At 43.9% G+C, this 133826-nt stretch overlaps 1 long non-coding RNA gene across 2 annotated transcripts; it reads right to left on the minus strand.

Moving 5' to 3' along the window:
• Nucleotides 1–39537: 39537 nt before the first annotated feature.
• Nucleotides 39538–108022, minus strand: LOC137211179 (uncharacterized). 2 transcript variants are annotated; one of them, XR_010936936.1, is made up of 4 exons: nucleotides 107444–108022; nucleotides 100279–100345; nucleotides 43954–44003; nucleotides 39538–39829 (listed from the first exon to the last, which is right to left on the minus strand). It is a non-coding gene; the product is annotated as an uncharacterized lncRNA (long non-coding RNA). The 2 variants fall into 2 exon arrangements; XR_010936935.1 differs by lacking the exons at nucleotides 39538–39829; nucleotides 43954–44003 and adding an exon at nucleotides 93704–96242.
• Nucleotides 108023–133826: the final 25804 nt, after the last annotated feature.

Consider the following 133826-nt stretch of genomic DNA (forward strand, 5'->3'; position numbering starts at 1 on the left):
AATCAGGGAAGGCTTCCTGGGGGAGTAGAGTTTTGAGTTTTTTAGGCAGGCGAGACTGGAAGGAATGGGGGAACACCTTCCTTCCAGGCTGCAGGAACAGCCTGGGGTAAGGCTTTCAGGCAAAAATAAGCCCTCCATGTGAAGGGGAAGTGAGCAGCTTTTCTTGACTGGAGCATAGGTGAGGGACAGGTGGGAGAGAGAACCACCAGCCTTCACGCATTCCCAGATTCACCTCTAGGAAGCTCAATCTCACTTGGCTGGATTTTTACAAAGAGCCCAGTTTGTTCCAGCCAGTCAGGAGGCCAGCTGAGGAAGACCCAAACCCTGCCCTCAGAGAGCTTATGATGAAGCTACAGGAAGCTGGGGGGAGGAACCAGCTCCAAAGTCCTCTGTGACCACACCAGAGTCTGGGTCCTGAGAAGTTTCTTCATGAGAAGAAATTGCTCATTTTTCCAGGTATCAAGCCATTTCTGGGAAGCAAGTGTGTGTCTGCTGGCACAGCTCACTGTTTTCGAGCAAACGTTTCTGATGATAACACCAAGTCATTACTGTGCAATGAGCGCTGCTAAGGGGAATTCGGAGTACACACCCCACCTCCCACTCACCTCCCTCCCTTTCTACCATCTCTGCTCTTTCTTACCCCTGCACACACGTTCTCCTCCCATCTCTCCCTCTAACTGCTGAGCTGGCTGTGGGAGAAGAGAGGGCCCAGGGTGGGACTCTCAGGCCTTCCAAATTAGCAAAGTGCCCTTGGAGCTGGGAGGGGAGCAGAGAACAAAGGGCATTGGATGAAGGGGAGGTGGAGGCTGGCCTCGGATGAGAACATCTGTAAAGTTAAAAAGGGAGGAGCCCTGTAGCCTGGGGGAGCAACCTGACAGCTATTTGCCCCCCAGGACCCTGTCCAGCACCTTGGAAATTGGGGGATTTGCCCCAGCAGTGTGGAGATGGCCCAGTGCTGAAGCCAGGTGATGCTTTTTTTTTTTTTTTTTTTGCTGTACGCGGGCCTCTCACTGTTGTGGCCTCTCCCGTTGCGGAGCACAGGCTCTGGACGCGCAGGCTCAGCGGCCATGGCTCACGGGCCCAGCCGCTCCGCGGCATGTGGGATCTTCCCAGACCGGGGCACGAACCCGTGTCCCCTGCATCGACAGGCGGACTCTCAACCACTGCGCCACCAGGGAAGCCCCAGGTGATGCATTTTTGTTCACCTGGGTGGTCCAGGCTGCTGGTAAGGACAGCAGCTAACATGGGAACATGCTGACGGGAACATGCTTTGCTTCATTCTGACCAATTCTTTCCCCTGCGCACACGCACCTCCCGTGCCACAGGGACATACACACACGGGCCACAGTCAGACACACGCCGCCAGGGGGGTTTTTCAGCCCTGCTCCTGAAAGCACCTGACAGCTTCTCTGACTTACTCTCCCTCTGGGAGGCTACTGAGCTTTTAGGAAATCTCAGCAGTCTTTGTAGGATGGAGTGGGACAAGTTTTGAAAGTGCTGAGAAAATCATGGAGGGGAGGCCCAGAGCCCACTGAGGCCTCAGTTCCTGAGTGGGCTTCCTCACAGTGGGTGGGGGGAGGGCTGGAGAGCCCCCAACTGCCCCAGCCAGCGGAAACCAACAGTGGCTGATGGAGCCCAAGCCTAGCACCGTGGGGGCAGCGGGGAGGTGGGGCGGTGGGCAGAGAGGAAGAAACAAGGCAGGAGGAGGAAACGGTTAAGCCTAGGGCTTAAGGAGGAGGAATCAGGGACAGGAGGTGGCTGAAGTGGGATCTGGATGCAGAGGAGACTTCCAGATACAGCAGGCATTGGGGTGGCAGACAGGCCACAGCGCCATAGCTCGGGGAAGCCACAGAGAGTGAGGTAAGTGCCTCTAGCCCCTACAGGAGGCGCCAACAGCCTGGCTTGTCTCATATCCAATTGTTCATGATTCTTGCACGTGAAAACTGCCAAAAACCAATCGCTTTCCTCACAGCTGTGCTCACCTGGGGTGGAAGGTGGCAGGGAGGGTGGCAGGGGGCTTTCCACTATTCATTGCGTTAAATTGTTAGAGCCAAACAGTATAACAAAAGGAAGTCAGTTGCTCTCCCTGAAAGCCGTCTTGATTGGCCTGGAGGCTGCCGTGGGGTTTGTGAGCGGAATTTGGGCTCTGCTTTCCTCAGTTCCCTCTGGCTACCCTCAAACCCTGCTCAGACAGTTCCCTGGCCGAGAAAGCAATTCCCATGCACCTCCCTCAGCTCTGACTGCCTCCGCATTCCCCCACACGGCCCAGAGACACAAACGTTGAGCCTTTCCTCATTTTGAGGATCTGCTTTGGGAGGAGGGGACGGTCCCATCTTCCTATCTGGGTTAGACCCCGAGAACCCTTTATAGGCCCTATATATCTGCTGCCTTAACTGCCCTCAGACTTCATGGGAACGACTTACCTAATTATCTGTCTCCTAGACCAGATAAGGACCAGACCATCAGCCGGGTGAGGGCAAGTTCTGCATCTGTTTTGTTCACTTTGGTTTTCTCAGTCCTCACTTAGGGTCTGTTGCCTAGTAGGTGCTCAATCAATTTTAATCAGATGGATTAACTGAGATAAGAGTTTCAACATTGGTGGTAGTGATGAGGGGAGTTGTTTTTAATTTGATTGATTCTTTCTTGCCAAGAAGTGAATAGCCATGAAGTGTTTGAAGGCAAAGGATAGGTTTGTGGACCACAGGATGGGAGAGGGGCGTGTCCTCAACCTGAAATTCCTAAAATCGGCTGCACAGTGAGAATAACTGCTTTGAAGATCTGCCAGGTAAAGCTTTGAGACCTTCTCAGAACCTCAGTCACCTGGACCAGAGCCAGGGGCAACCATCAGAGGAGACCTTTCCCTTCCTTCTCTGATCTCCCAGGATCCAATGCTAGGTGCCTCTAGAGATGTAGCTCAGGGCAGGTGCTGCCTGACTGGCTCCACACCCTGGAAATCCTCTTCTTGGACCAGGAGGCTCATTGCTTCTGCTCAGTTTCACCTGAGAGCTGTTGCAGATTTCTGCTGCCACCTTCTGCTTCCGGGAGGAGCTGCTCCATCCCTTAGTGGTCCCACCCAAGTGAAGACAGAATTCTCTTCCTTGGGTCTTCTCAGGGTGCAATGACAGGTTGGCAGTTTGAAAAAGAACCTCAAGAACAACTAAGGAAGGAATTTTAGATCATATAAAAAGTTTTGGGTAGTTAGATTCCCAAAGCAGAGCCTATGATCAGAGTCACCACACTCAAGCCAGAAAGAGCAGGTGCATGTCACCAGTGCCTCACTGGGGTCCTGGCCCGGTGAGGTTGAGCCAGTAGGGCTGGGTTCTCAGGGCTCACCAACTAAATGGTTGGAACGAGGGAGTCCTGACATTCACTGTAAGCTCTGCAGCAGCAGCTCATTGGTTGCTTGTGCAATAGCATAGAGGTCAAAGCGAAAGGCTACCAGAACCAGGGGCAGGAGCTGAGATCCCTGCTGCAGACCCAGAATGTCAGAGGCCAGCAGGGATGGGGTCAACACAAAGCAGGCTGGGCCCCAGGGCAAGTGTCACAAACACTTGTGAATGTTCGCAACTTGCCTTTACGGAGTGGTTGTGGTGTGAGTAGGGCTGTGTGGATTGAGCAAGATGAGAGAGTTTGGGGCTGATCAGAAAGCTTCCTTTCCTTCCAGCCACTGCCAATCTTCAGATGAGCTGGTCACGCTACACTGACCTCTCTGATCAAAACATGAAATAGGACCACAGTAAACTGTCACCAAGAGAGTTGGATGACCTTCATTTTCAGCCCAAGACAACTGTCATTGGGCAAGACCCAGCAGAGGCTAAGAGCATGGGCCTTGGAGTTAGGCAGAGATCATTATATATACTGGGGATCCTATTCATTTAATGTATATAAAACCCCACCCCCCCAACTTAACCTCCTTTTTGTCATCTGTAAAAGGGGCTAATATGACCACCTGTTGAGTTGTCCGGAGGATCGAATGTGGTAATACCTGAAAAACACTTAGCATACAGTAAACACTTATTAATAATAATGATGATTCGGACTTGGTAAGTGATTACTGAGTGACCTCAAGTACAAGGGGATGGCCTTGGTAAAGTCCCCTATCCTAGGCCCCCAACTGAACACCTTAACCACATGGGGACAGTCATGCCCCGCCCCTGCCCCGGCCCCAGTTTGTCCTCAGGTCCAGCAGGAGTGCTCTGCCCCCAGATAAGACAGGCAGGGTCTTTGCGGGCCTGGAAATCTTCAGATGGCCCCTCTGCCTCAACACTGAGGTGGGCACTAGTGGAGGAGGGGGCTGCTGGTTAAATCGAGCCATTTGACATAAATTATGAATGGGTGACCTTTCCTAGCTTAATTACTCCTGCTGCTGGGTGGTCCAGGCTCTGGTGCTAGGCCCCTAGGGTGCAAGTTCTTCTCACAGTCAGCAAGCCCATGGCCTCGAGCTTCTGCTTTCATCCACTCTAGTTCGTGTAGCTATTTTGGTGGGAGGAAAATTCTCTCACTGTGATGAATGTCACACCCTAGGTCAGGGGCTGTCCCCCTTTGGGCTTTTCTAATCCCTTGACCTTTGCAGAATTAACTTATCATTCTTTTAATCTTGATATCATTGCCAGCTCTTTTTTTATTTTTTTAAGTTGAACCTGAGGGTTATTAATGAAGCTGAGATACTAATAGATCTATGTGTTCTTGAACTGATACACAGAAACAAATGCATTCAGACAAAAAATGCTCAGGGCACTCCATGACCCTCTGGAACCTGAGGGGTATTCTGTTAGTTTGCAGCCTTGAGAGGGAAGAACCAAGATGTTGACCATTTTTTTTTTTTTTAATAGAAAAGTTCAAACATATGTAAGAGAGTAATATGAAATTCTACATACCTATCCCCTAGCTTGAAAAGTCATCAACATCCTCCCAATCTTGTTTCATCTCTTCCCCCATCCCTTTACTTTCCTAAAGTATTTTAAAGCAAATTACAGATTTTATATCATTTCACTCGTCAACCAATTCTTCTGCATATGCTTCTAACTAATAAAAACCATATATATTATACATACTTAATAAAACTAACAAAATAATAATTCTATAATATTACTCAGTCCATATTCAAATTACCCTGTGGTCTGAAAAAATGTCTTTTTATAGTTGCCTTGTTTCAATTAGGATCCAAAGTGGTTGGTTTTTTGGTTTTTTTTTTTTTTGACTGTGTTCGGGCTTTCTCTAGTTGCGGCGAGCAGGGGCTACTCTTTGTTGAGGTGCGTGGACTTCTCACTGAGGTGGCTTCTCTTGTTGAGGAGCACGGGCTCCAGGGGCGCGAGCTTCTGTAGTTGCAGCACACAAGCTTAGTAGTTGTGGCACGCGAGGCCTAGAGCGTGCGTGCAGGCTTCAATAATAGTTGCAGCGTGTGGGCTCTAGGGCACGTGGGCTTCAGTAGTTGTGGTGCACGGGCTCAGTAGTTGTGGCTCGCGGGCTCTAGAACGCAGGCTCAGTAGTTGGGGCACATGGGCTTAGTTGCTCCACGGTATGTGGGATCTTCTCGGACCAGGGATCGAACCCATGTCCCCTGCACTGGCAGGCAGATTCTTAACCACTGCACCACCAGGGAAGTCCTCAAAGTGGTTGGTTTTTTTTTTTTTTTTTTTAACATCTTTATTGGGGTATAATTGCTTTACAATGGTGTGTTAGTTTCTGCTTTATAACAAAGTGAATCAGTTATACATATACATATGTTCCCATATCTCTTCCCTCTTGCATCTCCCTCCCTCCCACCCTCCCTATCCCACCCCTCCAGGCGGTCACAAAGCACCGAGCCAATATCCCTGTGCCATGCGGCTGCTTCCTACTAGCTATCTACCTTACTACATTTGTTAGTGTGTATATGTCCATGACTCTCTCTCACCCTGTCACAGCTCACCCTTCCCCCTCCCCATATCCTCAAGTCCGTTCTCCAGTAGGTCTGTGTCTTTATTCCTGTCTTACCCCTAGGTTCTTCATGACATTTTTTTTTCTTCTTAGATTCCATATATGTGTTAGCATACAGTATTTGTCTTTCTCTTTCTGACTTACTTCACTCTGTATGACAGACTCTAGGTCTATCCACCTCATTACAAATAGCTTAATTTCGTTTCTTTTTATGGCTGAGCAATATTCCATTGTATATATGTGCCACATAAAGTGGTTGGTTTTTAATGGCTTTTTAGCCAAAGTTGGTGACCCGATGGAATGACCTAGAGAAAAATCTTGTAGTCATTAATGTAGGGTGGGGATGGGGACATGGGGAAAAACAATCTACATTTTCCAAAGACAAGGCCTGAGCCCCAGAAAATTGTTTTAAGCTTGGGCATTTGGGGAGTGTGCCTCGGAGTCTTGGGAACAGAGATACCCCTTTGGCATAGTACGATAGCCATCCTCTGGGGTAGGTCTCATGTGATCACTACAAACTGGGCTAAGGGCTTTGCCAGAGCCTTTGTACTGCTCCTGTCTCAGAAGTTGTGCTGTCTCTTCCACTCATGGATTTAAGGGATGGTTATGGGCATCTGTTCTGAGCTGAGAGCTCGGGGAACAGACAAGGAGAAGACACAGTCTGGGTGCTACAAGAGCTTGCCACAAGACAATGTCTTAAGCCCCTTGGCAAGTGTGTGCAAAGAGCAGCAGAAGCCAGAGGGAGCCACTGAGTCCACTGGGAGTCAGGGAAGACTTCCAGAAGGGGTCACACTTTGAACTGCTTCTGTGGTTTCTGAGGGGCCAATAAGTCAAATCTGCAGATTTTAAATCAGAAGCAGACATGGAAATCAGAAAGAGATCAAATATCTACTTTATCAGAGGTAAAGCTGAATTGGAGAAAACAGCTTAGATCCAAGGCCCAAAGGGGCTACCTGCTCCTCGTCCTGAGTGATTTTAAGTTAAATGCAACAGGGAAGCATTGAGGCTGCAGAGAACAGAGGGCAACATTAAAGAAATACCAGGCAGTTTGTAAAATGCTTTGTAAACAGGTCAGAGCTTCATTAGAGTGGACCTTGGAGTTTGATGTTGAGAAGTTTGTCTTAGCATGGGCCAGGAGAAGCTGTGGATCATTAGTTCAGTGAGGTCTCACACATAAAGAGAGAGAAAGGCTTCCAGTCTAGTCTGTGGCCTCAGTGTTCTTGCTCAAGGTGTTCTCCTGGCTTAGGGACCCTGCCTAAATCCTTTCAGTCATATCGTGCCCCTCACACACTCTTCTTCAGGAAAGCTTCTCTTGCATCACTTTTTGCTCTCCTTGTCAAACTTTGCAGACCTGCCCACACACACTGCACTCAATGATTGCAGTGGAGGTCCCAGCATTTCCCACAGGATCTTCCACATTATACAAGTATTTTTTGCCAATGCTAAGTCATCTCCCATGGACTTCCAGAAGTAAGCGCTTAGGTTAAGATGAGGTCATGGGGGTGGGGCCCCTGAGATGAGATCAGTGCCCTTATAAAAAAAAAAGACCAGAGCTTGTGCTCACTCTCTCTCTCTTTCTCTCTCTCCACCATATGAGGATACAGCAAGAAAGCCACAGTCTACAAGCCAGGAAGAGAGCCTTCACCAGGAACTGAATCATCCAGCACCTCAATCTTGGACTTCCTAGCCTCTAGAACTTTGAGAAATGAATGTTTTCTTTTAAGTCATGCAGTCCATGGCATTTTTAAAGTAGCAACCTTTAAAGCTAAGACTAGTGGGGACCTTGACAATCACTCTATGGGTGGAGTGTTTGGGAGAAAAACATGATTGGGGAGCATGCAAGAGAGAGTAGTTGGTGAAGTTGTGGAAATTACAAGAATGGTCAAGTTTTTCAAGGAGTTTTGCTATAAAGGGGCACAGAGAAAGGAGGCAGCTGCTGAAGGAGATTGTGGTGTCAAGGGATACCTTTATTTTTAAGATGAGAGATATTACAGCACATTTGTATGCTGATAAGTATGACCAAGGAGGGAGGGGAAAGTGATGATGCAGCAAAAAGAGGAGTCTGTGCAGAAGCGATGACCTTGAGTGGGAGAGGTCCAGTACTGAGAGAGAGGGCTTAGCCTTTGATGGCAGCATGTACACTTCATTCCTGGTAACAGGAGGGAGGTGGACTTCATGCATTCACCGTGCAGGTGGGTAGATGGATACAGCTGTGGGAATTTCTATTCTTTCAGTGATGCTAGGTCATCAGCTGAGAGTGAGGATGGCATCATGGGTATAGGGGGTTTGAGGAGATGGAGAAAGTATGAAAAAGTCCCCTTGGAGCATATGAGCGTGAATCAACTAGACGAATGTAGGAGCACTGCCTAGCAGCACTGAGGGCCCACTTGAGGTTTGCGGTCATGAATTTAAAATGAGACAAATCAATATGGGTGTGTGGGGTTTTTTTTTTCAGCCATGATTGCAGGTGAGGGGTAGGCAGAGTTGGATTTAATCAGGGTTGGGATTTTGCCAGGCAAATACCAAGAATGAGACAGGGCAAGAGAGTTTATTACAATGATGCCAGGTGGTGATGCTACAAATGGATGTGGGAATCTAAACTACATAAGGAGGAAGGCAGGCATGAGCTGGGGAATGGAGAGTGAGGGGTGATCAAGTCAGAGTGACATTGTAGGTAAAGATGAATGGGAGCAAGTGGCTAAGGAGGAGAGCAGGGCTGGGGCAGTGAGCAAACCGAGAAACTGAAAGGCCAGGGACTTTGATATGGCTGTGGAAGTCACCAGGAATCATGACACGTAGAGAGAGCAAGTAAAGCAGGTGATAAACTAGTCAGTGAATGGAGGAGTCTTTAGGAGGGACAGTAGATAATTACAAAAAGGGAAGATACTTGGTGGTATGACATGACAACCTGTGCTCCTAAGCAGCTGAGGAGTTCTAGGAAGGAAAGAGAGAAAATCATCTGAAAGTGGCAAAGAGGAGTGAGGGCACCGACCCTAGGTCTGGGTCCAGGGAGGTGTATGTGATATTGGATTCCTGGTGCTGGGAATATGCTGCAAACCGGACAGGCATGGATTTTATGAAGATTATATTTCAAATGAGGAAGACAGATAATATACAAGTGCATAAATAAATATACAAGATAATGTCAGAAAATGAGAAGTGTTATGATGGAAATGAAAATGGTGATGTTACTGATGGTGTCTGGCCATTGGGAGTGGGGTAGAGCTGCTTTCCAGTTAGGGTGGTCTCAGTGAGTTGCCTGTGGGGATCAGATTCCCAGGAATAGTGAAAAGCAAGTGTAAAGACAAGTTCAAAATCATGATGCTTGAAGCAAGATCAGAAAAGGTCAGGATCCTGCAGACTTAGGGGGTTGGGCTCCAAGTCTGAGAGAGGAACTTAGCCAAACAGAGCCCCCAAGAAATAAGAGCTGAACTGGAGTTGTTTGTCCGCAATGCCTCGGGATGTATTAGAACTGAAAAGAACATTCCTGATAAATCTCTGTGTGGCTCAGAAAAGTTATAGTATTCCCAATACCCGCTTTTTATAAAGTTTCACTTTTTTTTTTTTGCCCTTAACCAAATTCTTCTATCTTTGTCTAAAATCGAAGAACATTTTTATTCTGTTTGCATTGTTGGCTGAACATTGCGACGTTGGTCTTCTCTCTCACTTGTTCTCATTTTTTATTTTTTTGTTATTCAGTGCAAAACAAAAAGCTGTGATCATGAAAAGACAATAGAGGGATGGCTGGAAGAAACTTGTCAAAATAACCTCCTGGCTACTAGTTTTGCTTCTGCTCATCCCTATGACTTTCATATGCATAGAAAGGCCAGAAATTTATCAGAAATGGCAGGAAATTGCATTCTATTAATTTCAGAGCCTTTGGCTCCAACAGCTCCATCTTCAAGAGTGGTTGCTTCTAGGGTGTTCAAGAAAACAGTACGTCAGAATAAAAGCTATTTTGCTTATCTGTTTCATTGTTTAGAAGAATATATTTCAGTACATTTTCCAGAGAGAATTTGCTCAGAATCTCATCAGTTTATTTAGAGTTAGCTTGCCGGCACAAGCTCTTGACTTCAACTTGAAGACAAAAGCTTAGAGACTGTGGGTGAGGCTGGTGAAAGAGAATCTCTTACAGGAATCAAATTAAGAAAAGTGAAATGTCTTTCAAAATGAACGGAATTACTTGAGAAGCAGAGAATGAAAAGAAAACTCAGAGCCTTAGAAGCAATACCCCCTCCCATTATATCCCTGATATTTGTTCCTTCAGCCTTTGCTTGAATTTCTCTAGTGATAAGGAACTCACTACCTGTGAAGACAGACTGTTCCATTTTTAAGCAATATTAATTGGGAGAAGTTTCTTCCTCTGTAAGGGCAGAAATGGACTTTCTGCCACATTCACCTGTTGATCCCAATTCTATTTTCCAGAGCCTCCCACACACAGCAATTCTTCATGTATCAAAAGGCAACCTTTCCATCTCCCTTGGGTCCAACATCTCTGATCACTTCTCTTTGGGATTGCCATTTTCTAAGGTCTCTTCTGCTGCCCGTGGCCTTCTAAAATCCAAAATGGTAAAACTCTAAGATTGCAACTCAAATTCAGACATGTGTTTATCTCACTGTGTTAAGGAAACACTGGGCAGAGTGACACATGATCTGCAGAGGCTCAGGGCCTGCCAGTGACTGTCTACCACTCAGTATCTCCAGCAGATGTCTGGTGCTGCCCAACAAAGCCAGAACTCGCTCCCATCCCTCCTCCTCCATGAGGGTCAAGGCCAAAGATTACATAAGCACATGAATTTCTCATGCTTTTTTGTGGTCATGTATCACTTTGAAAAACTGATAAAAAGCTCTGGGCACCTTCTCCAGAAAAATGAACATGCACATAAATATTGTATTCAATTTTTTCAAACTTACCCACCCCTCCCATGCATGAACCACACGCCCTCCCATGGGGTACAAAGACTCCGGATTAAGGATTCCTGCTCTAAATAAAGCATACACAGCCCAGCCCTCCACAGCATTTCAAAAGGGTTTTCAGTTGAGGACTTGAAATGAGTCACCCCATCCACCCATCCTTTCCATCAAATATATCAAGTATGTGTCGTGTGTCACATCCCAGGGGATGGCACTGAATAGGATGCAGTCTCCATTCTCGGAGAGTTCATAGTCCAGTAGGCAGAGAACAAGTAAGCAATCATGCTTACACAATTATGCTATTATAACAGCAGCACTATAATAGGTACAAGGACGTGGCAGGCACAGCAGCAAGGCACGTAACCTGGTCTGGGGTGTTTCCAGGAAGACTTTGATTTTTTCAAATTTTACTGAAGTAGAAAGAAAAAGACAAATACCGTATGCTAACACATATATATGGAATTTAAGAAAAAAAAATGTCATGAAGAACCTAGGGGTAAGACAGGAATAAAGATGCAGACCTACTGGAGAACGGACTTGAGGATATGGGGAGGGGGAAGGGTGAGCTGTGTTAGTGTTACTACACTAACAAATGTAGTAAGGTAGATAGCTAGTGGGAAGCAGCCGCATGGCACAGGGATATTGGCTCGGTGCTTTGTGACAGCCTGGAGGGGTGGGATAGGGAGGGTGGGAGGGAGGGAGACGCAAGAGGGAAGAGATATGGGAACATATGTATATGTATAACTGATTCACTTTGTTATAAAGCAGAAACTAACACACCATTGTAAAGCAATTATACCCCAATAAAGATGTTTAAAAAAAAAAATTTTACTGAAGTATAGTTGATTTACAATGTTGTATTACTTTCTGCTCTACAGCAAAATGACTCAGTTATACATACATATATTCTTTACATATTCTTTTCCATTATGTTTTATCACAGGATATTGAATATAGTTCCCTGTGCTATACAGCAGGACCTTGCTGTTTATCCATCCTCTATGTAATAATTTGCATCTCCCAATCTATCCCTCACTCAGCCCCCCAGCCCCCTCCACAACCACAAGTCTGTTCTCTATGCCTGTGAGTCTGCTTTTGTTTCATAGATATGTTCATTTTTGTCATGTTTTAGATTCCACATGTAAGTGATATCATATGGTATTTGTCCTTCTCTTTCTGACCTACTTTGCTTAGTATGATCATCTCTAGGTTCATCCATGTTGCTGCAAATGGCATTATTTTATTATTTTTAATGGCTGAGTAATATTCCATTATATATATGTGTATGTGTATATATATATATATATATATATACACATACTACATCTTCTTATACAATAATCTATTGGTGGACGTTTAGGTTGTTTCCATGTCTTGGCTATTGTAAATAGTTGCTGCTATGAACATAGAGGTATCTTTTCCAATGATAGTTTTGTCTGGGTATACGCCTAGGAGTAGGATTGATGGATCTTATGGCAGCTCTATTTTTAGTTTTTTGAGGAACCTCCATACTGTCTTCCATAGTGGCTGCACTGATTTACATTCCCACCAACAATGTAAGAGGGTTCCTTTTTTTCCACACCCTCTCCAGCATTTATTATCTTTAGACTTTTTAAGGATGGCTATTCTGAATGGTGTGCGGTGGTACCTCATTGTTCTTTTGATTTGCATTTCTCTAATAAGTCATAATAATGAGCATCTTTTCATGTGCCTACTGGCCATCTGTATGTCTTCTTTGGAGAAATGTGTATTTAAGTCTGCTACCCATTTTTCAATTGGGTTGTTTGTTTTTGCTGTTGTTGTTATTGAATTGTGGGAGCTGTTTGCGTATTTTGGAAATTAAGACCTTGTTGATTGCATCACTTGCAAATATTTTCTCCTATTCCTCAGGTTGTCTTTTCATTTTGCTTATGGTTTCCTTTGCTGTGCAAAAGCTTATAAGTTTGAATAGGTCCCATTTGTTTATTTTTACTTTTATTTCTATTGCCTTAGGAGACTGACCTAAGAAAACATTTGTACAATTTATGTAAGAGAATGTTTTGCCTGTGTTCTCTTCTAGAAGTTTTATGGTGTCTTGTATTATATTTCAATCTTTAAGCCATTTTGAATTTATTTTTGTGTATGGTATGAGGGTGTGTTCTAGCTTCATTGATTTACATGTGGCTGTCCAAATTTCCTAACATCACTTGCTGAAGAGACTGTTTTTTCCCATTGTATATCCTTGCCTCCTTTGTCAAAGATTAATTGTCCATAGGTATGTGGCTTTATTTCTGGGCTCTCTATTCTCTATTCCCAAATAAATTTTAGGATTATTTGTTCTAGTTCTGTGATGTCATGGGTATATCATGGGTATTATGAGGAGTTTTCAGAAGAGACTGCTAGGTCCTTCAGAAGTCTTATATTTAGATAGATGTCTTTGAATCCCAGGTTCGGTACTAATTCGATAGGCCAAACTGGCCATACTCTTGGCACAACACAACTCCTCACAGCAGAGCCTCCCTTGTTCACCCGCTCGCAAGGCTGCCAGACTCCAGGCTCACAGTAAATGCTACAAGAGCCACTTTTCCTTATCCATCATGCTATCTCCTCCCTAAGGAGCAGCTGCTGCTTCTTCCAAACATCGCTGGCCCCCAGGCAGGTAAAATTGGGACACAACTCCAATTGCTAATGAAGACATGATGTTCCTCTAATGAACACAGTGGTGCTGGGATCCCACTATGGATGAATAATTACATCCTAATTAAACACTCCCTTTTGTTTCCCACTCATCTATTTAGTACTAAATGTGAATGAAGTTTTCTTCCTGTAAGATTCAGCTCTGACATATTCCTATGGAGTCACCAAGAAGTTATTTCTCCAGTGATGCTTATTTTACCACCTGGTGCTCTTAAAGATCAGAATATATATATATATATAAAATCTTTGTAGGTGGAAAACATTTCCTTGTAACTGGATTCTCTTTGAACAGATGATCTGCACTGGGATTTTTTTTCTTGCTTCCAGATTCTCCTTGGCATGATCCTCTCCACTGATTAAATCCATTCTTCAATGCCGTATTGACCAACTTCATTTACTCTTCATGCCACTGAAGCCAGGAAGGGAAGGGTGAGAAAAGATCTCCTTAGCTCAGTTCCTGGCATAAAACTAAGCGGGAATGCAATCATTTTCCAGCACAGAACAGGGCTGACTTGGGAGAGAGGCAAGTTTTCAAGGTCTTGTAGGTTTTTCTTTATGGCTTGACTGTATCATCTGTTCAGAAGCTTTGCAATTTCTCCAAACATTAGACATCTTCATACTCAAATGCCTTTCAAAGCCCAGGCAGGATTTTTTCTGAGCAAAACAGGCTTATCTGGGCAGCTTTCTCTGGCATAGAGCGTCCAGATTTATCTGTTTTTTGAAAAGATCATGACCCCAGATGGGCAGGAGACAGCACAACAGGTGAAGAAAAACAAATCAGGAGTCAGGGCAGTCATTAGTCTTGTTGTTTGCCAGGATGGTGCTTCCGGCTCTCCTTGTGTTTGGGCTCACATGGTTGGTTTGGGTCAGTGAGTTGGAAACCAAAGAAACATGTGACACTTTCATACCAGAGCACTTAACTGCTGGCGTGAAAGCCTCTGGAGAGCTTGCGCTGGTGGCAGCTCCATCAGCAAGGGTCCCTGGGTTCCTGCAATGAGCAGACCTGCTCTTCCTAGTATGCATGAATTATACACATGCACCACCATAACTAACACACACCTCAAGGTCCCAAGGGTGACATTCATCTCTAATAAAAATGAATGTGAATCCACATTTCAAAAGTGTTTCTGATCATTTCTTTCTTTCTTTCCTTTTTTTTTTTTTTTTTTTTTGCCAATGTCTTGTCAGATCTGATTAGATCATCATTGTTTTACTGTGGAATGTGGCAGATGCAGAATGCATTTTGGGAGCAGAAATGTCAGTTCTGCCTCTTTCTTATTGCTCATTCAGGCTTCTATTATCGGTGTTAACTTCTAACCACAGGAATTCTTTTAAACCATTTGTCTATTTTATGAGAGCTCTTTTAGCTAAAATTAGGTGACATAATCTCTAACTCCATAAAAACTAAAGGTTACGGAAAAACAAAAAAAAAGTGCATTGACAAACAACACCACATTAACCCCTCTGGCCCCCACTTTTGCTTCTGAGTCTCTGGACCATTCACAGTTCAGAACCATTCAACATGTAGGCCAAGAAAGGGCTCCGGTGTCATTAAAGTATTAAATAACGCTAAGTGTGATATCTTATTTTTTTTAAATATAAAATACAAACACTGCATTTTATTGATTCAAAGACACATTTTTTTCACATTTTAATACCTCCGAAATTAGGATGCATCATACAACTGATAGCATGTCATAGTTTAATTGGTAGCTTTAAAAAAATTTTTCACTAACACAACATTGTACATCAACTATACTTTGACTTTTAAAAATAAATTAAAATTTTTTTCCCCAATGTACACAAAATAATGGTAATCACTGACATCTTTGGTAAATAAAATAGGAGAAATAGAAATCCCAGGATCATCTTCTTTGGACCTGAATGGATTGTTTTGTGATCACTTTTGGAGAGCACTGCTCTGGAGTCCTGCTACTCAAAGTGTGTTTTGGGACCAGCATTATGGACATCTCCTGGGAGTTTGTTAGAAAAGCAGAATCTCAGGCCCCACCCCAGACCTCCTAAATTAGATCTAACAAGATTCCCAGGTAATTTGTGGGCGTATTAAGGTTGGAGAAGCCCTGCTCTAGAGGCTTTGAAATTTGGGACTTGTCCAGTGGGAGCTTGTACTATATTTGATGAGAGCAGATATACTTCAAAGGCAAGTGTCTTATGCACCTGGCTGGCTGATGTCTATTCTTTTAAGACTCTGGGTACCTCCTCAGTAGTGTGCTGGTAAATGTTTAACAACTGGCTCTCTGGAAAAGAGGGAAAAAAAGACACCTGATGTGTAGCATTTTCCAGTTTCTATGGTGTAAATATTCCTCCCATGGCTGATTTCAAGCTACCAATGGTTGCTTTGGGTAACATTCCTGGAAATTTGACAGTCAGCTCTCAAGAGCCGGTCTGAGTCAACTGTAGTACTTTCCTCCAGAAAGTCCTTCCTGCCTCCTTCTCCTCTTCCTTTTCCAAGGTTGAGTAAGGACCACCCCACCTGTGCACATCTCCCTCAAGGCGGAACCACACTGCACTACTTCACCTTATTCAGTGTCTGCGCAGTAGGCAGAATAACGTCTCCCCCAAAGATGTCCGTTTCCTAGTCCCCAGAATTTGTTCATAAATTATGCTGTATTACTGACAGTTGGCCTTGAGCTGGGACGATTTTATTCTGGATTATCTGCATGGATTGAATATAATCACAAGGGTCCTTATAAATCAGAGAGAAAGGCAGGAGAGTCTGAGTGATACAAGGTGAGAAAGACTACATCAGAGCTGATGGGAGGAGCCACGTGCCAAGGAACGCGGCAGCCTGAAGAAGCTGGAAAAGACAAGAAAACAAGTTCTCCCTTAAAGTCTCCAGAAAGGAATACCTACCAACACCTTGATTTTAGTGAGATTGATTTAGTGAGACCCATTTTAAATTCCTGACCTCCAGGACTGTAAGAAAAGAAATTTGTGTTGCTTTAAATAACTAAGTTTGTGGAAGTTTGTTACAGCAGATATAGGAAATTAATACAGTCTGTCTTTCCCTACAGATCAGTGGTTTACGAACCACTTAGCTACGTATTAGAATCACTAAGAATATTTAAAAATTACAGATGCTGATTTCATCATGGCCTACACATTAGGATTTTTAAAGGCATCCCAGAGGGCATGCCGGAGCACTGGGCTCCTGATTCCATCATCGGAGAGCTTGTTAGAAAGGCAGAATCTCAGACCCTAACTCAGATCTACAGAATCAAAATCTGCATTTTGAAAGACCCCAGGTGACTTGTGTGAACATCAGATTTGAGGGGCATTACTTTAGCTCATGAGTGTTTTGAGGACAGAGGCTGTGTTTCCTCACCTGGCTTCCCAAGCACCCAGCACAGTGCCTGGCACAGAGTATGAACTAAGTAGATATCAAATGAATGGCTGAGTTCTGAGCAAACTAAAAGCTTAAACGCTAGAGCGATATACAGAAATAAAATGATAGCTTCAGAAAGATCTAAGATAATGGTTTTCAAACTTTTTTTTTTGAAGTAGAGGAGCTTTTTTTTTTTTTTTTTACTGCAGTCTTAAGTAGAACTTGAATATATAAGACAGATAAAAGTGGCACCAATAGATTTCCCACTCAGCCTCTCGTTGGGCCTCTGCTCCCCACCCCACCCCCAGGGTGGTACCCTGAAGCTCAGAGAATACAGCAGGAAACTTTAGCTGGAGGAGAGCACAGGGAGGGCCTGAACAGGATGCTGGGTACAGAAGGTCCAGAGCAAGAACAGGCCAGGTGGCAGCAGCGTGACCCACAGCAAGTGTACAGATAGGATAGTTGTATAGAAAAAAGCAGTGCAATTTCATTGGAATCCAAGGTGTCAGGCCTAGCCAGGCCAAATAGACTCAGTGCAAAGTAAGCTAAGGTCAAGGGGCAGAGGTGATGACCGGGCAGGGAGAGGAAGGCAGACGCGGAGTGCAAACATCCAGATGGGGCTCAGACAAGGCAAGAGGGAACAGGCAACCCTGCCATCCACTGGTGTTTCTGTTCACGTGCCACTCTACTCCAAATTCAAAGTCCAGGAAAATAGAGTCCAGCTGGGCTAACTTGGGGTCCTTGCCTTCCCTGGCTGGGGGAGGACAGGTCACCTCCATTCACAATCCTGTCAATCCTATACCCAGCAGGAAACAGGTAATTTCCCCAAAGGAAATCAACGTGCTGATGGGAATGAGCAGTTAAAACCAGCACATGTCCTTTACGGGCAGGGAGCGTTATCTCTGTTTTTGGAGCCCCCTTCTTGGCACCAGGAGAAACTACTGGATGATATATGCTCCCGCTTGACTCAAGGCAGGACTGTATGTACACAGGGCATATTATTCCCCAAAGCTTTTGGAACATCTACTGTGTACCTGGCAGTGAATTCCAGCTCTCACAGAATTCACAGGTGGGTGAGGGAGAAAGGACTTGTAAATGGACTGTTCTACAAGGCATCTGGTGGCACGTAGTTTCACAGAGTGGTTAAGAGCCCAAATTCTGCGACCAGATTGCATTTGAATTCTAGCCCTGCCACTTACGTGCTGGGTGACCTTGAGCAAATTGCTGTCTTTCTGTGTCTTTTGTTTTCTGATCTATAAAAGAGGCATCATATTAGTAAACACCTTCTCGGTTGTTACGAAGATTCAATGAGTAAATATTCCTAAAAGTGCCTAGCAAGTGCTATGTAAGTGCTTGTAAAATATAGCCACTAAAAGTGAGCCCAGGGTGTCAAGGAAACACAGAGGAGAGATAGCTAACACTGACTTAGAAGCTTGAGGCACAGTCAGGGCCACTTCCTAGAGTCGGGCAGCTGGGACTTGATGGAGGCAGCAGAGGACAAAAAACCAGAGTTTTCCAGGGGGCATCTGTGAGACGTCATAGAGGAGGTGGGGGTGATGAGGGGGGAGCTTCGGCTCCCCTGGAATATGCGGGGCGTGGCTGGGCCAACTCAGGCACAGTGGGTTTGGGGAAAGGGAAATGCCGACAGAAAAGGCACAGTCCAGTCTAAGTCCCTGTGAAGCCTCCGTGCAGCCTGGAAGAAGGATGGGCCTCTCTCCCGCTGAAGCACAGGTCACTTGTAAGATTTTCATCCAAGTCCAGCCCCCTGAGGTTACCAAGTGTAGCTCTGGGTTGCCTCTACCTCTGAGTCTATGTGCATCCAAGGGATTAAATAATGAACGAACTAAGACAGCTTAGAAACCCAGCTCTTCTTTAACACTATCCCAACATTGCTCCCACCACCCAAATTGTTTTAATCAACTCACAGGCCTTCCACAGCCATCCTGTCCTGTCCAGATAAACTGCAGTTTTAAAAATTGTCCATGCCCTAAGGACCCTGCCCCCAAGGCATGGCTAATTAAAGCAACCTGATTCCTACACATTTGAAGGAGAGCCACATTTGATGTGAGCCTCGGAAGCGCTAATGAGCTTCTTTGCCGACAGGTGGAGAGAGGGCCTTGGACGTGCTGTCTGCAAGGTTGGAGGAGCAGCCACTGTTTATAAAACTCCTCTCTGGGGTCTGCCATCAGAAATCAAAGCTGGGGCTCTCATCTGACCAGGCCACTCCCGAAGCTCTTGGTCCACGCAGAGCCACGGTCACCTCTCTCTTCTCAATTGCTCTGAGGAGTATAGATCCAGTATGGAGATCTCTTGTTAATTCCATTTCTCCACTTGCTTAGAATGTTTCTTCGTTGGGCAGTGAGTGAAACTGGGGAGTATATTAGTAGGAACGGTGGCCCCCAGGAGGCCTCCACCCATTATTTATGAGAAGGTGACACGCTGAGAAAAAGATTGTTTCCTCTCGAGATGTCAAATGTACTAACGGCCTTAATGAAGCCAATGTGCAAGGAATAAGAAAATTAGTTTCATACCGCATGTCGTTATTGGTGGACGCTCGCCTGTCGATACGTTTAAACTGCAACAGAGAAGCCCATTAAGCGGCTTAGATCAGGAGGTGAGCACACTCTGGAGTAAGGTGTGGGCAGAGGCAGGGATGGGGGAGAGTTTGTGTGGGAGTCAGACTTGCCAGCTCACCAGAATCCTCAAGCATGCCGCTCCTTTGCTGTCTCCTTGTCAGACAGGAGTGGGCAATGAACCAGAGAGTGAAGTGGAATTGCATTAAAGCAAAGATGCAAGAAATGATTAGGCTTAGCATCCCTTCTCTCCTTTGCTGGAAGCGTCTCAAGAGCCAGGGGTGTGTCTTTTAATGCTTCCAAAGCCAGCCTCCCACCAGATGCCCTGCCCACCCCTGTTCTCACCAAAGTGGATTCAGGGCTAGGCAAAAACTTCCGGGATGGAAGAGGAGAAGGGCAAGGACCCCCAGCTTCAACCATGGTCCCAGAAAGCCACAGAGGGAAGGCGAGAGGGGGAAAGATAGCCATGGCTGGGGTTATACTGCCTCTCCCGTTTGTTGAGCCTTACTCAACACCAGCACAGCCCCTGCAGAGTACAGTTCTTCAAGAATCCCAGCACAAGGGTCTTTCTCCTCTGAATGGGTAAGGGGAATAAGCCAGATGTAGCGGGACAATGCCCAGAGACCCTGCTACAGGCTGTGGGGAGCTGTGCATCCCATGCCTGCATTTTGGTCCAATACACATACATGAGGATGTTTTAGTTTAATCTTCACAGCAACGCTTGGGGGTAGGAACTACTATTCCCAATTTGCATAGGAGGAAACTGACAGAAGTCAGGGGGTCTGATGGACAACTGGTGAACGGTAGAGCTTGGATTCGAACCTAGCTCTGCCTCTCTCCAAAGCTGGTGCACTCGTCTGTGCCCCCAGATATCCTTTTAGGGGAGGCCCAAACACAAATAAAGGGTCTGGTCACGTGGTGTGGAAAAACGCAGCCTCTAAGGCACGTGCCTCCCCTGTGCGGTATCTGGAGCTCCATAACTTTCTCTGCTGGTCAAGGAAGCTAATCATTATGCAAGTGTGTGAGAGCCATGCTATTGTATCTGTTCCGTTCAAAAAGGAAATAACGCCGCCAAATTGAGTGCTTTAAGTATTATTAGTAACCAGTTATTTGCAACACCCTTCAAAACCGATTGTAACATCCGCCTTCAGTGGCTCTCAAAGAATGCGGTGCATCAGAAGGAGATTCCTGGTCCCCGCCCCACTGATTCTGATCTAGTCGGTCTGGGGTAGCTTCAGAAAGCTGCATTTTAAGCAAGCTTCCGGGATGATTCTGAAGCCAATTGGTCTTTAGGCTCCACTTGGAGGAACCCCACTTAGAGTATACTGGGTCTTCACTCCCGAGTCGTGGGTTGGGAGGGAAGGGCACTAAGACTGGGATCAAGAGTCCTAGGTTTTGGGCTTCCCTGGTGGCGCAGTGGTTGAGAGTCCACCTGCCAATGCAGGGGACACGGGTTCGTGCCCCGGTCCGGGAAGATCCCACATGCCGCAGAGCAGCTGGACCCGTGAGCCATGGCCGCTGAGCCTGTGCGTCCGGAGCCTGTGCTCCGCAACGGGAGAGGCCACAACAGTGAGAGGCCCGCGTACCGCAAAAAAAAAAAAAAAAAAGAGTCCTAGGTTCTGACCTCAGCCAGCTTCTCCTCAGAGGTATGGCCTTAGTCTGGTCTCTCTGGCCCCAGTTTCTTCCTGGGACACTGAACTGGGTGAGCTCTGAGGGTCCCTCCAGTTCTAAGTGGGAAAGCCTCTGAGACAGGGCCCCAGTCCAGCCCACTGGGGGTAGAACTGTGTGCTTTCTTTTTCTTTTATTTTATTTTAATTGAAATATAGTTGATTTACAATGTTTCAGGTGTACAGAAAAATAATTCAGTTATATATATATATAATCTTTTTCAGATTCTTTTCCATTATAGGTTATTACAAGATATTGAGTATAGTTCCCTGTGCTATACAGTAGGTCCTTGCTGTTTATCTATTTTATATATAATGGTGTGTATCTGTTAATCCCAAACTCCTAATTTATCCCTCCCCCATCTCTTTCCACTTTGGTAACCATAAGTTTGTTTTCTAACTCTGTGAGTCTATTTCTGTTTTGTAAATAAGTTCATTTGTATCATTTTTTTAGATTTCACATATAAGTGATATCATATGATATTTGTCTTTCTCTGACTTACTTCACTCAGTATGACAATCTCTAGGGCCATCCATGTTGCTGCAAATGGCATTATTTCATTCTTTTTTATGGCTGAGTAAAAATCCATTGTATATATTTATGTACCACATCTTCTTTATCCATTCATCTGTCGATGGCCATTTAGGTTGCTTCCATGTTTTCGCTATTGTAAACAGTGCTGCTGTGAACATCGGGGTGAGTGTATCTTTTCGAATTAGAGTTTTTGTCTTTTCTGGATATATGTCCAGGAGCGGGATTGCTGGGTCGTATGGTAGTTCTATTTTTAGTTTTTTGAGGAACCTCCACGCTGCTCTCCATAGTGCTGTGTGCTTTCTTTTCTTTTTTTTTTTTTTCTTTTTTTGCGGTACGCGAGCCTCTCACTGTTGTGGCCTCTCCCGTTGCGGAGCACAGGCTCCGGACGCGCAGGCTCAGCGGCCATGGCTCACGGGCCCAGCCGCTCCGCGGCATGTGGGATCTTCCCGGACCGGGGCACGAACCCGTGTCCCCTGCATCGGCAGGCGGACTCCCAACCACTGCGCCCAGGGAAGCCCTGTGTGCTTTCTTAAAGGTAGAGAAGATGGAAGGGGGTGGTGAAGAAAGAGCAGGGTTAGTGGACAGACGTAGTCCTGCCCTCCAGTGAGTAGGGCCCTATGGACAGGACTGTACCAAGATGCTGCAGAGCAGTTGAGTTACCTGGACCCAGATTCCTGGAAACTCAAGACAGCCCAGCCCAAGGTGGAGCTGACTTACTGGGGTCCTGTCCCCTCGGCAGGCATGGCTCAGGGCAAAGCGTTCTAGACCATCCAGGTCCTCGGAAGGGATTCTGTGCAGGTGGGATACAGAAGCCCTAGGCTCTCCTTGCTCTGGCACAAACCCTGTGTCCTTTCCCAAGTCCCTTTACCTCTTTGGCCTTCAGCGTCAGCCACACCCTAAAACAAGTCTCTGGGATTAGACCATATCGAAGGCCCCTTCTCAGTCTATGATCTGACGATTCTGAGGCATCCTTCCCACCATGCGGAGCCCTGTATCTCATAGATCCTGTCACGGGAGCCAAGCTGTTGAAGACAACCCTGCATTGCTCCACCATCCAAAGCGGATGAAGACTAATGGTGGGTGGAAGCTGTCACAGCCTTAATTCTATATGAATAAAACATCTACGTTCAGAGGCGCCACTTGTACCTCTGCACACGCTCAAAATTAATGTGCCGTTACTGCTCCACAGCCTGTCCCTAACACGCAGCCGAAATCACTTTGCCCCTGAAGCAGCGTTAGGAGGAGGCCAAGCACAGCATCAGCTGTGCCTGTGAAAATGGCTTTGTGTTGGGAGCGAGAGTCCCTTCATACTGACAACTGTTAATCTGGGCTGCAAAGAAATCGAAGAGACAGAATGCGGGGAGAGAGGGGAGGGCAGGAGGAAGGCAGGAGCTGCCCCTGCACCTTGCTCAGTGTCCTCGCCCCTGCCTGGGCTTCTTAGCCAGCTGTGCAGTGGGTGAAGGGGACAGTGGGAGCCATGTCTTGCAGGTGCCCACGTCCTGTCCTGTCCTGTCCGAGCCCTGCCTGCCAGCCCTGCAGCCATGAGGAAGGAGGGGGTGCTTCTCTCCTTTTAGTACCCTCTCACCAAGGAGCTACAGAAGGGCCATGCCCTGTGCTAAGTGAAAGGGATACCGAAATGAATCAGGCACCCATCCCCCTGAACACCAGCCTTGAACCACACCTCAGTCCAGTTCCTGCCCGCGAAGCCCAGCTGGAGGAGGCCAGGCCCGTGGCACACCCCGCCCGCCGTGGTGGATGGGGAGGCTCATTCTGTGTGATCAGGGGCAGCTCTCCCTGCTCCCCCATTTCTCCTGACGCTGCCTGAATTCAGATCCTTTTACATGCTCACCTACAGGTCACAGTGGCCTTCTCACAGTGGTGAAGCCATGTTCTAAACAGCAGGATAGACATGGGGACCGGGGCCTGTGCTCCAAGTTGATGGGCCAGTGTTTCAGTCTTGCATGCATTCCAAGGTCTCTGTTGCTGTTGTTGTTGTTTTTATCATAGTCTTAAGAGCAGCCTTGTTAACATACTTCTTCAAATTGTGGAAAAGGCACCACACTGAGGAGCTGTGCTGGGAAGGGATGCTGCTCCCCCTTCTCCCTCATTCTTCCTCCAGCTGCTCTCCTGACTTCCAGCTCTGGCCCCCCTTTCATACTCCTCAGCTCTGCCAGGTAGACCTCTCCCAAGCCCACTGGGATGGGTCACTCCGCTGCTCACAGACCTCTCAGATTCAGGCTGTCGGACAACAGTGCTTACAAGGACACTTTGACTATCGGCTACCTTCCAGAAGCTATTCTGGATACTTCATGTACATGACGTAATTCGATCTTCACCCCGTCTCACTAGGTCGGTATTATTACTAATCCCATTTTACAGATGGGAAAGCTGAGCTTCAGAGAGAGCATGAAAGTGGCAGAGCCAGGACTTGAACCCTCAGCCAGTGCATTGCCACTGCACTTCAGTGTCTCTCTGTCCTTTCATGTGTCCACCTGATAATGTCATAAACTGCTGGCAGGCAAAGGCCAGAGTTAGGAACTGTGAACAGCTAACTCCTAATGCAGAATTTCCTGAGGCATGTTCTATGGACTAGTCCTTGAGATTCTGGGCAGAGAAGAGGGTCCCAGGTCAAATGCACATAGGAGAGGTTGTCCATCTGCCTCCTGAGAGGTTCTCTGGGAAGTGACCAGTCTCTCTTCATGACAGGGCAATTAACTGAGATAATATTTTGCATTTTGTTCTCACTCTACTTTTCCTCCACCAACCCGATCTCCCTGAGAAAGTAACCAGCCTTTTATTCCCTGTCAATGGAGGGGAGATCCGTTCTGTAGGATCTCAGTAGCCACTTGCTGATACACCCTTTCCTGCCTTTGGGAGAAATTTCCTAGATTCTCCCAGAGGGGAAGACAAAGGCAAGTGCTTTTTTTTTTTTTTTTTTTTTAACATCTTTATTGGGGTATAATTGCTTTACAATGGTGTGTTAGTTTCTGCTTTATAACAAAGTGAATCAGTTATACATATACATATGTTCCCATATCTCTTCCCTCTTGCGTCTCCCTCCCTCCCACCCTCCCTATCCCACCCCTCCAGGCGGTCACAAAGCACAGAGCTGATACACCTGTGCTATGCGGCTGCTTCCCACTAGCTATCTACCTTACGTTTGTAAGTGCTTTTTTAAAAATTTTATTTTATTGAAGTATAGTTCGTTTACAATGTTGTGTTAATTTCTGCTGTACAGCAAAGTGACTGAATTTTATATATATATATATATTCTTTTTCATATTCTTCTCCATTATGGTTTATCACAGGTATTGAATATAGCTCCCTGTGCTACACAGTAGGAATTTTTTGTTTACCCATTCTATATGTAATAGTTCAAAGGCAAGTGCTTTTGCCTGGTGGAGAATTGGGTGGGGAGGCAAAAGCAGAGAGAAGTGCTAGAAATTCTTTAAGATGAAAGGCAAGCAGAGGTTGGGGGCTTCTGGGAGAAGCTGGCACCAGGCCTGATGGGAGCTGTCAGGACCTGATGGGGGCCTGTGGGGAAGCCGGACTCCGGGCACTGAGGCTCCAGCCTCAGCTAAGCTCCCTGTGCCCAAGCCTGGCATAGGTGCAGTGGCGCCACCCCATCACGTGGCCATGGGCCCTGCACCAGGAGCCCTTTGGTGATGCCACGCCACGCTGAGCCTCAAGGGTCCTGCCCTGTGTCAAACCCCAGGACATTGTCATAATCCTGGAGGGGGCGGGTGGGATCAGGAGGCGAGTTTTCCATTAGCCTGGTGGGTTGGAGGCTCAGGTTGTGTCAAACTGATTTTAAGAAAATGAGGTCATGGGCTTCCCTGGTGGCGCAGTGGTTGACAGTCCGTCTGCCGATGCAGGGGACACGGCTTCGTGCCCTGTTCCGGGAAGATCCCACATGCCGCGGAGCGGCTGGGCCCGTGAGCCATGGCCGCTGAGCCTGCGCGTCCGGAGCCTGTGCTCCGCAACGGGAGAGGCCACAACAGTGAGAGGCCCGCGTACCGCAAAAAAAAAAAAACAAAAAAAAACCCAGATCATACAACAGTTCTTACACAGCCAAGTTTGAATTTAAATTCTTACCGTTAAATTTGGTAACTCTTTATTTGTCCACAGAAATCTTTTGAACACATGAAGTCCATATTAACAGTTTTTGGAATTGTTGGTCATTGGATCGCTTTTTGGGAAATTCTGACTTTAGAACAGTAGCCTCCATATCTGGGACTTAACCTTCCAGGAATAATGGGCCAACCAGACAGGATAAGAAGGAGGGGGCTGGTAGAGAGAAGGAGGGAAGAGTGGGAGAGGGAGAAAAAAAAGGAGAGAGGGAGAGAGCACGGGAGTCAAGGGCGGGTGGCAAGGGCTTGAGCTAGTGAACTGTGGGGAGAAAGGACAGAGCGGGAGAGATTGGAGGAGCCGGGAGGCGGAGGAGAGTCCACTGCAGGAGCAGGTGGGGACTTCGCCCTGCTCAGAACCCCTGGGCCTGGGCCGCACCCCACCTTACCTGTGAGTGAAGCAGACCCCGAGGGGTTGCAACACCAGATGGGCGCTCTGTGAGAGGGAAGACAGGGCTGGATGTGTGGCTGAGAAGAGGCCCAGCTCAGTTTTGAGGGCAGGATCCTTTCAGAGAACTGGGGATCAGGAGACTAGATGTAGGCTTGCCTTGGCCAGTTGGCTGGAGGAAGGGGCTGCTTCAACCCAATGCTTCTTGTTCTGTTTACAGGGGGTATCCAGTCCAGACATTTCCTCCTGCAGGGTACCCCCCAGCTCTAACATTCTATAGTTCCATAAATGGAGTTTAATGTAAAAATCAAGTAAAACTTACAAACAAATCAACCCAGTACAGGTATGCGAAGGCCATAGTTGTTACTGAGCTAGAGAAACAAATGCTCAGAAGTTCATTCAAAGAGTTATACTTAGTGTTACTTTTCCCTCCAGAACAACTGTTTCTGGAGTCACATGCACAAAGCAAAGCGAGAGGGGAAAAGAGTCTGTGGGCTCTGCCCTGCCGTGTTCACACAGAAGGAGGAACACCCTTTGGCTTCCACAGGCCTGAGGGCTGATGACTGAGGCCCAGGCTGCCTCGCCTTGTTCTGGGCGAGGAAGATGGGATGCCATGACCCAGCCTTAAATCCCTTTACAGACATTATTCCCACAACACCCTTCAAGTAGTGTACTGGTCAAGACTTCTGGTGATGGATGTCAGAAACCCAACTCAGACGAGTTTAAACACAAAAGGGAATTTACTGACTCAGATAACTAGGAAACTGAGGGCTGCTTTCAGAAATAGTTGGAACCAGAAATTAAACTGTTTCATTAGGGCTCTCTCTTTTTTAACCTCTGCTCTTTCTACTTGGCTACACTCTTTGGACAGCATATTCCCACATAGTAGGATAGTTTGCCGACCACACCCCATACTCCACCTTCACAGTTAGCAGCTCCAGCAGAAAAAAAAATCTATCTTTCTCACTAACCCCACCAGAAAAATCTAGTTGACCAGCTTAAGTCACATGCTACTCTGTGAATCAAACTCTGTGGCCGAGGGATGAAATTCTCTGAGTGGACAGACCTGGGTCACATGCCTTCCCTGTGACTGGGAGGATGAAGTGGGTGAGGCCCAACCCCACTTGAACCCCAGGGCATGGATTACCTACAGGAAAGAAGTGGGTAAAGAAGGGATTCTAGACAGATGAAGACATCAGATGTCCTCAAATACACTGGGTTTTTTTTTTTACGTTGTAATTTTAAAGAAACATTTATTTTAATTATATAGCTTATACCTGAATACATAATTATAGTAACAGTTTAAACTTCAGAGACACGTCTAGGGCAAAAATCTCAATAAAATATCCTAGATAAAATCAATATTATCATTTTCTTAGTATCGCCTACAGTTTTCTTTGCTTTTTAAATACATATATGTAACTTAGAAATATATAATTTGCTGCACATAAATAAATACTAACATCCTATAGATATTGCAATGTAATTTCTTTTTTGGCTCTACATACGATTGTACCTAATTTAATTACATAAATACATATCAAATAGACTGTTTTTAAACCCATTTTGCAGATGAGAAAATTGAGGATCAGATTGGTTAAATAACTCACCTAAGTTCACAAAACTAGAAAGTTGCGGAGCTTGGACTTGAAGCCACATTTTTCTGCCTCCAATATGGATGTTTTAACCACTAAACTCTACTATCCAAACTGTTCCAGGATCCCCAGGAACTAAATTATCTCAGCTCAAATACTTGGGGCTTGTCATTCAGGGCTCCCAAAATAACTGATGTTGCAGAGAGCCTGACAGTAAGTTCAAGACCCCTGCATCCTCAAGGAACTTTTTGCTCTGCTCCATTCATATTCCTCTGCCTTTTCCCAGTTGGAGGGAAAGAATGAGGGAACCACAAGCACACGCCTCATTATCCCTTCCAAGGCTGAATATATAGTATGCAGAATAAGCCAAGCATCATCATTTAAGGCAAAAGTTCTCAACCACAACGTGTTCATACTGGTGTGGTGACTCACTCATAAGGTGCCTTGCAAATGATCTGTTTTACTAATAGTTAAAATACTGGAGTTTGCAAATGATTTACCCTTAAAAAAATAAACCAGAGAAAATCCAAGGCTATCCCTATAACAACATCTATTGCATTCACTTGTATTTTATGCTTTCTTGAGCGGGAGAGAGGTGATGTTAAAGCAAGCAGGCATGACCTCATCATCACCCTGACATTGGTTCGGGGAGATTTTCTTGCTTGTGTGCCCTACTGGAGAAAGGGTTGGGAATTATCAATTTAAAGGAGGATTTCTGCCCACAAATACCTTCTCAATACCTACTTTCAACTCTACTAAGTAAAGGTATATTGGTTTTAAAAGCTAAAGCTAGGTAGGGAGACTGCTTAACATTCGCTGGCATATCAGAGTGAATTATAGGATACCCTTGTACTAGAATAAGGTATTCTAGAGATCGCAGAAGAATGGAGACATTTCTGAGTACTTTCAGATAATAAAAACTTCTGAAGGGCTAAAAAAAAAAAAATGTCAAACTTTAAAGTGGAGCTTTCAATAGAGGTGAAAGCTTTGAGTTAATAGATAATCTTATGCAAAATAAAGTTCATACTAGCAAGCAGCTTCCAGAGTGAGCGACAAAGTAGGCAGCAGATTTTTTTTTTTTCTTTTTGCCATTGTGGCAAAGTGGAGCTTTATCCTTTCAGTTCTGTTTTGCTTTCTGGCTGTTTTTAATGTACTTATAGTATAAGAGAGAACCAGATCACACACCCTTGTTCACTGCAGCATTATTCACAAGAGCTAAAGGGTAGAAACACCCCGAATGTCCAGTGACAGATGAATGGATAAAGAAAATGTTGTGTGTATATACAACGGAATATTATTCAGCCTTAAAAAGGAAAGAAATTCTGACACATGTTACAACATGGATGGAATGTCCCTGTAATGTCACATTACACTGTTATGTTCTCAAGGGTAATGTCCTTGAGGACATTATACAAAGTGAAAGTGTTAGTATTTTGTCACAGAAAGACAATTACTGTATGATTCCACTTACACGAGGTATCTTAAAGTGGTCAAACAAACAGAAAGTAGAATGAGAGTTGCAGGGGCTGGAGGGGGAGGGTGGGGAGTTAAGTGAATACAGAGTTTCAATGTTACAAGATGAAAAGGTTCTAGAGAGCTGTTGCACAACAACGTGAATATAGTTGACACTACTGAACTGTATATTTTTGAAGGGTTGAGATGATAAATTTTATGTTATGCATTTTCTACACAATTTTTTAAAGTTTTTTTAAAAAGAAAGAGACAGAAAACTAGGGCTGAGCTGTTCAGTCATTTGAAACAAGCAAAAAATGCAGGGGTGGGGAGGCAGTAATTGGTCCCAGAATCAAATCCCAGTAGCCTTTGGAAGTCAAAAATGACAGTGATCCCTTCTCTGGGAGAACAAAGGTCAAAAGAAAAATCTACATGGAGTAATTTAGTTCAGAAAAGGAACATTCAGAAATAGGAAGAAGAGGAGAGAGGAAGGGAAGGAGTGGTGAGAAGCAAGCTGCAGTTGTAGTCTTAAAAAGGATTATTTTTGGGCTTCCCTGGTGGTGCAGTGGTTGAGAGTCCGCCTGCCGATGCAGGGGACACGAGTTCGTGCCCCAGTCCGGGAGGATCCCACATGCCGCAGAGCGGCTGGGCCCGTGAGCCATGGCCACTGGGCCTGCGCGTCCGGAGCCTGTGCTCCGCAACGGGAGAGGCCACAGTGGTGAGAGGCCTGCGTATCGCAAAAAAAAAAAAAGGATTATTTTCAACAATACACCAAAAAAAACTTCAAAATAATGCAGCAATGTCATATCCGGCATTGTACAAAGTGTAAAAGTGTCACCACAGCTGTCACAAAAGCCCTTCATGCTGCTGGCAGGGAAAGATTGCTTATGACTAATTAAAATCTCACCAATCAGTGGTGAACGTTCTGGAGTTTAATCAGATTGCTTTCCCCACACCTAGCGTAAGAAAATGGAACGGAGATAAAGAATAGTTTGAAGGCATAGAACCCTATGATGGTAAACAGGCCAAGGCCAGGAGTTCTGAGTTGTCAAAAGGTAATCTGTGCAGGTGAAAGGGAGAATTCGCGGCCAACTAGAGGAGGTAGGGGCAAGGCCTTGAAAGGAGGGTGAGAAGAGAGACAAATGTTACCAGTAAAATTTTGGCCTGTATCAATACATTGGTTCTGCCTTCTCCCTTCCTACAAACAAACAATTTCTATTTGTTCTTTTTTATTTTCTCAATTGAAGTGTAGTTGACTTACAATGCTGTGTTAGTTTCTGATGTATAGCAAAGTGAGTCAGTTATACACATATATAATACATACTGTTTTTCATATTCTTTTCGACCATGGTTTATTACAAGGTATTGAATATAGTTCCCTGTGCTATACAGTAGGACCTTGTTGTTTATCTATTTTATACATAGTAGTTTGTATCTGCTAATCCCAAACTCCTAATTTATCCCTCCCCCACCCCCTTTCCCCTTTGGTAACCACAAGTTTGTTTTCTATGTCTGTGAGTCTGTTTCTGTTTTGTAAGTAAGTTTAGCTGTGTCATATTTTAGGTTCCACATATAAGTGATATCCTATGGTACTTGTCTTTCTCTTTCTGGCTTCCTTCACTTACTATGATAATCTCTAGGTCCATCCATGTTGCTGCAAATGGCATTATTTCATTCTTGAAACAAAATAGTTCTTTTTTTTATTTTTGGCTGCGTTGGGTCTTCGTTGCTGTGCGGGATTTTCTCTAGTTGCAGTGCGCAGGCTTCTCATCGCGGTGGCTTCTCTTGTTGTGGAGCATGGGCTCTAGGGACGCAGGCTTCAGTAGTTGTGGCATGCAGGCTCAGCAGTTGTGGCTCGTGGACTCTAGAGCGCAGGCTCAGTAGTTGTGGCACAGGCTTAGTTGTTCCGCGGCATGTGGGATCTTCCCAGACCAGGGCTCGAACCTGTGTCCCCTGCATTGGCAGGAGGATTCTTAACCACTGCGCCACCAGGGAAGCCCACAAAATAGTTCTTACTTAAATTTTATTAGTCTCTGCCTTCTTCCCATCCTAACCCCCACAGCTACCAGAGGGTTGAGACAGGCAAAGACAGACCCTCCTCGGGGAGCTGGCTCGTGGCAAGGATGGAGCTCCCAGGGATCGCCCTGGAGTAGCTGCAAGGCCCGCACTGGAATGTGCTGGGTTACTGATGCCATGAGGTGATGTACACAAAGGCAGCTTAGTGGAAACTTTGTCACACAGATGACTACATGAAAGCCAGCCTGGCCAGCAGTCATACATTATGGGATTTCAATGTGCAGCCCTTCTGGACCAGGCGAGGGCTGGCTAAGGCAGCATCCCCTGAGAGAGGCTGTGTTCCCTGCCCTGTCCGCTCTGGACGCCAGGATCCTGTCAGCAGTGGTTAGGTGCGGCTCTTCTCCCAGGCAGATTCCATCTATGAAAATACCTGGAAGTGTTCTTTAATTTAGACTTCAATAAAGACAAAACCAAGGTTAATCGAGAATGGCTGAGTCTCACATTCTGTAATGAGAAGCATCTAAAATGTACTGTACTGTTAACTTGGGAAAACTGCAGCTGGGTTCTGATGTTGACTTTCACTCCTTCCTAAGGAACTGAGAAGTCTGCTGATTTTGTGGTATCCAGGTCTAGCTGCTGTGCTTCTTCTATTCCACCTAATTCTTGACTCATACCGGTCCAGGTTCAGGGGATTGTTTCTTGTATCAAGGCTCTTGTTATTAATTGCAGAGAAATCTCCATCTCCATATCTGGAATCTCTCAAAGTTCAGATTTTAAATAACAAAGACCGTATCAGTTGACATCTAGGAAGGCTGCCTTTTCCAATGTGTTCTGCAAAGTGCCTACGGTCACTTATTTATAACCCACAAATGGCTCCTTTCTCTACTTGCAATGTGCCCTTCTGCTCCACCATCAACATCTGCTTGCCTCTGCTCCGCTGCCTCTGTGGTGGACTGGGCTGGGAACTGGAATTCTTGGTATCAAGAATTGCTTCCGGACGGAATCTGAGCTTCCCCCATTGGAAAGAAATGTAGATTCTAGGTCACTTCTTGAGCAATCCCATTCAACATCCCCCTTTGACTTCAGATGGTTTAGGGTTTTACTCTTTAAGCATTTCACGTTTACAGATGAGGGCAGGAAAGAACTTGAAGACTGAGCTACTGCGTATGGATGTGAGTTTATACACTGTGCCAAGGTGCCCAGCCAAGGAGGCAAATAGGGCTGAATTCCAGTCCTGCAGGAAGGGATGCCTTTTTTTTTTTTTGCACAAAAGCGGCAGCTTTCCACTAAGCCATATGCTGGTGGAGTGCGTCCACACAGAAGGGGTATCCTTTTAGAATTTACATACTGTATAGGCTGGCAGCAGCCTATCCTGAAACAGATGCCATGGGATGGGGAAATTAGGGTTCTAAGGAACCTAAAGAAAAGTTTACTGGGATTGTGAAGGGAGAAAATTCCGTATGATCATTCCCCCAAACGGAAGCCAACAATGTTCAGTCTAAAGACCAAAGACTAAGAATCTGAAATTCTGTGCCCTAATAGACTCTCCACTGGGACATGCATCACTTTCCCCATCTAACTCCTTTTTCCTCTCCCCTAACACCACTTTGGGAGAAAGAGAGCTTACCTAATGTACAAATACCACAGAGCATAGTAGACAGTTCAGAGCTGCGCTAGATGCCGTAACCTGACGTACACACTCAGCCGGCAGAGTAACTCTTGGGACCGATTACATTCCGCCACAGTGGAAGTGGCATGGGAGCCCAAGGTGCCAGGCCGACACGCAACAAAAGAGAGCTTTGTTCAGCGTGGTGAGCTCTGCCCACAAATCTTGCTCCTCCAGACTTCCCTTTCATTCCTCACCGTTTGCACACCCTGTCTTGCTGCTCATGTTCTATGTTCTGGAATTCTCACTGCCTCCCAGACCCTGTGGTCTGCTTTAATTGTTGCTCTTTGTTTTTGTCAAGCGGAGTTCTGATGAACAGAATACTAGAGTCTCCAGCCAACTCTAGTCGTTCCTTTTGTTCCAACGTCTGCTGCTCAGGCACAGCAGTAAATGTGGAAACAGATATTTTGGAGCACCTGGTACGTTACAGGCATGATATGTACTTCTAGGCACTGGCAATACAGTGGTGATTCAAACAGCCGAAAACCCCTGCTCATGTGGAACTTACACTTTAGAGCTGGTGGGGTGGGGGAAAGACAGGTAATAAACAAAATAAGCCAGGGGAATGTGTAGTGTGTCAGATGGTGACAAGAAAGCAGGACAGTGTGGAGGTGGAGGTACCATTTTCTAAAGGTGCTTGAGAAGGTCCTCAGTGAGAAGACCACATCTGACTAAAGGTCTGAGGGAGGTGAGTGAGCTGTGACACAGCTGAGAGAAGAACTCACCATGATTCTTTTGTAACTCTCACGCTTCTGATTGGCTACACTGGGTTGATATTTTACTAACTCATACCAAGGGTATTAGTTATCAGTAGCTGTGTAACAAATCACCCCCGAACTTAGCAACTTAATACAACCAATGTTTATTTCTCGCAGTTGCTGTGGGTCAGGAATCCAAGTGTGGCTTGGTTGGGTCCCTCTGGTTTAGGGTCTGTCACAAGGTTGCATTGAAGGTGTCAGCCGGTGCTACAGTCATCCCAAGGCTCAGTTGGAAAAGGACCCACTTCCAAGATCACTCAGGTGACTGTTGGCAGGTCCTCACAGAATCTTCGCGGAAGGTATCAGATCCTTGCCACTTGGAGCTCACAACAAACAAGCCAGCAAGAGTGTGAGCATGATAGAAGTCGCAGTCTTTTTATACCTTAATCTTAGAAGTGACATCTCATCATTTTTGCCATATTATGGAAGAGAGTCATTATGTCCAGCTCACACTCAAGGGGACGGAATTACAGAGGGATGTGAATACCAGGATGCAGGGATCACTGAAGGCATCTTAGAGGTTGCCTACCACCCCAAGAATAGAACAAAGGCATGCACATCCTTTAATACTCACCTGGACTACACCTCCCAGTCACTTTTCCCTGTAGCAGCCAGAGTGGTCTTTATAAAGTGTAGGCAAGAGCTATTACTAATCTCTGCAAACCCTCCATCACATCTTAGCACAACATCCGCATTTCAGGTTCTGACCTCTGCCTACCTGCCCACACTTATCCCACCACCCACCTGACTGATGCTGCTCTAGCCACAGGAGCTGTCTTGCTCTTGCTTGAATACACAGAACCCATTCCTGCCCTTTGCATTAGCTGTTCCTCCTGCCTCAAATGCTTCCCACATGGTCCTCCTCCCATCATTTGGGTCTTTTAACAGAGCCAGGGGCTTTTCCTGACCACCCCCATTTAAAACATCCCCCTATACCTCCTCTTCTCCCCCTTATTCTATTTTCTTGTCCTCAGACCACTTAACACTTTCTGAAATTGTATATATGTTTGTGTTTGTCTATTGTCCACCTCCCTGTCTAGAAGGTAAGATCCATGAGGGTAGGGATTTTTGTCTGTTTTGTTCATTACTATAGTCCCAGTGCCTGGGATTTAGGGAATTCTCAGTAAATGTTGCCAGAATGAATGAATGAATGTCATTTAAATGTATGTAAAGATGAAATCATCTCTAACACAGTAATAATAGTATTTTCCATTTGGGGGGTATTACATTCTAGGAAATATATAAACATAATTTTATTTAACCTTTATGAAGATCCCACAAGGTAGATATGATCATTAACCAACATTTTACAGAGGAGGAAACTTACCAGCCATCACACAGTAAAAGGAAGAGCTGAGATCGGAACCCAGGGCTGTCTGACTCCACGGCCCACACTCACCACTGAGGTATACTGTCTCCCCAGCAACAAGGCAGCGGCCGCCAAGGGCATCTGCAGGGCATGGGCCCTGTCCTCATAGGACCCCAGTCACTATTAGACCATTTCTAAAGCTTCTCCCTGGGAAATCCTAATGTACAGCCTGGGATAAGAACCTTTGCTCTAAAGCATCCTGTCTTATACTTCAAGATCCAGTGAAAAATATCAATGCAGTGCCTACCTCAATCTATACTTTAATAGAACATTTATTTACTCTCAAGCCAGTTTTGGACAAAACTGTGACATTTAGGTTGGGGCAACCCAGAGTCCTGGGTGAGATTTGGGCAGCCCTGGGTTTCTGCCCTCCTCACCCACACTTACCCATGTTGTGGCCTCTTCCCTCAGGGTTCTGGGCGAGGACAAGCCAGGACTGTCCCCCAATGCAGGGTACTCAGCCTCCACTGCTGTCGCTGGCTACCGCCTTATGAACAAACAAGGCTCCCACCCATCGATTTATCCTCACCCTCCCCTTCTCGACAGTGTGTGGGGCACCTGCCTCCCATCATTCCCTGCTCCTGCCACGCGGAATTTCTTTCAGTCCCAGAGCTCATCAGGTTCTCTCACCTACTGGCTTAGGTCATGCCTGTGCCTCTACCTAGAAAAATCTTTCCTTCTTATCGCCTGATTAAAGCCCATTCATGCTTCTGGTCTCAGTGCAAATGTCACTTCTTCCAGGGAGACTTCCCTAACCACCTCACTCCCTGCCTGGGTATGTCTCTGCTCTGCTGGCAACCAAGATTTCCTCTGCAACAGGGGACTACTACCTTGGATTCACAATTACCTGATGTTCCTATAGAGGTTCATTGAGATCAGGGACCATACCTGCTGGGCATCTGTTTGCAGCCTAGTATTTATTCACTCTCCTCTAAGAGACAGCTTATCATATTTCCTTTGGGAAATGTCCTTCCTCCCCATTTCAGCCATGTGCTTTGTGTGAGATTGACACCAATGCCCAGCTCCAGTTGTGGAGCTTAAATTAACCAGCATCCCCTACCTCCATTCTCCCTGTCACAGTGATTGGCTCAGGGGTGACATGTGACTTAGGCAGGACCAATCAGAGTGAACCTCAGGGCTCCCCCCTGGAAAGGATGCACCCTGTCCTTTCTCCCCTACTGTTCACATAAACTCCTGGGATACTGGAAGCCACCCAGGACGGATGCGGGTGAGGCTTAGGGTGGGTGAGTCTGGCCAACAATGGAGACAAGCAGAGCTAGGAAATGGAGAGAAAAAAACAAAGTCCTGGTCACATTATTTGAGCCCCTGGATCAAGCATTGCCTGAAACTAGAGCTACCTTTAGACTTGTCAGTTACACAGACCAATAAATTCCCCTTGTATTTAAACCAGGTTGAGGGTTTGATTATTTGTTGTTGCTACTTGCAACTAAGGAACATGCTAATTTCAAATTCTGCCTTATCACCACCCTCTCTGGAGGCCTCAGCATAGCACCTCACACTTTGTTTTGAGTGAATGAAGAAGTTTCTTTGTTCTGGGTAAGAAACCTGGGGACAGGCACAGGGCAGGCCCTGGAAGCACTCAGCTCTCTCTACTCTGGTAACTGGAAAGGCTGGTTCTACTTCTGTCTCCCCTATTCCTATTCAAAGGCTGGTCAGACATCCCTCCCTCAGCTCCCCTGGGCCCTGCAGACTCAGGAGCTCTTCTATCTGCCTAAGACACAATCCCCAACTCCTGGTCCCACTTACAGAATCATCCCTGACTAGCTTCATTCAAGCCCCCAACTTGCCTTAGCAGGTCTATTAACTCAGAGCTGTTTAGGGACCATGGACCACTCAAAGCACAGATTTAGGGCACTGTCTACTTGTCTTTTAAAAAAAAAAAAAATCCAGGCTGTGATTGGTTCTTCTACTCACACTCTGAATGAATTCTGTGCCCTGTTGGTGTCACCAGTCTGTTTCTATTTCTGTTGTTGGAATCACAGAATTTGAGAAAGAAACACAGAGGTCACCTTGTTCAACCCCCTCCCAAGGTATGGGGTCTAGCCTGCCTTGGCTTGAATACATCAGGGACCGGCTGCTCCATCCTTTGCAAAGCAGGCTTGTATTCAGACAGCTCAGATTGTTAGAAAGCTCTTCCTGTAATTGAGCTGGAATCTGTTTTCTTGTCATTCCACCTAGTCCTGGATCTGCCATCTGGAGTCGCTGGCATCAGCCTGATCCCTCCCCAACATGGCAGCCATTGGGATATATGAGGACAGCTCACATGTCCCTAAAGTCTGCTTGACTCCAGGCAAAGCATTCCCTGTGCCCTCCCCCAGTCCTCCTAGGATTTAGTCTCCTGATATTGCACTAGCACATCATCCTCTGGCTGTGCTCCAATTTGTGCTTGTCCCTCTGAACATACGGCTCCTTGAAGAGATCTCAACAGTCTAGATATGGCCTCTCCAGCACCAAGTACAACAGAACCATCCTGTACCTTGTTCTGGACTCCTCACACCTATGAATAATGACATGAAGTTTCCAGTGTCATTTTGACAGCCTCATCATAGTATTGGTTCAGTATAATGTTAACAAGAAAAAAATTCATTGAATTTTCCACATTGGATGTTTGGAGCTCTACATTGATTTCTCCTTAATCTTATCTTGTCAGTTTCAGACTGGGCAAGAATCACTAAGGGGACCCTATAATTTATCATCTGAATCAGGAAATTTTTGAGAGCGAAAGTGGTACTATGATGGCTATTAATAATCACATTGAGACAGCAGGCATAACCAGGACTGTCCCAGATGAACGTGGACTTAAGTCAGGTAGTGGCTAGGACCTCAGGATAGTGGTTAGGACCACAGAGTCCAAGTTCAAACCCCAGTGCTCTCATTTACCAGCTCTGTACTTAATCTCTCAAAGTTTCTGTTTTCCCATCTTGAAAAGGGAGATAATATTCCTACATCATAGGGTTATAATAAGCATCAGGCAAGATCATTTATGGAAAGCATTTAACCCAGAGCCTGGTTTGCATTAAGTGCTTAGAAAATATCACCTGTTATTTTTAGCTTCTTGAGGTCTTTTTGAATTTGAGCAGCTATCCCTCCCAGTATTGTGTCATCTTTAAATCTGATAAGTATGATTTCCACTGCTTTGTCTGAATTATTGCTTAAAATAACCTGTGTCAGCGTCTAAGACAGAACCCTTGTGGCCTGTCTCTGGTGTTCTCTTTCCAAGTTCATGTTGATGCATTGGTCACTATTCTTGGGACTTGGCTGTTAAACTAGCTAATGCAGTGCATTAGAGGAAAGTGAGTTCAGTATTAAGAGATCCCACAACAATTCAGAGGCTTAACAGACGTACAAGTATCTTTCTCTCTCACATAACTGTCTGGAGAGGCCCCACTTAGGTGAGAAGCCATCCTCCCACCGTCAGTCAGGGAGCCAGGCTGAAGGCAGTTCTTCCGTCTTCAGCACATGGTTGCTTTTGCTCAGTTGGTCATCCCTCCAGCCAGCAGGAAGGGGAAGAGCTTGGAGGAGCAAATAAGAGAGGCTTAAGGGCCGGGCCTGGAAGTGGCAGGCATCACTTCTGCTCAGGTGCCAGTCGGGAGAACCTAGATACAGCGGGCACCTGCCAGCACGGAAGGTGGGAAATGCAGTATAGCTGAGCAAACAGGGGCCAGCTCCACACCTCTTCCAACGAAGAGGGGGAGGTGGGAACTTGGTGGCCAGCTAGCCATCTCTACCTCAACCATGCCCCTAATGCATTATCATTCATCCCACATTTTCTATCTTGTCCTTGAGGAAATAAAGTCAGACTCTCCCAAATGCCTTATGAAGTCAAAGGCCTCCAGCATTCTGCTCTGCCACTGGCCTGGCAACCTCCAACAGAAAGAAATAGTTTCCAGGGCCTTGTAAGAAGACGGCATACAGGTGGCCTGCACTGTCTCTGAAAAATGGTTTCACGTTTTGGGCAGTGAAATTTATTTGATCTTCCTATTAATCTGTGTGGGGAAGAAACAAAAAGGAGAATGCAGGAACACAGTGGAATTCAAAAAGTGAAATCAAATGAAATTCCAAGACTTTATGGAACTTTATGGAAGAGTCAACCAAAAAGGGAATTCTACATAAAAGTTAAAGTAATGTAATAGATTGTCCAACATTTGTCTTTGAGCAGTTCTGAGCTCCTTGAAATAGATTGTAGGAACCAGATTTCTGAGACAAGTAACATAAACATTATGTTCAGCTTTGAAACTCCAGCCTGGAGCTATTAAAACCAAGCACTGTGGATAAGTAACCTCCCCGGAGACAACTGAGCTGTTCATTCAACAAACATGTGTACAGAAGCTACTTGGTGCCAGGCACTGTGCAGGGAATAAAGAAATAAACAAGCAGTGGTCCCTGCTCTTGAAGGTTTTTCAGACAAAAAGGTCAAAATTCCTAGCAGCAAAAATCAGAAACCAAATCTGGCTACTTTAAGCAGAAAATGAATTTATTGAAGAATATTAGTTAGATCACAAAATCTCTGGGAAACTATGCAGCTAGGAATCACACCCAAAACACTTTGCAGAACTATCTAGAGGAGACACTACTGGTCCCCCTGTTGACACAGACATGTAGCCTGAACTGGTGACATTGCTGATGCAGGACCTCAGATGCTCTCCTCAGGATCTTCTGCCACTACCTCTGAGACTGTGGTAGATACAGGCCACATTGGCCAGATTGCATTCCGTCTGGTGCTCGCTGCTTTGCAGCACTAGCTTCTGATTCAGGGTCCTGGACGGACACGTGCTGTTGGTCATCCAGGTCACATGCTGTGCCTTAGCTGCAAGGGAAGCTGGCAAAGTGAATATGTGCCTTCCACGATGGGATGTGAAGATTCATAAAACTGAGAATTCCCCAAACAGAGGAAGAATATGAAAGGTCTTGGGTGGCAAAAAAAAAAAAAAAAAAATTATGAATGTCCATGATGAGGTGAAAAAAATGCATGTAAATGCATACATTAAAAGGGAGTGTTTTTATAAACTGTATGAACAAAGAGTTGTGGAAACAAAGAGGACAGAAAAGTAAAATCTGACTGGGCAGGTGAGCAAAAACTTCACCAAGGTGATCTCCACCTCTCCTACCCATCCGATGCTTTATCCTTCTGCTCACATTTTCTCTCTTGTCCTCTGGGTCCTAAAGTACGAGTAAGAGATTTATGGGAAAAGAATCTGAGGAGAGGCACTGCACCTAGAGAAAAGGCATGTGAAAAGGCACAGGAGTGGAAGGCTTGGCATGTCTGCTGAGAGTTCCATATAGGGAAGTGAAGGTTGTGTATCAGCAGCAAAGAGTAGATGGGCTGAGAGGTTAAAATCAGACCATGAAAAGCCTTGTATGGCGGGTAGGGAGTATGGATTTTATTTTGAAGAAAAAGGACTCGCTGGGTGTCATTTAAAGATGGGAGTTGATAAGCCCTGATTGTTTTTAAGAAGTAAACTGGTGCAATGTAGTGGGTGGATTGGGTAGGACAGAAAATGAGGATGAAGAAAGAGACCAGAGGCTGGTGCAAAAGGTAAGTGAAAATGATGCAGACCTAAACCCATGCAGTGGCATCAGGAATGGAGGGAAAGCTGAAAAATGCTTCCAAGTGGGTATGTCCAATGGGACACCCAGACTGTAGGTCTGGAGACACAGTCTGGGAATCCCATTAGCGTTTAGATAATCATCGATACAAGAAGAGAGGGCACAGGGGGTGAACAGAAGGTGACCGTGCACATCGCTTAAGCGTTAGAATCTTCAAGTCAGGTTTCCCAATCCCAGCACCAACCCAAGGGCAGGGTGTGCCCAGGGCATAAGGCGCCACTCTGGGTGTCAGTGGCAAGAGGGAGGTCGTGAGACAAGCTTCCCGGAACTCATGGTCTGGTTGAAGTGCCTAGAGGGCAACTGGGGTTCTGGCTACCCAGGACCAGTTTCCTCTTCTCATTGCAATAGCACCTGGTTTCTTTGGAAGAATTATCTCACCCATTGTGTGCAGTCTTGGGAATGTCAATCAAGGTGACCTGTCCAGCCCTGGGCTAAGAGGTGGGCATGAGGCCCAAGGGCAATCAGATACTCTTCAAGGACTTTGTATGTTGAGGCAAGTGAAGCAAGGCTGCAAAGAAGAGGTTGGAGTTGGTTCAATCAGGCAACTTCTCCCTCAGGAGACTGTCTATCAGTCCCTGCTCCGTGGAATCCTGAGCTGCCCTCGCTTGGTCCTTCTGCAAGCCTGCCTTTCTAGCCTTCCTTTCAATTCTGTGAACTCAGTGAGACTCTTCAGTTGGATTTCTCTTCTGCTTAGAAGCTGGAATCTGTGGCTTGCAATCATAGAACCCCAACCAACTCACAGAGCGATAAACACTCGTGGGAACTCTATGTAGGAATCCGTACCAACCGACCTCCAAACAGAGGCAAAGTCATTATGCAAAAGGAATAGGGATCTCATGTGCACCAGAACAAAGACTAAGAGGCTTCGATTCTAATTGATTCCATCCTCACTTGTCAGAAGACCTTGATCCCTTTATATCTCTGGTGCTTAGAGTTCACATCTGCAAATCATAGTACTGGGCTGGAGGATAACTCAGGGTCCAGTGGTGTGCTGGTAAACTGAGTCTCAAAAGCGGGGGTGGGGGGCACTTGATTCATAGTGTTTGATGATTTTTTACAGTGTAAATATGCCCCCCCGCCATGGGTTTAACAAGCAGCTTAAAAATTTCCTGAAAATGTTGCTCTTGCCATGAGGTCCAGGCCAGCTCAGGCACACGATTGCTGGTGTCCCTTCTAGAGCCGGCTTCTGTTCTGGGAAGCTAGAAGACTAAGTATATGGCTCTTGTTGGAAAGAGAGAGTGTAGGGCAGCGTTTCTTAAACTCTGGTGTGGGAGAATCACACAGGAAACTTATTAAAATGCGGTTGACCATGGAACACCATCAGGCCCTCTGAATTAGCATGGGAGGGGTCCCAGAAATCTGCACACACTCCCCACTTGATTCTGATGCAGGAGGTGTGAGGTCCGTACTTTGAGAGACAGCAGCTCGGTAAGTGGAAGGGAATATGAAGAAAGAAGAGGGTACCAGTGGTGGTGGGAAGTGGAGAGGCAAGGGGAGACAGGAGGACTGTGGAGGAAATGGTAACCCAGACCACAAACACCACGGGGACGTGGAGGCTGATGGAGGAAAAGAGGGGAGGGAGGCAGGAAATATTATCAGCTAAACATCCAGACGTGGAGTGCTCCACAGAGCGCCACGTACCAGAGGGCTTTTAATAAAATTTGATGATGACGGTGATGGTGATGACAGTGATGCTGGTGGTGACGGAGGGCAGTGGGCTTTGTTCACCAGCCTTACAGGGCTGATAGGAAGCAGAGCCATCTGGTGCATACTCGGCACATTACAGAATCTATTCTGCTTTCGCTATTGCCGCTCAGCCAAATTTATATCTGTTTCTGGCTGCAAAACTTGCCTGGTATTGGACTAAGCCCTGAGCTCTGAGCAGGAAGAAGCCCACGCCGAGGACGTGATCAGTTTCTCCCAAGCCCAGGGCAAGTCTACATCTCTGAGCCTTCCTAGGATTTGAGTCCTTGTTCTAGAGGGTGGGAACCCAGGACTGTCTCCAAATGAATGATTAAAAGCTCTGAAGGAACGTGCGCTCGCATAGCAAACCCTCTGTCTCCTCCCACAGGAGAGGGCAGCTGTGGCCCAACCTCACTGCTTTTTCACATCCTCGATCCTGTTATTCTATGGCTTCCGGGGGCAGGGACGGGGTTTTGCTCAGCTTTTCAGGCTACAGCCTGTTCCACACGTGTGTCTGCTGGGTGGATGGAAAGATGATGCAGGCAGGTGATGGCCACATGCTATTAGGGCTGGGCTGACTGAGACAGATGCAGACAGAAGAAAAGTAATTGACCAGTGGCAGTGGGTAGCTGAAGACTAGGGGTCCAAATACCCCGAAATTTACCATTCTAGAGGAGGAAAATGAATCTGCTTAAAGATACACAGTGAATTAATAATGATACACTTTGTAAAAAAAGCTGACTTATGTTCCTCCCTGTCCTAATCACTCCCAAAAAATAAAACAGGAAAACAAGACAACTTGCAGGAGAGTAGGGGATGGGGAGGTATGGGCTGGTAGAAGAGGCTCTAGGGACCCACAGACATTTGTCTCTGTAGTCTTTCAACTGACTGAAAGGCACTGCTCCAAATGCTCCAAGGCACACAGGCAGAATTCCTCTTCCAGGGGCTGAAACACAGGACATCGCTAAAACGCTTCTGGATCCTGAAATGGTGCTTTGAGCTGCACGCACCTGACTTTCTCCATCTACAATTCCTCGTCAGAAATCCTTCCTTCTACCCTAACATCTGAGACACCGCACTCAGCTTTTCAGACCTACTTGCTTTGTGCTCCCACAGCTCAGCTCAGACAGATGAAATGCTGGATAAAACCTTTCAGTTCATGGGGCAGGGACCTTGTCTTTGTGTCTCATAAAATGCTGTGTACACCTGCAGTGCTTTGTAAATAATAAATGGCCATAATAAAGAAGCTGCCTCTTTGGGGTCAGGGACACATGTTTGCAGAAAAACAGCCCCTCCTGCTTCCCAGGTCTGGCTGGTGTAGCTGTTTCCAAGCCTGAAAATGCACTGCACAGAGCTTTCCAAAGGGCCATGTGTCTCGAAAACTTAGGGTTCCAATTAGAAGAAAAGGCACAATGCCAGGATTTCTTGGCCAAAGGAGGTCAGGGAGCAGCCTGCTGACGTACCATGTACTTGCACATGGAAATACAAGATGTCATTATTCAAGTTTTATTGTTCTGTTTAATCTGACCTTTACAAATTATAACAGCACAGGCCTTTTTATCCAAGTACATAATAATAATTCACTATTGAAAGAGAGAATGATTGGTAATATCAGGTATTATTTTTATAATAATGACTTACCAATTCAGTATAGGGCAGAAGGGAGGCCTCTTTCCAAACAGGTGAACCAGCTGAAATGGACAAAGAAAGTCTTATTAGGGGAACTATGGGAAGGGCATCGATGATTCCCACATGGTCACTCGCTCTGATGACCCCATGCCACTGACACTGGGAACAGGTAGAGCAAAGCACCGGTGCATCCCACTGGTCTCTCACTACAACCAAGAAATGACAGTTCATCTTTTTGAAAACGTGCAGCTAAAGTCTCCCCTCCTTCTTCCTTTCCATTATGTTCCTTCTGGGGCATCATAAGGGCAAGAAAATCTCGACCATTACATGCCCATCTATTAGATATTTTGGCTGCAGAAGTTTAGAGCACATTTGTAATATTACTAGCTATGATTTATTGCAGGCTTGCTGTGTATCAGGCACTGTGCACCCCTTCATTTAATCCTCTCCACCTACCCTACGAAGTAAATCCTATTATTATCCATTAGGTTCATGGTCTAGGGTCCAGTATAGTTAGGATTCAAATAGTCTTACATTTGAATCCAGAACTACCACATCTACTGCCATTTGGAACTTATTTTTTTTAGGCTGCACCGTGTGGCACGCAGGATCTTAGTTCACTGACCAGGGATCAAATCCACACCCCTCGCAGTGAAAGCGTGGAGTCTTTTAACCACTGGACTACCAGGGAAGTCCCTGGAAATTTTTTAATGGTTGAAATAGTTTACTCAACATAAGTGGCTCAACCTTGACACCTCTAGTCAAGAGGGAATAATTTTCAATCACCCAAACTGCTGGGAAGGACAGAGCAGTGGTGTGGGTAATCCCAACACGTGGATCTTCAGGAAGTCATTTACCTAGGGCTCTGGACTGCTCAGCTGGGATAGTTTGCAGCAGATTGTTTTCTGAATGATGTTTTTCCAAGGCAGATATTAAAAGTAGCCCATGGTCTCTAAGAATATTCTGGTTAAGTGGAAGAGGGGAGTAACTCTGAAGGAGGGATGGGGATGGAGGAACTGCTGAGGCATGAAAAACGTGACCATGGATAATCCGTAAATCTGATCGTCAAAGCTGACTAGATTTGCTCTTTCTAATTAGCAGAGCTATATGGTTGTAACTCCTTTATACCTCTGAGACTTTCTTTTTAAAATTTCTTTATCTTGAAATGAGGAAAGTTGGAGGAAAATTAGAAAGGTGGATGCTTCAATGTTCTTATCGTCTTGACCTGACCATCTGCCCTAGACTCGATTTATTCCAGATGGCATGAGCCATATTGACGAGCAAGTAGGGAGACGGTCTCCACCCAAGGGTTGCTCTGGACTAAAGTTATTGCCTCACAAATGACTCACTAATTTCTCATTAATCCTCTGAGCCATCCCAGAGCCCTGGCTAGAGCATGCTGTGCCCCTTCCCTGCCCTCCTCACAAGCAGGGAGCAAAATGAAACACAAGCTGGGCAGTGCACATCCCTTTCATCTTCACATTTGGTTCATATCACGGAACCACATTTGTTTTTAAAATCTCAAGGGTGGGGGACTGGCTGGGAGGAATTATGGAGGGAGAAGGGATGTGTATGTGTGTGGAGGGGGCTATTATGTGGCAGTAGTTACGGCAGTGGTGTGTATGTTTGTGTGTGTGGGTGTGTGTTCATGTGCAGTGTGGTGTGTAGTGTGATGTCATGTGTGTTGTGTCAGTCAAGTGCGTGGTGTGGTGCACGTGATGTGGTATGAGTGTGGAGGGGACAGATGTAGTGGTAGTGATGGTGGTGGTGGTGGGGTGTGTGTGTGTGTGTGTGTGTGTGTGTGTGTGAGTGTGTGTGTGTGGGTGTATAAAGACAGAGAGTGAAGCTGTCTCCAACAAAATAAACTGCTTGAAAAGGGAATTTTTCTATTCCCTAAAAATTTGCCAGGGTATCTTCCTTTTTGGCTAAAGCTTCTGTTCAGAGGGTCTCTGGGGCTCAGAACAAAAGAGGACAAGCTGGACTTCAACCAGATAAAATGAGTGCTAAAGATATTTGGGGGAGAAGCATTTAAAAAAAACAAAACAAAACCCAGCACTAACAATGCAGTGGTTTCAGTTTCCTTCCACTGGGTGAGAAGAGTATTTAATTTTAAAAACCAAGTCGCGTCTCCAATGCTACACCAGGAGGGAAATGAGACAAGCACACCACCTTATTTGTAGATTCATCTCCGCTCCTGTGATAGCTCCTGTTTGCCAGGTCGTGGATGGGATGAAATTCTCTCTTTGTGGAATATTAAAAAGGACTTTTTGAGTCTCCTAGGATTTGGAATGAATCTTGCAGCAACTGATAAAATCACCCTGATAGGGAGATGCCACCTAGGGGCAGGAAGGGGCTGGAGGATTGTGTCCCAAATGCTAGCTCTTGGATTTGGGGTCCTCACCCAGGGATCAGCCCAGACCACTCCAGCAGCTTCAAAAGTATTTCCACCGAGAGACTTTTCTTCAAACCAAATTCCCCTGCACAGAGGCATTCCAGAGTAATGCAAAGGAAGTAAACATATGAAAAGATGTTTGACTTCATATTCATGGAGGAAATGTAGATTAAAACAATAAATCAATACCAACTTGGCAAAGGTTTTAAAAATGATCACGCCAGGGCACTTCCATATGTTGCTGGAAGTAATGTAAATTAGTGTAACCTTTCTGGAAGTTTGTCAGTACATACCGAGAGACTTTAAATATTCCTACTCTTTGATGCAATAATTCCATTGCTAAGAGCTTACTCTAAAGAACTTACCAGAACATAAAGGTTTTTCTGCAAAGATGTCCATTGCAGTGTTAGTTATAAATGTAAAAAATTGGTATTAACTGTAATGTCCAAAATAGGGAAGTTTTAAGATAAATGGTGGAACAAGCACATGATGGAATGCCATATATTCAATAAAAATCATATTTTGGGGGAATTCCATGGTGGTCCAGTGGTTGAGACTCTGTGCTTCCACAGCAGGGGCCATGGCTTCGATCCCTGGTCAGGGAACTAAGATCCCTCAAGCTGCATGGTGTGGCCAAAAAAAAAATGATATTTTTGGACCCTACTAAATGGCATGAAAAAATAGTGAAATATAATGAGAAGTGGAAAAAGCCGCATACAAGAAAGTATATATACAATAAATATTCATAGGAAAGGGGGCTAAAAGGATATACATTAAACTGTTAATAGCTGTTTTCTTTGAGGAAAGATTATAAGTAATTTTTTTCTTTCTATTTTTTGCATTTTCTATAATTTTCTATATTGACCATGACATATTATTATAATAATAAAAACAATATATGTGATTAAAGAACACGTATTTTTATGAACAACAATCACAAAGACAGTAGAAGAATTCCTTTCTGTTCGAGGGAAAGGCACTAATATTTATAAGCATCTCCTCTGTGTCAGGCCCCTTGCTGTGTCATCTCAGTTAATACGTATAACAGACTTGGAAGGAATGTCTCTTCTCATACCTCCGACACCTCTCCCTGCCCCTCACTTTCACCCCATGGCCTTGCTTCCCGTATTAGCCAGGGAAACCTGCTAAAATACAAGTCAGATCATGTTACGCAGGGTGAAAGCCCAGGTCCCTTCAATAGCCTACATGGTCCTGTGTAACCTGGGCTCCTGATTCCTCCTCCAGCCTCACCTTGCTTACTCTGCTCTCCACAATGCTCTTGTGGCTGCTTCTAGAACATACCAGGCGTGCTCCTCCCACAGATATCTGCCTGGCTTGCTCCTTTATATCCTCAGGCTTTGCTCAAATATCACTTTCTCAATGAGGCTTTCCCTGAGCATCCTGTTTAAAATGGCAGGTTTTCCCCCATGTCCCCTTCCCCTGCCTCATCGTCTCTATAGCTCTTATCACCATCTGATATACTGTGTAGTTTATCTTTTCATTTCTTTGTCGTCTAGAATGTATACTCCTTAAAGGCAGAGCCTTTGTAGGTCTTTTTTGTTCCTTACTACTTCTTTTGCTCTCTTCTCTTGTGATTTGATGGCTATCTTTAGTGTTATGTTTGGATTCCTTTTTCTTTTTGTGTGTGTGCATCTATTATAGGTTTTTTCTTTGTGGTTAACGTGAGGTTTTTATATAGCAATATGTAAATGGATATGATTGTTTTAAGGTGCTGATCTCTTAATTTCAAATGCATTTTAACAGCCCTGCATTTGTACTCTCCTTCCCTCATAATTACTGTTTTTGATATCATAATTTACATTGAATTGTTTTGTGTATCACTTAACTGCTTATTGTGGGTATAGGTGATTTTACGACTTTTGTCTTTTTTTTTTTTTTTTTTCTGTACGCGGGCCTCTCACTGCTGTGGCCTCTCCCGTTGCGGAGCACAGGCTCCAGACGTGCAGGCTCAGCGGCCATGGCCCACGGGCCCAGCCGCTCTGCGACATGTGGGATCTTCCCAGACCGGGGCACGAACCCGCGTCCCCTGCATCGGCAGGCGGACTCTCAACCACTGCGCCACCAGGGAAGCCCACGACTTTTGTCTTTTAACCTTCCTGCTAGCTTTGCATGTGGATGACTTTGTACCCATAGTGTATGTTTGCCTTTGTTGATGAGCTTCTTCATTTTGTAATTTTCATGTGTCTAGTCTGACATTTTCTTTTTTGCTTAGAGAAGTTCTTTTAACATTTCTTGCAAAGCTGGTTTGGTGGTGCTGAACTCTTTTAGCTTTTGATTGTCCCTAAAGTTTTTGACCTCTCCATCAAATCTGAATAAGAGCCTTGCTGGGTAGAGTATTCTTGGCTGTAGGTATTCCCCTTTCATCACTTTAAATATATCCTGCCACTCCCTTCTGGCCTGCAGTCAGCTGATAGTTCTGGGAGTTCCCCTGTACACCACTTGTGTCTTTTCCCTTGCTGCTTTTAATATTCTCTCTTTATCTTTACTTTTTATCATTTTAATTACAATGTGTCTTGGTGTGTTCCTCTTTGGGTTATTCCTGTATGGGACTCTCAGCACTTCTCAGACTTGGATGTTTGCTTCCTTTACCAGGTTAGGGAAGTTTTCAACTATTATGTCTTCAACTATGTTCTCTCAGACCCTTTCTCTCTCTCTTCTCCTCTGGGATCCCTATAATAGGAAGATTAGTGTCCCTGATGCTGTCTCAGACTGTACTCATTTCTTTTCATTCTTTTTTCTGTTCAGCGTCAGTGATTTCTACTACTTTATTCTAGCTCACTGATCCATTCCTCTGTCATTTAGTCTACTGTTAATTCCTTCCAGTGTATTTTTCATTTCAGTTATTGTATTATTCATCTCTGTTTGGTTATTCCTTATATTTTCTCTTTGTTAAAAACTTCTAACTTCTCGCTCTGTGTGTCCATTCTTCTCCCTAGTTCTTTGATCATCTTTACAATCACTACCTTGAACGCTTTCTTGGGTAGATTGCCTATCTCTGCTTCACTTAGTTCTTCTTCTAGGGTTTTATCTTGTCCCTTTGTCTGGAACATGTTCCTCTGTCACCCCATTTTGCCTAAGTTACCGTTTGTATTTTTATGTATCTGGTAGGTTGGTTCTATTTCCCAACCTTGGAAAAGTGGCCTTTTGTAGGAGACTTCCTATGCTCTAGGGGTTCCTGCTATGAGGGCTGCATGGGTCCTTCTGTTGCGGCGGACCAACTATATGGGTGGTCTGGTATGCTTGGTTGGCCCCTGGTCCAGTTGGTTACCAGGCCCTGCCTTATGTGGAGGCTGCTGCCCGCTAGCTGGCAGGGCTGGTCACAGGACCCCTGACTGTGGAAACCCAGAGGGCACCGGGGCTAGTGCTGGCTCATTGGTGGGCAGAGTCAGGGTCAGAAAACTCTAGTGCTGTTGCCTACTCACTGGTGGATGAACCCAGGTCCTGGGGTTAAATGCTGGCCTACTGGTGGGCAGAGCCAGGACCTGGATGGAGTCTTGTTGTAGGATCCAAGGGTCCCAGAGCTAGTGTCGGATCACTGGTGGCAGGGGGCCAGTTCCTGATACAGTTGGGTATGGGATCCAGGGTATTCCAAAGCTTGTGTTGGCCTGCTAGTGGGCAGGGCCAGAGCCCAGCTTGTCCCAGGGCAGGGTCTGGCCTGCTAGTAGGCAAGCTGCATATGCAAACTATGGGACCGTGGTTTTCTTGGGTCTGGTGTCTGACCCCTGGTGGGTGAGGCTGTTTCAGAGGCCAGAGCAGGCTTCCTGGCAGGCAGACCAGAGGGCTCAGGGGATTCTGGGGCTGGTGCCTGCCCACTGGTGGGTGGAGCTGGGTCCTGAGCTCTCTGGTGGGCAGGGTTGTTTCTGGGGCCATGTCCAGAGGCAGCTGTGGGCTCAGGGAGTCTTAAGGCAGCTGATGGGCAGGGTTGTGTCCCCACAGTTGCTTGGCCTGAGGCGTCCTAGCACTGGTTATTTGCTTGGCCTAGCTCTGGTGCCTACAGGCTGTTGGAAGGGGCCAGGTCTTGGTGCTAATGAGCTTACCAGCACCAGTGTCTGCTGTGGTAGAAGGAGCTCCCAAGAATGGCTGCCGCCAGTGTCTGTGTCCCCAGGGTGAGCTGCAGTTGCCTCCTGTCTCTCTGGGAGACTCTCTAGGATCAGCAGGTGGATCTGACCCAAGCTCTTTTCAAATTGCTGCTTTGGACCAGGGTCCTGGAGCATGTGAGATTTTGTGTGGCCGTTTTAAGAGTGGCGTCCAGGTTCCCCACAGAGTCTGGGTCTCTTGAAAGTAAGCCCTGCTGGTCTCCAAAGCCAAACATTATTGGGGCTCATCTTCCTGGTACAGGACCCCCGTGCTGGGGAGACTGACGTGGGGCTCAGACCTCTCATTCCTTGGGGAGAAGCTCTGCAATTGTAATTATTCTACTGTCTGTGGGTCGCCCACCCGGGACGGGGATGGGACTTGTCTATATTGTGAGGCAATATAGTCTGCCCCTCCTATCCATCTCATTGTGGTTCCTTCTTTATATCTCCAGTTGTAGAAGATCTTTTCTGGCAGGTTCTAATCTTTTCCATCGTGCTTGCTCTGCAGATAGTTGCGGGTTTGGTGTGCCCGTAACTGGAAGCAAGTGCAGGGCCTTTCTACCCCACCATGCTGGCCAGTCTCCAGGGCAGTCTTTTGTCTATCTTGTTCCCTGTTACATCCCCGACACCAGATCAACGCCTGGCATACAACAGGCACTCCGAACACTTGTCGTGTTGAAAAATGAATGAATGAACTCATAGTAATTGAAGAGGACTTAACACCCTACTCTGTGCTTTAAAAATGTGCTACTAATAATAGGAACAGAAAGGGAATTGGCCGTGAGTATTTCTTGTCCGCTCCCATTAGAACCTCTGATGAGCCTGCACTGTTGTGTTATTATTCCAAAAGCAACCGCTTAAACAATGTGCTAAATACTTTTGCTGTTTGTTTCCATCCCTTTTCCCCTAACAGGTGAGGGGATTTGCTTGCTGATTGCCCCACTCTAATCACCATCAGGAGGCTTGTTTTCCTTTGGCATTTGGTATCTGTTTCTCTTCTCGGATTCAGCCAGTCACTTGGTCAACTGATAAAAACTGAGCACCTACTATGTCCTATGTGTAGGGTTCTCTGTCTGAATTATAAGTCCATTGTGTGCCACAAAACACAGACCAAATATTTGCGCCACAATCCTAGCTCTCCCCCGCTCCTAGGAATTTTTGTGCCCAGTGTCCCTAGTGATAAAGCATGTCACATCTCTGCCAGGAAGTCTTTGACAGTGTGGGGTGAGGTAATGGTTCCCACTCTTCTGTAGAATCTGTATCAGTGTCAAAAACTCTGGGGCCCCTTTCCATGATAGTGGTTTTATATCTATTAACTGAGGCTACCAGTGGTACTTACTGTACTTTGGATTCCTGAGTACCTTACAATAACTGAAACTGCCTGGTCCACAGACCAAAGCACTGATGTCACTGGCAAGAGCATGGTTCTTAGAGCCAAAAGACCCTGTCTCACTCTCGGTTCTGCCACCTACAGGCTGTGCCTCCCCAAGCAAGTTGCTCTAACTTTCAAAGTCTGTAAAGCGGAAATAGGAAGGCTGCCTGGAACCTGTGTGGAGGCTGCAGGGAGGATTCCCTGGTAGACTGTGAAGGGACACATGGATGGATGCAAGGACGCAGCATTAGTAAAGACACGTGTCCTTTCTGCCTCTCGACCCTCACCTACACAGGTGACTGTCATCTGATGCCCCCTTGGACCTGTCTCTTTAGAAATATTAGCTGAGTTTCTGAGGAGGGGAATTTTTATGTCTACATCTCTTTATTTTCCAAATTCATTAAACATGTGCTGAGAATAAATTTACTATTAGACTTTCTGTAGGGCAGTCATCTTCCTCAGAGCCATCGCCCAGAAAGGACCTGGAATAAGCACTGGCCCCAGAGCACACCTCTTCGAAGGAGCCCTGTGGGCGGGGGGCAGTGAAGCCCCCACTGAATGAGTGAAGCCTTCCAAAAGAGGACCTGAGAGCCAGGTTCCTTCTCGGGTCACAGTCCCAGAGGAATTTTCCCTCTGGCTTCTCCAAGCAAGCTCACTTCTTCACTAAACATTTTTGTCAGCTGCTTTCAGTCCTAATATTTTGGCAGCCAAACAGCATGCTGTTCTGCAAAAGAGTTGGGAAATGCTAATGATCTGATATTAACAGCCTCTCAGCTCGCCCATGTTCTGGCTCAGAATCCAAGGGTGATAACGGGACTTGGTGTCTCCAGGCCCCTTCCCTGGGCCTCATGCTTTAGAACCCCTCCCCCATGTCACAAGCACACAGAAACTATATTTATGAAGGAAAGCGTGGGCACCTCTGTCGCTAGGGATCTGCTGCTAGACTCTGGTAGTGCGTGACCCATAACCTCAAACACCCTCACTTGGAATGACACCATTCAGGCCTCAGGACAGCGCTTCTCCACATCTCTTTTCTATGTCCTTGAAACAAAAGGTGATTATGCCTGAACACCAGGATCTGTGGGTTGTTGCTTCTGATGTTGGAGAAGGACATTATTTCAGAATGTGTGTTAGCTGGGGAAGGGGGAGGTGATTGACTGGCAGAAGCACTAGGATCAAAGAAAAGACAAATTAATTAAAATGTCAAATCCTTCCTCTCGCACAGCAAGAATGCAATAGATGCTTCCATAATGCAATCTGTGTCGCATGTCCATTTTCTCGCTTCTCTTCGTGTTCCAATTTGGGATTCTGGAGTTACCCATAATTAGTGTAGTATTCACAACAATTGTACATCGCAGCTAAGGGACATTCTGCAATATTAACCAGTTCATATTACTCTCATGCGTGCGTGTGTGTGTGTGTGTGTGTGTGTGTGTGTAACCAGGGCTTCTCAACCAGGGTTAATTCTTTGTTGCAATGTATACATTGCAGGATGTTTAGCAGCAGCTCTGGCCTCTACCCACTAGATACCAGTAGCAAGTTGGGTCAACCAAAGATGTCTTCAGACATTACCAAATGCTCATGGGGAGCAAAATCACCCCTTGTTGAGAGCCACTGGTCTGGACATAATGTACATAAAGAATGATATTGTTTCTTTACACTGGCAACTGCACGACTATCACATATTAGAATTATAGGCATAGTATTTTTTTAGCTTAATTTAGATAATTTTGGCGAAATGTTTTATATTCATTAATTATAATTTGTATTTTACCTTTTAATACAGTAAAATAGAGTAAAAGAATTATTACTTTTTTGAAAACCTATATGAAAATTGTATATTCAAATAATTTACATTTAGTTTGATCTACACTTTATGATGGAAATATACTGAAATTTTGAAAACTTTGAATAGGGCCACATTTTTAATTTTATTTATTTATTTATAAATTTATTTATTTTATTTATGTATTATTTTTGGCTCCGTTGGGTCTTCGTTGCTGCGTGCGGGCTTTCTCTAGTTGAGGCGAGCTGGGGCTACTCTTCTTTGCGGTGCACGGGCTTCTCATTGCAGTGGCTCCTCTTGTTGCAGAGCACGGGGTCTAGGCGCATGGGCTTCAGTAGTTGTGGCTCGCAGGCTCTAGAGCGCAGCCTCAGTAGTTGTGGCGCACGGGCTTAGTTGCTCCATGGCATGTGGGTTCTTCCCAGACCAGGGCTCGAACCCATGTCCCCTGCATTGGCAGGCGGATTCTCAACCACTGCGCCACCAGGGAAGCCCAGGACCACATTTTTAAAATCCAAATTATCACCATCAATAGAACATACTTGATGTGACTATCTTGATTGTATAACAGTACAATTAGTGACTTTGTTGAAACGAAAACGTGAAAATACAATTTATGAAATAAAGATGTACTAATTTATTAATTATGTGTGCTTTTATTACTTACCCCAATATCACTGTCTGAGATGTGCACAATAATAATTCAAGTCAGTCATTTATGACATTTGGTTAAGTTTCAGTCATATAAAAATTATAGCTTTATATATTTTTTTATTTTGTTGTTTTGAAGATATATTTGCCAAAGTAGGAGGCTAGAATATATTTTATTGATCGGTTTTTTTCATTGGTTTATAACTTTATTTAGTACACAAACGCATAGCCCTTGGACCTCCATGTATCCTCTGCCGGGGGTCTGGCACATGTGCATGAAGGACAAGTCTGGTTTCATGCCCTTGACCTGAGGCCTCAGTTTAGAGTCTTAAATGGGACCATGTAGGTGCTACAGCCAGGGGTAAAGAGCAGGAGGTGAGGGGAGGTTGAAGAGAGAGAGAGGAGCTGATCGATCAACCATAGGTCTGAGGCCCTGGGCAAAATAGGCAAAGTTGATTATTCCCTCCTGGGGGCTTCCCTGTCCCATCCCAGATTCCAGGTTCCTCATGCCCTACCCCAGCCAGCGCTCAGCGTCCAACCCCAAAGCACAGCCTGACCCATCTCCTGCTCATCTATTCATCAAATACTTATGCATCATCTTCTATATTCCAGGCTCTGGGCTGGGCCACGGGATATAAAATAGTTCTTGCTCTTAGGAAGCTCACCTAAAGAAGGAGAGAGGCCTTCTCAACACTGCTCTTCTTTCTCCTTCCATTTTTCTTGTTCTTTCCCTAACCATGAACCATATTAAAGAAAATACACATTTAAGAGTCATTGTGTTGCTCTACCAGGACATGGAAGCAACCTAAGTGCCCATCCACAGATGAATGGATAAAGAAGATGTGGCACATATATACAATGGAATATTACTCAGCCATAAAAAGAAATGAAATTGAGTTATTGGTAGTGAGGTGGGTGGACCTAGAGTCTGTCATACAGGGTGAGGTAAGTCAGAAAGAGAAAAACAAATACCATATGCTAAAGCACATATATGGAATCTAAAAAAAAAAAAAAAGGTTCTGAAGAACTTAGAGGCAGGACAGGAATAAAGATGCAGATATAGAGAATGGACCTGAGGACACGGGGATGGGGAAGGGTAAGCTGGGACTAAGTGAGAGAGTGGCATGGACATACATACACTACCAAATGTAAAATAGATAGCTAGTGGGAAGCAGCCGCATAGCACAGGGAGATCAGCTCGGTGCTTTGTGCCCACCTAGAGGGGTGGGATAGGGAGGGTGGGAGGGAGATGCAAGAGGGAGGAGATATGGGGATATATGTATATGTATAGCTGGTTCACTTTGTTATAAAGTAGAAACCAACACAACATTGTAAAGCAATTATACTCCAATAAAGATGTTTAAAAAAAAGTCATTGTATTTATTAAGTTCCTGTTCACTTTTTCAGAATCTTGCTTTCTACTGACCTAAGCAACTATTAATTTAATTTAATTAACAGGGATTTATTTATTATTACCTGACAAGCATGAATCTGTCCTCAGAGGATGCAAAAATCCAGAAAAATTTGGTTCCTGGCCTTACGTAGCTCACACACAGTAGAGAGGCGGGCAGGTGAGCAGCGAACTCTCTATACTGCGCTGGGGCCATGCAGAGTTTGCACAGAGTGTAAGGACGACAGAGAAGGAGGAGAAGGGACTGTTTCTGGGGGATCAAGCGAAGCTTCATCACGGGTGCTATCTGAGCTGAGTTGTGCAGGGTATGTGGAACCTTCCAGAGAGCTGCCGAAGAAGGAAGGCAGAGGAGGCAGCTCTGGCAAGTGCACAGCTGGAAGGGACAAACATCTGAGGCGGGGAACCAGGACATGGCACATAGTAGGTGCTCTACAGTTTCCAGTTTCCTTCAGCTGTATCCTAGCAGTGTGACAGGTGGTTTGTTCACCATAGAGCTTAAATTATTTCTGGAGACATAACACCCTAGCCCCAAAGAGCCATTGTTCCTAGGATTTTCTGGCCCTAAATGTTGAAGCTGTGCCTTTCTAGAGGCGGCTGCCATCACTGCAGACAGAGGGGCGAGGGCAAGGGCAAGAGGCCAGGCTGAGGACAAACTGGCTAATTAGTTAGAAGCATTAATTGACTGCCTACTCTCCCGGGGTGGCAGGTGGGGGGGACTGTGGAGATCAAAGAGATGAGGTGGCGGGGGGGGGGGGGGGGAAGGGAGGGGGAGACTGTGGAGATCAAAGAGATGAGGTGGCGGGGTGCGGGGGGGGGGGGACTGTGGAGATCAAAGAGATGAGGCGTGTGTCCCTGTGTGGTGGGGCAGGGGCGGGGGGCGGGGTCTGGGGGGAAGGCTGTTGCTCCCAGACAAGATGCACACAGACTGGCTAGAAAGAAGGCACAGTGTTCCGGGTAGGAAGAGCACGGTGCCGGTGAGTTAGCAAGGCACGTGCGAAGAAAGCAAGCAGCTGCGGCCAGGCGGGGCAGAGAGGCCAGGCCCACAGAGAGGGCCACTGTGCAGACGGGCACGGGGCGAGGCTGAGGATTTTGGCTGTGGGGGAAAAGGCTGGTGGAGAATTAGAGTTGGGAGGAGGCTAAAATGCTAGCCAGGAGGAGCCTTCCTTAGAAATGCTGAGCTGGATACCTTTGAGGATCCACTCCAATCCTGAGACCTCCCTTGCAGACAGAGTTCCACTCTTTAAAGAACACACCTCACCCTAGCACAACCCAATCCCCAGCCCCAGGGGGTATATCCTGATGAGTTTAAACTAATCTCATCAACACCATTCCCCTTGGTTTAGGGTGAGTCTGTGGTCAGGCCTGACCAGTGAGCCAGGCTGGTGATGTGCTGGGGGCTCAGGGAGGCAGACCCACGAACAAACAGTCCATCTTCTTATGCATGACTCTGATGTGTCTGGAAGTGAGATGTGGAACCACCATCTTGTTACCAGCCTGAGAATGAAGCCAATGCAGAGAGCACAGAGCAGAGGAGCTGGAGGCCCTGCACCGGCAGCACCCTCGCCCCCAGAATTTCTTACTATGTGAGATGATAGATCTGCCTATATATCTGTCTATATCTATTTATAATTTCCCACCCAATAGAGATGGGAAAGAAGTATCCTAGAAAAAGGAACCCATCAAGGAAGCATGATATATGCAAGCAACTGGAGTATTTCCGTATGATTAATGCATGAAGTTCAGGACGCCATGTGGTTAGAGATGGGACCAGAGCTGTAGGTAAGGGCTAGGTCTCAGGGGGACTTGTACACTTTTGTTGGGGAACCCAATCTTTGGGTTATGTGGGATGCATTGATGAGAGGGTTGAGTTACCCTGAATAAAAAGTCGAGGGCTCCCCTGGTGGCACAGTGGTTGAGAGTCTGCCTGCCGAGGCAGGGGACACGGGTTCGTGCCCCAGTCCTGGAAGATCCCACATGCCGCGGAGCGGCTAAGGCCCGTGAGCCATGGCCGCTGAGCCTGCGCTTCTGGAGCCTGTGCTCCACAACAGGAGAGGCCACAACAGCGAGAGGCCCGCGTACCACAAACAAACAAACAAAAAAAAGTCGGCAAGTCATAGGGTTGCTGAAGGGGGAATAACTAGGCTAGTGTAGATGGGGGTCAGCACTGCACAGAGATTCAGAGCAAGGGGTTCGGTGACAGACCGGCCAAGGTTTGAATCACAGTTCTACCCCTTATGAGTGATGTGCTTCAAATGAACTCTGAGCCGCGGTTTTTCAAGAGATGGTAGGTCCCACCCCTCAGGGGGGTTGCAGAGCGTAAGCAAGCTCTCCCTCCGATGACCCACACACCTCTGACTGTTCCACAGATGCTCACTGGGCACCTGCAAGGTGCCAGATGCTGTGCTGGGGATGAGTAGGACATCATAAAGGGCCACTTCTGCCATTATGGTCAGCAAAGAGGCCAAGACAGGAGAAGGCAAATGTCAATGTAATAGACAAAGTGCTAGGTGGAGGCAGACACAGGCCCAGGAAGAGTAGGTTTTTAAAAATGCAATGAACAATATGTCCAATGATTGTAGAAGCTCAGCAAGTTGGTGACTCAGTTGCAGGATCGGGGGGAGCCCCCCCTCTGCCTGTCCCCCACCACTCACCACACACCAATTCTTTCTTTACCCCGAGACCCATGGCTGCCACACTCCTCAGCTCTGCCAAGGGGCCAATGGGAGGGAAGCACCCCCAGCCTTCCTCCAGGGCCCATTTATTGGTCCACTGTAAGGGACACTTCTCAGGGAGAGTTTTGCAGCCTACCTCTGAGGAAGGCCTGGCATCTTTCCCAGGTCCTGTGGCCTCCTGTCCCCTTGGAGCCCTGATCACAAACTTCAGGAAAGCATTTCTGTGGAGCACCCTCACACCTCTGCTAAAAGCAACACCAAGCCCGTGCCTAATCAAACTCCATCTGAAACAAATCCTTTCTTGGATGGGAATTGGGCCAGGATTAATTCTTCCTGCTCAGCCCCAAACCATAACCATTTGTAAAGGATTCTCGAGGCTTCTCTGAATCATCATTATCCCAGAACTCTGCAGTTCCGTGACCCCACTCATCAGACAGTCTACAAGTCTGTCACACCCACAGTCGTTGAAATTAGCTCATTATTCTGATACTCCAGCTTCAAAGCTGCCACAAGATTCAGTGACCCTCTTAAGGAATCCCAGAAGTCCCCTTCCCCAGCATTCACAGCCATTCCTCGCCCTCACCTGGGAAAGCACAGGAGGGTGATATTAAACACTGAACCCTAAAAATTTCTATAGGAGTATAACACGCGTACAGAAAAGTGCCCACGTCATCACGGCACAGCTCAATAAATTATCACAATATGACTATCCATGTGACCACCACCCAAGGTAAGAAACAGACTATCTCTGGCCCCCTAGAAGCCTCCCTCATGCCCTTCTCTATCATCGGCTCCGTTCTCCTCCTCAAACGTAACATCTATCCTGACTTCTAACACCATAGAAGTTTTTAAACCAGAGAAGCAATGAAGGTTTATGCAGGGAGGAAATACAATCATATTTGTCCTCTGGAAAGCACTCCCTGTCTTGGAAGAGGACAAGTCTGCAGGCAGGGAGGTGAGTTTGGAGTCTGTTGCAGAGATGGTGATGGCTGGGACTAGAAAAGGGGCAGAGGATGGGAGGGAAGAAGGAAGGAGGGGAGGAAGGAAGGAAGGAAGGAAAGAAGGAAGGAAGGAAGGAAGGAAGGGAGGAAGGAAGGAAGGGAGGGAGGGAGGGAGGAAGGAATGGAGAGAGGAAGGAAGGATGGAAAGGAGAAAGGAAGGGGAGAAGGAAGGAGGTGAAGGAAGGAAGGAAGGAAGGAAGGGAGGGAGGAAGGGAGGGAGGAAGGAAGGAAGGGAGGAAGGAAGGGAGGAAGGGAGGAAGGAAGGAAGGGAGGGAGGGAGGAAGGAAGGAAGAAGGAAAGGAGAAAGGAAGGAGAGAAGGAAGAAAGGAGAGAAATGGAAATGGGAGTCTATGAGACCAACTTCCTGCCAACTTGTCCACTCTGTTGTGTTTTTTGTGCAAATTGATTAAATGACCTTAAAACTTCCTGCCTCCAATCCTAGAAGTCTTTTACGTGAACCAGTCACCTGGAAAGCTAGCATCCTGCTGATGCTTAATTCACTCAAGGAAAGATTAGAAGATCCTGGTGACCTAGCTTTGAGAAGTTGCTCATAAAGTTCAGCAGGAGCCTGCAGTCCTCAGAGACTTCTATTTTTATCAAAAACACACACAGAGAAGTGGAGAATTTTCCAATGAATTAGACATGAGATTGATCTTTTTATACAAAAGAAGAGAGAAAAGCAACAGTGATGCTGAGTTTGAATGACCGCCCCGCTCCCCAATTTCCCAAAGCTGCCTCAGCTCATGGCTTAAGTCAGACTTGAGCTCTGACCTTAACCCAGGCACAGACCACAGCAGGGGCTGATGGCCAGAGATGCCCTGTGGTTTCACCAAGACAATGAACTTAGTACACACCACCCAGACAGGGCCTGCTTCCACCCAGAGAGGAGCTGGTCAAAATTGTTCCCCCCAGTCCCAGCTGAATAACAAAAATGACTTACACTGTGAGTGACAATTTGTGTTGAGGAGGCTTTAAATTCGACATGCTCAGACAGGGTTCGGTGATCTACCTGGGCACACAGCTGGCAAGGCAGACCCCTGAAGTCAATGATGATTTCCAACCCTTGTTCTACAACCACCAAGGTGGAGTCTTCCTCAACAGTGCAGTGTCAGCTACTGATACCTAACACCCTTTCTTTAGCTGGGCTCAATCAAGGTCTCCGTGTTTCCTCTTATGAGCTTTGCATGGGCTAGATCTGTGGTTGTTCAGTGGTGCTCTGTGGAACACCATGGATTGTGTGAAGGAAGCTCAAGGGCTCCTGAGCAGACAATACTCTGAAACTGCTACAAACTTCAAATAGAGAAGCTCCACTTTTAAACTGGGCTTAAGACAACATAGTCATCTTTCATAAAATTTTGTCAGACAGGCTTAGCTCTGTCTTCTTGGCCATAGAAAGATGACTAAAAAACAAATTTGCATATGGTTTGCCAGGTAAGAGAAGATATACCCTCAAAAGTCTTTGTCCTTCAAAGGGCTGGACAGGGATGACAAACTCAAATGTTAACGAAGTCGGGCAGGTAAGTGAATGAGTAAAGAAGGCTGCTGGGAGACAAGAGGGAGCAGTAGGGTCTTTGACAAAATGAACGGTGCATTCTTCTCACCTTCAGCCGACAGTTGCCGTGTGAAAATGCAGGCCTAATGTTGCCAGACCATCTAAGGCTTCAGGAGAAGACAGATATCATAATTGTCTGTGAATATCCTGATTTTTAAATATTGGCACTTTATTCAAATTTTTTAAAAACTAGAAACATTTGTAGTCAAATTCATGCACAGTCTGAGGGCCACGGACTTCTGGTTTAGGTCCACTGAGTGAATTAACCCAGACTATTGGAAAAGAGAAGGGTTTTGAAGGCTTCAGAATTCAGGGACTGAAAAGGGAAAACCTGATCCAGGAAAGCCTGGTTGGAGACTTAGGAACTAGGAAGACAGGCAGAGTGGCAGGTTCCGTAGTGATAGGGACCTGAGCCAATGCAGAGCACACATCTTGAGGAGGCAAGATCTTGGGACAAGGGTCGGGCAGGGCACCAGTGCCGGAGCCAAGAGGGTCTCAGGAAGACCCCACTGCTGAGCATGGCCCTGGGGTGGTGGGGCTACCAGCAGAGCCACTCACCACTGCAGGCACCCAGAGGGCCTGGGCAAGGAGCGGGGTCAGCATCAACCAGGAGGGACCAAGGCCTTCGCCTATTTTCTGTGCCAGGGTCTGACCCAGGAGAGGAGGAAAGAATCCCAGAACATTAGGAGCAGTGGACTTCCTTGAGCCAGAGTTAATTTTATTAAGGAAATAAAGGAATGTGTCATTTCTTTCAACCCCAAAGCTCGAGAACAGTGGTTCTTAAAATATAGGTTATGGACCCGCTGAGGGTTTCTGAGACCTTTTCAGAAGGTCTTTGAAGTCAAAACTATTTTCCTTTTTTTTTTTTTTTTTTTGCGGTACGCGGGCCTCTCACTGCTGTGGCCTCTCCCGTTGCGGAGCACAGGCTCCGGATGCGCAGGCTCAGCGGCCATGGCTCACGGGCCCAGCCGCTCTGCGGCATGTGGGATCCTCCCGGACCGGGGCACGAACCCGTGTCCCCTGCATCGGCAGGCGGACTCTCAACCACTGCGCCACCAGGGAAGCCCCAAAAGTATTTTCATAATCATACCGAGATGTCATTTACTTGTGTCACTGTGGTCAGGTGTACTGATAGAGAAAAGAGGCTGTGGGTGAAACTGCTGGCCCCTCCCCATGAGTCAAGGCAACACGATGTCCTAGCAGTCATTGTGTTCTGCACTGTCACACACGTGCAGGAAAACAATGGCCAGTCTCACTAAAGAATGTTTTTGATGAAGCAGTAAAAATTACTCAGTTTATTAATCTTGACCCTGAGTTCATGTATTTCCATATTCTGTGTGACAAACTGAGAATTATGCATAAAAGCAGTTCTGCTGTATTCCAAAGTATGATGGATGAAGAAAAGTGTTTGAAGACAAGCACTGTGTAATGGGTTTGAGTTGTGAGCTGAACTAGCCTTTTTAAAAAAGTGAAACACCATTTTTACTTCAAAGAAGCACTGATAGACACAATGTGGTTATTCAGAATAGGGTGTTTGGCAGAAACTTTCTAAAATGAACAAAGTGAGCCTGTCACGTCAAAGATATCAACTGACAGTATATGTTGCCCATGGTGGAATTTGAGCTTTTAAACAAAAATTTTTAATTTTTGGAAAACTTTGCATCCACACCTGTAAGCTTGACAGCTTCCCCCAGTTCTAAGACTTTTCTGATGAGACTGGTCAAATTAATGAATGGGATATTTTGGATATCATCTAAGGAAATGTGTCAACATTTAGGTGATCTGCATAACTCTTTGAACCAATATTTTCCAAGTGACCAATTCATGATGCGGCAAAACCATGCTTGGTAAAAGATCCATTCATAGTGCAAGACAGACCAATGGATTTTAATGTAACAAAGAACGAAAAACTCATTGGTTTTCAGATTCCATGTTGCAACTTATCTTTAAATAACTGCTGCTTGTTGAGTGGGTGTGACATCAAAGAACATCCATAATAATCTGAAAAGGCTATTAAAATACTCCTCCCTTTTCCAACTATACATGTATGGAGACCAGATTTTCTTCATATATTTCAACCAAAACAACGTATCCCAACAGATTGAATGCAATAAGCCAGATACTAAAGAGGGCTGCAAAAATGTAAAAGGGTGCCACTCATCTCACTTGATATTTTTTGGTTTGGAAAATATCACCATTTAAAATAAAAATATGAATTTATATTAACATTTAATGGGTTATTTTCTTACAATGAATTACTAAGTACATATTTTTTAATCCTTAGTTTTAACTTTGAGAATAATAACTATTACCCATATTAATAACTCTTTGGGGTCCTCAGTCATTTTTAAGAGTGTAAAAGGGTCATGTGACAGTGAATTTTGAGAACTGCTTTAATCTAGAACGAGTCCTACATGCCTTACTCTGATTCTCTAGAGAGCCCAGAAAGATCACAGCCATTAAGAGCCACTAATTCTACTATAAGGGGGCTACAGTAGAGGTTATGATGTACAACTGAAAATTCACTTTCATGTATATGATACCAGTTTATCCTCAAGCCCTCTCTGGGAGGGCAGCAGGATCTACCTTTCCCAGATGAGGAACTGAGACTGTGACAGGTATAATATCTGGTCCCAGACCAACTCCCAGGCAAATCAGTCAGGATTTGGACCCAGGTCCTCTGACTCCAAGCCCAAAGCTCTTTCTGCTCCTGTGAACCTTACCTCTGTGCCCAGATGACCCTTGACCTCTGTCTCTTCCTTCCCCTTGTTTGGTCTCATGGGCAGTGTGAGCCTGTCTTAAAAGAGGAACTGCAATTCTATTTCCACTTGAAACATTCTGTAATTGACCATGGCAGCTCTACCTCCAGCCTGCAGTCCTCTATGCCACATGACCCACCTGTCCCCCATAATGACTATCTGTGACTGAGGGACCAGGGTGGTCCCTTGACCCAGAGGCAGAGACCATCCATAGCTGTTCCGGACCACTCAGCTTCTCTACTTCAGTGATTTGATCTGAGAGACACAGAGAGTGCTGTCAGATTGACGGAGAGTCCTGAAGCTGAAAGCTCAGGCTGACTTGGGGACTGAGGTGGCTCTTTGGGGGCCACGTGAAAGATGACTAAATAGAGGAAACTGGAGACGGGAAGAAAAAGAAAAAGAGAGAGAGCAAAGAAAAAGAAGTGGCCGTTGGGAGGCAGACAAGGGGGCCTCAGGTCCTTATCCTGCAATCCCCGTGATATCTGACTGCTTCCTTTCTGTCCTCCAACACCCCTGAGATGACCCATGCCACCCCACAGCCACCCCTCTCACCCCACCTTCTAGAGCGACCACTTCCCAGCTCCTTGCAACTTCAAGGGCCTTGGGACCTCACCAAGGCTCACTTTGTCCTTTAGTCCTTCTGGCAACCCTGGAGGGACATGTATGTGCTCTCTGGCTTGCAGTTCCTCCAGGGAACTACAGCAGTGACAGGGAGCCACATGATGGCGTTTTTACTGGTGCACAGTCCTTTTGCTTTGGGGCAGACAGATCAGATCTGAACCCACAGGGTGGTTTGGGAGGCCTGGGATGGTCTTCTCCACGTTTGAGTGCAAGTCCTTTTTCCTTTCCCTTGGTAACCATGGTTTTCACTTCATTCCAAGTTAAGATGCAGTGATCGAACACACCCTCAAATCTAGTAAAATCACTTTAAATTGAATTGAGAATCAGAAGGATGGATTGCATTTCATGGGACTCATTTGGTTAACAAGAGCTCTTCTCCAGCTCTGAACAGAAATCTCTCTCTCCCATGTTCATCTGAAGTTTTAAACGCCCCCTCATGAAACACCAAGCACTAAGGAATGCTGACTTTGGGAACATGCTGGACAGAAGGGCTAACCCGTGTGGTCTGCTGAAAGGAAAGGCGGGTGTCTCCTGTCCTCTCGCCACGTGCCAAGCGTGCCCTGTTAGAGTCTGACCAGGTGTGGTTGTCTTCACCATCACCTCCCCATCCCCACTTCCTGGGGCTGCTCTGGCAACCCTCTGCCTAGATGGCAGACCCTATGCATGTGTGTTTCCCTGTGCTGGTTCCCTTGTCCTCTCCTTCTGGAGCCTCACAACAAGGGTCATGGGAAGTAAACTATGACCAGAGCCTGTAGTCCGGCAACTCGTTGGTAAAGAGGACATTGTCACACCCAGCTGGCAGGGGAGTAAATTGGTCCAACCTTTCTGAAGGGCAGTTTGGCAACATGTATCATGAGCTTTAAAGTAGTTCATACTTTTTGACACAGTAATTTTTTTTTTTTTTTTTTTTTTTTTTTTTGCGGTACGCGGGCCTGTCACTGTTGTGGCCTCTCCCGTTGCGGAGCACAGGCTCCGGACGCGCAGGCTCAGCGGCCATGGCTCACGGGCCCAGCTGCTCCGTGGCATGTGGGATCTTCCCGGACTGGGGCACGAACCCATGTCCCCTGCATCGGCAGGCGGACTCTCAACCACTGCACCACCAGGGAAGCCCAGACACAGTAATTTTTTTAAAGAAATTTTTCCAAAGGTAATAGTATTGTTCTTTAAACCACATTTATATTAACAAAAGCTCAGAAACAACCTACAAATGTCCCAAAACAAGGAACTAATTAAAGAAATTGTCAATACATGTGGCCATTGAAAATCTTACTTCCAAACACTACAGACATGTAAAATTGCTCATGGAAAGCTGTAAAGTGAAAAAAGCAGGATACAAAATCCCAATGTATTAAAATAGTATGTATAACATACATAGGATGTATAATATCTATATATGTTATATATAGATATAGAATTTATATTTGTGGCATAAAGAGTATTGTGTGTGTGTGTGTGTGTGTGTGTGCACGTGCACGCGCGTCCGTGACTGAAAGTTAATGCAGTAAATTGGTAATAGTAAATGTGGATTTATGGGTGAGTTTTTATTTTCTTCATATTTTTATATAGTTTCCTATATTTTCTTGTGATCACATACTGCTTTTATAATTAGGAAATAACAAAGCTAAAATCATTTTTTAAAAAAATCTTAATGCTTGACGTGGGGTCGTGTAACCCTCGGGCAAATGATGCTGCCTTTCTGAGCCTTACTCTCCACTCTGTAAAATAGTAAACAATGTCTATCTTGATTTTCTAGTGGGTGTTGTAAGGATCAAATGCAATTAGACAAAATAAAATGCAGCCTATGAATATAACTTCTGATATGTTTTGCAAAGCAGTCGATCTTTGACAATCTGAGCAGCTGAGAGCCTTCCCATGACACCCCTTTGAAGCAGGATAAAGCCCAGACTTGTGGCTCCCGCCCCAGCCTCTACCTGACTCTCCCTCCTCCTCTCCAGTTCTTTGGTTCATACTTTCAGCTCCAGCAACAGCAGCTCAGATGCGTAGCTCCCCAAGCACCGTGCTGCTTCTCCCCTCACCTTCGATCTTGCAGTTCCCTCTGCTCACGCTGCCTTCCCTCATCCCATTCACTTGGCTCTAGTCTTCCTTCTGTATCATCTTAGGCATCCAGGAGGACCTCCCTGTCCCCTCCAAGGTGGTTAATCTCCCTGGACGAAAGAGATCCCTCCACCACTGCACTGCAACATGCTGCACTGGAAGTGCTGTTTAGCTCTGAGCCCCTTCCCAGCTTAACTGCAAACAACTTGAGGGCAGTGACCTTCTCTCTTTGGCTGTTGGGTCCCCGGTGCCCAGCATGGGGTCCAGTCTTAAGAGGTGTTTTAAAATAAGACACTAGGGCTTCCCTGGTGGCGCAGTGGTTGAGAGTCCACCTGCCGATGCAGGGGACACGGGTTCGTACCCCGGTCCAGGAAGATCCCACGTGCCGCGGAGCGGCTGGGCCCGTGAGCCGTGGCCGCTGAGCCTGCGTGTCCAGAGCCTGTGCTCCTCAACAGGAGAGGCCACAACAGTGAGAGGCCCGCGTACCGGAAAAAAAAAAAAAAAAAAAAAAAAAACTCTACAGAGGTTTATACTAAACATGTCCTTAATTCATAAATATGTTGGACCAATAAAAAAAATAGGACACTAAAGCTGTGTATTTTTTGAATTAAAAAATCTGCAACTTCAACAAACGCTGCTCCCCACTCAGGGCCACTGCATACGGTTTTATAGGTTGTACACTGTGCAAAGGTGCCTGGCTGAGAAGGCAAGTTGGGGCCAAAGTCCAACCACGGTTGACTTGGCCAGCCATGCGCACTGGCCCACGTTTGCATCGGCCCAGAGCCATGGGAGACTCTGGCTTTGCACAGACTCCATTGTCCCACCAAGTGGTGGCTGTGAGACTATACCCACCCAGAATTGTATTAGGCTAGTGTATTTGGCTATACCTATCTAATTCCTGCAGAGGCTGTGTATGGCCCAGCCAAAAGGCAGAAAAGAGGTGACCCACAGGGACAGCGATATCCTCACAGATCAATACTAACCAATGCAAAGTTCACTGTTTTGGAGGAAACAGCATTTTTATAGAAAAAAATGATTAAACTTCACATGTTAACATGAAAACATTTATAATCTTCTAACTCATTATTTACAATCTTCCTTACAGCCAGCTCTGTCCAATAGAACTTTCTGTGATGATGGAAATGTTCTGCGCTGTCCAGTATAGTAGCCACTAGTCACATGGGGTTATTGCACACTTGAAATATGGCTAGGATGACTGAGAAAGTGAATTTTAAATTTTTACTTAATTTTAATTAATTTAAATAGTCACAAGTGGTAAGTAGCTACTATATTGGACAGAGGGTAAAAACAAAGTGTTCTTAAATTTTAATGTGCATAGTAATTTCCTGGGTACTTGTCCAAAAAATAGAATCCCGGGCTCTTTCCAAGGGAATCTGATTTAGTGGTTTGGGACTAAGGAATTTCGTTTTTAACCAGCACTCCAAGAGCTTTTTATACAGGTTGGCATTTGGACCACATTTAGGGAGTTGCAGTTAAATGGGTGTTAGGGTATCTTGGAGTTGTTGGTCTTAGGCCTTTTTAAAAATTTAGAATGTTTTGGTTCCTAAGCTAGAACTTACTGTGTTAACTCTCACCCTATTGAAATTCCAGAATAAAAGAAACACTTCCTAGAGATAGATTTTCTGGCTTTGCTGATTTCTCCTTAGAAGATCACATAATTGTCCATGTCAATTTGCTCTGCTGTAAAGAAAATGAAATTCTGTCCGTGGCAACACTGGGTGCTCAAAGTAACCACCTGAGACCATTTCTTCCTACCTCTTCTTTCTTCCTGCCCCCGACTGACCCCACCCCCAGTACCAGCCTCTCTACTCCCACCTCCTTCCCATCCCCTGGGACCTCCCATAGAGGCAGCATGCTCTGGGTCCTGGCCTTGGTTAAGAAATCCCTCATCTGAGTGATTGGAGGAAATGCCTCCTGCTCTTCCAGAGTAGGTCCTGGACAGTCATCGCTAAGTTTAGCTGGAGCCAGGGATGTGGCAAGAAAGAGTGATGCTAACACTCTGCCTACACAAATTCTCCCAAGTGACCCAGAGCCTCCCAGTTTGGGAGTATATTTGTTTATGCCCCAAATACAATGATCCTGAGCAAGGCCTTCACTTGCCCATGCAGAACTTAGCTCCTTTCGAGAGGCACTTGGTAAATTCTAGGAGACGCTCTTGTTGGGCCGCAGGCCAGGCTACCAGCTGCAGCAACCACTTGGGGCTGCCCTGCGTGATCTCTTTCTCTGGCTTCCACTCACCCGTTAAGCTGTTAGAAGAAGCTTTCCAAGACCACCATCCTCAGCATGGCGCTGGGTTCTATGCAGCAGAAGGAGAATGGCCACTTTCCTCTCCCAGGCCACACTTTGTCACCTGGGTCCTAAGCATCCCAGTTCGTGCCCAGAATCTTACAGAGTCTTCCATGAAAATAACTCCATCAGTTTCAAATCCTTATCCCTGTAGAGGTCAACCCCAGGCCAAGGGGGCAGCTGGAAGACAGATCTCTAAAACCCCCGCCTCCTTCCTCGCCCAACTACAAAGTCTACACCCCATGCATAGGAATGGGTGCAAATAGATAGAGGGAGACAATAACATGCAATGACTAAGTTCTAGCTCAGCCAAAATTTCCTCTTGATACGCATAGTAAAAAATGATTCAGTTTAATAAACGAAAGAGTAGGACGCCAGCCTTCTCCCTGTGGCTCTAAATCGAAGGGGTACACTATGCCCAGAATAGAGTCAGAGATGCTGCAGCCTGGATGGTGGGGAGGGGAGAGTGGTGAGAAGGAAGTCCGAAAGGGTTCTTCTTATGAATACAAAATTTGCCGCTCCTGGAGAGCACCACCTCTTTGTTCTTTCTCTCCCTTTGCTCTGCTGGAAAGCACAGTTCATGGATTCGGGCTTTCCACTGAGTCAGCCCACTTTCAATAGCCTCCAAGGAAGAAGAGTTAACATCTGCTGTGAGGCCCTCAGGGCAGCTAGGCATGGGAGACTCTCTCTGAGGCTTCTCCAGCAAAGTCTATTCAGTTCACGTTTCCTCTCAAACTAGTACTAAGTGGAAAAGCTAGCACCAGCGGGCCTGCCATTACCCGGACTCAGGGCTTGGCTGTCACTGCAGCATAACCACATTCCAGCAGATGGAAAGTTAATTGCAACAACCAAATTAATTTTGTTGGGATGACTTGGGGAGCTAATTTTCCTGTCCTTGCATAATCTGGTCCTGCTGACCCCGGGAGCAGCCTGCCAGCCAGCTGCCGTCACCGAACACGGAGCACGCGCACCCTGGCACCTTGGCTGCGGTTCCTTTCCAACTGAGCTGCGGAGCTGCCATACACACGACTTGGTGAGCGATCTCTGGCTGCCATTCAGGGGAAGACAGATGGCCGAGAAACGATTTTCTGGAGTTTCCTGACCAGATTTCTCTCCTGTATATCATGAAGCAAACCACGGCTTTAAGATCCATTCGCGGAGTAGCAGGCAGCTGCGGTCTCTTACTGGAACCCCGCTTGGTTGGGAAAAATCTGATCACTATAGGATTGAGGTCAGGGCTTGCGTATCAAGTGGTCCATTTTCATTTTCTGGAACATGGGTAGGGAGGGGGGCGGACTTGGGATATTCATAGCTGGTATTAAACCAAGGAGACAGCCAAGAAGAGGGAGATCACGTAAGACTGTGAAAATGGCACTGGGGTGGAACAAGGCTGCCCCGTCACACCACAGGGAGACAAAGAGGGGGCCCTGCCATCGCCTGCCACCCCACCCAGGGCCAGGCTCGGCACTTTACATGAGACCTTGGCCGTTTCATCAATGAGGAGATTTTTTTTTCTCTTCATGGACTAAGTGCTCTTCCTGGAGATCATCTCTGCTCGTGTGGCTTCAGTGACCCTCCATGCGTTGACAGCTCACAACCGAGCTCTGTCATGCTTCTCAGTCCCCAGTGTATTTACACAATTGCCCAGAGAACTTCTTTGGCCTCAAACTCAGCACAAACTCCCCATCTTTCCCCATGCCACCCCTGTGACCATCGCCTATCTCTGGGACTAGCACCACCACCCACCAGAGGCCAAGGCAGAAGCCAAGAGACCACCCTGGGTCCCTCCCTCTTCCCTTGACCTACCATATCCCACAATCACCAGATCCAGTTGTTTACCTGTGAAATAGCTCTGGGCGCCGTCCATGGTTCGCCATCCCCCGGCCACTGCCCTGGTCCAGACCACCTCACTGTCACAACCGTCTCCTAATGGATCACCCCCTCCAATCTATTCTGCGCGGCAGCTGAGATCAGAGATCTCAGCCTTCTGATCCTGTCGCTGTCAAGCTTGAAACTCTACTGTTTCCTGAATTTACCTTGGATGTCCCTTCAAGATTGACTCCTGCTACCTCCTCAGCGTCACCCTGTCCCTCTCCTGGCACACCGCACTCCAGCTGCACTTGACGACTTTAATTACCAGAGTGTGCTTCTCATTCCTTTCTCCAAACCTTTGGAGGCTATTCCCTCTGTCTGGAATCCTCCCACCCACAAATGCTGATCTCCTATTCACCTACCCTCAGGTCGGCTGGCTGACGCCCACTGGCTCTCTGACTCCAGCTGAGATGCCACTTCCTCTAGGAAGACCTCTGACCTCTTTCCGATTGTTGGGGGTAGTCTTTAAGAAGACGTGACCGCTGGTTTCACCTGCAGGCTGGACCCCGGCAATTGGAGGCCCCTCCCCGCCCTCCCCTGTCCTTAGAACGTACATTGTGCTTGCCTTCCCCGCTCTCAGAAGCTGCCCCAGATCAGCAAGTACATGGGGGAGTTTGATTCAAACCTGGTTCTGTTTGCCTCAAAGCCTGTGGCCTTTCCTTTGCATTCTGATGACACAAGCATTATCATGTGGATTATTTAAAGCGAGGCTGGATGACCTCTAGAGCAATTACAGTAGCTTGGGAATCATTGCAGTGAACTTTTGAGGGTGCTTTGAATCTGACATTTTGAAATCAATGTTGAGTATTCACCTTCCTTCCACTTACTATTCTGGTCTAGAACACAGGTCTCCTGCTGCTCTTTATCTGCAAATTGACTGACATGCATCTTCAAGTTATGTTTCTTTCCCCTCAGAGCAACATCTCAGGGATAGTGCAGTTTGCTTCATGGTACAGTCCTGTAATAACATGCCCTGAGAGTTGGGAAGACACTGAGCCATTACCGTAACTTCTTATTAAAGGAAATTGCTTGTATTTCTGTCCCAAGATTGTGTGACTTGTATTTGATGCAATGTAACCAACTAGTATTTCAAAATTCAATCAGCCTGGAAAATGTCAGCAGAGGCCAAGGAAGAGCCTCCTACTCAGCTGCAGTCACTGTAAACGCGACTCATAATATTTGCTCTTACGTAAACCATGGATGGATTACATTATCTACCTCTGCTTTATTCAAATGGTGAATGACGTGCAGCTGGGGAACACAGAGACTCAGTAAAAACCCTGGACGCCCTCAGAAATGGGCTGGCTAGTCACTTACTGTAGGATCATTGGCTCCCACAGGGCAGGGGATAAGCACAATGCACCAGGGCTCCCCCGTTTCCCTGTGCCCCTCAGTGAGGCCATCCCCTGGCTACAGGCCTGGGCTGTGGTCACAAGAGATTCCCACCAGGATCCCCTCTGAAGAGGGAGACTTTCATCGGTCTTCCAAATCCTCACCTGCTTAAGTGAAAGTTTTAAAAACATCCCCTCTGGATCTGATTCAAAATAATCTAGCCAAATTGGGATGAAATAGGTTGTAGATGAAATAGATTGGCCATTAAGTTGATCATTATTGAACCTGAGTGCTGGCTATCTGGGGGTGTCGTAATGTTCTCTATTCTTTTGTATATTTCTAAAATTTTCCATAATAAAGGTTTTTGTAAATGCTGCATTTGAGTATAATCTGGTATAATTTTTCTGAGGAATAATTTGGTATTATATATTCAAAATCCTTTAAAAATGTGTAAATCCTGTGACTCAAAAATTCTTCTAGGAATTTATCGTTAGGAAATAATCATGAATGTGTGAAAAGATTTATCTGCTGGAATGTTCTCCACAGTCTTGTTTATAATGTGGGGAAAAAGGAAACAACCTAAATGTTCAACAGTGAAGACTGGTTAAATAAACTAGGGCACATATTATGATAGACTATTATGCAGTCATTAAAATAACATTGGGTCTGGGGATGGCTGAGAAGAAACAGTCGTTTCATACAATGTTGGTGGAAATGAATTGAGTAACTTTGGAAGACAAATTTTTATTATCCGTTGTTTTTTAAAGTGTACATATACTTTGAGCCAGCAATTACATTTTTAAGAATTCTTTCCCATTAATAGACCGAAAAAAAAAATTTATATACTAGGACGATTGCAGCATTCTTTACAGTAGAAACAAAATGGAAACAATATAAATATTCAACAAATGAAGACTCTTTGAATAAATAACAGTACATCATACAATGGAATACTTTGCAGGCATTATTTGTATGTAATAATAATTAGAGCTAACATGTTTGAAAGCTTACTGTGGGCTGGGCACTGTTCTAAATGCTTTACACATGTTAATTTATTCAATGTACTGATATGAAAACATCACTGTATCTGTTAGCTATTTCCACATAACAAACTGCTCCAAAACTCAGGGGCTTAAAGCAATAAGCATCTTTCATTGTTGGTTGACCTTTGGTTGACTCTGTAGTCAGATGTGGGTTGGGTAGACAGCTCTGCTGATCTTCAGCAGGCTCTCACATGTTTGGAGGTCAGCCAGTGTAGACTGGTTTAGAACTGACTTGGCTGGGACAATTAACCTCCACATGGACTTTTATCTTCCAACAGGTTAGTCCAGGTTTGTTCATGTGGAAGAATTCCAAAAGAGGAAGTGGAAGCATGCAAGGCTTCTTGAGACTTAGAGTGAGAACTGGTATACCATAACTTCCATCACATCCTGTTGGCCAAAGCGACCCCAAATTCAAGGGGTAAGGAAGTATTCCCCCTCTTTTTTATTAATTCTATTTTTTTTTGGTATAGTTGATTTACAATGTTGTGTTAGTTTCAGATGTATAGCAAAGTGATTCAGTGTTTTATATATATATTCTTTTTCAGATTATTTTCCACTACAGGTTATTACAAGATATTGAATATAGTTCCCTGTGCTATACAGTAGGTCCTTGTTGTTTACCTATTTTATATATAATAGTGTGTATCTGTTAATCCTAAACTCCTAATTTATCCCTCCTCCCCTCCTTTCCCCTTTGGTAACCATCAATTTGTTTTCTATGGCTGTGAATCTATTTCTGTTTTGCAAATGAGTTCATCTGTATTATTTTTTTAGATGCCACATATAAGTGATATTATATGATATTTGTCTTTCTCTGTCTAGTTTACTTCACTTAGTAAAATAATCTCTAGGTCCATCCATGTTGCTGCAAATGGCATTATTTCATTCTTTTTTTATGGCTGAGTAATGTTCCATTGTACATATATACCACATCTTCTTTATCCATTCATCTGTCAATGGACACTTAGGTTGTTTCCATGTCTTGGCTATTGTAAATAGTGCTACTATGAACATTGGGGTGCATGTATCTTTTCAAATTAGAGTTTTCATTTTTTCCACATACATGCCCAGGAGTGGGATTGCTGGGTCATATGATCACTCTATTTTTAGTTTTTTGAGGAACCTCCATACTGTTCTCCATAGTGGCTGTACCAATTTACACTCCCACCAACAGGGTAGGAGGGTTTCCTTTTCTCCACACCTCTCTAGCATTTATTATTTGTAGGCTTTCTGATGATGGTCATTCTGACTGGTGTGAGGTTTTGATTTGCATTGTGGTTTTGTTTTGCCTTTCTCTAATAATTAGCAATACTGAGTATCTTTTCATGTGCCTTTTGGCCATCTGTATGTCTTCTTTGAAAAAAGTCTATTTAGGTTTTCTGCCGATTTTTTGATTGTTTATTTTTTTTATATTGAGTTGTATGAGCTGTTTGTATATTTTGGGAATTAAGCCCTTGTTGGTTGCATTGTTTGCAAATATTTTCTCCCATTCCATTGGTTCTCTTTTTGTTTTGTTGGTGGTTTCCTTTGCTGTGCAAAAGCTCGTAAGTTTGATTAGGTCCCATTTGTTTATTTTTGCTTTTATTTCTTTTGCCTTGGGAAACATAAGAAAACATTGCTACAATTTATGTCAGGGAATGTTTTGCCTATGTTCTCTTCTAGGATTTTTATGGTGTCACGTCTTTTTTTTTTTTTTTTTTTTTTTTTTTTTTTTTTTTTTTTTTATTAGTGTAACTACAATTTTATTTATTTTTTGTTTGTTTGTTTGTTTGAACATTTATTGTAGTATAATTGCTTCACAATGGTGTGTTAGTTTCTGCTTTATAACAAAGTAAATCAGCTATACATATACATATATCCACATATCCCTTCTCTCTTGCATCTCCTAACCGCCCCCTCCCTATCCCACCCCTTTAGGTGGTCACAAAGCACTGAGCTGATCTCCCTGTGTTATGCGGCTGCTTCCCACTAGCTAGCTATTTTACATTTGGTAATATATATAAGTCCATGCCGCTCTCTCACTTTGTCCCAGCTTACCCTTCCCCCTCCTCATGTCCTCAAGTCCATTCTTTATGTCAGTCAAGTCATTTCTTCTACATCTCTACTTTCTTTTTCTCTTCTTCTTCTGTGACCCCTGTAATTTGAATATTGGCATGTTTAATGTTGTCCCAGAGGTCTCTGAGACTGTCCTCAATTTTTTCATTCTTTTTTTTTATTCTGCTCTGTGGTAGTTATTTCCACTCTTTTATCTTCCAGGTCACTTATCCATACTTCTGCCTCAGTTACTCTGCTATTGGTTCCTTCTAGAGAATTTTTAATTTCATTTATTGTGTAGTTCATCATTGTTTGTTTGCATTTAGTTCTTCAAGTTCCTTGTTAAACATTTCTTGTATTTTTTCCATTCTATTTCCAAGATTTTGAATCATCTTTACTACCATTACTCTAAGTTCTTTTTCAGGTAGACTGCCTATTTCTTCTTCATTTGTTTCGTCTAGTGAGTTTTTACCTTGCTCCTTCATCTGTTGCATATTTCTCTGTCTTCTCATTTTCTTTAACTTACTGTATTTGGGGTCTCCTTTTTGCAGGTTGCAGGTTCATAGTTCCTTTTGTTTTTTTTTTTTTTTTTTTTTTTTTTTAAACATCTTTATTGGAGCATAATTGCTTTACAATGGTATGTTAGTTTCAGCTTCACAACAAAATGAATCAGTTATATATATACATATGTTCCCATATCTCTTCCCGCTTGCGTCACCCTCCCTCCCACCCTCCCTATCCCACCCCTCCAGGCGGTCACACAGCACCGAGCTGATCTCCCTGTGCTATGCGGCTGCTTCCCACTAGCTATCTACCTTACGTTTGGTAGTGTATACATGTCCATGCCTCTTTATTGCTTTGTCACCGTTTACCCTTCCCCCTCCCCATAGCCTCAAGTCCATTCTCTAGTAAGTCTGTGTCTTTATTCCTGTTTCACCCCTAGGTTTTTCATGACATTTTTTTTTTTCTTAAATTCCATATATATGTGTTAGCATATGGGTCTCTTGTAGACAGCAAATATATGGGTCTTGTTTTTGTATCCATTCAGCCAATCTGTGTCTTTTGGTGGGAGCATTTAGTCCATTTACATTTAAGGTAATTATCGATATGTGTGTTCCCATTCCCATTTTCTTAATTGTTTTGGGTTTGTTATTGTAGGTCTTTTCCTTCTTTTGTGTTTCTTGCCTAGAGAAGTTCCTTTAGCAGTTGTTGTAGAGCTGGTTTGGTGGTGCTGAACTCTCTCAGCTTTTGCTTGTCTCTAAAGGTTTTAATTTCTCCATCAAATCTGAATGAGATCCTTGCTGGGTAGAGTAATCTTGGTTGCAGGTTTTTCTCCTTCAACACTTTCAATATGTCCTGCCACTCCCTTCTGGCTTGCAGAGTTTCTGCTGAAAGATCAGCTGTTAACCTTATGGGGATTCCCTTGTGTGTTATTTGTTGTTTTTCCCTTGCTGCTTTTAATATGTTTTCTTTGTATTTAATTTTTGACAGTTTGATTAATATGTGTCTTGGCGTATTTCTCCTTGGATTTATCCTGTATGGGACTCTCTGTGCTTCCTGGACTTGATTAACTATTTCCTTTCTCATATTAGGGAAGTTTTCAACTATAATCTCTTCAAATATTTTCTCAGTCCCTTTCTTTTTCTCTTCTTCTTCTGGAACCCCTATAATTCGAATGTTGGTGCGTTTAATGTTGTCCCAGAGGTCTCTGAGACTGTCCTCAGTTCTTTTCATTCTTTTTTCTTTATTCTGCTCTGCAGTAGTTATTTCCACTATTTTATCTTCCAGGTCACTTATCCGTTCTTCTGCCTCAGTTATTCTGCTATTGATCCCATCTAGAGTACTTTTAATTTCATTTATTGTGTTGTTCATCATTGCTTGTTTCATCTTTAGTTCTTCTAGGTCCTTGTTAACTGACTCTTGCATTTTGTCCATTCTATTGTCCATTCTATCTCCAAGATTTCGGATCAACCTTACTATCATTATTCTGAATTCTTTTTCAGGTAGACTGCCTATTTCCTCTTCATTTGTTAGGTCTGGTGGGTTTTTATCTTGCTCCTTCATCTGCTGTGTGTTTTTCTGTCTTTTCATTTTGCTTATCTTACTGTGTTTGGGGTCTCCTTTTTTGCAGGCTGAAGGTTCGTAGTTCCTGTTGTTTTTTGTGTCTGTCCCCAGTGGCTAAGGTTGGTTCAGTGGGTTGTGTAGGCTTCCTGGTGGAGGGTACTAGTGCCTGTGTTCTGGTGGATGAGGCTGGATCTTGTCTTTCTGGTGGGCAGGTCCACGTCTGGTGGTGTGTTTTGGGGTGTCTGTAGACTTATTATGATTTTGGGCAGCCTCTCTGCTAATGGGTGGGGTTGTGTTCCTGTCTTGCTAGTTGTTTGGCATAGGATGTCCAGCACTGTAGCTTGCTGGTCGTTGAGTGAAGCTGGGTGCTGGCGTTGAGATGGAGATCTCTCGGAGATTTTTGCTGTTTGATATTATGTGCAGCTGGGAGGCCTCTTGTGGACCAGTGTCCTGAAGTTGGCTCTCCCACCTCAGAGGCACAGCACTGACTCCTGGCTGCAGCACCAAGAGCCTTTCATCCACAGGGCTCCTTAATTTGGGATGATTCGTTGACTATTCAGGTATTCCACAGATGCAGGGTATATCAAGTTGATTGTGGAGCTTTAATCCGCTGCTTCTGAGGCTGCTGGGAGAGATTTCCCTTTCTCTTCTTTGTTCTCACAGCTCCCAGGGGCTCAGCTTTGGATTTGGCCCCACCTGTGCGTGTAGGTCGCCGGAGGGCGTCTGTTCTTTGCTCAGACAGGACGGGGTTAAAGGAGCCGCTGATTCGGAGGCTCTGGCTCACTCAGGCCGGGGGGTAGGGAGGGTCACGGAGTGTGGGGCGGGCCTGCAGCGGCAGAGGCCGGGGTGACGTTGCAGCCTGAGGCGCGCCGTGCGTTCTCCCGGGGGAGTTGTCCCTGGATCCCAGGACCCTGGCAGTGGCGGGCTGCACAGGCTCCCCGGAAGGGCGTGTGGCTAGTGACCTGTGTTCGCACACAGGCCTCCCGGTGGCGGCAGCAGCGGCCCTAGCGTCTCATGTCTGTCTCTGGGCTCCGCACTTTTAGCCGCGGCTCGCGCCCGTCCCTGGAGCTCTCTCAAGCAGCGTTCTTAATCCCCTCTCCTCGTGCACCAGGAAACAAAGAGGGACGTAAAAGTCTCTTGCCTCTTCGGCAGTTCCAGACTTCTCCCCGGACTCTCTCCCGGCCAGCCGCGGTGCACTAACGCCCTGCAGGCTGTGTTCACGCCGCCAACCTCAGTCCTCTCCCGGCGCTCCGACAAAAGCCGGAGCCTCAGCTCCCAGTCCCGCCCGCCCCGGCGGGCGAGCAGACAAGCCTCTCGGCTGGCGAGTTCCGGTCGGCCCGATCCTCTGCGCTGGAATCTGTCCGCTTTGTCCTCCGCACCCCTGTTGCTGTGCTCTCCTCCGCGGCTCCCAAGCTCCCCCACTCCGCCTCCCGAAGCCTCCACCCGCGAAGGGGCTTCCTAGTGTGTGGACACTTTTCCTCCTTCACAGCTCTCTCCCGCTGGTGCAGGACCCGTCCCTATCCTTTTGTCTCTGTTTAGTTTTTTCTTTTGCCCTACCCAGGTACGTGGGGGGTTTCTTGCCTTTTGGGAGGTCTGAGGTCTTCTGCCAGCGTTCAGTAGATGCTCTGTAGGAGTTGTTCCATGCGTAGATGTATTTCTGGTGTATCTGTGGGGAGGAACGTGATCTCCGCGTCTTACTCCTCCGCCATCTTCCCGGAAGTTCCTTCTGGTGTCACGTCTTATATTTAAGTCCTTTAAGCCATTTGAGTTTATTTTTGTGTAAGGTGTGAGGGCGTTTTCTAACTTCATTGATTTACATTATTCTCCCTCTCTTATGGGAGTAGCTTCAAAGTTATATTGCAAGAAATATGAGAAGGCGGGGAATAATTGGGACCATTTTGGTAATCAATCTACTACATATGTAAGGTGCACAAGTGTGTGTTGTGTGCTCCTATTTGTCCAATAAAAGATAAAACATGAAACATATTATCTCACACACACATGCACACAAACATGTGTGTGAGTGGAAAGTTTCTGTCAGGTGCGCAAAGTTACTGTTCACTATGTGTACCTTAATGAAAGGAACTGGGGTATGTGTGGAATGAGAGAAGGACTTTCTTTTTATTGAAAACTCATAAAGTTTGGATTGTTTTACCATATGAATAAATTAACTTCATAATTAAAAAGGCTAGTTAGCAAAATTAAAATGTCCCAAAAAAGGAAATAAAAATACATATAACTTAATGAAAAATAAAATATCACATGTCAAAATTTGTGGGATGCATCTAAAGCAGTGCCAAGAGGGACGTTTATACCATTAAACGCTTACATTAGAAAAGAAAAGGTCTCAAATCAAAATTTAAAAAAAGAAAAAATGGGGGCTTCCCTGGTGGCGCAGTGGTTGAGAAGCTGCCTGCCAATGCAGGGGACACGGGTTCGAGCCCTGGTCTGGGAAGATCCCACATGCCACGGAGCAACTAGGCCTGTGAGCCACAACTACTGAGCCTGCGCGTCTGGAGCCTGTGCTCCGCAACAAGAGAGGCCATGATAGTGAGAGGCCCGTGCACCGTGATGAAGAGTGGCCCCCACTTACTGCAACTGGAGAAAGCCCTTGCACAGAAATGAAGACCCAAAACAGCTAAAAATAAATAAATAATTAAAAATGAATATCTGAAAAAAATTGTATTATATAAGAACATTTAAAATATGAAAATGGTCTTAAAGTATTTAAAATGAAAATATGCAGATTACAAGCAGTATAAATTATGATATATAAATATGAACATAAAAAAGGTTGGGATGATGTATGCCAAAATATTAGATCATGAGGTGATTTTTAAATTTTCTTCCTTATAATTATCTATATTTTCTATTTTTTTCTATAATTTACATTTATCATTTTTTTCAATCAGAAATGAAGGTCCTATAAATACAGGAAGCTAAATCCCAAGGATCTCAGGAACAGTTTCAGTCCTCACATTCTAGGATATTCTTTCCATAGGCTTCAGAATAGCAAGGCATGGACTATAATTCCTACCATAGTTTGACTAGCCATGGGAAATGTGTATCCAATTTCAGGCCCAAATTTTAGTCATTCTCTCCTGTCCTCCTAACAACAGTAAAGGAGAGTGGAATTATTAGGCTCATTTAACAGATGAGGAGACAGAGACGCAGCTCAGGGCTGAACTCAGATTGTCTCACTCTGCAGTCTACGTTCATGAGCAGCAAACACTGGTCTCTCCCCCTGGGGAAGACTGAGGCAGGGCTTAGACCTAGCTGCCCTGATTTCCAGTCTTTTTTAGTGTTTGGGTTGTCCATTGGAAGTTGTCATATTCTGGGGATATAGCCGTGAACAAGACCAACAAAGTCCTTACTTCACGGAACTTACATTCTAATAAGGGAGATAGATACTAAGCAATACAGTGATTAAATTCTTCATTATAATTGTGCTAAGTGCTACAAGGGAAAAGTATAGGCTCCAAGAATGCATATGACAGAAAGAACTGGCTTGGCCTGGTGGATCCAGGCAGACTTCTCTGGGGCAGTGATGTTGAAGTTGAAATCAGGTCATATCACCACTTGTGCTAAACCCAGAATGTCGTGCATCTCAGGCAATGATACAATTTTGAATGAACACACTTTCAGATATCATGGTGCAGTAGAGAAAGGAACAGTTCTAGTTTTGTCCTCTGTTTTACCCTCTGCTAGTTCTGACTGTGGACAAGGCATTTGCATCTCTGAGTCCCTGTTTTCTCATCAGTAAAAATGAAAAAGTTAGATTAGCCAGTGATTTGCAACCTCTTTTATTTTGTTTATATATTTTTAGCACAGAATCTGAAACATATCAGAGCTGAGCTGTTGTAAAATGTGTTGGCCCTGCCCCTCACCCAGCCCCCTCCTTGATCACTGTGGCAGTCCCCTAACACCCCTTCAGGAACCCCTAGGACCTGAAAACCCCAGATTCCTTTCCAGATGTGAAGTTGTATGGTATCAACTTGGAGTATCAGGACCTCACACACATTCTCCACCACACATGTGTACAGAGAGCAATGAAGCTGAGGCAGGACAATACCATTGATTCGGCATTCAGCGTCCACTCCAACCCCCTTCTAAAGTGCCTTCCTGAACTAAACATGCTGAAAAGCTAAAAACTACATTTTGCAGATTCTTTGCCACCAGCGTTCCCCACGTGACCTAGGTCCACCAAGCCAAGACACCCACATGAGACCTGGAAGGCGAAGTTGAGCAATTGGGTCAGTGGCCATGTGCCATGAGAGGTTGGACCATCCAGCAAGGGTGGCAGCAGAGGGATTAGCTTTTATGGAGTGGCTGGGAAGATGATTCTATCTTTAGCATCATAGCCTCTGGGTGGTCAGCAATGGCAACAGTGGGTTTCCTCTAGAACAGTCTGGAATTCTGCTTAATCATTTCCCCTGTCTGCATGATCCATGAATTTGTAGCAATCAAGCATGATTTGAGCCAATTCTGGAAATTCTACAAACTAAACAACACCCTGCAACAAATCCCCTTCTGTTTAAATGAGTGAGGATGAGTTCTGCTGCCTGAATACGGTGGCCAAGAAACACCAAAGCAGACGCTTAGGTGGCCCTTATCAACATGCTGGGCCCTTATTCTTCCTGGCTGATTCCCTACCTCCTGCCTCTCTACACGCCTCCTTCAATCCTTCCAAAGAGGACTCACAGAGTCTCACTACACCTACCATGCTAGTTACACATCTGGACGCACCAATAGTCCTGAGCATGAATTCCAGCTCTGCCACTTAGGACAGTACAAACTTAGGCCAATTCCTTAATCTTTCTGTTACAGGTTCCTCATTTGAAGAATGGGGATAATAATGCTGCCAACCACAGATGATTGTAGTGATAATCAGTTGAGATAATGTAAGAGAAGCTCATGGCACAGTGGCTGGCACATGGGAAAGGTTTGATACTTGGTCACTGTCATGGATGTGATTATGCCCTTTGGCTTCGGCACTCCTTTTGTGGCTGACCCGCTCAGTGGCAGCCAGAGCCATCTGCCTGTAAGTTTACACATGACACAAAACAGGAATAGGGGTGTCTTGATTCCAAGTGTCCAGCCTGAAAGATGGGCCTCACCTCTATACCAGTCAGAGTTTGTGGTTACAAGGAACAGAGCTTGACTTTAGCTCTTCAGTTGAAAACAACATTTATTGGAAAGATACAGAGGACCTTCAGAAGCCACTGGTGATGGGAGAACCAGGCTCAGAAAATGAGAAGAAAATCAGCATGTTTGGAGAAACAAGATGACCATCTTTATCAGCCACTCTCTGCCACAACTGGAAGTGAGATCTAACTGACACTTCCTCTTAGCTCACCCTCTTCAGATGCAAAGTCCCAGGCAGGAACATCTGATTGGGCCAGCACAGGTCACGTGCCTGCATCCTGCAGCCAAGGTGCAGGGAGAGGGACCACCTAACTCTTGGCTTTCTGTAGCAGGAAATGGAGCATTACCTCCCACCAAGAAGATACCCACTGGGTGTGATGGTTAATTTTATGTGTCAACTTGACTGGATCACAAAATGCCCAGATATTTGGCTAAACATTTTTTCTGAATGTGTCTGTCAGGATGTTTCTGGATGAAAGTAGCATTTGAGTCAGTGAACTCAGTAAAGCAACTTGCCCTCCCCAGCATGGGTAGACATCGTCCAATCCACTGATGGCCTGAATAGAACAAAAAGGGAGAGGAAAGAAGAATTCAGTCCTCCCTGCCGGATTGCTTGAGCTGGGACATCAGTCTTCTGCCCTCAGCACTCCTAGCTCTCCCGCAGATCATCAGACCTGGGTTGGAATCTGTGCATCCTTGTTCTTAGGCTTTCAGATTCAGACTGAATTACGCCACCAGCTCTCCTGGGTCTCCAGCTTACAGACCACAAATTGTGGGACTTCTCAGCCTCTATAATCACATGAGCCATTTATATATATATGATTCTGTTTCTCTGGAGGACTCTGACTAATTCACTGGGAAACTCCCCAAACCAGAGAAGGAGGGAATTAGATGATGGACAGTGTATTACTCAGAGCTCTCCAGAGAAACAGAATCAATACAGTGCCTATGTAAATATATATATGGAAAGAGATGTATTATAAGGAATGTGATTATGGAGGCTGCAAGTCCCAAGAACTGCAGAGTAAGTTGGCAAGCTGGAAACCCAGGGAAACCAATGGTTTAATTTCCAATCTGAAAGTCACAGGCTCAAGACCCAGGAAAAGTTGATGTTTCAGTTCAAGAAAAAGTTGATGTCTCAGTTCAAAGGCAGTCTGGCAGGAAGAATTCTCTTAGTCAGTAGAGGATCAGCCTTTTTTTAAAATTAATTTTTTTTGGAGTATAGTTGATTTACAGTGTTGTTAGTTTCTGCTGTACAGCAAAGTGAATCAGTCATACATATACATATATCCACTCTTTTTTAGATTCCTTTCCCATATAGGTCATTACAGAGTACTGCGTAGAGTTCCCTGTGCTATACAGTAGGTTCTTATTAGTTATCTATTTTATATATAGTAGTGTGTATATGTCAATGCCAACCTCCCATTTTATCTCTCCCCCCCTTTCCCCCTTGTTTACCATAAGTTTGTTTTCTACATCTGTGACTCTATTTCTGTTTTGTAAATAGGTTCATTTGTACCATTTTTTTAGATTCCACATAAGCGATATCATATATTTGTCTTTCTCCGTCTGACTTACTTCACTCAGTATGACAATCTCTAGGTCCATCCATGTTGCTGCAAATGGCATTATTTTGTTCTTTTTTATGGCTGAGTGATATTCCATTGTATACATGTACCACATCTTTATCCATTCCTCTGTCAATGGACATTTAGTTTGCTTCCATGTCCTGGCTATTGAAAGTAGTGCTGCAGTGAACACTGGGGTACATGTATCTTTTCAAATTATGGTTTTCTCCAGGTATATGCCCAGGAGTGGGATTGCTGGGTCATATGGTAGCTCTACTTTTAGTCTTTTAAGGAACCTCCATACTGTTCTCCATAGTGGCTGCACCAACTTACATTCTCACCAACAGTGTAGGAGGGCAGCCTTTTTTTTTTCTTAATTCAGTCCTTCAACTGGTTGGATGAGGCCCACCCACATTAGGGAAGGCAGTCTGGTTTATTTATTCTACTGATTCAAGTGTTAATCTTATCCAAAAACAGCCTCACAGAAACACCTAGAACTAATGTTTGATCAAATATCTGTGCACCCCATGACCCAGTCAAGTTGATACATAAAATTAATCATCACAGATAATGATCCCAATGTCTGTTAGGATTCTTTGAGAGAATAGGAGAGTCTCACTGGAGCTGACAGGTGTGGGGTTCCTTGTGTGGGACACCAACCAGGCCTCCCAGGGGACGCAGAACCATGGATGCCAGCAGTGACCTCATGGCTGAAGACAGCTTGAGTCATGGGGAAAGCTGTTGTTCTGCAAAGTAGACCCCAGACTGGTGCAGTCTGAGAATCTTAGCTTATGAGAGAAACACACAGTATTTTTGTTCCACAGCAAACTTCTCCTCGGGCCAGCTTTCCTTCTTTGGTATGATGTAGAAGAATTAGCAACATTTTCTGTCCTCACCAGTCTGACATCCTGATCAGGCTTTGTTTAATAGCCCTATTTATCATGGAGCGCCTGTCCCAGACTATTTATGTTATTAACACCCATTTGTCCCTATTATGATACATTTCTACTTGGGAGTCTTGCCATCAGAGGGCCAGTCTCTTTATATGATATGCTGAGTCTTGTCATTCTCTAGACAATTAGTGTTGGTGTCACCTGAAAATACTGATGTGTTAACATATTTCCTCCTTCTCACAATAAACCTTGGGCACAGTGCACCAAAAAAGACCTTCAAAATGCTGTGTTTCTGATCTCATCAGGCTTTTCAGGATACAGCAGTCTCATTTTTGAGCAATTTCTGGGATAATATACCATCTGAGTCTCCTCAAATTAACCAATCACTACAAACAATGCATTTTCTTTGGTGGCTATTGTCATATACACCTCTCCGTTTTCAGTTAACAAAAGGAAAAAAATGACAATTTCTAGAGGAAAATTTGCCAAATTCCACAAAACTTGTTCAATCATTTGCTCAAATTAAGTAGAAAATCTTATCCTCTAACAGGGACAGTAAGAGCCCGTTTCATGAATTAAATCATTCTCTGCAAAAGAATTTTTCTCCCTAGAGAATGAATAAACTCAATTGAGTGTGAGGTTTTCAAAGCTCTGCTTGAAATTTTAAAGAAAGTTATTTTTGCTACACATATACAATTTTAATCCTCTAAAATGAAACTGATAATTTTTGAAAATGTAAGCTATCAAACCATGCCTTCTTTCTTACGTACCATGGCAGAACTCTTTTGAAGTGCTCCATGTTTTCAAAGGAGACTTTGAATAACTGTTCCAAAGGACCACTTCTGATTAAATAAGTGGATTAGCTAAATTTAACACTTATTCAGACTCTTCCTACCACTGACACTCAACTTTTCTGGATCCTGACCATATCTAGGTTTTTCTACTCGGATGTCATTTTGACCATTGACCTATTACAATGTCATTGCTAGCAAATGTCCCCCTCATACCCACCTGGACACAAGGAAATGGGTAATAATAAGAGTAAATGTGATGAAATATTCTTGTCTCTGAACCCGACCAATCAAATTCCAAGAGCTTGCCTCCCCATCACACACTTCTCCACACAGGGTCCCGCACCACATTCTGCCTGTCTCAGGACTCGCCCCTGCATTGGTGGTAATTCTTGTCATCCTGGTGGAGGCAGCCTCGTCACCCCTGGGAGGTATCCATGTCCATCCACATCAGTCCTGTGTACCCTGGCCATTCCTCTGGGTCCACAGTCTGGTTTCCCTCTCTTACCCAAGGGCACAATTCATTTTTTTTTAAGATCCCATCTTGGAAGGTTTCACACTCTTGATTTTCTTACAGCACCCCAGTGTTTTCATCCTTTTTAATGTTATTTGCATTTCCAACATAAAAATGTTGAAAATATTGATAATCATCATCACCATGTAATAAGCCTTTTTTATAAGCTCAGACACACTTTACATGGGTTATCTCAATTGAATCTCACAACAGCTCACTACCTTCTTGCTGGCTAAGGTTGTGGCTAGGAACAGACACTTTGGAATCAAGCTGGCAGGGTTCCAATTCCAGCCCCAAGATCTTAGGCAAATTACAAAGCCTCTCTAAGCCTTTCTTTCCTCAACCATACAGTGGGGGTTAGAATAGCCTCTGCCTTGAAGTGCGATTATTAAATGAAATGGTGCGTGTGAAGCAGCTAGCAGAGTGCCTAGCACAGAGTAGGTGTTCAGTAAGTGGTAACTGACCCAGGGCTCTCCTGGGAGTACCCCCACCTGTGTGATCCACAGATTGCCAAACTCAGCAGTCTCCCATCTGGGGAGCACTGCACCCCTCAGTCTTCCCACCGTTCCAACCCTCCTCCAACTCCCAGGACTGTTGTAACACTCTGAGTTTCTCCCACTGTGGGATGGATTTCCTTCCTACCCATGAAGATAGAAGGGCAGCCCCTGCGCCTCTGCTCTGCTCATCTGGTGATGAGCCCTGGGCCAGGCTCACAGAATAGGACTCTCTTCTTCTGTGGTCTGAAATTACCCAAAGTCCTTATGAAATTCTTTTCAAATTAAGGTACTTGATTTCACTTGATATCTTCTTTATTCTTAAGAGAATGGAAGTATTTCTTTTCATGCTGGGTTTGGAAATAGCCAGCTCATCCTGGTGCAGGACCCTGTTCCCAACCTGGAAGCTGCCAGCCCTGGAAGGCCTCAGGGTTATGGTCCTTTTGAGCACCAAGCGGCCTAGAGACTGAAACTATCATGTGTCATTCACTCATAGATATAGTCTGCATTTTCAAATGTACATGAATAATACAAGATACTTTATAAGCTTTGCTGAATTCATGGTTGCTTTTTATCATGACTGCATATAAAATTTATAATCAGTAGATACTAAAAGCACAGCTTTGGTCATGTAAGAGTGTTCAACATGCCTGACATTAAAAAAGGGGGTCTTGGGCTTCCCTGGTGGCGCAGTGGTTGAGTGTCCGCCTGCCGATGCAGGGGACATGGGTTCGTGCCCCGGTCCGGGAGGATCCCACATGCCGCGGAGCGGCTGGGTCCGTGAGCCATGGCCGCTGAGCCTGCGCGTCCGAAGCCTGTGCTCCGGGGCGGGAGAGGCCACAGCAGTGAGAGGCCCGCGTACCGCAAAAAAAAAAAAAAAAAAAAAAAAGGTGGGGGGCGTCTTTTTACTTTAAACACTTGGAAACTCCTGACGTCACAGAAAGTACACCGGAAGGGAAGTCAGGTAAGTTGTCTGAGAGTGTGATCCTGCACAAATCGCGTCCCCTCCCTAGACTTCAGGCTCCTCATCTGTAAAATGATGGGGGCTGGAAGAGATTGTCTCTAAGCCCCAGCACTAAAATTTTGTGAGTCTAAAATCACTCTCTCCTAGCTACATGAAGATGAAGATTTATAAGAATGGCTGACAGTTTTAAAGGAAGGGAAGTATATAGATGTGCTCTATACCCACGTAAAACAAGAGCAGGTTAGTATCTGCATAGTTTTTCTAACTTATTTTTATTACTTTTACCCCTCCTCTAACATCTTCACTTTTTCCAGCGTCACCGGGGTTCTGAGAGAGTCCGGCCCCTCAACTTCAGCATCCGTATCTGCCTTTCAAGATTTATTAATGTCGGTATTTTCTCAGTGATTATAAGGTGGTTGTTATTGCCTCTCCATTATTTACCCTTTTCGCTTGCTTGGTTTTATTTTTGTTTTCTCTGCCCTCCAAGACCTCGCCTTGAACAGATTGCTTTCTATTACCACAGCCTTAACGCTCTGTTGTGAGCCAATGTCCCCTGTCGCCCTTTTACCATCTTAAATTCATCAGTGGGAGTTGCAATTGCAAACACTCCAACTGTTGCTTAAATATTTGCCCCTTTCTTACAACAGCTTATTTGAAAAGAATGAAATTCTCACTGTTGAGTCATATGTTTATGTGCTCACCATCAGTTGCGCCTTTGTACTCGCTCTGAGCAGAGGGGGCTTTCAGCGCCTTTCCATCACCACCCTCCTACCCTTCACCCACTCCATCCACCTTGGCACCGACCAATCAGAATGCCTCTTTATGTCTGGACAACCAATCAGAAAACGTCCTCATTCCAAGTATTTATTAAGTCTCTGTGAAGGGGGAAAGCCTCTTTCCTAAAAGAAAACTCTGAAGCTTCAGGTTTTCAGCTCAGGAAAGAATATCCATAGGTGGGGAGGACTGTGTGCTGCAAATTTTACCTTCCCTTTGGTGAAAGCAGAGAGGGAAGCCTTAAGCCCTCCAAAGTGATAGATCAATTAAAATTCTTCTGTTTGGAAGACATTCTTGCTGCCATCACCAAGAGGGGAACGGCTGCACCTTTAATACTACGGCTCAATCATGGACCCAAATTGTTTTTCATGGATTATTTTAGAACAGCTAAGGCAGACTGGAATTTTCCATTAGACTTTGTTACATACTAAGGGATAATACAAAGGAAATGCCACAAAGAAAATGTCAGAAACATTCTTCAAATCAAGTGTGCAAAATACAAAGTGCTTTTCCTACCATTGCTGTTTTATAGAGCCTGGCCCATTCCCTATTCTCTCTGAAGTGGTTACTCTCTAACCCAAAGAGCAGACCAACTCTAAATGTCCCTTGTAAGAATGTCTTGCTTCCTGGCTTCCAGCCTGCCTCTCTGTTTCTAGGCAAGGCAGCCTCAGGAAGCTAGCAGAGTCTTAACCTTACAACCATCATGATTTCAGCAAACACTTCCAGCCCCCTCATTTCTGTGCTAGACATGGAGGTGTTAAGTATAGTGTGACGCCTCTCCTACCCTCCAGGTTTGTATTCACTAGGGGGGAAGGCAAACCAGCACACTACCAGTTCCACTGCAGGACTGTAGTGCCGTGACGGGCAATGTACAGAAAAGTGCTACCTAAATCAGACTGAGAAGTCCAGGAAGAATTTCTGGAGTCTGTCATGCTTGAGATGAGATGTGAAAGATGAGTAGGATTCGCTAGAGTTTAAAAAGAGACAGAGGAAAAAGAAAGTCATTTCAGGCAGCAGGCAGCATATACAGAAGCAAGAAGGTGTAAAAGAACATTGCTCTATGGGAAACTGAGTGGCCCTGTTGGATTGAAGCGAAAGGTGTGAAGAAGAATCTCAGGAGAAGAGGCCAGAAAGGGGGTCAGAGGGCTGGGTTACGAAAGGATTTGTGTACTAAGTGAAAAAGCGTAAACTCTGACAGGGCCGGGGAGCCACTGAAGAATTTTAACCAGGGGACTGACATGATCAGATTTGTGATTTTGAAACTCGAGCAGCAATGTCTAGCAAAAGAGAAAAGAAAGAGGGGAAAAGGGCAGGATTCAGTCTGGAGCCTATTACAATAATCCAGGTGAGAAATGATGAGGGCTGAGGCTAAGGTAGACGCTACAGAATTTTGTGACTATTTAGATATGGGAGTGGGCGGAAGGAAAGGAAGAAATAGTCTAGAATACCTCCTGACTCTGTAGTTGAAATAATCAGGTAAATAGTGACAACTGACATAACTGAGTATCTACTATACACCCCATGTCAATTATTTGCATTCTTTCATCCTCCGAGTTTTTATTTATTTATTTATTTAGATTTTATATTGATTTTTCCCTTTATTTTTTAATTGAAGTATAGTTGAGTTACAATGTTGTGTTAGTTTCAGGTGTACAGCAAAGTGATTCAGTTATATACACGTGTATATATATATATATATATATATATAAATCTATTCTTTTTCAGATTCAGTTATATACACGTGTATATAATATATATATATATATATATATATATATATATATATATAAATCTATTCTTTTTCAGATTCTTTTCCATTATAGGAAAAGACATTTAGATTGCTTCCATGTCTTGGCTATTGTAAATAGCGCTGCTATGAACACTGGGCTGCATGTATCTTTTCGAATTAGAGTTTTCTCTGGATATATGCATCGCTCTACAGTTTTTTCTCAAGAGCCTACTATGTGCCAGCCATAGTGTTAGACACTGGGGATATAGCAGTGGCGGGGGGATGAAAATCCCCGCCCATATGTAGTATTGTGGGAGAGTGGTAAGTAATAGGAAGAGACATGAACAGGAGAGGTGATAGGAACATGAAGAGTGGAGAGAGTTTGAGAGTTTAAATATGGTGGCCAGGGAAGGCCTCACTGGGAAAGTGCTGAGAAACCCTGAGACCCAAGGGGCATGGTTATCTGGGGGGCGAGCATTCTGAGCAGAGGTCCTGGGGTGAAGTAAACCCAGCACATTCAAGAACCCCTGAAACAGCCAGTGTGGCTGGGTGCAGTGAGGTGGTAGGGGAGGGCAGATCATCTAGGGTCCTGTAGACAATTGTAACAACTCTAACTTTTACCCTGAGGGAACTGGGAAGCTGTTACATGGTTTTGAGCAGAGGAGTAATGCTATATGACTTGCATTTTGACAGGATCACCGTGGCTACTGTGTTGGAAATAGACTGAAAGAGGGCAGAGCTAGAAGCAAGAGACCAGCTAGGAGGCCACTCCAAAAACACAGGTGACAGATGATAAAAAAAATGTCTCAGGCCAGGTGATGGCAGCGACGACCACGAGAAGTAGTAACTAATGGAGCTATTTTTGAAGGATTGACTAATGTATTAGATGTGGGTGTAAGAGAAAGAGAAGAGGGAAGGAACGACACCAAGAATTTTAGCCGTGGAGGAGCAAGATGGGGGAGGGAAACTAAAAGGTCTCCCTTGTGACAAGTTAATTTTGAGATGCCTGTTAGGCATCCAAGCAGAGATTTAAAGAAAGCAATTGAATATATGAGTCTGGAGTTCAGGAGAGAGGTCTGAACTGAAGCTATAAATTTGAGTCATCAGCATAGAGATGGCACTTAAAGCCATGAGCTTGCATGAGATCATCAGTGACTGTAGAGGTACAGGGAAAGGGTCTAGGGTAGGGGTAGGTCCTAAGGGAAATCAACAGTCCCTTGCAAGTCACCCACTTTAGGAGAGATCATTATGGGGTCTGAGATTGGGAGGCTGACCTCCTCAGACAGGGAAAGAAAGGATTGCTTCTACTGACACAGGAGGCTTGGCAGAATTTAAAGTCTGAAGTCCTCAAGTTCATCAGAAACTGCCCATGTGTCCCCCTCCCAATTTTCAGAATCCTTCTCTTCCCAATCAATGCCCTAACTTTAACAGAAAAACTTGCAAGATTGTAAATTTTGTGGGGGTTTTTGGTAATAGCTTTTGAAAGATGTATTGGATTGACCAAAAATTGCCTTCGGTTTTTAAGTAAAAATAAAAGACACATTTTTCATTTTCACCAAGAACTTTACTGAGCAACATATTCACCCTTTTGTTCCACTACCTTTTGCCATTTTCCAGGCAACTTCATAATTCCATCTTCCCAAAACTTTTTATCTTTTTGAGCAAAGAACTGTTCCAGGTGCCTTTTACAGTCTTCCAGGGAATTGAAATTTTTTCCATTAAGAGAATTTTGTAAAGACCGAAATAAATGGAAATCTGAAGTTGCAATGTCTGATGAATACGGCGGATGAATCAGAACTTCCCAGCCAAGCTGTAACAGCTTTTGCCTGGTCATCAAAGAAACATGTGGTCTTGTGTTATCCTGATGGAAGATTATGCATTTTCTGTTGACTAATTCCGGATGTTTTCATCAAGTGCCACTTTCAGTTGGTCTAACTGGGAGCAGTACTTGTTGGAATTAATTGTTTGGTTTTCCAGAAAGAGCTCATAATAGAGGACTCTCTTCCAATCCCACCATATACACAACATCACATTCTTTGGATGAGGACCGGCCTTTAGTATGGTTGGTGATGGTTCATTTCACTTGCTCCATGATCTCTTCTGTTCCACATTGTTGTACAGTATCCACTTTTTATTGCCCGTCACAATTACATTTAAAAACTGAACATTTGCATTATGTCTAAGTAGAGAATCACATGCGGAAATACAGTCAAGAAGGGTTTTTTTGCTTAACTTATGTGGAACCCAAACTTCAAAGCAATGAACATAACCAAGCTGGTGCAAATGATTTTCAACGCTTGATTTGAATATTTTGAGTATGTCGGCTGTCTCCTGTGAGGTATAACATTGATTGTTCTCAATTAATGTCTCGATTTGATCGCTATCAACTTCAACTGGTCTACCTGAGTGTGGAGCACCATCCAGTGAGAAATCTCCAGCACGAAACTTCACAAACCACTTTTGACACGTTCAATCAGTCACAGCACCTTCTCTATACACTGCAAAAATCTTTTTTCTCTTGTGTTTCGGTTGCATTTTTACCTTTCTTGAAATACTAAAGTGTAATATGCTGAAAACATTGCTTTTTTTCTTCCATCTTCAATATTAAACTGGCTACACAAAAATTCACCAATTTTGATGTCTTTTTTTAAATGCACGCTGATGTGACAGCTGTCACAATACAATCTAACAAAACTTTTCAACGAAGTTAAAGACAGCTACTTACCTCTAGAGCCATCGTAAGGAAAAAAACGAATGAACTATTTGGCCAACCCAATAATTCACATACTGTAGGATCCACCCCTTTAAAGCATACGATTCAATGGTTTTCAGTACATTCACTGATGTAAATTCTTTTTGCCTTGTAATTCAGCCACCTTCAAGATTAGACCTTGGGTTTGGATTTCAGAAATCTTGGCCTTGAACCCACAGAAGACAGAGTGTCTTTCAGGGCTTTCTGGTTTATCACTTGGATCTGGGCATATAGAGCATTGAGCTCATCATTTTCTTTCCCCAAGCTCTCCAGTGTACTTAAGGGCAACCAAATTCTTTACAATTTTTATTTGCACTTTAATCTTCTGTGGAAGCAGCCACTTAATACTCAATGCCTTGTTTTTCCTAGGAGCTTGATTGCAGGTGATTACAGGTGGTCATGTAAGTTTGCCACTCAAATGCCGTGGACTACCAGTGTCCACTTTACCATTAGCAACAGAGTCTTTAAGCCTTTAAATCTAGTCAGATCAGTCAACCAATTCCATATTCCTATCCTTAAGGTTCTGTTCCCCTGGAACCACTTTTGGCACCAATAACAGTGTTCAGTCAGGGGAACAGAGTGACTGGTGTTATGGGACGAAGGACTTATTATAGGAATAAGACCTTGCACAGTTGTGCAAGGAGCTGGGGAAGTAAAGGCCTGAAAGTGATATTGGCTGATCAGGGGAAGAGTCACTCAATCAATCTGAGAAGCCAGACACGTCCAACCACTTATGAAGGGAGCCTCGTGGGTAGGTCTAGGGGAAGCTTTGGTGCTTCCATGGGTCCAGTCAAGTGTCTTGTGGTGGGCCTGGGGCCACTATTGGTCAGTAGGGCTAGCAGTTGGGGACATGTGCTGGACATGGAGAGGAGGAAGCAAAGGCATGCTGGAAAGTGCTAAGCACCTGTGCACCTGTCCTGATTGGCTACTGATGACAGTGACCTCTAGAGTCACTGCCGCTCATGCATTCCTGCCTTCATAAACAACTGAACTGTTTCAAGTTTTCGGCTATTATGTATAATGCGTCTATGAGCTATTATCATATACATATCTTTGTGTAGATACACACTTTTGTTTCTCTTGAGTAAAATCCTAGGAGTGTAATTTCTGGACTCTATCTTAAGTTTATATGTAACCTTTGAAGAATTTGCCAAACTATTTTCCAGTGGCTATGCCATTTTATATTCCCACTGGCATGAAACTTGGTCTTTTCAATTGTTTTGCTTATAGCTCTTCTAGAGGGTATGTAGTAGTATCTCATTGTTGTTTAATTTGCATTTCCATGACGACTAATGATGTTGAGTTTGCTCTCATGCACTTATTAGCCATTCATGTATCTTCTTTAATGAAATGTATATTCAAATCTTTTGCCCATTTTTAATTTGGATTGTTTTTATTGTTGAGTTTTGAGAGTTTTCTATATATTCTGGATACAAGTCTCTTATCAGATATGTTACTTGCAAATATTTTCTCCCAATCTGTGGCTTGTCTTTCCATTTTCTTAACCATGTCTTTGGAAGTGTAAAAAAGTTTTTAATATTGGTGAAGTTCAATTTATCTATTTTTTTCTTTTTATGGATCATAGTTTTTTGTTTGCTCTGTTTTTTGTTATACCTAAGAACTCTTTGCCCAACCCAAGGTCGTAAGTGTTTCCCCTATATTTTCTTCTAGAAGTTTGATATTCTTAGGTTTTCATATTTATACCTATGGTCTGTTTTTAGTTAATTTGTGTGTGCTTCTCAAACCTTAATGTACAGATTACCTAGGGAATCTTGTTAAATCCATATCATGAAGAAAAAAAGGCATATTCTGGTTCAGTGAGTCTACTGTGGTACCTGAGAGTCTAAATTTTTTAAAACCTCCATCTCTTCCCCTAAAATACTTATGGAAATCCCACTCAGGCAAGTTCTCTTATCTTCCTCCTCATCTTTGGCACAGCTGTTTACCATGCAGATCCACTCAGCTACTCTGAGTTCCTTCTAGTCCCCTCTTACCTCATTGCCCAGATTCTGCAACAGAAGGAAAGACAAAGACAATCCTTCCCCTGCGGAAGGAGGGAGAGGAAAGGCCAAGATGGCAATGACAGAACTCTCATTAGGGGATGGATTAAGGGAAGAGTCTGTGGATATTCACTTGCTAACATTTTTACTCCTGACCCATAATACAATAACTGGGGATAAGGGTAAGTAATGTGGTGACAGGAATTTTTTTGAGGAGAAAAAAGTGAGCAAATTTACACACTGAAGGAACAGGGCCAATCGAGTGGAACAATCTGAAATTTAATAAAGAAATCTGGGATGATTGATGGAGTGAGATCATCTTCCACTGAGGGAATTAGGAAGAGGAAAAGGATGGTCCAGGCTGAAATCTCTCAGCAGCTAAGGGGTGCAAGGAAGACCTTGAAAGAAGCCCTCCGTTCCCACCATAGAACTAAGGGACAAGGTCATTGAGGAGGCAGAGGAAGATGGAAGGGTAGATTTAAGGAAAAAAAGTGGAATATGGAGTAGTTGCTAAGAAGATGGGAGAAACACTAAGATACATGGAGGATTTCCAGCAGCACTGAGCCCTGGGAGGTTGGAAAGTGTGAATTTGTATGGTGATGCGATTTTCCTTAGCAGAGCTCATTGGTCTGAGTGTAAGTGGCTGGATTGATCCAGGGCTGACTGTTCTGGAGTAGATGGACAACCATGGGGTACGAAGGTAAAGGGAAATGGTGAGAGAACAACTGAAGTGATGGATCATGGTAAGAAAAGAAGTAGAGCCAAAGGGAGAAAAGAGTTGGGGGCCAAATGAGCAGTTCTGGAACCAGAGGTCACACTGGGGTTGAAAGTGTGTGTTAAGGGAGTGAATGAGCTGTAAGGGTGGGATGCTGTTATCAGAAAGTAAGTTGGGTGTTAAGCTTCAGAACTGGAGCCATTCTAGGTGTTAGATCCAGACCATGGGAATGAAGTAGAGGAAAGATGAGAGTTGTAAAACAATGGCAGAGCAATAGAAGGGTTTGTTCTGTTACAGCATCTGTCTGATATTGTGCTCTACGCTACCCATCAAGTCAGAAAGCTGTGGTCACTGCCCTGAAGGAGCAATTGCAAACCCAAGGGACAGACACAGGAAAGGCAGATCTCTGGATAAGTAGACTCCTAGGTGGGTGTACCTGGGAGGTATGGGGAGTAACTGGATGAAGAGTTAGGTAGGAGAGAGACATGGGACTTTCAGCTTTGCATAGGGCTGGTCCAGGAGGAATGAATTTTCCACCTACTGTCAATTCTTATCATAAAAAGATGGGATTGCAAAAGGGGAAGGAAAGAAGGGAGCTGACATTTACTGAGGGCCTGGCACTGTGCTAAGGGCTTTATATGCAAATACATTATCTTATTTCTCTTCAAATAATCCATTTTACAGATGAGGAATTTGAGTATTTGACAGGGTAAGTAACTTGTCCAAAGATGTACAACTATGAAACCAATGAGCCAGAATCCCAATTGTCCAAGTCTTTTGCATTTTTCCTTTTTGACTGAAGAGCAAAAGCAGAGGGTCTGAGCTGCTAGGAGAGGATTCAGATCCAGCTTCAAACGTGGCCTTTGCAAAGTGCCTTCTCCTTCATTCACCCATCAGCTCATGTCTCAGAGTGGGGCTGGGATCAAAGAAAGACAGTCTGCCAGCTAAAAAGAAATTTCCAAAGTTACTCAAGCACCGTAAAGGGAATATATGACTCTGGACAACACTTCCTAAAAATCCTTTCATCTATTTCCCTCACCCACCACAGCCTTCCCTCTCTTCTCTCTTCTCCTAAATTCTTGAGAAAAAATTTCTTCTAAACTCTGCCCCCAGGCCTTTGCTCTTTTTCCTGTGCCCTGGGAGAAACTTGGGCAACACAGCCTCCCTAGTGGGCAGGAGAAGGGGAGAGTTTGGAAACACACATGCATTATCGATAGTTGATGTCTTGTCACGAGAAGCATTCTCCCTGTTTTTGAGAGGAAACGGAGGCATGCAGGGGGCATCCTGCCCATAATCACTGCAGCTGGTTTGAGGGAAATCATCACTGAACTCCACCTTGAACTTTTAGACCACTACCTTGAACTTCTGAAACTAATACCATATAATTTACTGTTTAATTCAGTCTGCTCTGTGTTATTCTTGTTTTGTTCCTGGCTGTTTTGGATTCAGTCGGAATAGCTTTCCTTAGCCTTGGGTTTCTAGTATAATTGTTCCACCACTGTCTCTCTAATTATGTGGCTGTCGTCCTTCAACTCTTATTTTCATGTATCTGTATCATTTATTCTGAGCTTCCTCCAGTCTTTTTTGGGAAAGGAACAGAGCATAAGTAAATAAAATATCAATTTCATATGCATTAATGTTATATCTCCAACCTGATTGTGAGCACCTTGAAGATAGAAATTGTGTTTCAGACCTCACTTGATCACAGCCCCCTGGTGCCTAGAGGGGTACCTCGCAGGTATTCCACAAACCCTTATTTCACAAATACTTTTAATTGATTAAGGAAGGTAAGAGGCTGGCATGTATTGAGTACTTACTCCTGACAGATACTCTGCAAACAATAGTACATTTCATCCACACAAGAAATGAGGTGTTATTATTCCTGTTTTAGTAAGATGACCAACTCATCCTGGTTTGTTTGGGACATTCTTGGTTTTGACACTAAAAGTCCTGCATCCTAGGCAAACCCATGATGGGTGGTCACCCCACATTTTAGAGATGAGGATGTTGAGTCTTAAAGAGCTTCGTTATCTTCTTCAACTTGTCTTGCAAATTCAAATCCAAGTCTGTCTAGAGTATGGGACTAGTGTATTAACAGGACAGACTGGAATATTCGAGAAAAAGAAAGTGGGGTTGTCCAGGGCACTCTGGTAAAGGCTGTGGCATACCCCGGCAAGTGATTCATGGGTTCTCATTGCAATTGCCAGGGTGATGAGAGGTAGCTATGAGGTCCTGCGGAGGAGGAGGGCTGTTTAAAGAGCTGCAGGTGGCAGGGCTGGGAGCTGGTCTGAGGGCTAACTACAGAGGGGACAGTGCTGAAGGGCAAGAAGACAACCTCAAGTGGATTCTTTTCATCCCAAACAAGCCACCTTGAACTTTTTGTTGCAGTCACCAAGGGTGTGTCCCCTGCTGATTGTATCAGACCTGATTCTCACTGACTGCATCAGCTGATGCTAACTTTGCCACTTACATAGGAACAGATGAGTAATTTGGACCCGATCATTATTCCCTGCTTACTACGTGCCAAATATTTATGGAAGCAAATACGTGTTTAGTTTACAGCTGATAATAGGGAGCCCATTAGCTCCCCCCAGTTATCCTTCTTCCCTCCGGCAGTCAGGGAGTTGCTCAACCTTGAAGGAGACCAGCTGAAGACTTTCTGCTGTATGGGAAGGATCACATTTCTTTTCTGCCACCAAGTTTATCGACTGTCTAGGAATTTTTCCTGTGTTCTACATTTTTGTCTATTCAGGTTCTCTGTTTCCGAATCTCTTTCTCACTTTACAAAAAATGAGGCCCTTGTGGTACTGAAGATCTGAAACCTCCAGATTCCACAACTGTCCCCAGCACGGTTTCTGATACTTCCCACCTGACAGGACAACCCAATCGATTGCTTTTCTCAGGCTCAGGGATGACCAAGGAATGCCCAGGATGTTCTGGTTCCCTTAATTCATGTGAACTCGTGTTTTTATTTTATTTTATTTTTTATTGAAGTATAGTTGATTTACAATGTGTTAATTTCTGCTGTACAGCAAAGTGATTCAGTTACACATATATATACATTCTTTTTTATATTCTTTTCCATTATGGTTTATCACAAGATATTGAATATAGTTCCCTGTGCTATACATCAGGACCTTGTTGTTTATTCATCCTATATATAATAGCTTGCATCTGCCAACCCCAAAGGCCCACTTCATCCCCCGCAATCCCCTCCCCCTTGGCACCCACAGCTCCGTTCTCTGTGTTTGTGAGTCTGTTTCGGTTTCATAGATAAGTTTATTTGTGTAATATTTTAGATTCCACATATAAGGGATATCATATGATATTTTCTTTCTCTGTCTGACTTACTTCACTTAGTATGATAATCTCCAGGGTCCATCCATGTTGCTGCAAATGGCATTATTTCATTCTTTTTACGGCTAATATTCCATCGTATATATGTACCACATCTTCTTTATCCATTCATCTGTCGATGGACATTTACATTGTTTCCGTGTCTTGGCTATTGTGAGTAGTGCTGCTATGAATGTAGGGATATGTGTATCTTTTTGCATTATAGTTTTGTCTGGATAGATGCCCAGCAGAAGAATTGCTGGATTATACAGCAACTCTTATGTTTAGTTCTTTGAGGAACTTCCATAGTCTTCTCCATAGTGGTTGCGCTAACTTACATTCCCACCAACAGTGTAGGAGGGTGAACTCATGCTTACAGAGCCACACACTGAACTTGGAGCTGGGCACCCAGGGCAGAATGGCATGGTTCTGTCCGAAAGGAGCTCACAGGATAGTATGGTACTCACAGTCTTTACGCATTTGTGAAGGAAAAAAATATGTCATTATGGTTTATGTTGCCGATGTGATTAAAAAGCACTTTTATCCTTTGAAAGGCCCCAAATGATAATAAAATGGAGCAACACAGGACATGATAACCAGCTATCAATCAGAAAAATGTTTTCAGAACGACAAAATGAAAGAGAAAACAAATGTATTATGGCCTTGTGTGGATGACACCAGTGAATGCAAATTGTTACTCTTGTTTGAGGTCCACTATTTTTCCAGATTCCTTTTTTTATTTATATATAACTTTATCCAAACACAACAAATTTTAAATTCTACGTCTTATATACTTTAGAGTTTATTAGCTAAATAATCCTATGATTCTCAAGCTATATCTGCCACTGATTCTTAGAGTCTAGGATTCTTTTGACAGATTTTCATAAATCAGATTTATATATAGTTATAATTCAGATAAAATTTACACTCTCGTTGTAAGTGAAATTACTAAGAGTAAAAGCTTTCAATTTTTAAATCACTGGGCTCACCTGCTTCCAGAAAAATGATCTCTCACCTCAAATTGCTTTTATTTGCAACTCTTCCAGCAATCAGAACTCTACAAGTCAATTTATGGGTCTGGATTTGAGAGTTTGCTACTTTAATTAGGCATATAAATCCCTCTGCTTCATTTTCCATTACAGCTCTGTGTCTGTCCAAACTTGCTCTATTGAAGTACAGAGTATATCATGTTTTCAACTAGTAGTAAGTCCACCTTGGAGACTTACCAGATGGCCGTGATTTATCAAGGGTGGTCAGAAGATCAATGTTTCAAATACTCTTTAATGTGGATAAAAGAAACTTTGTTAATAATTTCTTCATGCTAGGTTAGATTTACTTTAGGAAACATGGTATTATGATGGGATTTCAAAAAGATTTTTTTTTAAATTTTAAATGCCCTGAAGAAAGAGAAACAAATATATCTAGAATATCAAGGGTAATAAAGGAGGTAAGAAGAGGTAGATAACATTTTTCCTTACTTATAACCCAGCTCTGAGTTCAACAGCCTCTCTAAACATATGTCTTTGGTTCACTTCATCGAGGCCAGAAAATGATTTTTTTAACTTTCAGTCTCTAAGAACAATATCTTCAAGAAGTTATGGGTCACCAGGACCAACTAGAACTTTCACAAAATAAGCCACTAACCTTCTGGGTGAACTTCTGCAGGGGTGCCTGGCTATCCAGCTCCAGCTGTGTTTGCAGCAGACCCACACTGAAAAACAATGTACATAAGAGACAAGATTCCTTCTGAGAAAATGTATGGGTTGTATGCTGAAGGAAAGGAAAAAAATTCACAATGAGAACTTGACTCTCCCCAATAATCTTGTATTTCTCCCCTGAGTTCTGTGGGGAGTGGGGAGAGTTGGCCTATCGAAGGAGGACAGTTTACATCCTCCTTTTCCATCACATCACCTTTCCATCTTCTCCCAAATGGCCAAATCTCTTTCAAGGTTATGAGAAGTTGTTCCCAAGGCAAGAAATGATCTTGGGAAACTGAGCATCAGCAACTCTGAGGTTTAAAGGGAGAGTTAATAGTGATGTAAAATGCAAAGGTAACACTGAATGACCCCCACATTTCCATTATGATTTCAAAGAGAACATTTCACAGAAGCCCGACCACCCAGGATCACAGGATAGTATTGAACCCCAAAGCCTATGAATGACTGACCCTTCAAACCAAGTCATATTGGTTTTAGCTTAGAAAGAGTCTGGTGTTGATGATGCCAAGATTCTATGTTTGTAGAGAAGAGTTCTGGCCAGCAGCCATCCCCTGCATGCTGGGTCTCAGAGTAAGTTGTGAGACTCAACACAACCACCAACATGAATGAAACCTTTGTTTTGAGGGGATGGGAACGTGGAGGGCAGTTGCAGTTACTGAAGACCTACTTACTGTATTCCAGGCACTCTGCCAGGCACTGAACATATAGAGTCCCTTTTAATCTCAGCACAAATCTGATTTGCTCCAAACAACATTGACAAAGAAAAGAAAAAAGATCTGTACAGGCCATTAGAGGCTTTAAAAATGTTCTATGCAAACCGTAGTATGTATTCTCAGCCTGTCTGTCTTCGTCATGGCTCGATCCCCAGGGTCTAGCACAGGGCCTCACATGCAGTAAGTGTTCAATAAGTATTTTTGAATGAATGTGCATTTTTAACCCATCCCCCCATTAGAAAAATAAAATCCCACATTTTGCTATATAATTTCCAAACAGTTAAATATCTTAATAAAAAAATAATGCAATGGAGATTTCAAGTAAGGCTTTTCAAATTATATGTATCCTGCTCTTTGCCATCCCATCCGAGGGTCCATGTCTCACTGGTTAAAAATTATTGCCTTAGAAGTAGTTGAGTGTGGAGTTTAAAAATGAGAAGAAGATCAAAAGGAAGTAACCATGGGTGTGTACAGTAACTACACACTAAGCTATCCATTGTGGGGCCTTTATACAGTCAAAGAGTCAGAACGATGCCTGACGAAGTCCACAATAAATTATGCGATAAAATAAAAAAATACAATAAGATATTCTACATCCACTAAAATCAAGATTTTAAGGATATTTAATGATATGGGAAAATACTGTATTATTATAAGTGAAAAAAGCAGGATGCAAAACTTTGTGTGTGTTTTCATTGTTGTAATGCATATACATTACATGCATGGGAAAATGGGAGAAGGAAATACACCAAAATGTTAGTTGTGATTATTTATGGGTGGTGGAATTATTAGTGATGTACAATTCTTCTTCATACTTGTCAGTATTTTCTACTATTTTTATAATACATATGTATTACATAATTTTAAAATTTTTTTAAGAAAGAAGGATTTGATAACAGAATCACAGAGGTCAAAAATATAGGGTTGACTTCTCCCTGATGCCACGATTGACTCTAGGGAAATGGCAGAAGTTTTTATACTAAATAGAATAACTTTTTGCTAATTTTTTAAAGGAATTCTCCCCTAGATTAGGCCTCAGTTCAGCATAGTCAGCCACATTGCTGATTTGACTCAATAATTTTGCCTTCATAGTTTTCCATGTTAGTCCAGACAATAGCCACTCTGAAATTTATGTTTGTATTCTGTGAGAAAGGCTTCAAAAGTTAGTAAGACACTTCTGTAAATAGTGTCATTTGTCCACTCAAAAATCATTATGTACCTACTGGGCCCCAAGTGCTGTGGTGAACACTGGGAAAAGGTCCATTTCATTCTGAGGTTTTTATATCACTCTTCAGATGGGGGCTTTATATCACTCTCCATCTGGGATGTGCCAGGAGAAATGCAATCAGAAAGGATGGCTCAACAACAAAGAAGGCAATCCTGCCATTTGTGCCACCATGTACGGAACTTGAGGACATTATGTTAAGTGAAATAAGACAGAGAAAGACAAATATTGTATGATCTCACTTATATGTGGAATCTAAAAAATCCAAACACATAGAAAGAGAGAGTAGAATGGTCGTTGCCAGGGGCTGGGAGTCGGGGGAAATGGGGAAATATTGGTCAAAGGGTATATACTTCCAGTTATGAGATAAATAAGTTCTGGAGATCTAATGCACAACATTGTGATTAGAGATAACAATACTGTTTTATTATACACTTGAAAGTTGCTAAGAGAGTAGATCTTAAATGTTCTCACCACACACACACACACACAAAAAGATAATTATGTGAAATGATGAAGGTGTTAACTAACCTTACTGTGGTAATCATTTCACAATATATATGTGTATTAAATCATCACATTGTATGCCTTAAACTTACATAATGTTACATGTCAATTAATCTCAATAAAGCTAGGAAAAAGATGTTTTTAAAGGATGAGAATTGAGTCAAAAGCCCTGCCTGGTTCTGCAGGCAGCTGGGATCTGCCTTGTGGGAGCTTCACCTGTTCCAGGTCTTACTCAGCTCAAAGGGCTAGGCCAGAAAATACCAGAAAGCGCCTACAGGTCCTCACTGAAACCCTCCAAGCCTGGATGGGCAGAGTCTTTGTTGAGAGAAGCCATGGGGGAGAAATGAGTGTTAAATTTAAAGAGAAATATTTTAAAATTATACTACTTCTGCCAGAATGACATCAACTATGACAATAATATGATGGTACTAATAATAAGTAAACAGACAAATAAAGGCAGCTACAGAAAGCAGTGTGCATACTTACACTGTGACCTCTCTCAACCTCAGAGTCCTTTTGGGGACAATATTGCTCCTTTTGCAAGGTTGCTTTGAGAATTAGAAATAATATATGTAGCTGGCAGGATACAATCCCTGACAAATATTAGGCATTCCATCATGATAGATATAAAGCCTGTCTTATCCTGCAGCACTTCATACTTTCAGAGTTACCTACTTTGTATGGCAGGGTTTTTTTTTTCTTTTTTTTAATGAGAGATGAAACAGCCAGAAGATAGCCAGGAAGTGGGAAAGAGCACAAAACAAGGGTCTGTTGGAAGAACTGAGGGACTTTATAGAGCGAAGGCCTTGAACTGCAAGTGAGTGTTAGAGCGCCCCCTTCAGGCAGGGTTTGGTGTGCATTAGTCCGATGTGGGGGGCAGTTTAAACAAGCCACGCAGAGCCAGGTGAAATCCCAGCACGTGTCTCTGCTTGGTTTGTTTTTCTTTCAAAAATGGTATTACTTATTCAACCAGCTTTGCACAATAGAGCTAAAATTACTGTATTTAACATTAACATATCTATATTACTATACTTAATTAATGCATGATTTAGAGCAAGTTTTTTTTTTTTTAATGCCAACATCATGATCTAAATAGGTAGCTTTCTCATTAACCTTGGATGTTAATCAGTGCCTTTTTTTCACCCTGAATCTTTCTTGGTTCATCAGAACCCAGTTTGTCATCTCTCAAAACCACCAGCACCATTTCTTTTTTTTTTTTCCCCAATTTATTTGTGTGTGTGTGTGTGTCTGTGTGTTTTCTGGAAAACACGGTTTATACTAAAAGTGGAAAAATATTTTCGATTTGATTCTGGGCTCTACTATCTTCTCTAAGTCTACTATGTGTTTTGCCTTCTATATATCATTAATGGCATCAGAATAATTTGAAATAAAAATTAAAAAGCTCTTTATACTCCTTCTCACAGGAGCCATATCAGTTTGAACTGACCAACGCCATTTCTATTTCACAAGTACAGTACATAACAAGCACTTATTAACCATTAATTCTGTTAAAAAGAAACATTATGCTAAAAGCTCAGGAGAACTCAAGAGAAGTATAAAACACAGACTCTTGCCCTTGAGGGTTTTCTAATCTAGTTGTGAAGACAAAACACACACAGATGAAATGGTTAAGTCACAAGGAAGAAAATAATTGTGAGCTTCTCTACACTAGGACTCATACTTCATTCAGCTCTACATGCCCCATTCCCAATACCTAGAACAGTAACCTAGAACATAACGTAGGGGTTCGACAGATGTTTATTGAATTAAACTGAATAGCACGATGATAGAGAGAATAAATGCTGAAGGACTGTAGAAGAAATTCCCCTTTTCTTGCTTATTTTTCTCTTTAACACTTGCCACCTTGTTACACAAGATCATTTATTATGTTTATCATTAATTTCATCCCTCTAAATGCGAGCTTTCTGAAGGCAGAGATTTTTGTCTGTTTTACTCACTGCATATCCACAGAGCATAGGCCTGTGTCTGGAACATGTTCACCCAATAAATGTTTGTTGAATGAATGAATGAGTGAATGAATGTTTTAGCCATAATTTATCAAGGGAGTGCACATAAGTAAGGTTGAGGTTCCTGAAGTCTTGTGGAATTTTAAGTTCAGGGTTAATGACCTGAACACAACATAAAATATTTACCAAAGATGTACCAGTGTGTTTGTTGCAGCTTTATTTATCATCACGGTACTGGAAACCATTTAAGAGAGGAATAGCTAAGCAAATTATAGTACATCTCTATAATGGATATCATAAATCCATTAAAACAGCAACAGAGATCTGTATTCTTTGGGTGGATACTTATGATATGTTAGAAGTGATAAAATAAAATCACAATACAGTCCTATTTTTAAAACAATTATTGGAGGGGGAGGCTAGAGGTATACGAACCAAAAAAATGTTTGGAAGGATTTACAGAATGTTATTACTAGTTGGCAGGAATAAGGTGAGATTTTCATTTGCTTTTTAAAATTTTTTTTTAAACATTTTTTATTGTCTGATTTTAAAACAAAAACAATCATAATATGCATGCATTATTTTAAAATCAGAAGAAAAGGGTATTTTCATTTTTAAAAAGAAGGCTGGGAATTTCATCCTGCAACAGTCCCAGGAGTGTAGAAATGATCTGCTTGGGTCCTGATGTGGGCCTGTGCTCATTACCTTCCCCGCACCCTGCTTCTCTGTACCTCCCAGTGGCTGCTGTGTGACGTAAATTGTAGTTGACTGTAACTGATTTAGGCCGTCTGGGATTAACTTGAGGGGATATTGATTTCAGCGGGTGGTCAAATTTAATAGCCAGAGGTCATTACAGAAGTTTCTCTCTCCATCTTTCTTCTTGGCAAAGTCTGCCCTGGATTACCAACTGAACTTCGTCAATGAAATCCCAGAGAACTGCTGTCTCTGGTCCTGACAGCAAGATTCTGTGCCCTAGTAAGAGAACTGGCCCCAAATTCCACCACTAAAGGATCAAATAGACAGGGTCATCACTGGGTTGGTAATAAGAGAGCTAGATAGAAGCTTTGGCTGGGTGACTGTGTCTTGGAAGTTATTGTGATTGGGGGCTGGGGAAATTTAGGCATATTCTTCTTACCCAAGGCCCCCAGGGTTATGCCGCTGACATGAGGTGTACTCTAGGCTTGTAGAGTTCCAAACGACCACTTTATCATGCTGGTTCTGGTTTAACCACCAATGCCTGTAACTAGGGGGGTGTTCTCCTTTAGAGATGTAGTAGCTGTTGGTCCAGAGATCTGGAGCAATGCAGGGAAGCAGGAGGTAGGAACAGCGTGGACTTTCACCACCAGATTGACTTGGGATAAGGTCTTAAATTCTCTAAACTTCAGTTCTCTCATCCATAAAGTTGTGTTATTAACATGTTCCTCACAGAGTTTTAAAGAATACATGAAATTACAAAATGCCTAACCAGTGCATGGCACATAGTAGGGTTCAGTAAATGCTTACTCTTCTATCAATGTCTACAAGTGTCTCCATCTGATTGGAGATTCCTAACGGGTAAATGAAAACTGTTTCTCTACTCACAATACTTCCAACACCAAATGTGAGGGTTTTTCACACCTGGCAATTCTCCAATTTTCTGCAGATACCAACTGGGTGCCCTGCAATTTAACTCAGTTCTGATATTAACCACCGGAGTTAGTGCAGACCCCGCAGGTTAAGGGCTCAGTCCCACAAGACTATTCTCCACTTCAGGTGCCAGTTGCAAGAAGTGTGTCCCCAGGTTACCCACACTTCTGCCCAACTTGGCTACAGATCAGGGCTTCCCACAACCCCCCTCCTGGGATTCAATAATTTGCTATAATGGCTCACAGAACCCAAGGAAACACTCTACCAGGGACAAAAACCAAATGTATATTTCTTCTTATGTCACAGTATCACAATGGGCCTCAAGACACTGAACAATAAAGATATCCTCATTTTTCATAGTATAGGTATTTATTACTTGATTTATTTAATGGCTATTAAGAAAGGGAAGAGGGACAATATATGAGGATCCCACTAAGTGCCAGACGGTCTTCTGGATGTCATGCTTACATCATGTTCTCAAACTCAGTATCACTGTATGAAAACCCTGTACAGATTGTCACAGAGGCTAAGTGACTTGCCCAAGATCACGTAAGTGGCAGAGCTGGTATCTGAATCCAAGTCTATCTGCTCCCAAAGCCTATTTTTATAGATTATATTTAGGTTGTTTTAAGTGGGAGAAATAGTACGAAATCCTGTTATCCTATTATTTTCAGGGTGAGAGATGGTCACCCCTCTAAATAGGTATGGTCAGAGTTTAATTCTACTTCAGTCACGAAGTTCCCCCCACTACCACTTATTCAGCTGGAGACTGAGTCTGGTTATATAATACGTGATAATGATGACAGTAACGCACATTTTTAACAACTTATATCCGTCAGGCTAAATGCATTATATGCATTCTCATTTCATCTTTCACAAGTCCATGAAATAGGCATTATTATTCCCATTTTAAAGATGAGAAAACTGACATACAATGTCAATAAACTGACAATACTTATAAATAAACAAACAACTTATAAACAAACAAACAACTGACAATACTTAATCCTAAGTAACGTGCCCAAACAGCAGAGACTAATTTGAGTGACTCACCACTGAACTCCCCACCTCCCATGGAAAGATGCTTCTTGAGCAGACTGGTAGCAACGCATCACACCCTGATCAGGATTCCGGGGCTGAGGCAGGAGACTGGTGCATCTCTCCCTTCCAACTCCTAGAATTAAGTGGCACCTGCTTCACGAGGTCCAGGGATGGCTCAAAGGGTGACCTCTTGCCCTGTCCCCAGAGGTTTGTTCTCACCCTCGAGGGCCAGGAGGCAGCTGGGAAAGCCAGTAACACCTGATGTGGCCTTCATAGAGCAGGGGCCAGGCGAGTGGGGAGCTTCTGGGCTTAGAGTGTCAAAGAAGGCCATGGGAAAAAAAAAAAAAATTGGCTGAGGCAGAGATTCAGTCACATGTTCCAAAGGAACTTTTTGTGAGCATGACTCACCAAGCAACACTGTTTTACATATGGAGCGGTTATGTAAATTTTCTTCCCCAGAAAGAAAAATCATTGTCAGACTAAGAAAAGATACAAACAAAAATAACACATATAGGAGAGAGGAGACTTTAAAAATATAAATTAAATCTCACAAGATGAAGACAAAATTATATAAAACTACACTTCAGTATTTCCCATTACTGTACAGTTTTCAATGGTTATTTGTTATAAAATATGGAATTATTTTTCCAAAGGCTCACAGCACACAGGGAGCTTCTTCACGGAATACCAGCATGCAGATAGCTTGTTTAAAAATGCAGCTTGTAAGTAAATAAGCAACAAGTCCTTGATCTCGGGTCCACGCAGACCAGTCATCTGCTTCTGCCCACGTGACAGAGAACGTTATCTTAAAGGGCCAGGATTTCTTAAAGCAAGCCTAGTTCCCTAATACAGTGGCCTTCAATTTTTTTCAATCACACAACTTCAGCAGTAAAAATATTTGTACATGTACCTAATATAAGTACTATATTTATTTATCTATAAGTTATAGGTAAGTGTACCTCTATCATTTGCTAATATCTCAAGGCTTAATATATACTTAGAGTGTGGCTTACCGTAAACACCAGTGGAGAAAAAGGCACTGTCCTCTTGATAATTTCTAAATTTGTTTTTGCCAACTTATTGTCTGATCTGATTAGATGGTCTTTGTTTCTCACTTCATAATATATCTGATAGTAAGCATATATCAGATTAGGGACAGTGCCATTTTCTTGTTGTTGACTTGGATTTGTGTTATCTTCAACACACTCTTTCTTTCTTTGCAGGGTTCTTAAGCTACTCCTCCATTTTGTGAGGGTCCATTTAATTAAAACAAAACAGTGCAATCTGTATATCCTCACAAGGAGCGCAAAAGAGGATATTATAATACTCTGAAAGCAGAGGAGTGAAGGAAGATACAACCATCAGCCTGTGTGTGTGTTCATGCACATGTGTACATGTGACACTCAGTGTGCCTCAGGAGACCCCTTACGTTCTGTGTGACATGGGACCAACAGACATACAGACCAAACAAGTATGTATGGATCACTCTGTGTGGTAAATGAAATTAAAGCTTGACTCTTATTTTTAGTTAAGATATATGCAAACATTCCAATATTTTCTTCCTGTATCCCCTATAGAACATTTTGCCCTTCCTGAGCTTCCCAGTCCCCACTCTGGGCTACCAGGGCCATGTCCTCCTAGATTTAGGTGCCATTGGAGTCCATGTCTGTGGGTAGGTTTGTGGGGTTTTGATCCCCCTCTGAGTCAGGTCACCTATAAAGAGACCTCAAACCTTGCATCATGGTAACAAAGACTTCTTTGGAAAGCCTCTAGAAGGGAAAGGAAGAGATGCGCAAGGTTTTCCATCAGCTCTCCCTCACCCTTAGCCACAGGACAGCCACTAATCCAATTTCTGGGCATTGTAAATAAAAATAGTGGTTATAGATTAATTGACTTCCCTGGAAGAGTCCATTCATAAGACAAAAAAGGAAATTAACAAACAACCATACATATTGAGGAAGGGGTAATGGGATTTTTTAAGCTACTGTTCCTTTTTCCCACAGGTCTTGTGATGTCGTTATGCCTCATCCTGCTCCACAACACATACCACCATTGGCTGCAATAGTTCATGTTTTTGCATTTGTCTCCTTCACAGGACTGCAGGTTACTTGAGGCAGAACAAATACAGTTTCGCAGCCTCGGTGCCTAGGATGGTGCCTGGCATAGGAGGTGCCCCATAAATGTTGTTGAGTGAATACAGTCTTGGGGATAATTATAATAACCTGTAAGGATCAAGAGAGATGCTAGAAGTAAAGCACTTAGCACAGGGTAATTTCTCAATAAATATACATATTATTGTGTAAGATTATATAATTGCTCAATCAGTGAGCAATTTTATTGATATTTTTCAACAGTACTTTGTACACTGCAAAAGAGTACATTAATTTATGGTTTTGAATTCTTCTGTTTCCATTGTAGAACTAATCTCCTTAGAAATATCGAGTCCCGAGCGTGCACAGGCCCTCTTACCATTCTGTGGGCTGCACAAGAAACTGGGCTCTGTACTTAGAAAGCTATTAGATTGCATGTTACTCAGGTAAGGTGTAAGATGTATAGTTTTATTCTCTCTACACTTGCATCCCCGATTCTAGAATCAGCTTTATAACATCCTTTCTAGCTAGTTCATTTGGTGCTGCTACATTTGCTCTTATTCCATAGAAATAGTCTAAACACTGACCCATTATTCAGCAGCTCGTACACTGAGATTCCAGAGGTCTCCACACCCCTTCAATGGTCCTTTCTAGAACATTCACTAAGCATTTGGCTCCTTTTTCAGAACCCCTATCCCTTACACAGCAGTGATGAAAATTCCTTTCCATCCATCCATCCATCCATCCATCCATTCCATAAGTTATGTGTTTTCTCTTATGCCTACGATATACCTGGCATTACTGTAGATATGGAGTATACAATAGTGAACAAAACAGACCCAAATTCCTGACCTCATGGAGCTTACATTCTAGATAAAATAAATAACTAAAATGTATAACGTCAGATAGTGATAAGTGCTAAAGTACAGAGTAAAGCAGACAAGGGGGACGGGGAGTTTGGCGGGGTGGGGGCGGGTTGCACATGTTAAAAGGGTGGTCACGTGAGGTTTCACTGGGAAGGCGACCTGCACAAAACCTGGAGGAGGAGAGGATGCAGCCAAGAGGATACAGGAAGAAGAGTTCACCAGATAGAGGGACCAAAGCTGCAGACCTGAGACAGGAGGGTGCCTGTGACAGGGAGGAGTGAGCAGGGGGAAGTACAACAGGAAGCAAGGAAGGAGCCGTATCCAGCAGGGCCGGTAGGCTCTGAACTTATTTGGCTTATAGTCTGAGTGAGACCGGAAGCCAGTGGAGACAGAGGAGTGACGTGAACTCACTTACGCTCTAACCCGATCGTGCTGCTGCCAGGTCGGTCATGGATTCCGTGAGGAAGGGGGGACACCAGGGAGGGGGATGTTACAGTAACCCAGGTGAGAGATGATGGGGCTTGGACGTGTGGTAATGAGAGGTGGAGGTGGTAAGAAGTAGCCAGATTCTGGATACCTTTTTAAGGCAGAAAATGCAGGATTTTCTGACAGATTCAATGTGGGGTGAGAAAAAGAAACACCCAAAATTGGAGGCCTCGGTGGAGCCACTGCCCTTTAGCCTACTGCACAGAACTATGAAATATGTGTTCCTTGCAGCTTTTGCCGTAAACCAAAGACAATTTTCTAAACTTAGCCTTTCTTTTTTAACCATTGCTCAATGCATGCATTTCTTGAAAAGTAAGTGTATTTGAAGTTTCCAACTAGTCTAACAGTACATAAAATACATGATGTGCTGATTCTCTGCAATGAATATCAATCACTAAAACGCCTTGCTTCTCACAGAAATTCTACCAGCAAAATTAGAATTGCAATTTTATTCTTCCTCGGTTGTCTGGTTAAGGTTTCATTTAAGCCTTGGGCTTACTTTTGAAAGCCCTATAAACATTTTACACACCTACTCATATATCACTGAAGTCATTCTGAATTCGGCCTACAGTAAAATTAATTACCATGTCATGAGTCTGTCACATTTCAAAAGAAATCATCAATATTTACTCAGACCTGATTCAATGTCACTTTGCAACGAAACAATATTGGCAGCAAATTTCTTTACAGTACATTCTTTAGTTGGGACACTTCCATGTAAATATATCCGTAAAAGTTTTCAGAAGACCATTTCAACACGCAGAGAAGCTAGTAAATCAACACTCATCTCTCTTCAAAAATCCATAGGCTTGTAAAATCCACATGCATTTCCAGTTCCTCCTGGGACCGTACGATGATCCTGGCAGCAGCAGAAACAGAAGCCAAGCCTGGGAGTGAGACAAACTGCTAAGCGTTTAGGAGACTGACTGTAGGAGAGCTGCTATGATAGCAGGAAGCGAAGTCCTTGCAGATGAAGGCAATGCAGGCATGACAGGCTGGAGCAATGAGAGCCAGGATTTGAGCGCAGTCTGTACCCAGAAATCAAATCCAAAACTCACCAACATGGCGGGTCTGGAGGCCGGCAGCATGGTGTCATGAAAAGCACACTGTAGGGTGTAGGTTCAAATCACAGCTCTGCCACTTGGGCACCGTGTGACCTTAGGCAAAGTAATCTCTCTGTGCCTCAGTTTCCTCATCTGTACCAGCTTCACAGAATAGTAGGGAAGACTCAATGTAAGAGGCTTAAAACAAGGCCTAATACACACATATATATGATAGATCAATAGATAGATACAGATAGATCAATCTATACATATACACACACTTAGATATGTATTTACAACGTTGTGATAATTTCTGTTATGTAGCAAAGTGATTCAGTTATATATATTCATTTACATATTCTTTTTCATTATGGTTTATCACAGGATATTGAGTTTAGTTCCTGGGGCTACACAGTAGGACCTTGTTGCTTATCCATTCTGTACATGTTTCCATCTGCTAATCCCAAACTCTCAATCCATCCCTCGCCCACCCCTTCTCCTCCTTGGCAACCAGAAGCCTATTCTGTATGTCTGTGAGTCTGTTTCTGTTTTGTAGATAAGTTCATTTGTGTCATATTTTAGATTCCACATATACTTGATATCATATGGTACTTGTCAAAAGGACTGACTTTGAGTCCCCAGCTCTGTCACTGATTCTCTTACTTCTTTCCCTCAGTTTCCTGGGGATATTAATGGCAATCTTGCCTAGAGTTTGTGAGGGTTAAGTAAGATAATGTGAAAGAGGTCTGCAAAGTATAAAAAAGTACAGAGAGATGCGAGCTATTGTCATGAGGAGGTTTTCTATTCTACTCTTCCTTTATTTCTATTCCCTTCTCCATCCTGGTGGGCCTGACTTTTTCTCAGTGATCTGGACTTCCTTGACCCGCACAGTCACAGCAGCAACTGGCGAGCAAAGCACTTCCTCAGGCTGGCCAGGCCCCCATCTCATGTCCTGGTTCAGGGCTGCCCCTTCAGGACTGTCTCTCAAGGAAGCACAAGGGTCTTTAAGAGACTGGAGCTGAAGTGTGTAGGTTGAACTTGCTTGCGCTGATAATTTAGGTCTTTGTGCTCGGTGCTCGGATGACTAAAGTCACAGCTAAAAGAGGAGCTGAAGACACTGCCGGGCCCGAGAGTGGAAGAGGTTACATGGGGGTGAGGCAGCTCAGGGGAGCCCAACATGTTCCTCTCGCTTTGCTTTCCTGCTTCCACTGTCTTTAGCAGAAGGAGGATTCTGTGCCATTTCCTCCTCTCCAAGGGCAAGAAGACAGAGTAGTTAAATGAAAAGGAAAAAAGATTTTAAGCCTGATGCACACCTCAAATCTAAATCAGCAGAGAGCTGTGGAATCCCTACTATTCTTTTCCATCCATTTCCTAAGTTGGCAAAAGAGCTTTTCAGTGATTTTTTTTGTCTGGCTTCATTTTTTCTCACACTTAGCAGCTTCATTGAGACATAAATTCCATATCATATAATTCCCCATTAAAGGTATACAGTTTAACAATTTTTAGTTAATTTATATAGCTGCATAACCGTCACCACAATCCAGTTTTAGGACAGTTTCCTTACTTCAAATAGAAATGTTGTGCCATGTGAAATCAGTGCCCACTCCCACCTCTAGCCCTGGGCAAACACTCATCTACTTTCTGTCTTCACAGATTTGCCTTTTGTAGAAATTTCACATGAATAGAATCGTACACCATATAGTCTTTTGTTCCTGGCTCCTTTCACTCAGCATAGAGTTTTTGAGATCCGTGCATGTTGTTGCATGTATCGGTGGTGGTTCCTCCTTATTGCTAAGAAGTGATGTGTTATACGGGTATACCACATTGTGTTTATCCATTCACCATGATTTGGATTGTTAGTGGCCTATTTTTTTAAATGTTCTAGGTAAAGGAGGAGGTTGATCCCATTTCTTTGAAGATATACTTTGTTAATCTTTACCAGAAATATCCCTTTGCAGTAACAGCTGGGCCCCTTGAAACATCTTCTACAGGGCCCCTTTGAAAAGACAGCCTCTTCCAACATAATGGCAAAGAGTCCATTATGATCCTGTACACAGGCATGCCTCATTAGAGGTAAACCCAAATGCTAAAGCAAAGCAATCATCTGTTTTCCAGTACCGATGCCTTGAAATAAAGGAATATTCCAACTGGAGTAGATACATGGGGCTGATGACCTCCTTTGGGCCGATGACCTCCTTTGAGCATAGGATGTTTGCAGATCACAACCCACCACTGCTGATCACAAGAGGGACCAGAACAAGGAGAGCCAGGGAGCCCCAGGCCCGTGTCATCAAACCAGCAGCAGGGGAGCAGGGCATGTTCCCTGCTGGGAGGAGGATCCAAGGAGAAAACCAAAAGTGTGGACCCCAGTCTCCTATCCTTCCTTCCGAGTGCACCCCCAGTGCAGAGACTAATTGTGTCTTGGTATTCTATTTTGTTCTTGACTCATACCCAAGCCCCTTCTCCTGGTAGGTGGGTTGAGGGAGGGGGTGTTGCCATGGAAAACCTTGAGTTGCCTCTAGAGGTTACAGTGTGGAGCCAAAAGGCAGATCAACAGAAATGCCTCACCATTCCTGGCAAAAGGACACACAGGCTCTGCTGATAGAGGAGCGTTCTCTCAGTCAGTCAACAAATACACGTTGACGGCCACAGTGCACGAGTCAGGCGCCCTGATAAGCACTGGGGTAAAGGGAAGACAGAATGTCTGGCCTCAATGAGCTCACTGCTCAACAAGAGGGAGCAACTGATGAATGAGTGAATGAATCCTATAGGAAAGGTTGTCCTAATGCTCCATAAAAAACCCCTGCGGACATGGGGATGAGGGCTAGAGGAAGTGTGCTGTAGAAGAGTTGACATTTCATCTGGACCTTGAAAAATGGGAAGCCTGTCAGACAAAAAGCAGAGAAAGAGAGCAGTATTTAGACAGGTATCCAAGATGATGTTACACTCTCAGGGATAAAGTTGTACTCGGCCAAGCTAAAACCTGGATTTCCCCTGCGACCAAAGAAACATGCTAGTTCTGAGACCTGCCAAGAAGTCCTAGAGGGCCGACTGCTGGCCACTTACAACGGACCAGCCACTTTAGCTGTTTAACCACATGTTTGGTGAGCCAAGCCAGCTGGCAACAGAATAATGGGGAAAGGGATTCACTTTACAGCCAACGTGGCCAAATGACTCCTGTTCCATTAAGGGTGCTCTACCTGGTGCTTAAAATCTGACTTCTTGAACCTCTCCAGAAAGCGAGCCACAAAGAGCATTGCTAAAAGATTAGTTAATACAGCAAATCTCACACGTACTGTGAAACAGAGCAGTGTTGTTTAGCGTGGGGATAAGATGGGCTCAAGTTCTACAACCAGGAGACATTTTCCCCATCAGCCTCTTCTAAACCCAGGAGTGAAGAGTGGCTGCTGTGGGGAACTTCTGGTTAAACGTAGCAACTAGAACCCATACCTTCATCTCTGTTTCCCACCAAAAGTCCACTAAGATGATAGTATTAAAAAAAAAAAAAAAAAAACCTACAGAAACTAAGATTATAGGGGACAAAATTCAGCAGATATTAAAATGTCTATAAAATTTCCAAAGCTGAAGAGCAGGTCGACCAGAGGTAACCAGGAACAGAGCCAGCAGAGAGAGAGAGAGGAAGTTAAGATGAAACAAGCCTATGTGTATTGCAGATCCCTAGAAGGCTCAAGAATTGAAGTCTCCCCAGTTCCAGTGGGGCTGGAAAAAGGACAAGTGATTACAAGACTGAAAGAAGCAACTAGACCCACCTATCCTTTCCCTTGCCTTGCCAAGAAGACAATTACTCCCTACCCACTCCAGCAGAAGGCTGGGGATTTACCCTCTGGTAAGGTGAACCAGTCAGACTCCAAACTTGAGGATACTGGGTCCAACTGATGATGGCTGTTAGCCTCTCTAATGAAAACAGGGATTGTGTGAAAGCCAGCATACTGTAAGCCCCAGCCCTCTTCCCCTACTCTGCTCCAGAATGCCAGAAGCAGGCTTATATTCCTCAGGTAAGACTTCCTCTCCAGGGAAACTAACCAGCTCAAGAGGAAATGCCTACCGGTACTGACTTTGGAAAGACCTCCAACAAAGCAGCCTGGCCCCATCTGACCACCACTGCACAGCAAATCCCCCTGGACAACAAGCCCCTAGTATGTACACAGAGTTTTGTATTGTAGCACCTTAAAACACGGATGATGCCTTAGTGTCTTAAAAATGGGCAGTCAAGGATTACCTGACATTTGGGGAATACCTCTAATGTAAAAAGAGAGCAAAACAAACCAGCAGATAAAAGAAACTTGGAAGAAGAAGAGACAGTAAAGGGAACAGAAGACATTCTAAAATCTATAGATATTACCCTCAGAGTAAAATAATTGCATCCCTGAATTTGAGAATAAGAGACAGTAAAAAAATAAATATTCAGGAAATAATAAAGAGCTCTTGGAAGGCAAAAATATGATTTAAAAAAATGTAAACTCAATAGGAATATTGAAAGATAAAATTGAGGACATTTTCTAGAAAGTTAGAATCAAAAGAATAAATAAATGGAAAAGGAAAAATAAAATGAGAGAATCCATCAAGGAGGATCAACATTTGAATAACAGACATTCCAGAAAGAGAAAGCAAAGAAGATAAAGGGGCAGGAATTACCAAAGGAACAATACATGAAAATTTCACAGGACAGAGGAACATAGGCCTCCAGTCTGAAAGGGCCCCTCAAGTGTGTAATGAATGAAAAACAAAGCCCACACCAAAGTTCATAACCATGGAGTTTCAGGGCACCAAGGGTAAAGAAAATATCCTAATCTTCTAGAAAAGGGAAATTGGAAAAGAGATCACATACAAATTTCCAAAGCTGATCAGGAATCAGAACAGCAATGATTTCTCAATAGCAACACTGGTAGCTAGAAGACAATGGAACACACATTTTAAAATTCTAAACAAGGGACTTCCCTGGCTGTCCAGTGGTTAAGACTCCAGGCTTCCACTGCAGCAGGCGGCAGGTTTGATCCCTGGTCTGGGAACTAAGATCCTACACACAGAGCAGTGTGGCCAATAAATAAATAAATAAAACATTCTGAACAAAAATTATTTTCAATATAGAATTCTATGCCTATTCAAGTTATCAGTAAAGTATGGGGGCAGAAGAAGGACATTTTCAGACATGCAAGTTCTGAAAAAAATGCACTTCCATGTACCTTTTCTCAGGAAACTACTAGAAAATGAGCTCCACCAAAATAGAGAAAAATCAAGAAAGAAGAAAATATTTCCATCTTCCAGGAAGTAGGGAATGAACACACAGAAAGGAGGGACTTCCCAGGATGTGGTGCTGGGAATTTTCAGGGTCACAGCTGTGCAGAGAAAAACCAATCCAGAGATGAGCAGCACATGGAAGGAAGGAAGGGAGAAAAGAACGGGAGGGAGGAATGGATAGGATCTTCAACACAGGTCGTTTACTGAGAGAATTCTCAGTTCTGACAGTGCGGGGATTAATCAGTGATGGGTACTAAGTAGTAAACTAAGCAAACTAAACACAAGGTGATTTTTAACTCCAGAAATGAGCAAAAAGATGAATGAGAGAGGAAATGTAATGGAGTACCCATATGATTCATCTGTGACTAATAATCATAAGAATGTAAACTCTGACTCTTGATTTGAAGGGTGGTTTGACAGTGTTGCGAGGATGATGCAGGGATAGGACTTCTGAGGAGGAGCATGAGAGAGCTAAGTCTACAGATGTATTGGTAAAAAGTCAACAGGCAATATTTAAAGCAGAAGCAAAAAGAAAGAGCAATAAAAGTATGTTTTTAAGAAATATGGAAGTTAAGTATCAGATTAAACATCTAATAGAGTTGAAAGTGGTTGTGATAGTTAACTTTATGTATCAACATAAAATTAACTATCGGATATCGTTGACTCAGATATTTCGTCAAAGATTATTTCTATGAGGGTCTTTTTGGATGAGATTAACATTTAAATCAGTGGACTTTGAGTAAAGCAGGTTACCTTCCATGATGTGGGTAGGCTTCATCCAATCAGTTGAAGGTCTTCCTAGAACAGAGACTGACTTCCCCAAAACAAGAAATTCTGCCAGCAGACAGCCTTCAAACTTGAACTGCATCATCTCTTCTTCTCTGGCTTTCCAGCACAGCCACCTACCCTGCAGATTTTGGAATTGCCAGCCTCCATAATGGCACGAGCCAATTCCTAAAAATAAATCTCTTTCTCTCTGTAGACACACCCTCTTTGTCCCGTCTTTCTGGAGAACCCTGACCAATACAGTGGATGTCACCTGGAATGGGAATGGGGGTGAGGCACCCAGCAGAAGATAGATTTTTTTTGTTATGAGCCTGGTTGACATTTCTGATCTTTTAGACTATGTCTATTTGTTACCTTGAGGGAAAAGGATTACAGTTTAAAATGGTTAAAAAGAAAAAGATGATATGCTTTATAATTAGGTGGCCCTGGTTTAAATTCCACCTCTGCCATTTCCTGGCTGTGTGACCTTGGGCAAATCTCTCTGAGCCTCAGACTCCCCACTTGTAAGACGGGTCCTGGTAGGGTCATCAGGAGGGTTAAATAATCCAATAGATGTAGAATATGGCTGGCATATACTCAGAATGAATCAAGGATAGCAGGAATGACAAAGTTACCTTTCCTTTCATCGGCTTCCTCTGGCAGGAACTTGGGTGTTCCTTTCATTTCGTCGGGATTATTCCAATAAAATACACTGGCAGAAAAACTCATTCTCTTGGAAAAGAGCATTTGCCCTTTTAATATTTTATCCCTGATGGGCTTTAGAAGACAAACGCACTTCGGTGTTCTAATTAAAACTCCTTCCAGCGCAGCGCCTGACCCCATGAAGCGAGGTCAGGTCCTGGAGCTGCTATGGACCGATGGCCCGCGGACACCCGCGTGGGGCTGCGGCGGCTTAGCGGCTTCCTGCCATCACTTGCCGCGCACAAGTGAAATCACTTGCAATGACCTAATGTGTACTGCTGCCACTCAGAAAACCGAATAAAGACGCGAAGTGGTGGCAGCATGAGAAGCCGGGGAAACGGGTGCGCTCTGGCTGCGTCTCCCGCTCGGGTGACCGAGTCCAGGGAAATGCGAGACTGGAAGGGCATTTGCGACCCGCGAAGGCGTCGTCCTGTCGGGAAATACGCCTGCCTCTCCGGGGGACGGTTCTTCCCCTGCTTGTGAAATCATCAGAGGCTACCTGGGGGCTAGGATGTCCCTCAGAGGGGTCTGCAAACGCCCTGAAATTGTCTGCAGGCTTTGGTGTGAGCGTGCCTGTGTCTGGGGGGACTTCCAGAAGAGTCTGTGTCCCTCAAAATGTGGCATTGCCTTAAAGAGCTGGCAGCTTCCCCTCTGGGTTCCCTGAATATCACCAGAGTAAATAAGCATGGGGAACTCTGAGATATCGTTGCTGGGATTGGCCGTGGGTGTTGATCTATCCATAGCCCCCGAAGCCCCAGGTGGAAGGTCAGTCCGACTGCCTTTCTGCTCCCCTGGACTCTTCCCTGCAGCCCCAGCCCTGGACCCAGCCTGACCCTGGGGGGAAGCCTGCCCCCAGCCTAGCCCTTCCTCAGGGGTCACCTGTGCCCTGCACAACCAGGGAAGAGAAGTGGGGGAGGGGAAGCCACACTTTGGGGTTAGCACGTGCCCATACTTTAGAGCATCCATTTACTTCTTACAACATCTGTGACGTGGACATTATTGTCACCGTTTTCTAAAGGATGAAACTAAGACCCAGAGACTTGCCCAAGATCATTCAGCTACCCCACTGTTGGATCAGGTGTGAACTCAGTGCTGACCCCAGAGCCAAGGCTCTTACTGCCCCATGACACACGAGATCTTTTGGGAGCCACAGTCTACATACTGGCTGTTCAGAACCATTGCATTACATCTGCGATCTCCCCACAGCCACGTTTCCTCATACATTTCAGTATTTGCATGTCTTGCTTCCACTGTCTAGAGTTCCCTCAGCCATTGTTTTCTTGAGAAAAATCTACTCACCCATCTACACTCAGTTCAGTTTTCCTCTGTGCTCTGAAACCCTCTCTGGCCTCTGACATCCTCCCTGCCCTCCCCCCAACCCCCAGCTCCCCACCACAGCTGATTTAATTCAGTCCTTCTTTCTTCTCAGCTCCCAAAGCATCGCACACCTACTTTTATTAAAGAACATAAAGGTTGTTTCCTTCTCTGTCCTTTTCATCAAAATGGGAACTCCATGAGGAAAAATGTTTTTGTCTTTTTCATCTTGGAAAACAATTTTAAAAATCATATGCAGCCTTCTTCTAGCTATTCAGAGCTACTTATAATTCCCCCAATGCCGTAAGCCCTCCACACCTCCCTGCCCTCTTTGGAGCTGTGGGATCCCTGCCCTGTGCCGAATACAATACCTGGTACATAAAATGTGCTCAGTTAAAGTGTCTGGAATGTTAGTTGTTGAAAGGATGGGTTGTTTCCTGAACTATACAATACCCCTGCTAATCATGTTTCCTTGTCAGCCTTCTCAAACATGTTCTGAATGAGGCAGGACTTTTCCAAAGACAGCATATTAGCTCCTGAAGTAATCTCTGCCATTCATTGGAGGAAGCTGGGAGAGATGGAAAGATTACAGAGCCAGACCTCTCAATCCCTCTTGTGGTGGCAGAAAGAAGCAAGAATGAAAGCAGGAGAATTAGCCTTTCCAGGGAAATGTCCTCTAAAAGGAACGGCAACCAAATCGGACAAGATGGATTCACGGACGTTTTTATTTCTTGATGCAATTGGACAAAACAGCCGGTTTCCATCCTCGCTGCATTCATTTGCTGGGTCTTTATTTGTTGGCAGTTTCATGGTCCTGTTCCTCTCTCCTCAAAAAGAGATTTGCTGAAGGTTGACTCCCTTCCCATTAAGGTCACCAGAGAGCTGCTGGATGCTGGGAAATAGTAACTTCAGCAGAATGTCAGGGGAGATTTAGCGTAAATGAACTCAGCATCGCGCCCCTCAGTAAAGAGCAGAGCTGACCAAGACCACACATGTGGAGACAGGCGTGGCACCGCAAAGGCAAGGGCAGGCTGGACCAGGCCTGGGAGACCAAATCCTGTTGGGCAAGGAAGGGCCTCCTTGGGAGCCCCAGCAAGTAAGAGACCCGAGAGGGTGGGAGTTCATCATCGTCCTCCCTACAACCAGCCTCAGGGGGAGCCCCAGACATTCTGTTTTCCACTAATCTGCAGAAATTATCAGCAAAACCCAAGAAGCGATTCATTCAATGACAGAAGAAGGAAGAGCAGCGACAATTTGCAACATGGAGCCGGATGGATACACTGCTCTCCTTCAGCGATGTCCCTGAAATGTGCTTTCCCTTTGTCTGGACCGACAGCAGTGTCTGGCCAGACGTCCCACCTCAGTGCCTTCCATTTTCAAAGGGACTTTTAAGTTCTTCACCCTGGGAATGTCCTTTTGTGTGTCACAGAGATTTTCAGGCCACAGGTAGACCACCTCTCTGAATGGGTCATGCATTAGGGGGACCTCCAGAAAAGGAACTTAAATAGAAATCCTTTCTAAGTTTTTGCAAAGATGCCCAGAAATCAAGCTGGTAACTGAATTCTTCCCCTGTTCTTATCTCAAACACAACATGTTTATGGCTCCATGTGTTACATCCAAATGCATAGATTCATATTAGATAAAATCCAGGTCAATTCACTCCTTCACATTTTGGAAAAGGATGTGACACAAACTCAATAACGGTCACTCAGTTAGCCTACCGCATACCTGCCTGAATGTTAGACATGTGAGCCTGAGCAAGTCACTTTCTGAACCTCATTTTCTTCTTCTACACAATAAAGTGGCACTCAGTGGTCCACAAGGACACCTGCAACTCACTGACATTGTGAGTCTTGCCTATGTGACTAGGGGCAAATTTATTTTCTAACAACTTGCTTCCTTCTAGGTTTTATTAAGATAACGACTTTATGGTTTTATAAAAATCTCTGTACCTTCCTCTCAACTTTGCTGGGAACCTGCCTAAAACTGCTCTGAAAAATAGTCTTTAAAAAACAAAAAGAAAACAAAAAATAATACATATAAGAAATTTAAACAAAATCAGACTGTACACAAAAGAAAAAATGTTTTAATCATCCTAAATACTATTATTTAGATATAAGTATCATTAAAATTGTTAAACATTATTCTCTACATCTCTTTGTGCATGTATTCAGATAGAAGGGTAGATAGATAGATGTAAATGATTTTTCAAAAATGGTGTAATATATATAGTCTATATGTTCATTTTTGTAAAAGTATCAAATTTAATATTTTTTAAGTTAACGTGAAAAAGAAATTGAAGTGAAAATGGAAATCCCCTACCACAAGAAATATGTAGTGAAAGATACAGTGGCAAATGGTCACAATTTCTTTGTCACTCCTCCCACTACTTCTCCATGGCCATGAATCTGAGCTTGGCCTGTGACTGCTTTGACCAATAGAATACTTTGGAAGTGATGCTGTTCCAATTCTGAGCCTAGCCTTTAAGAGAACTAGCAGCTTCTACTTCCTTCTTCTTGGAATCCAGCCACCGTGCTGCAAGGAAGCCCAAGCAGCTACACAGCAAGGCCAACAAGAAGGAAGACTGAGGCCCCTGGCCAACAGCCACAAGTGAACTCCCAGCCAACAGCCAACATCAACTTTGCCAGCCAAATGAGGGAGCCATCTTGGAAGTGACTCCTCCAGCCCCAGTTGACACCAGGTGTAGTAGAGATAAACTGTCCCTACTCTGAGCTCTGCCCAAATTGCCAAATTGTGATCAAACACATGATTGTTGTGTTTTAAGCCACTAAGTTTTGAGATAGTTTGTTATACAACAGTAGGTAACTGAAAAAAAATCTCCCTATAGTTAAGAAAAAAAAGAGGGAAAGTTTAAGAATTAAAGTTTCTCAATTATGTATTTCACTTTTAGAATGTCTTGATTGACTCTAGCTATTTCAAAAAAATCCCAAGATTATTTAGTCTTAGTTACATTTTTAAGTGGTAAAATGTGTACCATAAGATTTTTTTACCACATCCCCTCAACTCCTAATTTTGTCACTTGGTTGATGGATTTTAACCTCAAGTACTCTGCAAAAAAAAAAAAAGAGAGAGAGAGAGAGAGAGTTTATGGGTACTATCAAATATTGTTCCTCTAATTGCTTTGCTCTCCCAGTCTTTTTGTTTTGCATTTATTGTTATATCAAGCCTTGTCCTTTCTGTCACCTTTTCCCAATTGGTACATGGAGCTAGAATTAAATAATACTGAATCACATAGTGGAAAGTTATTTCCTTTTTATTCTCTTTTAGTTCTATTTAAATCAAGAAGAAAGTCTCAGTTCAATACTAGTATATTTTCAACATGTTTCCAAACATATCCACTCTTCCTTTTAACAAAGAGAGAGTATCTCTTAAGGTTCGGCACCTTTAAGAGGCAACAAGGTAGAGCTAGAATTTAATCATGTTAATTTATTTTCATTATTTTATTTTATTCTATTTTGCCAAGTTATATTGGTTTTCAACTTACTGAGGCAACATAAAGTTTCCTTTTAAAATAAATTTCTTAGGTTAAAAAAGTAAGTTGATTTAAAGAAAATATTAAGTATATAATAGAACAGATGGCACCTGAATGGGACAAAAATTAAGTCTGTGATACATGAATGCTTGGCCTTTAGGAAAAACTTTTGTTATCCTGTTAACAAATCTCGACTCTTAACTCCTTTTTTTGTTGTTGTTATTAAAAATCTGTTCCCAGGCTCTGCTCCACCCAGCAAGGGTAGGCTGTCACTTGTGGGGGGAGTCCCAGAGCTTGCACTTCAATGTCAGCCCCAAATCGTTCACTTCCCCACTTCACTCGCCTATCTACCTGAGAATCCCTTTCCACCTCCCCTCCCAAGTGAGAAGCCAGATGAGGAGAGGGGAAGGTGTCTGTGAGGTCAGGTCTGTGTCAATAGTTCCCACACCAGGAAAGGAACTTTGCCCTCAGTCCCTGTGCTCTTCTGACTGGCTTCCTGATCCCCTAAGCATCTTGTCTCATTTATTTTCTTTTTTGTCTTCAAGAATGCTAAGTTCCTATTTGTTGCAGGAATAACTAGTGTGTGTGTGGTTATGATTGTTCTGACTCCTCTGTTCCTTGTTCTCTTAGGCTTGTGTGTCTCCTCCACTCTTTCTGTGACACTTTGTGCTTTTCCTCTTCACTCCCTCAGACCACTTTTGTACAGACTGAGAGGGGATCAGACGACTCTCAGGATTCTGTTGACTCCCATTCTTTCCCCAGTAACAACTCTGACTCACTGAGCTGCACCAGAATCTTCCATTTCTTTCTTTGGCCATCTAATTTTTAAGTTTGTGGCATGAATTTGTAACCACATCATTGCTTATTTGGTATGGGTGAGTTGTTTTGTTATTGTAGTTTTTTCCGGTTTTTCACAGTTTTTGCAGAGGAAGAGTCTGTGAGCTTGCTTTTTTAAAGTTCTCTCCTTCCCTTATTATTTTTTTGGAAGATCTTTATGATCATTTGAGCTCCATTTGATCTAACCAAAGTGTTGGCCAAGATTTTGGGGCACAAACTAAAAAATCCCTGAGTCTCCCCCAAGGTGTTGCAAGGCAATGTGGTTAGTGGAAAGGATATAGTCTGGATTTTAATCTCAGGTATTTAAGGTACTTAACTTCATGCAGCCTCATTTCTTCACCTATAAAGTGGCTAACTTGATGCCTGTCAAATAATGAATACTCAGGAAATGTTAGTCCCTTTTTCACTTCCTTCTTTTCTTCTAAACTTTCTTGGTGTCAGGATTGACCAGACACAGAGGTAGTGGAAACCAGTTTTGTTTGTTTGTTTATTCTAGGGATGAAGGATGCAGGGTTTAGTGTAAAGACTGATGTGAAACCAGACTAATCAATGGGGGGGGTGGGGAAAGCCACTTGTTTCCTATCTGTTAAAGAGCCCTGAGAGTAACACATACCTAGGAGCACTCTGAGATCAAGCAGACTCCATTCTCCTTCCAAGAAAATGAGCCGAGTCAAAGGCATGTGAGAGAAAAGACAAAGCCTTTGATTGTGGGGATTCCGAAAGGAGCATTGATGGATCCAGCTGAGGCCAGTCAGCTCTTTGATTTGTTTTAAGTTCTCTAAGCATTTATTCTCTTTCTCTCATGCAAGGTCTTACACACATTCACACAAATATGCATATGTTTTTACATGTATATACACATTCACACACCACTGTGCACACATATACGAGCACTCACACACACACAGGCACACAGATAGACATACACATTCAACTCACTTTCACATATGTGCAGACACAGACTCACACATACACATACTCACATGCACACACACGTTCTCCCTCACTCATTCATGCACACATTCCTGTCAAACTCTTTTCCCTATTAAAAGAAAAAAAATCACTCCTACTCTTAGGCATCAAGAAACAGTATCTCCTCAGTCACAGTAATACTCTGAAATGTTATCCTATTTATCACAGTGGCCTGGAAACTAGCCAACTCAATTAAAATGTAGGGACATCCAACTCCAGGGTCTAAAGAAACCAGCCTGGGTGAGAGCAGGAGAGTAACTTATTGCATTCATCCTTCTTACCAAATGACTAAATTTACAGTCTGCTAAATAGATTTGAATCAACACAAAGCCAAACCCCAAATTTTCTATTTGAGTTTTATAAATCTCAGGTATGATCTTTACCACAGGTAATAGAAGCCAAGTTCATTAAAAACATGTGTTAACCTAATTAGGCGACTGAGCTAAGTACCCATTCTACATCGGAGGACGGGTGAATGCGCAGGCAAATGAGGTGGCTGGTTTAATTTCCCTGGGATCGCTGCTGGTGGTGATTTATTTTAGAAAGCCACAGCTTTAATTGTGAATAGCATATGATTTATCACATGTGCCTCATATGCTGTAACCAAAGTATTATTAAGCTCGAAGAGCCCTAAAGTTCCCGTGAGCTAAATCAGCAGTAAGTCTGTGTCACTGGGCAGACAATAGACACCGCCTTCTTACCTTGTCATGTCTTCCACTTCATTTAGATGCTCCTTATGGCAGCATCATCCTTTTTGAGTGCACTCTGGGAATCTCAGGAAGGATGTTGCTAAATCTAATATACACATAAATCTAATAAATACACAGCCGTCCTGGCTGAGCCAACCCAGGTTGCAGAAATGGTGGGCTGGTGACCCCTGTGGCATCTATTTGCATGGGCTGATGGTGGGAGGAGTTTTGAAGGGCCAGAGGTAGTAGGGTAGCAGAGAAAATGAAGGAAAGGGGCACTTTCTGTCCCTGCCACAGTCTCCTTACCTTGGCCAGCTCCTGCCAACACTGCAGGCTAATTGTGCTGGAGATCTGATCGCCTATGGAGAGAGGGGTTAGGACAGAAAGCCAAAGGACCAGCTTTAACGAAAGTTCTGGTGAAATTCTGGGCACAACTGAGACTGTGGCAGCCAAGCACAGCCAAGCTGGGAGAGAGGGGTCATTGCCCCTGTTTCTGTAACCACAACATACCAGGGGGGTCTGGCAGGGGCTGTAAAGCTGCAGGGAGCAGCTACAGTGGTGACCCTCAAGGCAAAAGACCTGGTCTCACAAGGGTCACCAGCAGCAGCAGAAGCCAGCAACCTCCCTCGAGGGCTTCTGCACCATGGGCTCCCAAGCCCATGAGAAGATCAAGCAAAAGAACTCGAGGACACTCTTCCTGACTACCTGTGAGTTGTCCCTGGAGACTCACAGAAACACCTGGAGGAAACTTCAAATGGCTGTTGGAATGAAATCCTTCATTCTTCTAGAGAAATTCCAATGTCAATGTCAATGTCACTTCTTTTGTTCCATCCACTGAGAGAAACATGAGACACTCAGACATACAATAGACAAATTATCCAAACCTTTATGCTGATACTGTCAGGTGTCTCCCAGTGACCAAGTCCTGGCAAATGGAGTGGAAGTTGGAAAAATACGTGCTACTTTCAGGCCTGGGCCAAAATAATCCTGCACTTGCTATACCCTGTCTCTTTTTCCATCTCTCAGCTGAATGGAGAGGATTCCAAAGACCGAGATAGAGGAGGGCACACAAAGTGGTTCACAAAATGGAAGGAACCCAGCCCCTGAATTTTTCCACAAAGAAAGCTATCAAACCACAAATATTCACACTGGTAGAACACAGGCAAAAAATAAACTTTTACTGTGCTAAGCCACTGAGATTTGGGGATTGTTTATTATAAAAGCTAATGTTGCTTTCCTTACCTACTATACCAGAAAAGTATTATTATCCCTGATCTACAAATGAGGAAATTGAAATTCATAGGGGTTAAGTCAGGGGTTCTCAACCAGCAGTGATTTTTGACTCCCAGGAGAGTCGAGATAGAGCTAGAGCTCTCCTATTGGTTCTGTTTCTCTAGGAAACCCTGACTGACACAGCTAACATTTCTGCATTTTTAACGAAGGTAAGACATATATACGTATATACACACGCAAGAGATTGCTAGAGTAAAATTCGTGTTCTTCTCTTCCTCCTGAGAACACATCTGGGATACATTCTCCAGCCTGCCTTGCAGTTAGATGTGGTCATATGACTCAGTCTAGCCAATGGAACATGAGCAGAAGTGATATGCACTTCTTCTAGGCCACGCCATGGAAAACTCCTATACATACATGCTTCTAGCTGGTTGGGATGGAGACAGCCACATGTTGAAGACAATGCAATTTCTTCAGACTGAGCTCTGCATAACTGCTTGGAGGAGAGTCACCCCAAGAATCTGTTCACCTGCTCCGGATTGTTATGTGAACAAGAAATATACTTCTACTGTGTACATTAGGGGCTTATTTGTTATACTAGCTAACATATTGCTCTGCAATTTGCTTCTTTCACTTAAAAATATATCTCAGACATTTTTCCATGTCAGTACATACACTGTAATTTCTTAGAAGCCGTGCTTTATTTCCCACAAAGTTACTTTTTGAAATTGAGAGATAGCTCATATTTGAGAAGTACGGTTCCCAAAAAGTTTCCATTAAATGATCAGAGCATCTTAGAATCAAGGGAATACCACAAATCTTACTTTTTAGGGATTAACAAAATAATACAAATTTATTGTTGCTGTTAAAAATCCAAATAGCACTGCAGGATTTTAGAGAAAAAGGGAAAGACTCTGGTATAGCTGAAATGTTCAGACAGAACAGCTCTTCACTTGAAGTTCAAGTTGAGATAGTTTTGCTAATGAAGGGGCAGAATACCCACAATTGAAAGTGCTAGGGCTTGAAGAAATCTGAGATCCCCAATGCATATAAGTAGGGAAAGCACTGGTTTAAGTAGTCCAGTCATACACAGGTTTAATTCTGGAAACTACTCAGAATATATTCAACAATTGCAATGAAAAATTAAAAAAAATATTTTATCAGGGTGCTATCCAAATAAAATAAACTTGAAAAAATATCATAGAGCATTTCTATGAAGGATTTAAGTGTCAAGGCATGAGACAGAGATATAAAATCAATCAATTTTGTGTACCATCTCCAAAAAGATTGAGAATCCCTATTTTTAAGGCCATATTTCATTCATGTTCAAGAAGAGCTACTAAATTCTTTATCTTCTTATCTCCTGTCAAATTTTCCAAGTTCAATAAACTCCTTTAAATTACAAAGCACATTTAGTAACATTTGAGAAATAGAATACTGGGCCTAGATCCGTGGGTCAGAAGACATTGCTCTCCTTAAAGGCTTTGGAAATATTATGCACATCAAAAGGGATTTTTGCAGGACTAACTCCATAAAACATTAAACATGAAAAATTAAGCAAGATCCACTGAAGTAAAACTTGACCTATTAAAATTAATTTTCTTTATAAAATGCATTTGCTGTTTTCTCTCCAAGGCAGGGAGGGGTTTGTGACCACTATACAACTCTGTTTTGCCTCTTTTGATGGTTTCTGAGGTCCCCGGAATCCCTAAATTATTCTCTCTGAAATATGTTCTCTTTGGTAGAGCAGAACTTTTCTCTCACAGAAAGAATTGGTGGTTTAAGAATGCCTTTTTTGGTTACAGAACAAAATATTCATCAAACCTTGCCTCCAGATCTCCCTACATCGATTTACGAAAACTTGCCATCAAAAGTCTTACAATGACAAATAATGTTCCCAGGTGATGGCAAAAAATCTGATTGACATTATGATTTTTATATTCCCAGTCCAGTTCTTCAAATCCCACAAATCTTTATGTTTGTACGAAAATGATCCCTGAAATTTTCTTCCTCCTCAATTACTAGTTATGCCATGAACATATCATATTCAACTAGAATTCACTGTAGAGAGTAGTTTAAAATGTAGCTCACAAGATTTGATAAATTCCAGAAGCTCTACACCTAATGTCAGTTCTGATAAGTGAAGAAAATGTAGGTTCTTTGGAAGAAAATGTGGTTTGTAAAGCTGGTTGAACCAACACCTTCAAAATAAGAGAGCCGGCCGGCAACTCACTATTAATAGGCAACATTTATACCCTCAAATCATGTGGTTTACTCTGTTGGTGAGTAATGAAAACCATTTGGTTTTTCTGTCCAAGAAATAACAAGTCTTGTTCAAAGAAACTAGTTTTATTTAAAGCTTTGAGATTTGGGGGAGCTTTTTCCTTGGTTGAAAAAGAATAGTCAGCATTAAAAGACTCTTACTTCTTTCTTTACTATAAAAAGCAGAAAACTACTTATTCTCTCAGAGTCCTCTGTGGAACTTGTATTTATTGGAGAGTAGATAAGAAATTATCATCACTTCACCAATGTCTAACTTGCTTTTTAAATTTTTTACTTCAGTTATTTAACAAACATATATATATAGTGTTTACTTTATGATAAGCAATGTTCCAAGCAATTTACATATATTAACTCCATTAATCCTCATGATACTTATATAAGATTTTCCTCATTATTTCTTCTTTCCCCCAAATTTAAGATAACAGAGAGTTATTGCTATAGATAGGACTCATATTTCAATTTAAGTCTTTTTGTCCTTTAGGATTACCCCAAGCAGATAGAAATGAAGAAAAATAGAGAGTTAACCTTTAAAATATGATTTGGGGATCAATATCAGTAGATATATAACAAACAGAAAAGTGTCAAAAAGGTAAATATTAAACTCTGATAGAGCTTATAGTTTGGGAAATTTGTATAAAAACAGGCTAACTTCCAACCATATAAGCTAACCAGCTTATGTTTATTGTATTTAAAAAATCAGGAACTTTTGTCCATAAACCATAAAATGTAATGCTACAGATCATATGCTAGAGTTAACAGAGTGTAGTTAATACAATTTTTACAATGCTTACTTAAGCATTTAGAGAAATATCACTGTGTCGTAGAATGCTATCCTACACGATAGAAGACCAAGGTCCCGCATTCAGTTCTCCATATGTGTCTTGAGTTGTATCATTTACAACACCTCCCTTAATGAAAATTGAGTGGCCAAATGAATTCCTGAAGTCCCTCCTGTGTGAGCCAAGATCTTCTTGCTCATTTCATGTCCCAGCTTACCTTCATTCAGCACAGTAGTCCCCAACTATCATTTACAGAACGCCAGATTTACACAAAAATAAAGCCTACTCAGAAAGCATGTTTCAGAAATGCTTCATAGTATGTGGCCTGCCTGGAGATACACAACGTACCAAAGACTCTGAGAAGACCTGCAGTAAATGAACTTGTTGGATTTGCTTAACCGAACCCTAGTGTTCTGAGAACGTAGCTGGAACCACTGGTTTGTCCAGTGAATTCTGGGCAGCCTGCATCAATGTATGAGGACAAGCACATTGCAGAGAACAGAGTTAGAATCGGCATGTGGGGGCAGGCCAGGGTATTGTTTCTTGGGAGGTTCCTTTGGTGGTGGTGTCCCCTTTTATTTCTTAGGTGCAGATGTTTGGGTTAATTATACTTCTTAGTCCGTGACCTGTGATATTGGGATTTACAATAAGAAATACTTCTCTCTCTCTCTCTCTCTCTCTCTCTCTCACTCTCTGTGTATATGTTCTCCCCTTTCCTGGCACAGAGCTCCTAAAACCCTTGGAATCTCCTAAGTGACGAGTGATAGAGTTGTCTTTTGTTAATAAGCCTCTTTCTACCACCTGAGTTTATGTTAATAAGGTGACTTTTGGAAAGACCCTAACTTTGGGGCTGGTTGCCAGGGAAACCAACCTTGTGATTAGAAGGTTGGTAGTTTCACCCTGTCCCCCTCTAGGGAAGGTACAGGGACGGGATGTTGTGTTAACCACTAAAGGCCAATGATTTAATCAACCATACCTATGTAATGAAACCTCCATAAAAATCCAAAAGGACCAGACTCAGAGAGCTTCCCAGTTGATAAACAAGGAGGTACTGGGAGAGTGGAATGCCCAAAGAGCTTCCATCACCCTTTCCCCCACACCTTGCCCTATGCATCTCTTCTGTCTGGCTGTACTTGAATTATATTCTTTTATACTAAACGGGTAATCTAATAAGTAAAATGTTTTCCTGAGTTCTGTGAGCTGCTCTAGCAAATTAATTGAACCTGAGGAGGGTGTTGTAGAAACCTCCAATTTATAGCCAGTCGGAAGCACAGATAATAACCTGGACTTACAACTGGCATATGAAGTTGGAGAGGTGGGCAGGGAGGAGCAGTCTTGTAGGACTGAGCCATAATCTGTGGGATCTGACATTACCTCCAGGTAGATAGTGTCGTAACTGAATTGAATTGCAGTACACCCAGCTGGTGGCCAGAGAATCTGAGAATGCTTGGTGTGGGAGAAAGCCCCACAAATTTGATGTCCAGAAATGAAGTATTGAGTGTAATGTGAGAATAAAAGAGTACATAGGGGACTTCCCTGGTGGTGCAGTGGTTGAGAGTCCACCTGCCGATGCAGGGGACACGGGTTTGTGCCCCGGTCCAGGAAGATCCCACATGCCGCAGAGCGGCTGGCCCGTGAGCCATGGCCGCTGAGCCTGCGCGTCCGGAGCCTGTGCTCCGCAACGGGAGAGGCCACAACTGTGAGAGGCCCGCGTACCGCAAAAAAAAAAAAGAGTACATAGGAAGAATTTTCTTTTACATGACCCATTTCACAACGGTCAAAGTAAGACCCCTCCCTGCTATTATTAAAAAATTCATCCCTATTTTAAAATTTACCTTAGATTTATTTTAATTGGTCATGGTAAGATACACAGACACAAAAATAACTATCATGAAGCAAGAAGTTTTTGTACTCACAGATCCCTAAAAACAGATCCCTGCATGCCATGCCATGCAGGGCCATACAGGAAGAACCAGAGTAAGTCAGCAGGCAAAGGGAGCAAGAGGACAAGGTGGGCAAGAGCCATTATTGTGGTTTTCATGGGAAGGCGAGGCAAGGCTGGGTGAGCAGGCTTAGGACTGGCTAGTTTGAATAATTTCTGCAGACTCGGGTTTGAGGGCTGTCTCTTGTAGTCTGGTAACTGGCCCTGGGGTGATTAGGGCAGGTAGACAGTGGCCCTGTGTGTAAGAGCCCTATGGGAACCTGAAAAAGGGGGTGGTTTAGAATTTGGGCTCAGATTGGTTGATTTGCATATGAAAGGTACACTCCCTGCACTGGCTGGTACTTTGTTTGCTCTCTCTAGGAATTAGCTAGTCCTAGGGTCAGCAAGACCCCAGATATCAAAACATCAGAATAAAAAAACATGCTTAATACAATCCCTAATTTTCACTCTCACTCCCATCCCCCCCATTACAAACTTTTTCTAAAGTATTTGATATATATCCTTGGAATTATAAATATCCTTGTAAAATATGAAGTGAGTTTATGTATATGATTTTAATTTGCATAGACAGTAACAGTTTCTTTCTTCATTCAACACTATGTTTTAAAGAGTCATCTATGTTGCATTATAATCATCTAGTTTTAGTTTGTAGCAGTTTAGCTGCAGTATCATATTTCTTAGGCTGCAATTGGCTTACTGATCTCTTAATGGAGGAGTCTTGATTGCTTCCAACTCCCCTCCAGAAACAATGCTTTAATGTTTCCTTACATGAGAATTTCTCTGGAGAGCAATTACTGTGTTGAAGGACAAGTGGAACATTTAATTTCACTAAGTACTGCAACTTTGCTCTTCAGAGTGGCCGTGCCAGTTTATACCGAAGACACATGACCTGGGAATCCTCATTTCCCCACGTGCACTGACATGGCTGTTTCATGTCATCGAAGAGCATCAGTGTGGGGACTTCCCTGGTGGCACAGTGGTTAAGAATCTGCCTGCCAATGCAGGGGACGTGGGTTCGGGCCCTGGTCCGGGAAGATCCCACATGCCGTGGAGCAACTAAGCCTGTGGGCCACAACTACTGAGCCTGCACTCTAGAGCCCGTGAGCCACAACTACTGAGCCCACATACCACAGCTACTAAAGCCCATGCACCTAGAGCCCGTGCTCCACAACAAGAGAGGCCACTGCAATGAGAAGCCCACGTACCACAACGAAGAGTGGCCGCCACTCGCCACAACTAGACAAAGCCCACGTGCAGCAATGAAGATCCAACACAGCCAAAAAAAAAAAAGATAAAAGGAATTAAACTCTGATAAATGCTAAAAAAAAAAAAAAAAAAAAAAAAAAGAGCATCAGTGTGGTTCCAGTTTTAAATTACTGCACCAGTCATAGACAAGCAAGGACAAGATGAGCTGCCCTGCATTCAGTTCTCCTCTTAGACTGTTTCAATTACTCTCAGTGCCAAGAGATTAGATTGTGAACACCAAATTTAACTTCCTGGAGCATCACCTCAGGCTCAAAAGGCTCAGTGGGGTCTCAAGCTGGCTCTGATTTGTTGACATAAACTCCAACAATGGCTTCACCTATGAGTGACAGAGTTTATTAATGAAGGAACCAAGAAGAATGAGGGACCTTATTTTAAA

Source organism: Pseudorca crassidens, chromosome 2 (assembly GCF_039906515.1).
Source record: "Pseudorca crassidens isolate mPseCra1 chromosome 2, mPseCra1.hap1, whole genome shotgun sequence".
Taxonomy (NCBI): domain Eukaryota; kingdom Metazoa; phylum Chordata; class Mammalia; order Artiodactyla; family Delphinidae; genus Pseudorca; species Pseudorca crassidens.